We start from the raw sequence: 128750 nt of genomic DNA, 5'->3' as shown, positions 1-128750 counted from the left end.
GAGCACCTTAGGCCAAAGGTTGATGATCGACTTTATAGTCGTATCGTCAGACCTGCGGCCGTATGTCTTGGACACTCGGGTGAAGAGAGGTGCAGAGCTGTCAACTGATCACCACCTGGTGGTGAGTTGGATCCGATGGCGGGGAAGGCTGCCGGACAGACCTGGTAAACCCAAACGTGTAGTGCGGGTGAACTGGGAACGTCTGGCGGAGGACCCTGTCCGTAGGGTTTTCAACTCCCACCTCCGGAAGAGTTTCTCCTGCATCCCGGGGGAGGTTGGGGACATGGATTCTGAGTGGTCCATGTTCAAAGCCTCCATTGCAGAAGCAGCTGTTAGGAGCTGTGGTCTGAAGGTCACTGGTGCCTGTTGCGGTGGCAATCCAAGGACCCGCTGGTGGACACCAGTGGTGAGGGAGGCCGTCAGGCTGAAAAAGGAGACTTTTCGAGCCTGGTTGGCTCGGGGGTCTCCTGAAGCAGCTGACAGGTACCGGCTGGCCAAAAGGGCGGTAGCTGCAGCAGTTGTGGAAGCTAAAACTCGGGTGTGGGAGGAGTTCGGGGAGGCCATGGAGAAGGACTTTTGGTCGACCTCGGGGAAGTTCTGGCAAACCATTCGACGTCTCAGGAAGGGGAGGCAGGGCTTCGCTCAGGCTGTGTACGGTCGGGGTGGAGAACTGTTGACCCGTACTGGGGATATCGTCGAGCGGTGGAAAGAGCACTTCGAGGAACTCCTGAACCCGGTAAACACGTCCTCTATGGAGGAGGCAGAGCCTGAAGACTCGGGGGTATCTGCGTCCATATCCGTGGCAGAGGTCGCCGAGGTAGTTAAAAAGCTCCTCGGTGGCAAGGCGCCAGGTGTGGACGAGATTCGCCCTGAGATGCTGAAGGCTCTGGACATTGTTGGACTGTCTTGGTTGACACGTCTATACAATGTCGCATGGGCATTGGGTACAGTACCTGGGGAGTGGCAGACCGGGGTGGTGGTCCCTATTTTTAAAAAGGGGGATCGGAGAGTGTGTGCCAATTACCGCGGTATCACACTTCTCAGCCTCCCCGGGAAAGTTTACTCTCAGGTGCTGGAAGGGAGGATCCGACCGATAGTCGAACCTCGGATTCAGGAGGAGCAATGCGGATTCCGTCCCGGTCATGGAACAGCGGACCAGCTCTTTACCCTTGCGGAGCTGCTGAGGGGGTCATGGGAGTATGATCTGCCAGTCTACATGTGTTTTGTAGATCTGGAGAAGGCCTACGACCGTGTCCCCCGAGGGGCTTTGTGGGGGCACTACGGGAGTATGGGGTCCGAGGCTCATTGTTACGGGCCGTTCGGTCCCTATACAACCAAAGTGAGAGCTGTGTCTGCATACTCGGCATTAAGTCAGACACGTTTCCGGTGGGTGTTGGACTCCGCCAGGGCTGCCCCTTGTCTCCAATCCTGTTTGTGGTTTTCATGGACAGGATTTCAAGGCGCAGTCGTGGTGGGGAGGGTTTTCGGTTTGGGAGCCTCAGGATCGCTTCTCTGCTTTTTGCGGATTATGTGGTTTTGTTGGCATCCTCAGACCGTGACCTCAGGCACGCACTGGAGCGGTTTGCAGCCGAGTGTGAAGCGGCAGGGATGCGGATCAGCACCTCCAAGTCCGAGGCCATGGTTCTCTGCCGGAAACCGGTGGAGTGCTTCCTCCGGGTTGGGGGGGAGTTGCTTCCCCAAGCGAAGGAGTTTAAGTATCTCGGGATCTTGTTCACGAGTGACGGGAAAATGGAGCGAGAGATGGACAGGCGGATTGGTGCGGCATCAGCAGTAATGCGGGCGTTGTACCGGACCGTCGTGGTGAAGAGGGAGCTGAGCCGTAAGGCGAAGCTCTCGATTTACCATCCATCACGTTCCAACCCTCACCTATGGTCATGAGCTTTGGGTAGTGACCGAAAGAACAAGATCGCGGATACAAGCGGCCGAAATGAGCTTCCTCCGTAGGGTGGCTGGGCTCAGCCTTAGAGATAGGGTAAGGAGCTCTGTTACGGCCACCAGTGTTGGTGTGCCGTTTGTTTTTGAGGTGGTGTTTTGTTGGGCCTTCTGTTTGGGAGAAGTTTGTGTGTGGGTGCAGCTGTGGCTTGTTACAGAGTCTTTTGGAGCCCCAGCTGCCAGCCGTTTCAGCTGACGACCGAGCTGATGACAACCTGCACTCTCGTCTGGTTCTCCCCGCCTTCCGGCCGTCCTCATTGGACCACCCTCCAGCAGCTCCTCCTCCCTGGACCAATCGGAGGCAGCCAAGCACCACACCTGTGGACTATAAAGCCCCACCACGCCATTAGGCTTGGTGGCTGGTGTTTAGACCAGTCCACCCTGGTGCTCTCTTTGTTTTGTGGTTTTGTGTGGTCCTGTGTGGTCATTCGGTCTGGAAGCACAACCCGGTCTCACGGGGATTCGTGAAACTGTCACGTAAGTTTTAGTTTCGGTTTCGTGCGCACCAACACGATTTCGTCATGTTTTTCGTGCCGCTCACCACGAAATGTTTTTCGCTGTGGTAATCACATCTGAAAGTGGTTTATACCGGCGGATTCATGACGATCTAAGCTGTCCATCGGCGTATACTGCTTGTGTGATCGCATTTGCGGCCGCCGGCCGCCGGACATTCTTGAAATTCCTATGCAAATTGGTAAGTGTACCACCGGCTTATGGTTAGGTTATGGTTATGGTTATGGTTAGGGTTATGTTTAGGGACGATGTCATGCAAAATATAGCGTTGGATTCGCCACGGTTTTACATTAAAAATATAATATACACATTCTTTTGAAATACGTTCTGAGTGGCACGAAAAGTCCGCCGTTTAAAATACATTGGTGCGCATTTCGTGGTGAGCGGCACGAAAAACATGACGAAATCGTGTTGGTGCGCACGAAACCGAAACTAAAACTTACGTGACAGTTTCACGAATCCTCGTGAGATCGGGCTGGGAAGCACTTGTGGTGGGTGCTCCAGACAACTCCAACCTTCTGTTGGCTTTAGTTTAGTGTGGAGACTGAGGCTCCACTTCGTAGTCTGCCAACTCTGTGTAGAAACCACTATGTATGTTGAGCTGTTGTAAACTATGCTCATTATGTACGTCGTTCCAGAGGCACCAGTTCTGTTTAGTTTGTTTGTACACGTTTTGTATTAAGTTTTGTTCCTGGTGGTGGGTGTTGCTTCTGTAGTTCGGTTTGGCTAGGGAGTTTAGTTGTTTTCTTTGTGTTTAGCTTAGTTGTAAACTCTGTTAGCCTTTATGTTTTATTCTGTTCTTTGTTTTAGCAACACCCACTAGTCCTGTGTTTTATTGTCACTCTTTCGTTCCCTTTTACTACAAAGCAATAAATCCCTTACCTAAACCAATAACATCTGGTTATTTTGTTGCATCCAGCCAGCCCCAAGAGGTTGGATCGTAACAAGCTCAGACATCCGGAGGGAGCTCGGAGTAGAGCCGCTGCTCCTTCGCATCGAAAGGAGCCAGTTGAGGTGGTTTGGCCACCTGATTCAGATCCTCCAGGGAGACTTCCTCTGGAGGTTTTCCGAGCACGTCCGTCTGGGAGGAGACCCCGGGGCAGACCCAGAACTCGCTGGAGAGATTATATATCTCGTCTGGCCTGGGAACGCCTCGGGATCCCCCAGGAAGAGCTGGAAAGCGTCGCTGGAGGGACGTCTGGAACGACCTGCTTCGCCTGCTGCCCCCGCGACCCAGCCCTGGATAAGCGGAGGAAAATGGATGTATATATATATGTATATATATATATATATATATATATATATTATCTTAATTCCTCAGTGTGGCATGCAGCGTATTAACACCTGCAGCCACAAACATCTCACTGGCGCTACACCATCGTGGTCTTCTCAGCAGCATTCTCATGGCATCATTATAAGCAACCTGGAGTTTACGCAGGCTTGCTTTGCTGTAATTAGACCACAAGTGGGCAGTATAGAGAGGAGTGCAGTGAGCTCTGAACAAAGCCACCTTCACTGTTTCTGAACATGCCCCAAACTTGCAAAGCAAACTATTTGCTTGAGCATATAAAGCCCGGCATTGCCTGTAAATGTCTTGGTCATCCTGCAGCTGGTCGGTAATGAAATGCCCAAGATACTTAACTTTGCTCACAACTCTCAAATTATTACCTGCCAATTTGAAAGTAGGAAACATTAGACTTTTGTCCTCCTTAGTTCTACAAATCATGACCACACTCTTATCTGTATTAAATTTCATGTCATGAACAGAAACATATTCAGAACAGACCTTAAGAAGTTGCTGGAGACCAGCACTGCAGGGACTGAAGATCACAAGATCATCCGCATACATAATATGATTCACCAACATATTACCTATCATACACCCAGTATAGAGAATGGATCAATGTTTTTACATTAAGACATGAATATGCAGGGCTGTGTTATTTTATCTGATTACATTTTGTTGTTTTTCACAGTAAAGATCAGGAATGTCAAACTCATTTTAGTCCAGCAGCCACATAAAGCCCAATTTGATCTCCAGTTGGCCGCAGCATCATAACCTAGAATTAATCACAACTCCGACTCCTTTTGTTTCAGTTCATAAAAGTGCATTCTGAAAATGCCCACATTTAATGAATGATCTTTTTACAAAACCTTATGATCACCTTAAACATTTTTTTAAGAAAAACAAGTTCAATTTCAATAGCATTATGTCTCAGTTAATCATTTATACATGTGCATTACAACTTACAGATCACAGTTTATCTACAAAATCACAAAACATTCAGTCTCGGGTTTCTGGAACTGAATGATCTAGTATTTTACTTTATGATCAAAACAACTTGACAAGGTCTAGAAATTATTTTAAATTTAGAGTTTTACTAATTTACAATCTGCAGTTAATGTCTTCTCTTTAATTTTTACACTTTGTAAAATCGTCCCGCGGGCCGAAATGGACCATCTGGCCGCCCAATTTTGGACTGCGTTCCATATGTTTCACACCCCTGGTAAAAATAATTGGAGTAGGACTTCCTCTCAGACCACCAGCCATGACGGTCACACAGTAGAAGGCTCCCGACAGAACCCGTGAAAGATTGCCAAATGCCCCATTTTTTAACTGAGGATATAGCATAAAAGGAATAGTTAAAAACGGGGCAAGACACTGCTGCCAACATTTCTGTTTTGGGGACGTACTGGAACAAAGTTTTATCCCCGATGATTAAGGTTTGCTGGCATCTACTAGCATACTAGCTTAACAAAAATGGCGAACATTGAAATTCTGCAAGAATTAAGGCAATTTCGCCAGGACAACAGACAGCAATTTGAAGAGCTGAGAAATGACTTATCAGGTCTCACTAAAAGGCCAGACGAGGCTGAAAGTCGGATCGAAAATGTTGAAGACTGTATGCAAGCATTGGAGGAAGCAGCCACAGAGATGCTGAAGCTATATGTGAGGCTAGATCAGGGGTCGGCAACCCGCGGCTCTTTCAGCCCTCTGTTGTGGCTCCCTGTAACTTTGGAAAATAAATTGTTCTGCCTTTCAGGTGCGTTTCAATGTGTTTTAATATAGAGAATTTTATTATGAAATTACCGCTCTTACTTTGACGTGTCACTCCACCGGATGTGCTGCTGGGGTTTTTCCCCCGGGACATGAGAGCGCAAAAGTGATGCAGAGAAGATGGAGAAGCAACGCCTGTAGTTTCACATCGTTTTGTACTCAAGAATGGCAAGCCTGTATATTAAAGCTCCACTCCAAGAAAGACACGTCTTTGAGTCAAAAGTACTCATGATAGGGTAATACACGTTACTCGCAAGAACACGGCTCGATGTCCAGGCAGCAGGTCAGAGAGTCAGAGGAGTGTCGTCTTGGAAAATAGGGCAGCGACTTACCGGAGAAAAGTTATTAGCTTAAGATACATAGATAAATAGATTTTACAAGTTAAATAGACATTCGCAAAATACTGATTTCCAGCTAACATTATGTAACATATGAGGTCCAGGAGCAAAAATGACATTAACCAAGTAAGATACATATTAGTGGAAGGACACAATTTAAAAAATGAATCTATCTAATTAGAGCCTTTGTAATTAATTAATCATGACTGATTAACAAGGGCATAGAGGTAAAAAAGCGATATATGCAGTGTTGTCTTCATTTTAAATGCCAAAAGGATTTTGCGGCTCCCGGTGTTTTCTTTTCTGTGGGAAACGGGTCGAAATGGCTCTTTGAGTGTTAAAGGTTGCCGACCCCTGGGCTAGATGCTAAACTTACGGAAACGGAGAGCCATAATAGAGGTGAAAATCTGAGGATTTACAGAGTGCCCGAGGAGGATGAAAAAGGCTCTGCTGATATGCTGTTTTTTGTCGACAAACTTCTTCGTGAGGGTCTCCAGCTACCTGAGGACGTGGATGATTTGCAAATACAAAGGGCGCATCGTTCACTAAGTCCTAAACCATCACCTGGCGCACCTCCTCGCTCCATTGTGGTCAAGTTTTTGAGCTTTAGAGTAAAAGAGATGCTACTACACAAAGCTTGGGAATCAAAGGGATTCGAGTGGAAAGACAACCATGTTAATCTCGACCATGATTATCCGCCATCCATCATTGCCAGACGAAAGGAATATGCCGAGATTCAGAAGATTCTGAAAGAAAACCAAGTTCCAAACGTTATTCCATGCCAGGCTATGTGTGAGGCATGATGATGGCACTAAAATATACGAATCAGCAGCGGAGGCAACCGATGACCTTGTGAAAAGAGGCTACGAGATTACACCAAAGCCAGCACCGACACCAACATCATTAATGGAACGGATAAAACAACTTTCATGGACTCGAGTGAATCAGCGCGGGACCAGAGCAATACCACGCGACTCCTCACGGGACATCAGCTACAAGGATAAGCTTCGTGCATTCCGGAGAACCACTCCAGGTGCAACAGCGGACTAAACTGGATTGAGGCACTAAACAGGAATCCTCCAAGAATTGCGTGGTTTCATTGACAGTGGGACAGTGGGGTGAGTTGATTGACTTGATAATAAATGGGTTCAGTTGACAGAGCTTTCAGGATACTGTGGACCAACAAGGACCCCCCTTCTCTGAGCCAAGATGAAGGGGTTTTGCCTTAGAACGCCCTCTTGGGTTTGTCAGGGTCAAATACCTAGACCCCTATGTAGGAAGTCACATTTAGTTATTTTAGACTATTTGATTTGTTCTGTAGTTTCACTGAATGTGTGTTTTTGTTTTTTCTTACACTCTGCTGTTCTGCGCAGAGGAAGGAGGAGAACCAGTATTGTTGTTGGTGTTCTTTACCATTATTACATTTACATGTCTAACAAACCTTTAAAGTTTATGTCAGTTAACATAAATGGCATACTCAACCCAATTAAGAGGTCAAAAATGTTCACACAGCTGAAAAGGGACAAAGTCCAAATAGCTTTCATACAAGAATCCCACTTAAGTGACACTGAGCACGCTAAATTGAACAGAATGGGGTACACAGAAGTATATTTCTCCTCGCACAGTTCTGGAAGGAGTGGCGATTTTGCTGTGCAATGCAGTGAATTTTGAATTTATATCTGAACTCAAAGATAAAGAAGGAAGATACATTATGATAATAGGTAAAACTGATGGAACTTTAGTGAGCTTGTTCAATGTTTACATTCCACCAGGTAGCGACTGGTCCTTCTCTAAACAGGTATTTGAAACCATGACAACAAAAAGTCAGGGCATTTTGATATGTGTGTATGTGTGTGTGTGTGTGTGTGTGGGGGGGGGGGGGGGGGGGGGGTTAACATTCGATTAAACACATAAGTTGACAACTCAAACGGTAAACCTGACACTAAAAAGATTTATTTAAAAAATTAACAATTTTATGAAAGATGTAGGAATTGTAGACATATGGAGGGAAAATAATCAAACAAGTCATGAATACACTCATTACTCTGGGGCACATAATGTTTACTCCAGAATAGACATGTTCTTGATGTTTAAAAATGATGCGTTTCACCTGGTAAATTGTCACATTGGTACATGTACGCTCTCAGACCATAGTCCTGTATATTTGTCCCTTAATCTTAATGGTAAAGTTAAATCTACTCTTTGGAAATTAAATGCTGGTATTCTGAATGACAAAGAAATCAAGAACAAATTACAGTTTGAAACTGAGTCCTATCTAGAATACAATGATAATCCGGAGGTTTCTTCAGTTATATTATGGGATGCTCTAAAGCAAGGGTCAGCAAGTAGATGTGGCTTCGGGCCAAAATTGGGGTAAACAATCAAACAGCGGGCCAACCCGTGGGGGGTGCGCTCCGATGCCGCGAGCGCGGGGGGTGGGAGGTGGGGGGTGGGGTTTGCCGCAGCTTGGGTCTGAATTCTGATCACAGATGTATTAAAAATGACTCCTGAGACACACGTTTTGCACACACTGTTGCTCAGTGAAATCTGGCTGGTACAACCGTGTCCGACCAGTAGCACAAACGCGGAAATGCCCGGCAGCAGCCGACCATGCGAGTTTCATGTTGTGGTGACGGACTGGCTTGGCTCCGTACCAGTGAAAACGCAAACTGGTTTTTAGAAGGAACCAACTAAGCTCTGAACTAGCACTAGCTCCTGGAGCCAGCGGGTGGAAACACGGTATATGGGTGCGATCGATTCTTCATTTTTAATAATCTCAAACATTGAAAAAATAAATCAAATTTTCAAAATCATCTGGCGGGCCAGATATTATTCCTGACGGGCCAGTTTTGGCCCGCGGGCCGCCAATTGCCAACCACTACTCTAAAGCCAGCGCTCCGGGTGAAAATTATTGCAATTTCTTCTACGATAAAGAAGCACAGAAGACAAAAATTATTAGATCTTGAGAATAAACTTAAAAAATTCTTCACAAGAGTCAGTAAAATTAGAAATGCTTGCAGTAAAGAAAGCGATAGATGAAATAACCATACAGGATATTCAAAAAAACGTTACTTTTCACCAAACAACAATATTACGATACTGGTGGGAAAGCATTAAAACTATTGTCATACAGATTAAGGAAACGGCAAGCAGAGAGAACACTTTTTAAGATTAAACATCCTGAAACAAACCAAACTGAAACTAAACCAGGAAAAATACAACAGTGTTTCGAAGAATACTACCAAAAATTATACTCTCAACGACAATTAAGAAGTACAAATGAAACTGATACTTTCTTATTTTCATTAAATTTACCTAAGGTCTCAAATGATCAGAACAAGAAACTAACATCCAAAATAACTAAGGAAGAAATTGTATCAGCAATCAAGAGATTAAAAAATGGAAAGGCTCCAGGTGCAGATGGATTTAATTCCGAATGGTATAAGATTATGCAGGATAAGTTGGTACCAGGGCAGCTCAGTGGAGTACTGGTTAGCACTTTCGCCTTGCAGCAAGAAGATCCCCGGTTCAAATGGGCCTGGGATCTTTCTGCATGGAGTTTGCATGTTCTCCCTGTGCATGCGTGGGTTTTCTCCGGGTACTCCGGCTTCCTCCCACAGTCCAAAAACATGCTGAGGTTAATTGGTTACTCTAAATTGTCCGTAGGTGTGAATGTGAGTGTGATTGTGTGTCTGTATATGTAGCCCTGTGACAGACTGGTGACCTGTCCAGGGTGTCCCCTGCCTTCACCCGAGTCAGCTGGGATAGACTCCAGCACCCCCCATGACCCTAGTGAGGATAAAGCGGTGTATAGAGGATGGAAGTTGGTACCAATGTTAGTGAAATCTTTCAACTGTGTACTTGAAACTAAAACTATCCCTCCCTCCTGGAGAGAGGCTATTATTTCTATAATTCCCAAAGAGAATAAGAATAAACTTGACTGTGGAAACTATCGACCGGTGAGTGTACTCAATATCGAATAGAAATTATTTACTTCCATATTATGTAAACGTTTAGAGGTCATTTTACCTGAACTTATTAATAAAGACCAGACGGGTTTTATTAGACAAAGACAGGCGCACAATATTAGAAAGGTGCTTTTGATCATGAAAGATGTCAGGCAACATAGTTTGAAAACTCTTATAATAGGTTTAGACACAGAAAAAGTGTTCGATTCAGTACGATGGGAATTCTTATATAAAGTATTGGCCACATTTGGCTTTCACTCAGACATGATACGGACATTCTCCGCACTGTTCAGCAAACCCACTGCGAGGATCAAAATAAACGGGGACCTATCCAAGCCAATTTCTTTAGAAAGAGGAACCCGCCAAGGCTATGGAGCATCAGCTTTACTTCTTTCTTTATCGAGCCCTTAGCTCAATGGTTGAGGCAGAGTACAGAAATTAAGGGTGTTACTTTAAATTCAGGGGAACAAAGATTAGCTCTATTCGCTGATGACATATTAATATTTCTGACAGACCCCACCCAGTCGCTTAATGAAAATACTGAATGAATATGGCTCTTTTTCAGGCTATAAAATCAATATAACCAAAACTCAGATTTTAAAGTTTAATTACAATCCACCTACAAAAATTGAAAGTGCACACAAATGGAAATGGGATGCCAATAGCATTAAATATTTGGGAACTGTACTGACAAAGGATCCATCTGAAATGTTTCAGGCCAATTACGGGCTTCTAATTTCAAAAATAAGATCAGATTTACAAAGATGGTATAATGTCCCTTTTTTGGGTCTACATTCTCGGGTGGACTCAGTTAGAATGAGTATCCTCTCTCGTTACCTTTACCTCTTTGGGAATATTATTATGCTGCACAAATTAGACCTTTAATTGGATTGTGTTCACCCACTAATTTGGCAGGATGGAAAGATGTTGAAGGGACTGTTATAAAGGACATACCAATTATGGCATTATTAGCTGACAAAAAACTGCAAACTAATGCCAGCTTTACTAATGACCCTATGTATGAATCTGTTTTGAATTCGTAGAGTTATGCAAACACGTGGCGAGAGTTTTGTTGGAAGAACCTAACCAGGTTTTTTACTACACCTATTCAAAAGAGACATCAGGGTTGTGGTGATCTCTGTTGGAGATCCCGTGTGTCCTCAGGGGCTAATCATTTCCACATTTTTTGGGATTGTCCGGTGATAACACTTTATTGGACACAGGTATGTGAGCATATTAACTATGTTTTTGGCAGTAAAATACCCTGTAACTTTGAAAATGTGTATTTGGGCAATGTGAATGTAATAGATTGGAGAAAGAAGGATGAAATGTTGCTCTGGATACTATTGGCAGCAAGTAAGAAAGCTGTAACAAGGAAATGGTTAAATCCAGACCTGCCGACAGTTGAAGACTGGATTAGCCCAATTCAAGAAATCTATACCATGGAAAAGCTTTCTTTTACCCTCAGGACTCAAAGGGACAGCTTTTATACTATCTGGTCAAAGTGGACTGAGTATGTGAAGCCCATAAGGTCGGACTTTCAGTAAAGAAATAATTTGTAAAGGTGTGGAAATAATATGTAAGTGTGTGGTAACCATATCTTTGTAAAGGTAATCCTCCCATACATGTTCCACTCAAAAATGTTAAAAATAAAAATTACAAAAAAAAAAAAGAATTGGAGTAAATGAGCTGAGGTGTTGACGAGATCAAGTACGCCAGCGCAGTTTGTGCGCCGCGAAAAATACGCCGATGTTAAAACAATGGGTCAGCCACTTAGTTCCGCTTAGACGGACCTTTTCCTCCCAGTCACTTGCACCCTCCCTGTCATGCCTCCGCGGCCCCCCACTATTTGAGAAGCACTGCAACAGAAGGAATGAAGGCAGAGTCACAGCAGGTTTTTCATGTGTCCATAGGTAGATGGTGAGCTGCCGTCCTGTGGCAGGAGGGGGTGGGGTCTGATCAGTGCAGTGGGCAACAGCAGCAGCAGCACAGACTCTTATTGGATGGAGACTCTGAGATGTTCACCGGACCTTCATCAGATGGGTTACAGTCATTCTGCACACAGAGGTCAGAGGTCAGCAGGTAACCTTCAGGTAACGTCAATCTAACCTGCAAATAACGTTCATCTAACGTCTAACATCAAACTAATGTTCAACTAACGTTTATATATAGAACTGAGTTTTATTCAAGTGTTCACAGTCATCTGAACATGATGAGATCTGTCAGAACTGTTCACCTGATCTGATCGGTCTTATTGATCCTATCAGTGTTATTGATCCTATCAGTGTTATTGATCCTGGTTTGTCTCCTCCTGGTGACTGCAGGTCAGTGAACTCACCATCTTCCTGTCCATGCGGCTCATGATGTCTCTGATCAGAGTGAAGAAGGCCTGAAGAGGAAACAGAGACTGGAATGTTGCTGATCAGCCATCGATTATTGATCAGGATCAATCAGGACTCACCTCCTCCACGTTGATGCCAGACTTTGCGCTGGTTTCCAGGAACTTGATCCCATAATCCATGGCGATCTGAATGAGGAGACTGAAGTGAACATTTCTGGTGTTTCACTAAATAAACTGATTTAAAGTTTCAGCAGAACTTCACCTTCTCTACTTCCTCTCTGGAAACTTCTCTCCTGTCGTTCATGTCGCACTTGTTCCCCAAAATAATCTTCTCCACATTAGGCAAAGGCTGGACACACACACACACACACACACACACACACACACACACACACACACACACACACACACACACACACACGTTTGTACTTCCATCTTAGTGAGGACATCCATAGGCGTAATGCATTTCCTAGAGCCTTACCCTAACCTTAACCATCACAACTGATTGCCTAACCCTAATCCTTACCCTAACCCTAACCAAACCTCAATTCATACCTGTTCTCTAAAAACAAGTCTTCACCCTCAAACATGGCTGTTTGAAAGTGAGGACCGGCCAAATGTCCTCACTTTGTAAAAATGTCCTCACTTTGATAGTTAAATGCAGAAAATGGTACTCACCATGCAGCAAGTACAAGAACACACACACACACACACACACACACACACACACCTGGTCTAAATCTACTGAGTCATCTGGTTCTGCAGCTCATCTTCAGGTGAAGTCCAGGAATCCAGACACACCTTGAACGCACCTTTTTCTCCTGATAGATTCCCTCATGATCAATTTTCTTATTGATTAATGTGCTGATCACTTCCTGGATTCATTGATTCGTTCTTCAAACCAAGAAACGCCAAAAGATTGAAAAGCAGCAGATTTCTGATTTGAAACAAACTATTGATCATTTACCTGAACTACTGCCGATCACATGATCAATAATCAGCTGATCAGGGGATTGATTAGGGGGAAGATTAGAGCTCTTTGTGATAAGGTTTTCTGTTTAAATCGACCCTTAATGAAACCAATCGATCAATAGGAACGTGATTGATTGACAGCTGGGACGGCCTACCTCCTCGATGTCACAGATCCACTTACTGGTGTTATTGAAGGAACTCCGATTGGTGACGTCATACACCAGCACGATGCCCTGAAACAGCCAATCAGAGTTTTATTGATCTGACATCTGACTGATTGATTTATCTGATCGATCAGCTGCTGATCAACTGAAGATCAAACACGTTAAACAAGCTTCTGCTTCGTGTCTGTTTCAGTAATGAGACACATTTCCACATGTTGACCACCAGGAGGCGCAGTCTGGTTATTAAACTGATCAATAGACCTGAAGAAAAACCTCATCAATGATCAATAATTATCTGTGCTTTGATTGTTATCTTGGTAACACAGTGGTTGAAAAAGCTTTCAGACACCCCATGCATTTGTTAAATACTGCAATAAGAGTCACTCTTCTGTGTCATTTCTTTTAGTCGCAACCAGAATACTAAACAAATCCTGAAAAAAGCCACAAAAAACTTAAAACTGTTTGGTTCCATAAAAATACATCAGAAATGCTGAGTTTTGGGTCATTTTGGTTCCAAGACAATTTCTGTTACCGTGCTTTGTGTCTCTATAAAGCAGCACATTTCAAAGTTCTTCAGAGACAAAAATGTCTGAAACAAGGAGCCTATAACACAGGAAACACGCCTGAAGATCCAGATTCTTTAGTCCTTCAGCAGTTGAATTCACTCTGTAGAAATACAGACGAACCAACAGCTTGAAGACAAACCAACATCTGGACGTCCAAGGGTTTCTTCAGCAAGAAATGACCTCATCCTGATCCACAGGAAAACCACCGAATGACATGACAGGAGCTTCAGCAGCAGTGGTCAGACCAAACTGGTGTTCAGTGTTCCACTTTTAGATCATGGCTGAAGGTCATACAAGGCCATCAAGTCTGGTCTAAAATGAGGAAAAACATGTCAAAAAGTTCTCAAAGTTCTCCATAACGACTAAAAAAAATTTACACACTGACTTGAAATGTTTCTCAAAATTTGCCCAAAATGACTCCAAACTTGATTAAGTTTGTTGAAATTTGTCAAAAATTACTTTGAATTATCTGAACATGGTCTGGAATGAGTGAGAAATTGTGTAAAATCACCCAAAAGTCATCCAAATTGAAATTTATCCAAAATGACATGAAATCTGTTCCAAATTATTTAAAATATCTCAAAAATGACTCAAAATGTGTCCAAAAAACACTCAAAATTGTTCTAACATGGGTTAAAATGTCAAAAATTTCCCAAAGCTTCCATAGTGACTTAAAACTGTGTAAAATAACTCAAAAGCTGTCCAGAATGAGTTGAAATTTGCCCAAACTTACACAAAATCTGTCTCAAATGCATTAAAATATGTGAAAAACTTCTCAAAATTGGTCCAAAATGAACTCAAAACTACTCCAAAGTGAGTTAAAAAGTTCAAAAATGGCTCAAATTTGTCCAAAACGACTTTTAACTGTCTGAACATGATCTGGAATTAGTTTGAAATTAATCCAAAATGACTTAAGATGTATTTAAAATAGTTCAAAATGAATTAAAACTAGTAAAAACATGTCAAAAAAATTCTGAAAATTCTTCAAGAAGCCACTGACCAATGAGAGACAGAGATTAGCCCCAAGAACTGGACAGACAGGAACTGGAAGAAGATTGTGTGGTCCAATGTGTCTTCATCTTCCTCCTGCTAATGTGAGGATAGCAGAAGGCCAGGCAAAGCATCATCTCCAGCATGGACAGTACCTACTGTCAAGCATGGTGGAGGCAGTATCATGGTTTGGGGACGCATGAGTGCTGCTGGTGTTGGTCGTCTCATTGAACTCTGCCAAGTTTTGTTCCATTCTCCAAACCCACATGCTTCCTTCTGTTCCGTGGAAGTCAAACTGGATGTTCTACCAGATGATGCTCCTTGAACTCATCCAGGACCAGTAGATCTTAGTAGAACTTAGCAGCAGGAGCTCAGTATCCAAGTCTTAGAGGGACAAACTCAATTCTGGACATGACTGAATATCTGTTGCGGATTATCAGAAGATCTGCTTCACAGCATAAACCAAAGAATTTAGAAGAATTAAAAGCAGTAATTGAAGAAGAATGAGACTAAATGAGAACATCCAGCCAGGATTAGAGCTCTACTGCTGCTAACAGCAGGACTAATTAATATTAATGTGATGATGGGATGGCTCATTTATTTATTGTTCAGTTTTGAACACATTCTCTGTTTTTTGTTGACTTTGATACCAAACATGTTGAGAACTGATTCAGTTTTGTTAATTTTTCTTGTAAACAATAACCAAAAAACATCATCTGTGTTTGTTTGTGTCTGTCTAATGCAGCCACACCTTTAGAAACACAAAAAAGATTTTTCCACAAATATTTCATGATGATATTTTAGATTGTGTAAAATTTAAAGGGTGTCTGAAACCTTTTTTCCACCATTGTATGGTTTAAATGACTAGTATTTATGATGGACTAATTTCTAAGACAAAGAACATTGTTTCTTCAGCAGCTGCATGATTGACACATGATGCATCCAATAGACAGACAGGTGAGAAGAAGGGGGCATGGCTTACATTGACTGATCTTAAATACATGTGGATCACTCTCCGGAACAGCTCCGCAGATGCTGTGTCCCTGAAAACACATAGTTAGACAATAACACACATCTTTCCGAACATATTATTATTTTAAACCAAAAGTTGAAAAATGTGTCTGATCTTACTCCTTCTGTGTCAGTACTTGGTTTTTGACCATTTTCTGGATTTATTGACCACTGATCTTGGATTAAGGACATTGGACTGGCTGCTGAGCAGTGGCGGCTGGTGAATTTTTCTCTTGGGGGGGCGCACTTAATTTACCAAACCAAATAGCAGAGTCAGCAACACCGGAATACAAGAGTTGATGTAAATTATGTTCACAGCCATTTGATGTGCTATTACTATGCACCACTAGGAGGGTACAGCTAAGCACTACTGCTGAGTCAAACAGACAATTAAATGCACGTAAATATTAGCAGCTGGTGAATTTCAATTTATCTCTCCAGTGTTTGATATGATTTGCTCCAGATAAGGTGTAATTGGTACACAAACCCTTAAAATCTCCTTTTCTATAATTAAACAAATTAAGAATGTATAAATATGCAAATCTATTTTTTACTTCCAAAGTAAAAAAAGAAACAATTCATTTTTCCAGCTTCAAAGAGGCCAAGTGCTTCTTCTGTCAACAACATATTTATATTTACATACTCAAATAAACAAAAACAAATCCATACCTGTGAAACCAGCAAACATTGGACATTTTGTTAAAAACCCCTAACTATAAGGCTTAAAGCAGACAGTGCTTCTGTGAGCTAACTTTACATTAACAACCTGACATGACAATGAGAAAACAGCAAATCTGCAGATTTAAGATCAAAGCAATAAAAAAATAGTGAAACCATGAGGCATTATACTCTGTATAACTGTGCATGTGACAAATAAAACCTTCTTATCTTATGCTTTGAGCCCAAAGTGCTTCTGTCAACTAACATGAAATATTTACAATGAAAATAAAGAAAAACAGTAATTCCTCAGATTTCAGAACATATGAAAATCAACAGGCTTTCAGTCTAAAGTGCCACTTGTGTCAACTAACATTTCTATTTACATTATTAAATGACAAAAAGTAAATCCTCACATTTTAGAGATTAAAGCCAGCACCTCTACATCTGTGTTATTTTTTGTACGCAAGTTTTGCTCTTCTGTCTTTGAGACATGCAAATTTCTCAGTGACTCTGTGGTTAAAATCTGGGGTCTCCCTGACAAGTTTCTTTTCCGTAGAGAGCATGGCCAGTGCATTAAGACGATCCTGCAACATCGTGTTCCTGAGGAAGGTCTTGATTCTTTTTAGTGTTGAGAAGCACCTTCAGGGCCCGTGCAGGGCTGAGCGTGTGTGTGCCTGTACAGGGCTGATGAATGGTTGGACGCTCATCCCATTTGGCTGCATATGGATAACTAAACAAATTTTTTATTTTTTTTTTTGCCTTTTTATTGTGATAGTCGCAGTGAAGAGTGACAGGAAATGGGAGGAAAAGTAGGGGGAAGACATGCAGCAAGGGGCTGCAGGCAGGAATCAAACCCAGGCCGCTGGATCGGAGACCAGCCCCTAGCCCGATGAGCTACACGAGCGTCTGGCACCCAATAATCAAAATTATTTAATAAATACCAGCGCACCGGCCCACATGTGGACCGGCCCTTCGGTCAAACGACCAAATGAAATACCGTTCAATCCGCCCCTGAGCACCTCTCAGATTCAACTGTCGTCATTGGAGTCGTGATGAGGATCTTCAGGAGAGACACAGTCTCTGAGAAGGTGTCCTGAAGATTGTTGTTCATGAAGAGCTGGTACAGAGCCACAGCACCATTGCAACTCCTGAACTCTGTGTTGCTGAAGATGAGCGACAGTTCAGTGCAGACTGACCCGCAGGGCGCGGTCAGCCTGTGCCCTGCTGTCTGCTGTCTCTTGTATTGAAGAGGAACGAACTGCGCATGTCAAAGTTATAACGAGAGTCAATGGGGAAAGATGAGTGCGCCCCAGCCATATATGTCCACTATTAGTAATTGTAGACAACGTCGGACATTTCTAATCTGACTTTTTATTACAAATTATACATTTTAGTAACTCTCTACAGGCTCTATTATCCATTTTGCTTGTTAAAAACATAGGATATACTTGTAAATGTAATTTTAAAAACGTTTTATTAAAGGAAGGGCTGTGACTCTACATGATGTGAGACAGAGGACCAACAGGTTCTCAATAAAGGATGACCAGAACTTTCCTGCATTCGTCCTTCCTCACTCTTCCTCATTTTCCCTGGACTCCAATGTCTGCTTCCCCTCAGCTGTGTCCAAACTGTCTGCTCCACCTGGTAACCACAGCTCCCGATGCCATGCCTCCTTCTCATGGCCCGGATGTGTGCAGTTTACCCCACGGCCTGTGGCCTCGGAACCACACTGGGCCCAATCACAATGACATTCCCCCTCCACTCAGTCTGGCTGTAAGCAGGCCGCCTGTGGTGTCCTGTTTACAGCTGAAAAGTCAACTGTCACCCTGGTGGAGGCTCCTCATGTCTCGGCTGATTCTTCTCCATCTGTCGCCTACACTGGTCGGGACTTTTGCCACTCTTCTTGAGGAACAACCGTCGCAGGCTGCTAAACCAGGACCTTTTCCCCGGACTGACACTCTGTGAACCTGCTCTGGTGGTCCTCACACCCCATCGCCCCGCCCACTTTTCCCAGTACATTAATTATTGGAGATTGTTATGTCCTCTGCTACTGGAGGTTGGTAATGGATGTCTGGATGGCTTGTGGGGACCGTACTGATTACAGCTGGCTGACGATTGAGCTCCAGTTTCCACCTGGGATTCATCAGGACTGATTAACCTGGAGCTCCAGACCTCCTCCCAGCCCTGGTCCTCCACACCTAACGACCCATCAGATTGGTCTGTCACCATGATACCTCCTCCCACAAGCCACACCTGAAGAGCTTAGAAACTACAGAAGAACTCTCAGTCAGGGCGGCTGGGATTTGTGACCAGTCCGTCCTGGTACCTCTGTGTGAGTGGTGCATGGTTTGTATTCTTGTGCATTCCATTGGTCCGTAGTTACTTGTGGTGGGTACTATGGACATTTAGAGCTTCTGCTGGCAGCTGCTAACTTGGTGTGGAGTCCCAAGCCTCAGTGGAGACAGTAACTCCAGTTAGCAATCCACCAACTGTGTGAAGAATCCGTTTAGTATTTTGAGTATTTGTGACCTGTGTGTTCAATATCATTTTAGAGGCACCAGTTTTGTTTAGTTCGTTTTGTACCCTGTATTAATTTTAGTTCCTTGTGGTGGGTGTTGCTTTTGTGATTTACGTTTGGTTTAGGAGTTCAGGTATTTGTGTTTAGCTCAGATACAGTCTGATAAGAGTCTGTTAGTCTTTGTTTTCTTATATTCTGTTCTTTGGCAACGTCTACCAGTCTTGTTTTCCTGTTTGATCACTTTTAAGTTCCATTTGCTACTGAGCAATAAATTAATTTACCTGAACCAATAACAGCTGGTTATCTTTGTTGCATCCAGTTGACCCTAGAGGTTGAAACGTAACAGAGATTCTATAATCAGGAAAGTCTGCTTCTTCAGTGCCATTACGCACTGTTTCCCCAGTGCCACAGTCCCCGTCATCATGGATAAAATTCTCGTCCTTCTCTCCACCCTCCCATCTTCCACTGAGAGAATTGTGGTCCATGTTTGAGTTAATGACACATCACGGCGTGAATGTGAATGCACCAAAAATCATTTTAAGCTCCTTCCAAACGTTCTGAAAGACTGTGGAAAGTCCATTTTTATCTCCGGCCCGATTCCATCTTTCGGCTGGAGATCAGAGAGTTTTAGCCGGATCTTCTCCCTGCACACCTAGCTACAGTCTACATGCACAGCCTTCAACATGTTTTTTATCGAGAACTTCAACCTGTTCTGGGACCGTCCCTCATTTTTTAAAAGCAATAGGATTCACCCAAATAAGCATGGTAGCAAAATGCTTTCCTCTAACATCCAGTATGTGGTTCACAACCACTCACCCACTCCAAGACCCTCCTCTACCACTCCTGTCACATCCCAGGAAAAAGTCTCACGATCCAGCCTTCTCCTGTTTTCTTCCAACCAAACCCTCCCGGCTCTTTCACCTGTCCCACTGGCATGTATGGAATTCAGCCAGTTCCAAACTGCCCTACATGTCACTACAGCCCTGTGATTGTCAATCAGGATGCAAACAGACAGAAAGCATCCAGGGCCAGTATCGTCAAGAAGTGAACTCCTGTCACCTGTTAAAACTCAGAATATAACAGAGACGAGTGTAAACTCCACAAAGCTAGCTTTACTAAATATCAGATCTCTGTCCAAGAAGTCACTCTCAGCTGATGACTTCATTATTTAGAGTTTCTTTTTCTGACAGAAATGTGGTTAACAGAAGACACAAGTGCTCCTATTCTTAGTGAAACAGCACTCCCTGATTTGAGCTTTTTGAATAAATGTTGAAATGGAAGGAAAGGAGGAGGAGAAGCTGCCTTATTTAAAAGTTCATTCCAGTGTAAAGAGACTTAATTTGGTGATTTTATCTCTTTTGAATATCTTAGTTTTCTTTTAATGGGTGTTCCTAAAATTCTGTTTTTAATCATTTACAGAGCCCCAGGACACTGTGGAAGTTTTACTGATGAATTTTCTGCTTTATTGTCAGTTATCTCTACTGATTTTAACCATTTCATTTTAACTTTCACATAGATAATATGAAGGAAGGTAATATCAAAGAATTTTCCTCTGGATTGGACATGTTTGGTTTATATCAACACGTAAAAGGACCTACCCATATTCAAAGTCACATTCTGGACCTGGTTATTTCTAAAGGTGTTGATATTTTATCTGTTGTGGTTACTGACTTGGCCTTTCTCACCATTTTTGTGTTTGATTTGATTTATTGATCATTCAGAATGTTTAAACCACCTCTTCCCTCTCAGTCAAGAAGAGGTCCATTAATGAGGGAACAGGTTTTCAGTTTATGGAGGCCATAGCTTTGCTACTATCAATGAGTGCAGAATCAGTTGATGAACTCCTGGATCATTTCAATTAGAACATTTTGAATGTAATGGATGCTGCAGCACCAATAAGAATCAAAAGCACTCTGAGCAAATAGAAGACACCGTGGAGAAACACCATTATGGTCATAAACTTGAAAAGAGAATGCAGGAAAGCTGAACATAAGTGGAGGAAAACAAAACTTCAAATCAGTTGTACAAACAAAGCCTGTGTCATTATAACAATGAGCTGTGAGGCTAGACAGCTGCATTTATCTGGAATGATCAACAAGAATGTCAACAATTCTCACACTCTGTTTGCTGTGATTGAAAAACTTACGAATCCTCCTGAACAGTTAAGCCCAGAGCTCCTCTCCACTGACAAAAGCAACAAATTTGCCAACTTTTTTAGAGAAAAAAATCAAAACAAGACAAAACATTAACGCCACACAGACAAGCAAGAAAACTAATCTGTGTCCAAAGCCTAGAAATAACTTTAATGTTATGTCACAATTTAATATGGTTGATTTAAAAACCCTAGAAAAAATAGTTCAGCATCTGAAATCGACAACATGCACTCTGGATGTAATACCATCTGATTTCTTTAAAAAAAAGTTTACCTCAGTAAAAAGTGATCTCCAACAAATAGTTAACAGCTCACTGACATCAGGCACTTTTCCTGAGTCTCTGAAGATAGCTGCCATTAAACCACTCCTAAAGAGGACTCTGGACGCCTCCATGATGAACAACTACAGAGCTGCCTCTAACCTTTCTTTTATGTCCAAGAATATTGAAAAAGTTGTATTAAACCAGCTTAACAACTTTTTGAATGAAAGTGGAAATCTAGACAAATTTCAGTCAGGCTTCAGACCACGTCATAACACTAGTCAAAGTATTAATCAACATTAGGTTGAATATTGATTCTGGTAAAGTATCAGTCCTGGTTCTGCTGGATCTGAGTGCAGTATTTGATTCTGTAGATCACAACATCCTGTAGCACAGGCTGGAAAACTGGGCTGGACTTTCTGGAACGGTCCTAAACTGAATCAGGTACTATTTAGAAGACCAGAGTTATGAATCTGAGTGAAGGGCCATGACCTGTGGTGTCCCCCAGGGGTCAGTTCTTGGACCTCTTCTGTTCAACTTGTATAAGCTCGCTTTGGGTCAATAATACAGACATTGAACATAAATTATCACAATTATGCAGACGATACAAGACTTTATGTGTCTCTGTCACCAGATGACTGCATCCCAACAGACTTCCTGTGTCTGGAGCAAATAAACCACAACACCCACCATCCTTCTGCAGCACAGGGAGACAGGTGACTGATGTTCAGGTGAGAGGAAGCAGACTGACATCATATTTAGCTGCTCAGCTGATACAGAAAGTATCTGTTTACCTAAACGCTCAGAGAAGACTACAACTCCCAGAGTGCATTTCACTGACTGACACCCAATCACAGAGCTCCATGTTCTCTGAATAACCTGATAAAACATTGAGCAGGTAAGAGTTTGTTTCTGGATGAAGGTGTGACTGCAGCAGCAGAGGATCATGGGTAATGTAGTTCTGATTGCGTGTGATGATGTTATTAGAACAGATTAAAACTCACCAGATCTGAAGTTTGATTTTCTTCCCATCGATCTCAATCATCCTGTTATGATAGTTGGCTCCTGAAACAGAAAAACAACGTTGAGCGCCGAGAACAAGAACAAACTCAGACTGCAGCTCGGTTCGATTCGGTTCTGGTTCTGTGATAAAATAATCTCCAAATGTTCACCTTCATGGAGAAAACAGGACAGAATGTGTTTAATGGAACCCGACTGCAGAAAAGTTTACTAATATCCACAAGAACCCTGGTTTCAACACTCATCTCTGTTCATTAATGGGAATACAAGTAGAGCTGCAACTAATGATTATTTTGATAATCGAGTAATCGGTCGATTACTTTTTCGATTAGTCGATTAATCGGTTTATGCACTTACATTTTAGTTTTGCCTTTATTTTCCAATATAAAATATTTATAAAGGGCCTATGTCATCCAACGTACATTTTAAGAGCTTTTAACCATGTTACAATGTGCTAAATTCTTCAAAAACCTATCCAGAGTTGGATTTTAGTATGTCTCAATTAGCAGCAATCAAAACACTGACTCATCAACACATACATACTCATACAACCATCCAACGTCACAAGATCTGAAATGAAGTTCCACCAAGGCAACATTTATACTTTAAAAACATCTTTCCTGTAGAGAAGCATTTTCTGGGTACCATGTATTTTAAGCTATAAAACAATAATATCACAAGTAAGGGCTCCAAAAGTAGTGAACTAAATTTAAGGTAGTAATTTGAGAACAGAAAGAAAATAGAAAAATTTTTACTGTTAACTGCATTTTATTTTTCCCCAAAAAAACCCACACAGATTTCACCTGAGAATGAGTTTTATAGCTTAACATGCTGTGAAACTGTAAATAATTCTTAAAATAAAGTGCCTAAGGATCCTAAATGGAAGTCACATTTTTAAGAGTTTCTAAAAAAACAAAAACTGAATATTTAGAGAAAACAAGTGCATTTTACAAACAATGTAAACGGTTGTATTTACATAGCACTTTTATCCAAAGTGCTTTACATGATACGTTCACACACTGATGGTGGAAACTGCCATGCAAGGCGCTAACCACGACCCACCAGGAGCAATTAGGGGTTCGGTGTCTTGCTCAGGGACACCTCAACATGAGCACGACGGGCCGAGGATCGAACCGGCAACCTTCTAGTTACAAGACGGCCACTCTACCCACTGAGCCATGCCACCCCATTCATTAGTTGAATGAATGAATCATGAACTTTGCATTGCAGTGCAAAAATGTATTTGTATTTGTATTTATTTGTATTTATTCTGAACTCCATTAGCTGCAACATGTGCAGCTACTCTTGTAGCATGTCCACATGCTCTGGGCTAAGGCTAGCTCTCTTTTTAGAGGCTATATTCCCTGCTACAGAAAACAACCGCTCTGCTGGTGTAGTTGTGCTTGGTATACAGAGGTAGGACTTTGCTAACCTTGACAAAAAGAGGTATTTCACCTCATTTGACTTCCACCACTATAACGGATTTTCTCCCTTGGAAACTGGCTTCTCACCACAGTATGAGAGGACCTCCTGTCGGACTTTCCCAGTGAGTACACAGCCGCTGAGGATGAGTCTATGGCTCAGTCCCAAACTGCCCCCTACACACTATCCCTACACACTACCCCTCCGTTTGCCTGTTCCCACGGAGGGTCCTCCATATTAAGGGCCGTCCCAAACCGCGTAGAGAACTTGTTTATTCATTCATTTGTTGGATTTGAAATGCCAGATAATAGGATTGGAAAACATGTGAGTGAAAAAATAGTGGGACGCTTTCGTCTTCTGGAAGCAGCAGCGATCCTTGTTAGTTGCAACCTGTACCACAGCGCTACGGCCATGACAGTAGGCGTCTTTGTGTTACCATGGCGATGACGTCTTCTGTTTTCCGGTGAGGCGACAGGGCGTCCCATTCCTGACGATCGTATTTATACCCTCCCCCTTCAGTAATAGGTGCCCTCCACAGCTGCGAGTGTGACTTCTTTTGGAGTGAAACTCGGTAGTGGAGGGGGAGTGTGTAGGGGGCGGTTTGGGACTGAGCCTATGACACTGAGTGAACATCACGTGACCTAAAGCAATCTATTGGTTGTTTGCTTCTTCTCCTGCAGTTCTGGTTGCGTAAAACCTATTACTGCTCATTACTGCCACACCTGGTCCCTGCGATTACAGGCTGGCTTAAAATATGCACGAATCATGCCGCTTACGGTAAAAATAGACTTATTAACCAACTAATCGATGACCAAAATAGTTGACAACTATTTTAATACTCGATTATAATTGATTAAATCGATTAATTGTTTCAGCTCTAAATACAAGACAGCGAAACTCACACAAAACCACTGAATTATTATGCAGCAAAGAGACACAAAATGAAGCAAAATCAGCCCAAAAACACAACAATCAGCTGACGTTTGTGTCAGCAGGTAACAGGAAGCATCCAGGTGTATGAACAGCTGCAGCTAACTCCACCCTGCTGGGAGTTGCAGGTGTAGAAAACCAATGCTGAGTAGAGGAGTGTTTGTTTCACTGCTCTGTGTCTGCCAGCTGACTGGGTGTGAGTCGACGTAAACAGGAAGTCAGATATTGCTAACCAATGAAGCGCTGCTTCCTGCCTCTGAGGTCACAAACCGTTTCCAAGAAGCTGCAGAGACAAAGAACCAGTTCTGATGCTGCTTCTGATAACACAAAACCAGGCCCAGACTGGCAATCGGGAGAGGCGGGACTTTTCCCGGTGGCCTGCCTCCTTATTGGCCTGCTTGGACAGGCCAGCCACGGACTGGCAGGCCAATGAAAAAAAGTTGATCGGCTTTTTGGCAGACAGGCCAGAGACAGCAGCGCTAGAAGCCTTACAGAGTACAGGTCCTGTCACTCACACAAAGCAAGTGCTCTGAGCTTCTAAATCAGAAGGATAGGGATTGGTCAAAGTGACAATTTTTTAGAAGAAACGTGCCATGATTGGTTAGTTGCTTTATGGCCCGCCCCTTCATAGCGAGAACGGGGAAGCATGCACTGCAGAGCGGTGAGGCGAGAGAGTGGAAGGAGAGAAGATTATGGAGCACCCTTAAGTTTACAAACGGTCGGTTCTTCTCACAGATGCATCATCAGACTTCAAAGGCCAAAATATAATAAAAACGTCTGGCCCAAATAAGCTCCACAGGTGTCAGGTGGGTTGCAGGAAGCCTGAAAACGTTTGAGACCCCCTCTTCAGGTAGGATAGGCAGTTGACTTACAATTTTCAGTTATAAAATGAACATTGGTGTTTGCATATTCTATTAGCTATGACCAGCTGACATCTAAATGATTTGCTGACAAAATAATATATATATTTTTAATTCCACATGTTATATAAATAATAGGAAAAGGAAAACATTGGAAAAATTGGTGAGGGCAGTGAAGAGATTACAGAAGAGAAAAGTTCTGGACTGTATGGAGCTGTCGTTATGGTTGTGGTTAATAGACTTACTGTCTGTTTAGTAGTGTTGTAATTGCTATAACATAACTGTAAAAGGCATATTTTTAGAAGGAAAAAAAACAAAATTTTGGTGCATTATCCCACGTGACAACCCTTGCAGTGGCGGAAGTGGTCTGACTGATTGGAAATCTCACGGCCTGAATTTCTTTCCCAGTCCGGCCCTGCACAAAACCACAGCAGAGACACAACCATGAAAAGAAATACACAACCACTGCAAGAGGATTGCAAAGTGACACAAGACTGACACAAAATTATACAAAACCAGAAACAGTGACATCATCTGAACTAAACCCTTCACCTTAAGATGACCTGGATGACTGAGAACCTTCACAGACAGTGACATCATCAAACAACTGTTACATGATCAATATTGAATATTGATAACTGAAAGGAGAAACATTCAGCATGTCTACCTGAAACCAGATCAATATTATATAAACAGAATCATTCTATCAATAACTGATCGATTAACTAGCTGTCTCAGAGAGAATCATGCAGAACCCAGAAAATTGTTCACATGACCATCATCGATTTTGTTCTGAACTTCCCCAAATGTTCAGTTGACCAAAAAAATAGATTCTATGCAAAAAAGAGTGTTGTGTTTTGGTTATTCTTTGACTTTTGTCACTTTGAAAATTGAGCCTTCTGAAGTCAGTTCAGGCTGTTTAACATTGAAATAATAGGGAAAATCCTTTCACTTTGACAATCAAAATCTCTCATGGGGACGCTTCCAATTTCTTAAAACTAAGCTGAACTTACCGCTAAGACAGTTTGAAGTTGCCTTCTGCTAATTTTACCCAAGGATATGGCATAAAATATACCAAAAATTTATTTTTTTTCATACAGATTTGGATGCGCGTAGCGTCGCCATTTCTCACCAGATGGCGACAGCTGAAAGGAGAGAACGAGCAGAAGACAGAAAACTGAATGCTATATAAATACAGTGAAGCCTTGCTATAATGCGGTTCACCTTTCCCGGCTTCGCTGTTTCACGGATTTTTTAGCGCATTTTTAAATGCTTTTTTTTTTTTTTTTTTAAAGTGCATTGTGTTCTGGGGACTGACCAACGTGAACAGTCTCTGCGCCTCGTCTCCTCTGCCATACAGGCCAGCGCTGCCTGCTGTGGAGCGCTGGATCATTTCTCTCCTTGGTCTCCATGTAGTGAGACACCCTGAAAGACGGAGCCGAAAGAGCAGCCTTATTCTTTTCCCCCGCCGTCAACCGGACAGTGGACGTGGTCCCCAGCCGTCTCTGGCCACTGCAGCCGCGAAGAGCGCCGGCGCGAACCTTCCCCACCCCCGACTGCTCCAATTGATTCAGCCGGCCCGCTCTGAGGCAGGAGTACCGCCGCGGCATTCACCTGGCTGCAGCTGCAGCGCTCCCCCAAGTGCAGTATTGTATAATAACTGTAAAAAATAAAGCTGACTACTTCACGGATTTTGCCTATCGCGGGTTCTTTTTGGAACGTAACCCCCGCGATAAACGAGGGTTCACTGTACATTTATTTATTTTTAAAATTGCACGTTTTTAGAACCAAACATAAAATACGAACAACTTCCTGTCTCCCATGGAGGTCACGTGTTTCCTGTCACCCGTGGAGGTTGGAGGTCTGCTTTTTTTGGTGAAGATTAGAAGATGGCCTGTATTTTTGAAGGGGTTTATGGGAAAGACTGTGGTGGGCATAGAGTTTCACTTTCTTCATGTGATGCTGACACCTCCGGACACCTGTTCACTTTGAAGATCTCCGATGCAGAACTGACTGAGTGCGATCTGATAATCAGCAGAGGTCGGGCTTTGCTGGGTCAGGAGATTGACAAGAACAACTCTATTTGTGCTGTGCATCGAGAAGAGTTGGGCACCAGGTAAGGACTTCTGTATGAAAACAGTGTCAGAACTATGGTGAAAGTAACTTTTTGATGCACAAAATGTGACAAATATTTGAAATAAAGCAAAAGACCAGACTTGCTCAGAAACTGGTCAGTGGAGTAATTATTTCTGTACACCACACCAATTTCTTTTCCTTTTCTTTCTTTCCTTTTTTTGTAAATCATATTGTAAAACACACTGCATGATATTGATAATATTTCAGTATGTACAGTGTATAGAAACTTTTCCTGTGTTCCACTAATTACCAGAAGGTATCAAGTGGATTGAAAATTTTGAAAATTTATGAGGATTTTGAAAATGATAGCCTAGACCATACACTTCTTCTCTTCATAATTCAGAGTTTTACATATTTTTTCTTTTTATTGCAGGTGGAGACGTTTCACAAGGACTTGTCAGTATCCTACCCACTCCGGTTCCGGCAAAGGCACTCGTCACATTTATCACAAAATGTATCTTGAGTTATTGGAAATGAACTCAACCCATCACCCTCCACCAATTGGTGCAAGTAAGTGAGCTTTCTCAAATCAAAATGTCATGATTATATTATCCGACTCAGTATGAGCATTTTCTAATTGTGTAAATTAGATGTGGCAAATTTTTTGGATGTCTACCATAATATACCAATGCTATCACCAACAATAAAACTTATCTCATAATATAGCTGCGTGCCAAAAATCTAATGATAACAGAAAATAGAATAGAAGTGTGATGTATGTTGTTGAAAAGACTTCTCAATCCAAATGAGAAATTGTGATACACTTGTGAGTGCGATATAAAATATTGAAAATGCTCTTCATCAACATTGGAAATTTGTGATATACTTGTGCATACAAAGTTAGATTTGCAGGTCAACTCAGCCAAGTTACTCTTCCAATGATAGGTTTGTTCATATTGAAATAATACATTGAAAAGCTTTCTTGTTTTCGCAGAGCTTTGTGAGGGCTGCAGAAAGTACCATCAGACAGCATACAGAGATTATCAGCTTCAGCTTGAAAGTTCTTCCATGGTAAGAAAGTTCACACATTCCTTGTATAAAATGATTCTTCCAATTTATTTTTGATTAAATGAGCAAAATGTGTACAGTTACGATTTTTGATATCTTTCAGCCCATGTCATCTCAAAGCTCTCAGCCAGTGTCCATCATGTCATCGCAAGATTCAGTGAACTCTTGGAAAGGACAGACAGTTTCACTTGAAGAAATTAATTCTGCACTTGCTGTTCTCTGCAAGGCTGCTGGCGTCGACACCATCCGCCTGAATTCTAGACTTTCAACGAGTTGGAATGATCTTGGCAGAACAGCACAGTACCAGTACAGGTTGCAGCTTAGACAACTAGAGAGAATGACACAAGAGCTTGTGGCACCAGGTCAAGGTGAGCTGCTCACTGAGGATGATGCTGAAGAGCCTGCAAGTACATCAGAATCCAGTGGAAAAATTGTGGACAACTTGGTGCACATTTATTCTACAAGTGAAACATGGCAGCAAAAGAGACAGATCCTTTCTATCCTGTGTTCAGACTTTACTAAGTCTGATCTGTTGAGTATGATCCCCGGGGTAACAGTGTATGCCGTCGATGCTGCCAGACATCACGCAGCATTGTCTGGTGCAGGTACTGCCGTCAAGGCCACTCCAACTGTGCGGGATCGCCTATCTCAGGTCAAAGTTGACCACTTCCTTGACTTCCTCATGGACCCAGTATACCTGAAGAGTGTTTCATACGGTGACAGGGAGCTACGCCTTTCAACAGGACAGGTACTTACAATACCAAACATGCTGCGGACAGTGCACACTAGTCACCTTGTAGAAAACTACCAAACTTATTGCTTTGAAACCAAGTTTGAATGCCTGCCAAGAGCAACATTGTTCAGGATTCTGCAAGACTGCCAGGCATCCTACAGTACAAGTTTACAGGGCTTGGACAACATCTCGGCCAGAGGAGCGGAGGCATTCAACCAACTGCAGGACATCTGTCAGCGACTGCAGCTCAGTGGACAAAGTGTGGCATGGTCTAGGGACATCAAGGAACTCATAACTGCAAGCCAAGAGTACCTCAAGGTACACTACAGAGGCCATATCAGTCTGTTTTCCAAGTGTCCACATCACTGTATAGCATACTCGCTGTCAGATCCCAAGGACAAAGACTACCAGACTGCATGCAGCCACGAACACAGCGAGGTGTGTCCTGGGTGTTGCCTCCTTGACAGGATTCAGCATGAGTTGGAGACCGCAGTGGCTGATGTTTCCAGTGATGACCTGAGGGAAGAGCTTGTGCATGACCTCACTTCAAGTGTAACCGCTATCCACGACTACAGATCTCATATCATGAGATGTGTCAATCAAGACAGGTATACCATAAATGATATGCGTACATTGCAGGTGCATCTATTGGATTGTATGGCTAAACTAGCACATGGTTTTCAGATGCAGAGTCGCTTGTTTGGACAGCCTGCAACAGAACCAGGCCATGGTTGTCTGTGACTGGGCGATGAAATTCCTGCCTGTCTACTATCGAGAGAAGCAGCAGGACTTCTTCGGCAAGCGGGGTAAAAGTTGGCATGTCTCTGCAGTCATCCACCGAGAGGATGGTGACCTGAAAGTAAGTACTTTATTGCACATGTCTGTAATAGTGTTTTATATTCCCTGTATCAACTGATAGTTTTGACATATATATACATATTTTTTTCTTGGTATGAGAAAAGCAAAAATGACTGGAAATTTCTCAAAGAAGTTCTGTTTTTGTATGTTCAGGTGAGGACGTTTGTGCACATATTTGAGCAAACACGACAGGATTGGCAGTCAGTTGCTGCCATCCTTCTCAACACCCTGGCAACCATCAAGAAGCAGCTGTCACAGATCACAGAGGTCTATCTGAGATCAGACAATGCTGGGTGTTACAAGTGTGGTGCCCTTCTTGCCCTCCTCCCGGCTATTGAACAGCAATCAGGTAAAAATTACCATCTACTCTGCTTGTGCAACTGTTTATGTATTGCTGTCATTGAAAGAATATCCTATTTACTATTTTGTGTTTTTCTTCTTGAGAATGAGTTTTTCTGTACTAGTTATATATATATATATATATTGCAGGAATGAGAATTTTGAGATACGACTTCTCAGAAGCTCAGGATGGGAAAGATGTGTGCGATCGCAAAATTGGTAAGACTCAAAATATGTCCTTTGAAGACACCAGTAAACATAATAGTATCTACATAAGATTGCCAAGAGATATGGATGGTGTTGTATGTTGCACAGGTCCTCTCCGACAACGCATTCGCCGCTACGTCTCGGAGGGCCATGACGTGGACACTGCGCAAAAAATGAAAGAAGCCCTGGATGATGGAGGTGGAGTCAAAAGCGTCCAGGTTGCCATTGCCCACTTCTCCCCCAAGCCAGTGAGAAACCCGAAGTGGATTGGCATCCAGTCTTTGATGAATTTCAGGTTGTGCATAACAGTAATAACATTCTACTTCCATCTTGCTATGTCTGTGGACAAATCTATTGCAAAAAAAAGCTGAGAAGCATAAAATTTACTGCTGTTAGATTTTTATATGACTTGTTTTACTATTATTGGTCACTTCAATTGATTCTCTTCCTGCATGACTTTAAAAACCAGTGATAACTGGTCTTTTGTCTTCAGATATGACAGTAGTCATGAAACAGTTTCATCTTACAAGGCCTACGATATTGGACCTGGAAAGTCTGTGAAGACAGCTACATTCTGGAGTGAAACTCCTCCCATCCTTCAACTTGACATTGTCCAGAATTTCTCGCTTCCCACTAAGCCAACAGGAGACGTAATCGGCAAAAGAGCCAAGATGACTGCCACATCAACTGCATCTGAGACAGAGGACCATGAATTGCCAGACTTCATTCTACCCTGCTGTGATCCCCAATGTGACTTTGTGGCCCACAGTTATGAAATGTTGGACACCCACATCGCCACCGAGAAGCACATCATGACAAGTCATGACAAGGTAGCTTTAAATGTATTTTATATCTTGTAATCATGCTATCCGAAGCAATGTCTTGCAGAAGCAGTACCTCATGCATTGTCCTGTGATGTTACAGATAATGCTGAAATGGAAGGACCGCTTGGAGAGTGTGACCAGTGCCATTAAAGCAGCCAGGTCTTCAACCACAGATGACTCCCTCACAGGAGCTGTTCCTCCTCCCCAGGGATGGGCACTGAAAGGCACCATCAAGGCCAGCCACTACAGCCAGGAGGTAAAAGCCTACCTACAGGAACTGTTTGAGACTGGACGCCGCACTGGAAGGAAGTCAGATCCAGCGGATGTTGCGAGAGACTTGAAGTCAGCAAGAATGGCTACAGGTGCAAAGCGCTTCAAGTCAGATGATTGGCTGTCTGCATCCCAAGTAGCCAGCTACTTTTCTCGGTTGGCTGCAGCTCATCACACACAGTCTGCTCCAGATTCAACCACCACAGCTGAAAATGATGACTCTGATGCCAGGGCTGTTGAACGTGAAGAACTGAGAAACTCTCTTCTGAAGGGCCTTACAGTGTAGCCTAGCTATGTCCTGAATGTTTGTTAGTGGATGTCTAACTCTCACTACTTAATATATAAATATATATGTTTTTCACTGAATTCATCTTCCTTGGATATGGAAAACATAACCATATTGTCATGTACACTTAGTGATTACAGAACATGCAGTATCTTTCTTCTCAATTTCTTTGTTCATGCTGCTATAGTACAGGGCCACCATGACGTAGCTGGCATATGTATGTATACATGTGGATATATAATGATATATGATATATCATATATATAATAACTTCTACATAAATATATAGATATTGAATAAATTTGATAAATATAAGATTTTCATTGGAATTTATTCAAACTAGGCTGTTTCATTGGAATATCATTGACTTCAAAACTCAAGTTTTCAAACGTATGTGCCATGAAAATATTAAATTTAGAAAATCAAAAAAATTTTCTCTGTCCCAACATCCTTGGGTAAATACCCTTTTTCTGTGAACAATATCAGTACTGTTAGTGGTTTGAACTGAGATATTTGAAATATAGGTGACCGCATCGGAAATATATTGTCTCATATTTGTTGCTATTTTCCATGATTTGTAATATTGGGAGATATCATATTTTTGGCATGGTGTCAAATATTCCACGAAGTAGTATATCCAAGCAAACTTTACCTTTTTTCAGTCGGGAAGGGACTAAATTTCCACAATATTGCCAGATATCATGCTTGCAAATACAACATACAGCTTTTCTAGGAGTTGGAAAAAGTACAATTTTTGCCCCAGAAAGCATGTTTTTTTTTTGCTGATCTCAGCTCAAAATCACCCTATCTTCTAAAGTCTGTAAAAGAAAATATAAAAGAGATATAACATTTCTGATTGCAGCTATGATGGTTTAGGGGTTGGACCTCTGCATGTGCCAAATTATAAAAAAATCTGAGTTGGTCATGTGAACAGCCCTGCATGATTCTCTCTGAGACAGCTAGTTAATCAATCAGCTGATTGCTTCAACATTATTCATTAACAGATAAACGGACCTGAAGCCTTCAGACTGCAGCAAAACAGGAAGACAAAAACCACAGAGACACTGTGCTTGCGCTAGCCATTCGCCACTTCGCCATAGGCGAAGCCTTCCTCAGGATGACAAAGCCATTTTTGGCATGTTTAGCCACGGTGGCGAAGCTAATTTTGCCTAATAAATGGAGGGGGACCATACATCCTCTTTTGCCCGGACATATCCTCTTTTGAGAGGCTGTCCGGCCTGTCCGGCCGGCGTTTATAAAGTCCTTCAAATGTCCGGTTTTTGATCTTGCCTAGCTTGAGCGCGTCACAGACCAGTGTACTTATCATTCACGTTGAATGGTTCCTTTGGAAACACGCTCTGAGAGGCGGAGTTTGAGCCGAACCCCGGAACGTGTATTAATCATTCACAAAGCAGTACAGAGGCGCTCCACACTCACTCACTCCTCGCAGGCTGACAGGCAGGTAGGCACACTCCGAAAGAACACTCGAACAGAAAGCAAATGCCGAAACGCAAATGTCATTTCACTGATGAAATGCGAAAAAAAGTACCCCTGTTTTCGTCCAGGTCGTGTCAAATGGGAGGCAGAATGTACAGTCTGCAAAGCTGGGTTACAGGTCGATGGATTGCACTAGGAATTTAATGAAAGAGACTTAAGAGATGAGAAATGAGACTTAAGAGACATGATTATTTCTTATTTTGTTAAACATCTGAATACATGTGTTCCTACACAACTTGAGTCAATAACTATTAAAGACTAGAGCATGCCATATTTGTATGTGACTGATTATATTGTTTAGGAGAATTGCTTTAAATTAATAAATATATTATTTATAAAGCAACTGTTTGTGAGTGTTTTGGGCTATTTTTCTGTATATCCAGGTAAAGTGTTCTTTTCTGGGGAATTCAGAATATCTGTTTAACTGAGTTTGAAGCACAGAAAGCCCCCTGACCCACGGAAAACCCCTAAAAATGGGGCGAAAAAAAATGAAAATTTTTCGCACGCGAGCTGGAAGTGTGTCCTCTTTTCAGAGAAACAGAATATGGTCACCCTAAATAAATGTGAAAAAAGGGTTAACTTACAACTTTTTCATAATTTGCCGAGCGATAATCAAAGAAAATAACAAACCGCGTCTCCTTTACCGAAGAGCGCTACCGAGTATATGTTGAAATAAACTGAAGCAATATTGAACATAATTTTTGGCCTCAAAATGCACCAGAATGCAGGAAAAGGACACCGAAGCGCAGCAGCCACAGTGGCTAGAGACAAATTTTCCCTAGTGCAAGGACAGAGACATCTGTTGTTCTGACATTTAACAAACTGTTTCCATCAGACTGAGACTCCATCAGACTGAGGGTGCTTTCACACCTACGCCTTTTGGTCCGCTTAAAGTGGACTGGAGTCTGCAACACCAGCAAGTATGGTTCGTTTGGGCTGGTGTGAAAGCAGACCAGATGTTTTTGGTGCGGACTAAAGAACCGGACCGAGACCACCTTTGAGAGGTGGTCTCGGTCCGCTTCTATGTGAACTCCAATTCGGTTCGCTCCTGGTGAGGACACAAACCTGTCTCCATTCGGACCGGCTTGATGGCGCAGCAGACTTTTTGGTCTACGGGAGCTTCCGTAGCCAAAAACAACTGTGTAATGTTCTCGTACCGAATGCGAACGTCATGCTGGAACAACAGCAGTATTTGTGCTTGCTGCATAAAGCAATGATACGAATATATGGCAACAAGAACGAACAGGAGAGCATAGTTCGTTGTTTACGAATAAACCTCGATCCATGGAATGTTTTCTTCCGGGATTTTTTCCTCTTCACATGCTGCGCCAATCAGCGTTCACCTACGTCATCTAAAACACCTTATTTTTCTGAACAACGCCGCCAAACGACTGGGGGGAGATATAACATTCATCGTAGTTGGTTCAACTGCGAAAACACTGGTGTGAATGCAAACTGAACCAATTGAAATTAGCAACATTGTAACAACTTTTGGATCCAAACGAGGCACTCTAGCGGACTAACAGGTGTGAAAGCACCCTGAGACTCCATCAGACTGAGACTATCAGACTCAGACTCCATCAGACTGAGACTCCATCAGACTGAGACTATCAGACTGAGACTCCATCAGACTGAGACTCCATCAGAATGAGACTCCATCAGAATGAGACTCCATCAGACTGAGACTATCAGACTGAGACTCTATCAGACTGAGACTATCAGACTGAGACTCCATCAGAATGAGACTCCTTCAGACTGAGACTCTATCAGACTGAGACTATCAGACTGAGACTCCATCAGACTGAGACTCCATCAGACTGAGACTCCCATCAGACTGAGACTCCATCAGACTGAGACTCCATCAGACTGAGACTATCAGACTGAGACTCCATCAGACTGAGACTCCATCAGACTGAGACTCCTTCAGACAGAGACTCTATCAGACTGAGACTCCATCAGACTGAGACTATCAGACTGAGACTCCATCAGAATGAGACTATCAGACTGAGACTCCATCAGAATGAGACTCCATCAGACTGAGACTCCATCAGACTGAGACTCCATCAGACTGAGACTCCATCAGACTGAGACTATCAGACTGAGACTCCATCAGACTGAGACTCCATCAGACTGAGACTCCATCAGACTGAGACTATCAGACTGAGACTCCATCAGACTGAGACTCCATCAGACTGAGACTCCATCAGACTGAGACTCCTTCAGACTGAGACTATCAGACTGAGACTCCATCAGACTGAGACCATCAGACTGAGACTCCATTAGACTGAGACTATCAGACTGAGACTCCATTACACTGAGACTCCATCAGACTGAGACTCCTTCAGACTGAGACTCCTTCAGACTGAGACTATCAGACTGAGACTCCATTACACTGAGACTCCTTCAGACTGAGACTCCTTCAGGCTGAGACTATCAGGCTGAGACTATCAGACTGAGACTCCATTAGACTGAGACTATCAGACTGAGACTCCATTACACTGAGACTCCATCAGACTGAGACTCCATCACACTGAGACTCCATCACACTGAGACTCCATCAGACTGAGACTCCATCAGACTGAGACTCCATCAGACTGAGACTCCATCAGAATGAGACTCCATCAGAATGAGACTCCATCAGACTGAGACTATCAGACTGAGACTCCATTAGACTGAGACTATCAGACTGAGACTCCATTACACTGAGACTCCATCAGACTGAGACTCCATCAGACTGAGACTCCATTAGACTGAGACTATCAGACTGAGACTCCATCAGACTGAGACTCCTTCAGGCTGAGACTCCATCAGGCTAAGACTCCCATCAGACTGAGACTCCATCAGACTGAGACTATCAGACTGAGACTCGATCAGACTGAGACTATCAGACTGAGACTCCATCAGACTGAGACTCCATCAGACTGAGACTATCAGACTGAGACTCCATCAGACTGAGACTATCAGACTGAGACTCCCATCGGACTGAGACTCCATCAGACTGAGACTCCATCAGACTGAGACTCCATCAGACTGAGACTCCTTCAGACTGAGACTCCTTCAGACTGAGACTCTATCAGACTGAGACTCCTTCAGACTGAGACTCCATCAGAATGAGACTCCATCAGAATGAGACTCCATCAGACTGAGACTATCAGACTGAGACTCCATTAGACTGAGACTATCAGACTGAGACTCCATTACACTGAGACTCCATCAGACTGAGACTCCATCACACTGAGACTCCATCACACTGAGACTCCATCAGACTGAGACTCCATCAGACTGAGACTCCATCAGACTGAGACTCCATCAGAATGAGACTCCATCAGAATGAGACTCCATCAGACTGAGACTATCAGACTGAGACTCCATTAGACTGAGACTATCAGACTGAGACTCCATTACACTGAGACTCCATCAGACTGAGACTCCATCAGACTGAGACTCCATTAGACTGAGACTATCAGACTGAGACTCCATCAGACTGAGACTCCTTCAGGCTGAGACTCCATCAGGCTAAGACTCCCATCAGACTGAGACTCCATCAGACTGAGACTATCAGACTGAGACTCGATCAGACTGAGACTATCAGACTGAGACTCCATCAGACTGAGACTCCATCAGACTGAGACTATCAGACTGAGACTCCATCAGACTGAGACTATCAGACTGAGACTCCCATCGGACTGAGACTCCATCAGACTGAGACTCCATCAGACTGAGACTCCATCAGACTGAGACTCCATCAGACTGAGACTCCATCAGACTGAGACTCCTTCAGACTGAGACTCCTTCAGACTGAGACTCCTTCAGACTGAGACTCTATCAGACTGAGACTCCATCAGACTGAGACTCCATCAGACTGAGACTCCTTCAGACTGAGACTCCTTCAGACTGAGACTCTATCAGACTGAGACTCCATCAGACTGAGACTCCATCAGACTAAGACTATCAGACTGAGACTCCATCAGACTGAGACTCCATCAGACTGAGACTCCATTAGACTGAGACTTCATTAGACTGAGACTCCATTAGACTGAAACTCCATTAGACTGAAACTCCTTCAGGTTGAGACTCCATCAGGCTGAGACTCCATCAGACTGAGACTATCAGACTGAGACTCCTTCAGACTGAGACTCCATCAGACTGAGACTCCTTCAGACTGAGACTCTATCAGACTGAGACTCTATCAGACGGAGACTCTATCAGATGGAGACTATCAGACTGAGACTCCATCAGACTGAGACTCCATCAGACTGAGACTCCATCAGACTGAGACTATCAGACTGAGACTCCATCAGACTGAGACTCCTTCAGACTGAGACTATCAGACTGAGACTCCTTCAGACTGAGACTATCAGACTGAGACTCCTTCAGACTGAGACTATCAGACTGAGACTCCATCAGACTGAGACTATCAGAGTGAGACTCCATCAGAATGAGACTCCTTCAGACTGAGACTCCATCAGAATGAGACTCCATCAGACTGAGACTATCAGACTGAGACTCCATCAGACTGAGACTCCATCAGACTGAGACTCCATCAGACTGAGACTATCAGACTGAGACTCCATCAGACTGAGACTCCTTCAGACTGAGACTATCAGACTGAGACTCCTTCAGACTGAGACTATCAGACTGAGACTCCTTCAGACTGAGACTATCAGACTGAGACTCCATCAGACTGAGACTATCAGAGTGAGACTCCATCAGAATGAGACTCCTTCAGACTGAGACTCCATCAGAATGAGACTCCATCAGACTGAGACTATCAGACTGAGACTCCATCAGACTGAGACTCCATCAGGCTGAGACTCCATCAGACTGAGACTATCAGACTGAGACTCCATCAGACTGAGACTCCATTACACTGAGACTCCATCAGACTGAGACTCCTTCAGACTGAGACTCCTTCAGACTGAGACTCCTTCAGACTGAGACTCTATCAGACGGAGACTATCAGACTGAGACTCCATCAGACTGAGACTCCTTCAGACTGAGACTATCAGACTGAGACTATCAGACTGAGACTCCATCAGACTGAGACTCCTTCAGACTGAGACTCCATCAGACTGAGACTATCAGAGTGAGACTCCATCAGACTGAGACTCCTTCAGACAGAGACTCTATCAGACTGAGACTCCATCAGACTGAGACTATCAGATTGAGACTATCAGACTGAGACTCCATCAGAATGAGACTATCAGACTGAGACTCCATCAGAATGAGACTCCATCAGACTGAGACTCCATCAGACTGAGACTCCATCAGACTGAGACTATCAGACTGAGACTCCATCAGACTGAGACTCCATCAGACTGAGACTATCAGACTGAGACTCCATCAGACTGAGACTCCATCAGACTGAGACTCCATTAGACTGAGACTCCATCAGACTGAGACTCCTTCAGACTGAGACTATCAGACTGAGACTCCATCAGACTGAGACCATCAGACTGAGACTCCATTAGACTGAGACTATCAGACTGAGACTCCATTACACTGAGACTCCATCAGACTGAGACTCCTTCAGACTGAGACTCCTTCAGACTGAGACTATCAGACTGAGACTCCATTACACTGAGACTCCTTCAGACTGAGACTCCTTCAGGCTGAGACTCCATCAGGCTGAGACTATCAGGCTGAGACTATCAGACTGAGACTCCATTAGACTGAGACTATCAGACTGAGACTCCATTACACTGAGACTCCATCAGACTGAGACTCCATCACACTGAGACTCCATCACACTGAGACTCCATCAGACTGAGACTCCATCAGACTGAGACTCCATCAGACTGAGACTCCATCAGACTGAGACTCCATCAGAATGAGACTCCATCAGACTGAGACTATCAGACTGAGACTCCATTAGACTGAGACTATCAGACTGAGACTCCATTACACTGAGACTCCATCAGACTGAGACTCCATCAGACTGAGACTCCATCAGACTGAGACTATCAGACTGAGACTCCATCAGACTGAGACTATCAGACTGAGACTCCTTCAGACTGAGACTATCAGACTGAGACTCCATCAGACTGAGACTATCAGAGTGAGACTCCATCAGAATGAGACTCCTTCAGACTGAGACTCCATCAGAATGAGACTCCATCAGACTGAGACTATCAGACTGAGACTCCATCAGACTGAGACTCCATCAGGCTGAGACTCCATCAGACTGAGACTATCAGACTGAGACTCCATCAGACTGAGACTCCATTACACTGAGACTCCTTCAGACTGAGACTCCATCAGACTGAGACTCCTTCAGACTGAGACTCCTTCAGACTGAGACTCTATCAGACTGAGACTCCATCAGACTGAGACTCCATCAGACTGAGACTCCTTCAGACTGAGACTATCAGACTGAGACTATCAGACTGAGACTCCATCAGACTGAGACTCCTTCAGACTGAGACTCCATCAGACTGAGACTATCAGAGTGAGACTCCATCATACTGAGACTCCTTCAGACGGAGACTCTATCAGACTGAGACTATCAGACTGAGACTCCATCAGACTGAGACTCCTTCAGACTGAGACTCCATCAGACTGAGACTATCAGAGTGAGACTCCATCAGACTGAGACTCCTTCAGACGGAGACTCTATCAGACTGAGACTCCATCAGACTGAGACTATCAGACTGAGACTCCATCAGACTGAGACTATCAGACTGAGACTCCATCAGACTGAGACTCCATCAGACTGAGACTCCATTAGACTGAGACTCCATCAGACTGAGACTCCTTCAGACTGAGACTCCTTCAGACTGAGACTATCAGACTGAGACTCCATCAGACTGAGACCATCAGACTGAGACTCCATTAGACTGAGACTATCAGACTGAGACTCCATTACACTGAGACTCCATCAGACTGAGACTCCTTCAGACTGAGACTCCTTCAGACTGAGACTCCTTCAGACTGAGACTCCTTCAGGCTGAGACTCCATCAGGCTGAGACTCCATCAGGCTGAGGCTATCAGGCTGAGACTATCAGACTGAGACTCCATTAGACTGAGACTATCAGACTGAGACTCCATTACACTGAGACTCCATCAGACTGAGACTCCATCAGACTGAGACTCCATCAGACTGAGACTCCTTCAGACTGAGACTCCATCAGAATGAGACTCCATCAGAATGAGACTCCATCAGACTGAGACTATCAGAGTGAGACTCCATCAGACTGAGACTCCTTCAGACGGAGACTCTATCAGACTGAGACTCCATCAGACTGAGACTATCAGATTGAGACTATCAGACTGAGACTCCATCAGAATGAGACTATCAGACTGAGACTCCATCAGAATGAGACTCCATCAGACTGAGACTCCATCAGACTGAGACTCCTTCAGACTGAGACTCCATCAGACTGAGACTATCAGACTGAGACTCCATCAGACTGAGACTCCATCAGACTGAGACTATCAGACTGAGACTCCATCAGACTGAGACTCCATCAGACTGAGACTCCATTAGACTGAGACTCCATCAGACTGAGACTCCTTCAGACTGAGACTATCAGACTGAGACTCCATCAGACTGAGACCATCAGACTGAGACTCCATTACACTGAGACTCCATCAGACTGAGACTCCTTCAGACTGAGACTCCTTCAGACTGAGACTATCAGACTGAGACTCCATTACACTGAGACTCCTTCAGACTGAGACTCCTTCAGGCTGAGACTCCATCAGGCTGAGACTATCAGGCTGAGACTATCAGACTGAGACTCCATTAGACTGAGACTATCAGACTGAGACTCCATTACACTGAGACTCCATCAGACTGAGACTCCATCACACTGAGACTCCATCAGACTGAGACTCCATCAGACTGAGACTCCTTCAGACTGAGACTCCATCAGACTGAGACTCCATCAGAATGAGACTCCATCAGAATGAGACTCCATCAGACTGAGACTATCAGACTGAGACTCCATTAGACTGAGACTATCAGACTGAGACTCCATTACACTGAGACTCCATCAGACTGAGACTCCATCAGACTGAGACTCCATTAGACTGAGACTATCAGACTGAGACTCCATCAGACTGAGACTATCAGACTGAGACTCCTTCAGACTGAGACTATCAGACTGAGACTTCATCAGACTGAGACTATCAGAGTGAGACTCCATCAGAATGAGACTCCTTCAGACTGAGACTCCATCAGAATGAGACTCCATCAGACTGAGACTATCAGACTGAGACTCCATCAGACTGAGACTCCATCAGACTGAGACTATCAGACTGAGACTCCATCAGACTGAGACTCCATTACACTGAGACTCCTTCAGACTGAGACTCCATCAGACTGAGACTCCTTCAGACTGAGACTCCTTCAGACTGAGACTCTATCAGACGGAGACTATCAGACTGAGACTCCATCAGACTGAGACTCCATCAGACTGAGACTCCATCAGACTGAGACTCCTTCAGACTGAGACTATCAGACTGAGACTATCAGACTGAGACTCCATCAGACTGAGACTCCTTCAGACTGAGACTATCAGAGTGAGACTCCTTCAGACTGAGACTCCATCAGACTGAGACTCCTTCAGACTGAGACTATCAGACTGAGACTATCAGACTGAGACTCCATCAGACTGAGACTCCTTCAGACTGAGACTATCAGAGTGAGACTCCATCAGACTGAGACTCCTTCAGACTGAGACTATCAGACTGAGACTCCATCAGACTGAGACCATCAGACTGAGACTCCATTAGACTGAGACTATCAGACTGAGACTCCATTACACTGAGACTCCATCAGACTGAGACTCCTTCAGACTGAGACTCCTTCAGACTGAGACTCCTTCAGACTGAGACTCCTTCAGGCTGAGACTCCATCAGGCTGAGACTCCATCAGGCTGAGACTCCATCAGGCTGAGACTATCAGACTGAGACTCCATTAGACTGAGACTATCAGACTGAGACTCCATTACACTGAGACTCCATCAGACTGAGACTCCTTCAGACTGAGACTCCATCAGACTGAGACTCCATCAGAATGAGACTCCATCAGACTGAGACTATCAGACTGAGACTCCATTAGACTGAGACTATCAGACTGAGACTCCATTACACTGAGACTCCATCAGACTGAGACTCCATCAGACTGAGACTCCATTAGACTGAGACTCCATTAGACTGAGACTCCATCAGACTGAGACTCCATCAGACTGAGACTCCTTCAGAGTCAGACTTTATCAGACTGAGACTCCATCAGACTGAGACTCCATCAGACTGAGACTCCATCAGATTGAGACTCCATCAGACTGAGACTCCTTCAGACTGAGACTCCTTCAGACTGAGACTCCATCAGAATGAGACTCCATCAGACTGAGACTATCAGACTGAGACTATCAGACTGAGACTCCATTACACTGAGACTCCATCAGACTGAGACTCCATCAGACTGAGACTCCATTAGACTGAGACTCCATCAGACTGAGACTCCATCAGACTGAGACTCCTTCAGATTGAGACTCCATCAAACTGAGACTCCTTCAGACTAAGACTCCTCAGACTCCACAGAGACTCTATGACACTGGAAAGTGGAAAGGTACATCTTTGTAACATCCAGAAAGCTGGTAGAGAGACCACTGAGCTGCACACACTGCTTATGATTGGTGAGACAATTTGAATACCAGCCAACAGCTTGATCTGACAGGCCGATATCTGACAGACTCCAACATAAAGTATCCCAGTCAACGGTATCGCCTCTGACAAATCAATGAAGAGTGCAGCACAATAGTTCTAGGCATCCAAGGTCTCTACAACATCATTTAAAACCTTCATTGAAGCAGTTATGGTCCTGTGTTGCTTTCTGAAACCAGACTGATGAGGATGTGAAGAGTTCATTTGTAAAAACAGATAACTCCGTTTTGATAAATTTTCAGAAAACTTTTTGTTTTATTCTTTACTTGAGATAATATCAATCAAATTGAAGTTGAGTGGATTTGACTCAGTAGAAAAATACATGACAAAATAGAGAAAAAAAATATTAGTGTCATTATTATTATTTTCTCAAGTAAACAATAAAAAATGAGTTTTCTGAAAACGGAGTTACCTGTTTTTGCAAATGAACTCTTCATATATATATGAATAAGACACACACACACGCACGCACCCACGTCTTGAGTGGGGCATCCACCCACAGACAGAGACAACCAATAGCTGTGAATAAACATTAATGTTTTATTTTAGGCTTTTTTCCCCCTTTCTATTGGCTTTATTTGACATGTTAGTAGAGAGACGGACAGAAAAGTAGGGAGAAAACCTACAGCAGAAAGCCGAGAGCTGGAATTGAACCCGACCGCATTGTCGGGTTTACCTTCCTGTTTCTAGATCACCTGTTCAGCCAGCTACAACTATTCGAGAGTCCAGGTAAAGATGTTATACTGAAAGGAATTGCTGTCTTTTGTCAATAACATGTCAGTTTAGAGTAGTATGACACAACAAAATTCTGCTGCTGGTTTGAACATGAATGTCCTGTGAATTTTTCTAAATTGCTGCATTTCAAATTCAATACATTAAACACTGATGGGCTGTTTAAGTAAAATTTTGACGTTTGTGTATTTCAATAAGACAGTGTAGCTACAATGTGATCTAAATCTGCCAATACTATATCAATATATTAATGTTATACTGCAACACTTTGGCATTCTGTTATCACAAGGCTTGGTGAACTTCTTGTTAAATAACGTGTACACTGTGTGCTGGTCCGTCTGCTGCTTTAACTGATTTTATCAGTAATCAGTGATCACAGCTTCTCTGGTTCCAGCCGTGTTGACGTAGTTTTACTTTTATGAAGAATAACAGCGCATGACTTTTAAAATGAGAACCATATATTCTGTGAAGACCGAAATGTATAGAACGGCAGAAATCTCCTTTTATAGATGAAGTTGTCCCATTGTTTATTTCCTGGTTAGTAAGTAAGAGGTCCTGAAAAGCCACAACTACGAAACATCGGTCTCAGAAACGCTGCTATCACCAGTTGATCGGAACACCGTACGGACTCACCGATGGTGGGGTGCTGGCTGATTTTGAAGACGTCCTCTGTGAACCGTATGAGCAGAGAGGATTTACCGACGGCGGTGCTTCCGAGCAGCAGCAGCTTCACCGTGTAGTCGTAGGTCTCCTCCATGGCAACGGATTCCCGCCGTTTGTCCCGGTGCTGCCGGTAATTTAATGGACCATCCGGGCTGCGGCGCGGTAAAATTGGTTTTATATTCGATATTCGCTTGTTTTTTCCGTCTCTAGCCTTAATAGCCTCGCGAAAACCGCACCAATTCCAGCCAGGTTGGTATTATTTTGTACAGTTAAGTCACAGAGACATTTCACTGTTGCCATCAACTCACCAACCACAACTAAACCAAAACTAAAAGGATCAACGCTGAATGTCCGTCGGAGTTCCGTGCAGCAGCTGGAGCGTTTAGGGACCGTCGCAAAATTGTAATCGGTAAATTTTTCTGTTTGGACAATCAAGGAGAAAAAAAACCCATACAAATACTGTCTGTTTAAGTTTATTTTACATCTTTCACAAGCATTATCTAGAAGAAAATGCATTTAAAAACACCTCACAAAGAAGAAGTGTTCAGTCAACAAGAGTTATTTATGTATTTGGAAATTGTTCTCAGAGATTCCAGCCGACCAACCACAAAATATTTGTCATGTGTTCTGCTGTTCTTTTATGACCATTATGTCCTACAGATAAAACATTTCAATATATACCAGAAAAAAAATGTGTGGCCATTGAGTGTGATATTAATATTTCTCTATTTTATTTGAGGAGGCTGAGGTCCTTTGGAGTGTGCAGACCTCTACTAAGGAGTCATTATTCGGGCAGAGAGGGCTGTAGCTCATTTACATGGAATAGACTGGACTCCGACGTGCGGAGAGTCCCCACATCGTGTCCTTAAACATCTAAACTAGGCATCGGTGAAATAAAACCAGGACAGATTCAGCTGCTGCACAGATTATTTCTCGCCTCAAATGCTTTCAGAAATACTTTTCGCTGTAGTGTTTTTGAAATAAAAGGGAAAGTTTGTGGCCGAGCCACTGTGTTTATCCGACATGCCTGCCAGACTCTCAAACTGAAAACTTGGTCACGTGACCTGTCGGAATTTAAGTCAGGTGAAACTGTGATGATGAAAGCCACGAGTGTCTCAAGCAAAGCACACCGTTTCACTGCTGGTGGCGAAATCCAAAAAGCCTCACTCAATAGTTGAAGAACTCGTTCTCCTCGCAGCCACTGTTATGGCTGAAATTATGATTGACAAGAAGGCAAACTCAACGAGCTCAACCTATCACTTCAGGGGAAGAAGTCACACATCCTGAAAATGTATGACAAAGTTGAGGGATTCACAAAAAAGCTCACACTATGGGAGAGGAAATGTGATGAGGGAGACGTGAGCTGTTTTCCACTACTCAGTGCCCATCTTGCCACCACTGATGTTGCCAGGAGTCCAGTGGTGAAACTGGAGCAAGCACATCTGTCCAAACTCAGCACTGATTTCAGTCAGTATTTTTATTTAGTATAAGTCACAAAGACTGGATTGGTTGAGGAACCCATTTATTGTGAGTGAGAGCAACAACAACCTCCCTGCAAGGCTGCAGGAGTATCTGATGGATTTATCATCTGACAGTGGGCTGAAAATGGCATATGTTGAGAAGACATTGACTGCCCACTGCGCAAAGGGGCGTCCAGACGACGTCTTTTCAACGTCATTTTTGGACGTTTAATTCGGGTCATCTGAAGGTGCAGAACGTAGGCAACGTCTTTTTTAGACGCCTTCTGAACGTCGATTTGTGACGTCCATATGAGAACTATTTCTAGTCCTAATGTGGTCTTTGTGGGACTTCTTTTACGTCCACTGCTTCTACTACGCATAACTGTAGTCCCAGTGTAGAAGGTGGCATGCTGTCCTAGGTTATTTGCCTATTGCTTCATTTGAATCAATCACCAGCAGATGCTAACTCAAAATGCACAAAGATGACATCCAACCTGCTGACAAGTCAAGGTAAAATTCACAGGTACAGGAAACTGTTTCCTACCTTCTGGACTAAAGACAGGTTAATAAATCACAATCCAATTTTTTTTAAACAATTTATATTGTAAAAATTTCAATAACACTTGCACTAAAAATGTATTAAAAAAATAGAACATTCTCAAAATTCTCAAAATGTATTACAAACAATTAAATATTACCAAAAATAAAATATTACTAACAAAGCAGAACATGCACTCAAAATGTATTACAAACAGAACATTCGAACTAAAAATAAACTACAAACAAAGCAGAACATTTGTACCCATAAAATGTATTAAAAACAGAAACATAGAACATTCAGCCCTGGGTAACTGAGAAGCCCCCCCCCCAACCCTTTGGGGTGCATGTTTCAAGTGGTCGGCAGCATGTTGCCTCATGAGCTCCAGAGTTGCATTGCCGTTGTACTTCATGACTCCATCTGCACAAAGACAAAAAGACAAATAAGAAATAAGCACAGACAAACTGCATTCATACACTAAACCTGCATATCTGTAAGCAAAAGTGTTGCTTCTGCTTTGCTACTAATTCTGTATTAATACATAAACCAGCCATTGTAGAGAGATGGCATTGTATTTTAAATGTTAACAGGGAAGTTAATATTTTGTCCATTCATGTCCACTTAGAAACAACCAAAGGCTTACCTTGTATGGCTGCATAAATCTTTTTTTTTTTCCAGGGCTTTTTGCCCCTCTTCCCTTTGCCCTTCATTTTAAACTGCGCCATCAGTGCATTGGTGAAGAGTCTAAAGAGAAAATAATCACATGTAAGTCATAGGGCTGTCAAACAATTAAAAATTGAACTCAATTAATTGCAATACTACTCTAATTGTGATTAATTAGAATATTACTTATTATATATACACCAATATTGCTTGTATTATCTCCTATTCTGTCTTGAATAGTATTAAAGGATGCAATATAGTTAATCCATTACAATTTAAGGATGCAATGTTACAGATTTGTCATAAATAACACCTTAGATGTTTATTTTTCCACATCAGCACTACATTTTGATTAGTGTATTAAATAAACATGTTTCATAGATACCATGCATTGTGTTTTGAATTTGTAATTTATTGCACACTCAATAGGGAAACTGCAAATGACATGTAATCTGGTACACACTTAGAAAACACTCATTGAAAATGCATATAATACCAAAACATTCAGCACAAAAATACTCTTCGATTGTAGACATCCTCTCTACGTGGGCAGCCGAAGAGGCAGGCTGTGCTCTTTTACAATAATCACAGATTTCCATCAGCAATCCAAGGACCTTTTTCTGGTACACTGAAATAAATGAGTCCATTTGTTTTTTAGAATGGTTGCCTCCTATTTAAATTGTTAGCAGAAAGCTAGCTGGTTCAGAACTTAATTTTTAATCAGTGTTCGTCATTAATACAGAGTTGGATTTTTTTCCTTCCGTTTAAGTTAAATTCTTTTGACATGATAGATAGAAAATAAAGCCTCTAAGGATATGAATCTTATGGTGTCTCAGGTTTTGATTCAATTCAAGTCATTGATCTGCACAGGCCTAGTCACAGACATCCAATGTAACATTTTAGTCTTTCTGCAGCAACTAACCTGTAAGAGTTGGAGGAAATGTTAACAAACTCCTGAAAAGAAACTGATCCAGATATACAGAGGTTAAGAATTGCTATTCTTCCCCCACCTTATAAGTCACTGATAATTGAAAAGCAGACTAAACAGCAGAGGGAGTTGGTGGTAGTTTTTAAATGTTTCTTTTTCTCAGTGTCCTGTCGTCCATATTAGACTATACACGTACCGTCCAATGGCAGCGGAAAGGTCCTCCTCTCACTCTCTGCATCTGCAACACAGAAAGTGAGTTTTAGATATTATCAAATGAACTTTTGTCAACAGACTTGGGCCTCATTATAAATAATAAATCTGTTATATTCCAGTAGGTTGGAATACAATGCTACTGACAGACGTGTTCAGGTGGAGACCTAACCAAAAGTAAACAAAAAAGGTAAACATTACTGCTGATAAATATTTACCCGATCTTGACTTTTGCCTTCCTCCTCCTGACCCACTCTTGCTGCTGGATGCTGGGTGGTGGTGGTGGGATCTGGACCTGTATTGGCAGACAACTGTTGCAGTAATAGCTGGATACACCAATGACGTAGTTCAATTCACATTAATCACTCGGCTATTTTGTAACAGGCATCTTTTTTCCTTACGTTGAGCGATGCCCATGAGTGGCACGACCACTGGCTTCATACTGAGAACCTAAACAACACAAAGAATGTTCTTAAATTTCACAAGGGCTGATAAAACAGAAAATTAATGAGATGGACACTTACTGGAGGTCACCAGGTTAAAAAAAGACAATGTTCAGGGATGGAGAATTAACCAAAAGTAAACAAAAAAAAGGTCAACTGATAAATATTTACCTGAGACTTTTGCCTTCCTCCTCCTGACCCACTGGCACTATCCAGGCGAGGCAAGGCTGGAACATATGATTGAGCCTATAAGTCTTTTGGGTAAATAGTGAATAGTGCAAAGGGGAAGTAAATAATTACAAGGAGAGGATATTTCTCTGCCCGAGAAGTCAAGTTGTAATACTAACTGGGGCAGGATACAAAGTTACAAAGCTCGGCCTGGAAAGACTAAAACGAAAAAAAAAATCCAAAATAAGCATCACACGAATATAACATTACGCGCCGCGCGCTGCCTGAAGTATTTTCGCCGGCTTTCGAGTAACGTTAATGGCCACAATGCTAGCAAATGAATCGCTCGTTGTAACGACAACCGGTTCGAAGCAGATTTACGCGTTAAATCCATAAATGAACATATTAACTAGAAGCTCGATGGCTGACAACTTACCTGCAAATATAAGCGCTGTTTGAGACTTCGAATTTGTGCACAGTAGCGGCGTACTGCTTCCGCCTTCTTCTTCTTCTTCTACGGTTTTTGTGCGGCACAATACCTGGGCCAATGGGAGTGGTTCTTGCACGTTGAGACGCAATCCCTCAGCCAATCAAAATGGCGTAATCAGTTCAAACGCGGTTGTTTTTTTCCCCTTAAACACTAGAAAAAGAGGAAAATGTAAACAATCAGAATTTTACTTATATTTGTTTTACCGTTTTAGGCCTAAGCATTGATCACTGAAATCATTAGCTACAAGTAACAGCTTATTATTATTATTATTATTATCAATATTATTATCATCATCATTATCCTCTTAAGCCCGGTCGGCTCACTGGTGGGCCGAAGAAATCCCGGCATTTTTTTCTGAAAATATGGCCATGGCTTAAGAGGTTAGGCCTATATAAGGATATACTAAACTTGACTTAGACATCCTAAAAAGTGACCCTTCCCAACTTCAAAAGTTCAACTGCATATAGATGTCGAAATTGGGTCCTAATTTAGACGTCCAGATCTTCACCTGCATATAGACGTCGAAATTGGGTCATAATAAGACGTCCAAATACCTCACCTATTTTGGACGTCGAAAATAGGTCCAAATTTGGTCTTGGACGGACGGACGCAATATGGACATGATCTGGACGTCCATACGACGTCCAATGTTTAAGGGGTGAGTTTTGGTGTGAGGCGGAGAAGGAATATCCTGAGCTGGGAAAACGTGCACTGATTGAATTTTTGCCTTTTGGTTCTACTGATCCCACCGAACAATAGACGTCTATTAGAAGTCTAGATTTTTTTAGACCTAATTTCAACCGTCTAGATGCCGTCTGTTTTTACACGGAATTTAGACGTTGCAGTTTAATCAATTATTCTATAACTATTTATTTTTAAAAAAAACAACTGTAAGGTGCATAGCTAATATCCAAATACTGAGCTAAAATAATTATGATAGCCGTTGAGCGATATTCAGTATAGTATAAATATATCTGAGATTTATACGTTTAAATCTCTACCGCATTTCAACGTCTAGATACAGACAGAATCTAGACAACTGAATTAAATCCATCATTCAAAAGTTTTTTATTTAAAACAATAACTGTATGTTGCATAACTGACCTTCAAATACTGAGCTGATATAATTATGATAGCCGTTGAGCGATATACAGTCCAGTCTAAATATATACGAGATTTAGACGTCTAAATCTCTACTGCATTTCAACGTTTAGACATAGACCGAATATAGACAACAGAATTTTATCCATCATTTAATATTTTTTTTATTTAAAACAATAAATGCATGTTGCACAACTGATCTCCAAATATTGAACTAAATCATTTATGATAGCCGTTAAGAGACATCGCTTATAGACCAAATTTCAACAAATTAATTTTATCCAAAGTTATTTATTTAAAACAATAACGGCATGTTGCAGAACTGATCTCTTGATATTGGACTAAAATCATTTTATTAGCCATAATCGCTATAAAATAAAGTCTATATGTAGACGTCTAATATTCCGCTTTTCAACGCCGACACCATTCAGAGGTATGCATTTTAAATCTTCGTGAAATAAAAGAAACAATAATCTAATGGAATATAGCCAGCTCTTTCCATGTGCAGCGCCATGTTGCCTTCTGTGTTGACAAAGTTGCAGCCACCTTATTGGTGGAGCACGCTCACGTGATGCACCGTGCAACCACTTCCTGGCAAAATATTGTTCCGCTCAGAGAAGTAGTCCGTGATAAAACTTATTGCCATAGCCGCTTTGCCACAATATCAACGACAAAAATAATTGGTAACTCTGTAAGGCTACGCTTTGTATTCGTATGGAGATCACATGATCATAACATGAAAAAAGCTTCTCTTTATGGACGTCACAACTTCCGACCATGCTTTCCTCTGTCGAAAGCATGGTCGGAAACCACCGAGGTGAAATTGGTTTTATATTCGACATTCGCTTGTTTTTTCCGTTTCTAGCCTTAATAGCCTCGCGAAAACCGCACCAATTCCAGCCAGGTTGGTATTATTTTGTACAGTTAAGTCAGAGAGACATTTCACTGTTGCCATCAACTCACCAACCACAATGATTGTGGCGAAAACTAAAAGGATCAACGCTGAATGTCCGTCGGAGTTCCGTGCGGCAGCCGGAGCGTTTAGGGACCGTCGCAAAATTGCAATCGGTGATTTTTCTGTTTGGACAATCAAGGAGAAAAAACCCATACAAATACTGTCTGTTTAAGTTTATTATACATCTTTCACAAGCATTATCTAGAAGAAAATGCATTTAAAAACACCTCACAAAGAAGAAGTGTTCATTCAATAAGAGTTATTTCTATTTCCATTTTTGGAAATTGCTCTCAGAGATTCCAGCCGACCAACCACAAAATATTTGTCATGTGTTCTGCTGTTCTTTTACGACCATTATGTCCAACAGATAAAACATTTCAATATATACCAGAAAAAATGCATGTCCATTGAGTGTGATATCAATATTTATCCATTTTATTTTGGAATAGGTCACAACAATTTAATCTGACCAACACTAATCGACTCATCATCCATTTGCATGGTTGATATTGATTTTTCACAAACATTATCTCTCAGAAAATCATGTATAAAATATTGTAGAAACTGTGACTGATCATTGAACATATTTTTGGAACAGTTCTCAGTTTTATTTTGAAATAGCTCTCAGGAAACTTGACCTACAAACACCATTCAATTTGTTATGTGTTGTTAAGGCCAACATTGATCTTTCACAACCATTATCTTTTAGAAAATCTGCTAAAAATATTCCAAGAGCTATTAGTAATCATTGAGCATATTTTACACATATTACTTAGTTTAATTTTGAAATAGCTCACAGGACACTTGACCTACAAACACCATTCAACTTGTTATCTGTTGTTAAGGTCAATATTGATCTTTCACAACCATTATCTGTAAGAAAATCTGCTAAAAATATTCCCGAAACTATAAATAATAATTGTGTATATTTTAGACATATTACTTAGTTTTATTTAGAAATAGCTCACAGGACACTTCACCTACCGACACCAGTCAATTTGTTATGTGTTGTTAAGGTCAACATTGATCTTTCACAACCATTATCTCTTAGAAAATCTGCTAAAAATATTCCAAGAGCTATTAGTAATCATTGAGCATATTTTACACATATTACTTAGTTTAATTTTGAAATAGCTCACAGGACACTTCACCTACCGACACCATTCAACTTGTTATGTGTTGTTAAGGTCAACATTGATCTTTCACAACCATTATCTCTTAGAAAATCTGCTAAAAATATTCCAAGAGCTATTAGTAATCATTGAGCATATTTCACACATATTACTTAGTTTTATTTTGAAATAGCTCACAGGAAACTTGACTTACAAACACCATTCAACTTGTTATCTGTTGTTAAGGTCAACATTGATCTTTCACAACCATTATCTCTTAGAAAATCTGCTAAAAATATTCCAAGAGCTATTAGTAATCATTGAGCATATTTCACACATATTACTTAGTTTTATTTTGAAATAGCTCACAGGACACTTGACCTACCGACACCATTCAACTTGTTATGTGTTGTTAAGGCCAACATTGATCTTTCACAACCATTATCTCTTAGAAAATCTGCTAAAAATATTCCAAGAGCTATTAGTGATGTTTGTGTATATTTTACGCATATTACTTTTATTTTGAAATAGCTCACAGGAAACTTGACCTACAAACACCATTCAACTTGTTATGTGTTGTTAAGGCCAACATTGATCTTTCACAACCATTATCTCTTAGAAAATCTGCTAAAAATATTCCCGAAACTATAAATAATAATTGTGTATATTTTACGCATATTACTCAGTTTTATTTTGAAATAGCTCACAGGAAACTAGACCTACAAACACCATTCTGCTTGGCAACTATTTGTAAGGTTGCCACTGCTGTTTCAGAAACATTATCTCTGAAGTAATCATATAGCTTGGACATAGCTAGAAACAGGGCCGGACTGGGAAAGAAATTCAGGCCGGGAGATTTCCAATCAGTCAGGCCACTTCCGCCACCGCAAGGGTTGTGTCACGTGGGATAATGCACCAAAATTGTGGTTTTTTCCTTCCAAAAATATGCCTTTTACAGTTATGTTATAGCAATTACAACACTACTAAACAGACAGTAAGTCTATTAAACACAACCATAACGACAGCTCCATACAGTCCAGTACTTTTCTCTTCTGTAATCTCTTCACTGCCCTCACCAATTTTTCCAATGTTTTCCTTTTCCTATTATTTATATAACATGTGGAATTAAAAATATATATATTATTTTGTCAGCAAATCATTTAGATGTCAGCTGGTCATAGCTAATAGTATATGCAAACACCAATGTTCATTTTATAACTGAAAATTGTAAGTCACCTGCCTATCCTACCTGAAGAGGGGGTCTCAAACGTTTTCAGGCTTCCTGCAACCCACCTGACACCTGTGGAGCTTATTTGGGCCAGACTCACCATATTTTCCGCATTAAAATTAGCATTACATTTCCATCACCATGTTAGAACAAAGGTGTAATAATTATTTGATTCATTTCACTTGCAACTGACAAAATGAAACAAAGTTTTCTAATATAGCCAAGCAAATCAATAATATACCAATCATTTTTTATTAGATTTTGGCCTTTGAAGTCTGATGATGCATTTGTGAGAAGAACCAACTGTTTGTATTTCTCAAGGTGCTCCATAATCTTCGCTCCTTCCACCCTCTCGTCTCAATCTCATATCACCGCTCTGCAGTGCATGCTTCCCCGTTCTCGCCATAGACATAATAAAGAGTAGACGCCACTCGGGGTGCTGCACAGCGAGAAATACGGCCGCCATCTTGGTCTGGTCATCCGCTCCACTCAGCGCTGTTTGACAGCGCATTTAATCCATCTTAACTCTGAATATTAAACTGATTTTCACGCGTTTTTTATTTTTATTTTTTTGCTGCAAACGTCATACATGTAGCCATACACGACAAATGATTCGGCGTATTTTAATATTCATAGCAGGATTAACAGTAATAGAATATTCTGAAATTAAGCTCGACTGTAGACAGGTATTTTGCAAACACTGTAAACACACACACACACTAATATATGTTAGAGAAGCGGATAATGGCAGTAAAGTCAATTATTTTAATAATTTGAAGAGACAATATATGATTACGCCATATATACATATATAAACAAAACACTGACTAATGAACACATATTTCTATATAAAACAATAGATATAATTTTCTGACATATCTTTTTTTAATATATATGTATGAATTATATTGACAGTCTATACGTGATTTATATAATAATTTTCTCTGATATATAACTTTTATTTATTATATATATATGTGAATGATGTTGATACTCCATCTATGATTTATATATATTCATTTTCTCTGATATATAATTTCTATCTATTGTTTTATATAGAAATATGTGTTCATTAGTCAGTATTTTGCTTATATATGTATTTACAGCCATGGCCATAAGTTTGGACACAAGTACCATGACGCTTGTGAATCTTAGAAAATACCACAAAATTGTCACTTACAACACAGTACACAACTCCTGAGAACTATATTAAGTTTCATATTTTAAAAAAACATCAAAAGAGTTTGGTGTCATTTTGTTATTCTTACCAAATTCGGTTGTGAAAGTACTGCATTTTTTGTTATTTTATTTTAATATTATGTTTTGGGAACAAAGTTGTTCCAGTTGTTGGAATTTATTGATAATATTATATCCCTTGTTGATTTGTTGACTAATTAAACTGGTGCTGTCAAAAAATATTAGTTATGTTCTGTAATAGACATCAAAACAGACATAAGTCATGCTGTGTCCAAACTTATGGCCATGGCTGTATAGTGTAATCATATATTGTCTCTTCAAATTATTAAAATAATTAACTTTACTGCCATTATCTGCTTCTCTAACATATATTAGTGTGTGTGTGTTTACAGTGTTTGTAAAATACCTGTCTACAGTTGAGCTTAATTTCAGAATATTCTATTACCTATTATTATTATTATCTATTATTCCCGCTATGAATATTGAAATATGCCGAATCATTTGTCGTGTATGGCTACATGTATGACGTTTGCAGCAAAAAAATAAAAATAAAAAACACGTGAAAATCAGTTTAATATTCAGAGTTAAGATGGATTAAATGCGCTGTCAAACAGCGCTGAGTGGAGCGGATGACCGGACCAAGATGGCGGCCCCACCGCTCGTCAGCCCCAATAGGCAGTAGCGGTCGATGTGGCGTCTACTCTTTATTATGTCTATGGTTCTCGCTATGAAGGGGCGGGCCATAAAGTGTCCTGTGAGCTATTTCAAAATAAAACTAAGTAATATGTGTAAAATATGCTCAATGATTACTAATAGCTCTTGGAATATTTTTAGCAGATTTTCTAAGAGATAATGGTTGTGAAAGATCAATGTTGACCTTAACAACACATAACAAATTGACTGGTGTCGGTAGGTGAAGTGTCCTGTGAGCTATTTCTAAATAAAACTAAGTAATATGTCTAAAATATACACAATTATTATTTATAGTTTCGGGAATATTTTTAGCAGATTTTCTTACAGATAATGGTTGTGAAAGATCAATATTGACCTTAACAACAGATAACAAGTTGAATGGTGTTTGTAGGTCAAGTGTCCTGTGAGCTATTTCAAAATAAAACTAAGTAATATGTGTAAAATATGCTCAATGATTACTAATAGCTCTTGGAATATTTTTAGCAGATTTTCTAAAAGATAATGGTTGTGAAAGATCAATGTTGGCCTTAACAACACATAACAAATTGAATGGTGTTTGTAGGTCAAGTTTCCTGAGAGCTATTTCAAAATAAAACTGAGAACTGTTCCAAAAATATGTTCAATGATCAGTCACAGTTTCTACAATATTTTATACATGATTTTCTGAGAGATAATGTTTGTGAAAAATCAATATCAACCATGCAAATGGATGATGAGTCGATTAGTGTTGGTCAGATTAAATTGTTGTGACCTATTCCAAAATAAAATGGATAAATATTGATATCACACTCAATGGACATGCATTTTTTCTGGTATATATTGAAATGTTTTATCTGTTGGACATAATGGTCGTAAAAGAACAGCAGAACACATGACAAATATTTTGTGGTTGGTCGGCTGGAATCTCTGAGAGCAATTTCCAAAAATGGAAATAGAAATAACTCTTATTGAATGAACACTTCTTCTTTGTGAGGTGTTTTTAAATGCATTTTCTTCTAGATAATGCTTGTGAAAGATGTATAATAAACTTAAACAGACAGTATTTGTATGGGTTTTTTTCTCCTTGATTGTCCAAACAGAAAAATCACCGATTGCAATTTTGCGACGGTCCCTAAACGCTCCGGCTGCCGCACGGAACTCCGACGGACATTCAGCGTTGATCCTTTTAGTTTTCGCCACAATCATTGTGGTTGGTGAGTTGATGGCAACAGTGAAATGTCTCTCTGACTTAACTGTACAAAATAATACCAACCTGGCTGGAATTGGTGCGGTTTTCGCGAGGCTATTAAGGCTAGAAACGGAAAAAACAAGCGAATGTCGAATATAAAACCAATTTTACCGCGCCTCGGAAACCAATGACATGCAGTCATTGGTTTGGAAAGTTTGAAGACACGGAGGAAAAAGTTTCGAAGAAGTAAATTTGACCTAATTCAGCGGTTAAGAGGTGGGTGCTGAAGCAGATATTATAGAAAAATGTTTAATTTTGCAATGTTTGGTCCTTTTACAATCATGCTTCAGTTTAGCATTTGCATGCATCGTGTGTCGGTTGGTAGCATGAGGGCTAGTTTAGCCAGTGTGGGCCATCGACTAGTGGGGAACTTCGTTTGTTTTCAACCTGGGGTCTGTTTTCATGTCATTTCATACATGTGAGTGATGGAGAAATTATTTTTCGACATAGCTCCAGTATTTAGCCAGGCAGGCAGCTTAGCAGCTCAGCTAGCAAAAAGTATGGGGCAACTTGCCCCCCCGCATCAAAGTCCGCTATAACGTGCTTTTTCCCCCACACTGACCGGCTCAGATAGTCTCAACGAGTGTCCCACAACACTGAGAGTGAACAAAAACCTGGAGTTGAGCTCAATTTTGTTGTTTGTGTGAAGTTAAGCTGCTGTTTTTATGTAGACTGATGCTTCCCAAGGTACAAATTGACCATGGTATTGATATTAAATAGTGATGTTGCTATGATGACTTATAGTTCTCTTTTCTTTGACACACAGCTCATTCCTCTGTAGGTCAGCAGCCCAAAACTCCAAGGATTAAAGGTAAATTAAAGCTATTGTGTCAGGTTTAGCAGTGTTTCTTTGGTGCATGGGTTTTTTTAAAGTTGTAAAACAGGCTATGATTTTGTTTAACAGCCAAAGTAAAGCATTACACTCAACTGGTCTTTTGTATCGCATGAAGCAGTAAAGAATGAAGAATCCTTCTGGATAATACTGATTTGAACTAGTGTTACCAATGTCAAGTCTGTATTTTTTTGTTGTTCTTGTTTGCAGAGAGTGTTTGCAGTCGGTTTCCAAATACCACAGAAGAACAAGTCAGAGCAGCGCTCTGATCACCTAAAACAGACGCCAGCTCCATGTGGTGTGGTGGGGGGGGAGCTACAGGAAAGACAGAACTTCCTCCTTCTGAATTTTTTTCTAAAAGCCCCACAAAGTTCTTTAAAAACAAGTGTTTTTTAAAAACAAACGTTTTAAATCTATTTTTTTTATTTTCCTTTTCGCATTGCGAGGCAAATTTCATAAAACCAGTTAAAAGGTTGTTAAAAGTATTTATTTAAAAAAAATTTTTACATTTTGTCCACTCTTATATTGTGTAATATTTTGTTCAGTTTATTTTGAAATATTTTAATTTTTCCAAGTTCAAGGTTTAAATTTATGTTCTATTTGTGTAACATTAAAGAAAAATAATGCCAAGTCCATGATTGTAATGGTTGTTTTCTGAATGAATAATATACTGTAATTGCAATTCCAGTCTACTGATGACAAATGTAGATTAGTGTTAAATTATGAAAAAGCATGAGATTAGATTAAAAATGTATTGTGAAATGTCCAGAAAGAGACACATTGGTGAAATAGTCGGGACATCCTGAGAGTACATCAAGGTAACAATTGCAGGTAATTTCTCATGTAGACTTTTTTTTTGTGAGAGAGATTTTTGTCTACAGTAAAAAAAAAATTACATTTTTATTGTGAATATTTTTTATAAATTGCCAAATTCTAATTAATTTATTCGAATTTGGGGAAAATATGCATTAATGATTGTCAGTTTATTACAGTATTGATAGGAAACCACTGACTTTTTTTTTGGTCTGACGTTTAATAGACGTCTATTAGACGTGTAGTCTAAAATAGGTATACCAGAGGTCTAAAAATTAAAGTTTTTAAACGTCTAAATTTAGACTAGACCACTAATAGACGTCTAAGTGTATACCTGGGTTTATATTTGGTATAAGCATGAACGTCGGATAAACGTCTAAATTTATGCATCTAAAAAACTTTCACTTTTAGACCTCTGATATACCAATTTTAGACTAGACCTCTAAGGAACATTCAGACGTCGTTTAGACCGAAAAATGCTCGGTGGGATATGTGTGAGGTGACCTTCTCAGCTTTGACACACATCAAAAACAAGCAGAGGAACAGACTGGATGTGGAGAATAGCCTGGTAACGGCTGTTCCCACGCTGGACCCAGAACTATCAAAGCTTATGAAAGACAAGCGCGCTCAGCTGTCTCACTAAAGCTCAGATGACTGATGAAAAGAAAGTAAAACTGCTGTAGTGGGTCTAAATATTTTTTGTTAGAGTTTTTTTGTTACTGATTTTTAAAATTTAAATGCGTGTTTTCAGAGGCATTTGCTGTCGTAATGTTACAAGAGTTATGTATAACAAAGGCAGGTTGATTATTTTGATTGTTTATTTATTACTTTTATATTAGGTACTTATTTATTTTCAGGGCTATTATTTATGTTTGTCTTTAATGGGACAAAAAAAATATGAAAATGCCTGAGATTTAATGTTCAAATTAAGGATATAAAATAAAATTATTTTCAATTAATGACTATTGTTATTATTTTCTACTTTAAAAGAATTACCAACACGTATGAGTGAGGGGGTTCTCATGGTATGACAGAAAGGCTCAGGGGGTACACAAGACAAAAAAGGTTGGGAACCACTGATTTAAGGCCTGGATTTTGTTTGGGGTTTTTTTTCCACGGCATGGCTTTAACAAAAGCATAAGTAGTTCAAGGAGCTTAAGAAAGTTGAAAATCCACAGATTTATTCTGTTTTCGTAGTTTCTAAATGGTGTCATTTGGATGGTTCTTTTTTAGGAATATAAATTTTTATTTAGAAACAAAAATATTTTTCCATAAACTAAAAGTTTAGAATTAAGTTATTAATAGACAGATATTTTTGTGGTTTAACTTTTTACTCTGTTGAGGCTTCGCCTCTTTGGCAGTGTAATAACTTAAACCACAAAAATGTTTGTTTCATTTCTACTTATCTGTGTTTTTCACCTGTCTGCTACATTCACAGATTACTGCAAAATGAAAATGCAATTATAGTGATTACATTCAACATTTTAAGACTTTTTCTAAACTAAAGCACTTTCAGTGTCTTCTAAAATGATTTATTATGGGATGGCTACACCATTAGCTGGTAGCAGTTAGCAGGACTGTCATAGCGAACGTTAGCTCTGGTGCTAACAGCAACATGTTTTACATTGAGGTGATGCTGTCTTCTTGAAGTGCTGCAGTTATCAGAAAACTCTTTGTTGCACAATTTGCACACAACCAGGCTTTAATCCAAGCTGCCATCAGGAATATTTTTCAAGAAACTTTCCTCCCAACAAGCTCAGTGAGTCTCATCTTCCTTCACTGTTCACCCAGTGCTGCGAACTCCTCAGTAAGGAAAGTCGCTGTTGGCTGTCCGAGAAGTCGCTAAATGACGTCATCTCCTAATTTGCATATTTCCCGGTTTGCATGTAATTGTAATCAACATTGTAGGAGAGAGGAATAACGTTGTGGAAGAGACCAAAAAGTGAGTATAAAACACCCAAAATATGTTTTTGTACTAGAGGCTAAATGCTGTGGTTTATTTTAGTATGACAGTGAAGAAACATTTTCATTTATATCCCGCTCCGTAAGTCTGGATGGGATCTGTAGTGACTTTGTCCATGTGTGATTCATCTGTCGTCTGGTCGCTGAGTGATGTGTCCTCTAATCAGACACTGAGACTGCTGCAGGGTTACTGGACTGACAGCCTGTGCTTTGGGAGGGGGAGAAGCTCACAGCAGCACCTGCTGCTTGTTGAGGACAGTAACTGCAGAATGATCCCAGTTTTCCTGTCAGAGTCTCCAAAACAGCAGAAAAAGTCGCTAGATTTGTCGCTAGTCGCTTTTGACAAAAAAAAAGTCGCTAGGAGCTTTGAAAAGTCGCTAGATTTAGCGAGAAAGTCGCTAAGTTGGCAACACTGTGTTCACTAACCTTCCTTCTGTGCTGACGTCACTCCTGTGTATCTTCTTCACTGCAGACCATAGACCGTATGCTTCAGACAGACTTTAGGCTCATTACCGCCACCTACTGGGCTGGATAACTCATCAGTGTTACTGGTGTGCCACAAATTAGGGAACTGAGAAAGGTGCTTTTAAACATTTATTTAACACGTTATTTTTTATGTAATTAATTAATCTAAATTAACATGTTAAAGTCCCATCCCTAGTTTTTAACATTTGTATCTTTAGCAACTGAAGTGAGCTTTAGCACAACACTTACATTTAAATCTATAATCCTCCATGGCCGATAAATCCACTTTTTTATTCGGCTGTGAGCAGATTAAACTCCAGCTGTTGATTGAACTATCACCAATGAATCTTGGGATATGTGTGGCTGCTAGGGATCCACCTGATGCCTCCTTCACAGACATGGAGAAGAAGGATGCATTTGAAAGAGTCTTCATGTCCAAATGAAATGGGATTTCATCTCACCACAGTGATGAATTCAATTACAGTTTCAATGACTTTGAGCAGACGCGTTTATCCAAAGCAACATGAAAGTAGATACAACATGAGGTAGGTAGGTGAGGCAGCACGAAGGACCTTGCCTAAGGGTCCTCAATGGACAGCTGCACCCTGACAAGGATTTGAACCATTGATCTGCTTGCCAGAGTCAATGGTGTTAATCTCTGAGCTATCCAGCTTCATTTGGCCTTCAAATGCAGCCTTGGAAGGATGCAGCCTCTGAACTGGGACACAGCCAACAGTCATATGTGGAGCAGTTCAGGGTTCTGAGGTCCGACATGGTGACTGGATCAGCACATTTCATCCAGTAATGAGAGCAGCAGCTGACTTTACGCATGGACTCTGCTGAGCAAAAGGCATCATGTTTAAATGATCATGACTGATGCACTCAGATTAATAATTCACTGGATTGTTGGAAACAACAGTTGATCTCATCAGTGGAGGAGGATCAGAGAAAAATGTCCAAACAACAACAGAAAGTCACCCACACAGTCTTCCATGTACATTTGCTTTTGGCGTTAGTGAAACAGCCAATGAAAGATCATGAAGATTCTTCTGATTGATAATCTGAACTGAACATGGAGAAAAATAAGTGAAACCAGCAGCTTTTATTAAAATCTGCACTTAGTGTTTCTGAGGAGGAAGAAACAGGACAGATGTGGACTAGATCCAACTCACATCCATGATAAACAACCACCTCAGAGACACTCCACTGAACAAAGGTCAGAGGAATAAAGATTCTCCTGGTTCAGAAACTGAGAAATTAATCATTCACAGAGTGTTTCTGAGCTGCAGCAAAGATTCAAATGGATAAAAACAAATAAAAACACAGCAGCATGAATTAAAGCTAAACAGAGTTCCCTGAGGACCAAATGTTCCCTTTGAACAACTTTTATAAATATCTCATCTTCTGATCAGATTCCAGACTTAGATTTTCCTCCAACATCATGAACTCCCAAATATTCACACACTTCAGGACTTTAACACTTAGTTTACATGATGTACCTGTAGTTTTTATTAAACACATGAATGATCTGTTGTTTTCCTCATATTCAGTGCTGAGAGCGTTTTATTGTCACAGTGTTGGAAATATTCAGGATCAGCAGCAATGTGGACTTTGATGCATCTTTATTATTTTATTTTGTTGACCTTTATTGAATCAGAAAGTCCCACTGAGATTAGAGACCAGTCCGAGGTAACAACCATACAACATTTAAAGTTCTATGAAACAAATATACGAATTAACAATTATAATAATAATAATATAATAATTTCTTACTATATTTACGATTATCTTTAGCCAGCAGTTTCAAATTTGCTTCTATGTCGCCCGCTCTGGCCCCTGGGAGGCATTTAACTATGGTCGCTGGTGTCGCTAGCTTCACGTTTCTGACTATGGAGCTGCCAATGATCAGAGTTGGTTTCTCAGCGGGTGTGTCGCTGAGCGGGGAAAAACGATTAGAAACATGAAGCGGTTTGTGGTGAGCCGGGACAGCAGGCTTGAGTTTAGGACTGTTTTTCCTACGAACTGTCACCCATCCACCCGGCTGTTCGGGAGCTGCTAAGGGACGGCTAACAGATGCTACACTAGCTAAGCTATTGCGGTCCGCACCGGCTAAGGGGGCCTGGCTAGCTGCTAGCAGGTTATTTTCCATGGTGCGGAGCCGCGATTCCAATTCGGAGAGCCTCGCCTCCAGAACTACAAAAAGGCTGCACTTATTACACATATCGTTATCACTAAAAGAGGCAGAGGAATAACTAAATATGTGGCACACTGAGCAGGAGAGGGAGAGGGAGAGGGAGAGGAAGAGGCAGAAGCCATGCTAACAACACGACATAGTGCTGAAACAGGAAATGACGCAATACGCTCACCGTAACTTCAGACGTCGCCTGCAGAATCCCCGAGGAAGCCTGTTGTTAACTAGTGAAAAACAGTCAGAAAACATTCTCCTCCAGTCAGTTTCTCTCCATTAAACCGTGAGTCTGACCTCTGATTATTGATTATTGATTACTGATCGATGACTGTGTGTCCCAGCAGGTGTGATCGCTCCACAGGAGGTGCTGGAGGACGGATGTTGTTCCCGCCACGGTCAGATTCTGGTTCCTAAATACAAAATAAAACACGTGGTGATGACAGCCAGCAGATGCCGACGCAAAACATTGATGTGAGTCCAGTTTACTGTCTAAATACTGCAGGATCACACAGTAGAAGTACACACGGTAGAAGTACTGCCCAGTGATGTAAGTCCAGAGTTTACTGTCTAAAAACTGCAGTATCTTACAGATGTATTGTATTTGTTGATGGAATACTGTAATGTTCAACAACGTAACATTCTGTACAAATAACCCATAATAGCTGCAAAGTAATAATATTTATTCTGATTTAAATACAGTAAAATTAGATTTTTTAACATTACACATTTTTTTAAATATATTAATATTTATTAAAATACACAGTTTGGACTTTGTAATTTATATGTTTAAAAGAACAGTTTTTTTCAATATTTTAATTCTATCTTTTTTTCTTTTATTTTAATTTAATCAAACAAACAATTGTTAAAAAACAAAACAAAACAATAAACTTGAATATTTTCCAGTGGTCTGTAAGTATTTCTACTTTCTATAGTTCCATCTTTAATGAAACGTCTTCAGGATTGTTGTAGCTGCACTAAAGTTATCTGATCTATATTTATATCCTGATCATTTATATTCTATTAATTAAAGAAACAACAAGAACCAACAGTGAACCTCTGACTCCTGTTTCTGACATATTTCATGATTATTTCACTTCTTTTCTCTTTAATCTTCAACACTTTCACGATCTTTTCTCTGCACATTCATTCAGACTGAAGAAAACCTTGAAGCTGCTTGTTTCCTTCACAATAAAAGCTGCTCATATAAACCTCTAACAGAAGTGAGCTGATGGAGCTGCAGCGCCACCTGCTGCTCACACTGGGTTAAATCACATTCAGCATTTACAAGATGGAAAATTCACAATCTGTGCATTTGAATGAACTGATTTTAGTGTTTTCTTTGACATAAATAAAGACGTTTCCATCATGAACTGGTGAATAAAAACAGAAAATCCTGTTAAAATGAAGCGACCAGAACTTCAAGCTGCAACAAATAAAGTTTCATGTTTTTATCTGGTAGCGATCAGTTTATTTAAAGGTTGAGAGTTTAGATGATCAAGCAGTGAGTTACAGAACCCTAAACACAAAAATAAAATTTTTATTCAGAATTACAGAAAATGTATTTGAATTATTTTCCTGAAACCTTCAGAATTAACAAGTCAAATTTGTTATTTAAGGAGAAACTCAGTAAAATGTGATTTAAACGTGAAGAAGAAACTAAAATCGTCTCTATCAACTATCAGTAAACAGATTCATAAAAGACAGAATTCCTTTTTAAAGACGTTCAGGGTGTTGGTGAGGCGGTCTGAGCTGCTCTGAATTCAGCCAGTCGTCTCTTGGCCCAGACCCAGTCGGGATCCACACAGAACTTTCTCCCATGTGTGGTCGTGATTCTGCAACAAAACACAAAAACAACTCATCAGAAAGTAACTAAGTACTTTTACTCACGTACGTTTTCAAAAACTTTACTTGAGACCTTTATTTTCAAGCAGCTTCATGTTTCTGCTGCAGATAATGGTGAACAAAAACAAAAAGCTTTCAGGCACCCCATGCATTTGTGAAATTCTGCATTCAGAATCACTCTTAGGTCTTTAAGTGTGATTTCTTTCAGTCCATTCACAGTCAAAATACTAAACACATCCTGAAAAAATCCATTAAAAACTTAAACATTTGTTTGGTTCCATAAAAATCCATCAGAAATGTTGAGTATTGGGTCACTTTGGTTCCAGTAATCCACTAATCAGGTCGTCATTTTTATTACAAGGCATTTTTTGTTGTCGTGTTTCGTGTCTCTATAAAGCAGCACATTTCAAAGTTCTTCAGAGACAAAAAATATCTAAAACAAGGAACCTAACGCAGGAAACACGCCTGAAGATCCAGATTCTTTAGTCCTTCAGCAGTTGACTACACTCAGCAGAAATCCAGACCAACCAACAGCTTGAAGACAAACCAACATCTGGTGTTCAAGGGTTTCTACAGCAAGAAATGACCTCATCCTGATCCACAGGAAAACCACCGAATGACATGACAGGAGCTTCAGCAGCAGTGGTCAGACCAAACTGGTGTTCAGTGTTCCACTTTTAGATCATGGCTGAAGGTCATACAAGGCTGTCCAGAAGATCCTGACCAATGAGAGACAAAGGTTCACTCCAAGAACTGGACAGACAGGAACGGGAAGAAGATTCTCTGGTCAGATGAATCCAGTTTCCAGCTTTATCTTCATCTCTATTCTGTTTTCAGACACTTCGTAGAATTTTCTGGATATTTTCAACAACTTTTGGACAAATTTTTGGTAATTTGGGACAATAATTGATGGACTTTTGTGTAATTTTAAACATTAAGAGAAATTTTTGATGAATATTTGTTATTTTAAACACTTTTGGAGCCATTTTGGACCATTGTGAAGGGATTTTCTGATGAAGATTTTATTTTATTTTGAACATATCTTGTATATGATTATTTCAGCTTATTTGCTCAACTCTACACATAAAACTTTTTGGGGGTAGATTTTCAAATAATTATTGACCAGGCTTTTAGCATTTGATGACAATTTTGACAGATTTTTAGTTGTTTTGGGACAATCACCAAGTGTATTTGGACTTTTTGTTGTCATTTCAAACATATTTTGAGTCAATCTGGAAAATTGTTTGCAATTTTGGGCAACTGTGAAGTTATTTTTGACAATTTTAGACAAACTAGAGTCATTTTTGACAATCTTTTTGACAAGATTATGTCACTTTGGACACATTTTGAGCCATTTTGAATCAGAATTTTTAACAGCCACTACAAACTTTTTCACACTACTACCCACATAAAACTTTTTGGGGGTAAAATTTTCAAGAAATTATTAAGCTTTTTTTAAAAATCATTTTAAGACATTTTAGACCAACGTTTGGTCCATTATGGTCAAGATTCTGTGGTCAGATGAGTCTTTATCCTCCTTCTGCTAATGTGAGGATAGCAGAAGGCCAGGCAAAGCATCATCTCCAGCATGGACAGTACCTACTGTCAAGCATGGTGGAGGCAGTATCATGGTTTGGGGACGCATGAGTGCTGCTGGTGTTGGTCGTCTCATTGAACTCTGCCAAGTTTTGTTCCATTCTCCAAACCCACATGCTTCCTTCTGTTCCGTGGAAGTCAAACTGGATGTTCTACCAGATGATGCTCCTTAAACACATCCAGGACCAGTAGAACTCATCCAGGACCAGTAGAACATGGCAGCAGGAGCTTAGAGTGGCCAGCTCAGTCCTGGACATGACTGAATATCTGTGGTGGATTATCAGAAGGTCTGCTTCACAGCATAAACCAAAGAATTTAGAAGAATTAAAAGCAGTAATTGAAGAAGAATGAGACTAAATGAGAACATCCAGCCAGGATCAGAGCTCTACTGCTGCTAATTTGATGGTATGATGGCTCATTTATTTTTTTGTTCAGTTTTGAACACGTTCTCTGTTTTTTGTTGACCCTGTTACCGACAATGTTGAGAACTGACAGATTAAAACTGTCGAGAATTCAGTTTTGTTAGTTTTTCTTGTAAACAATAAACATAAAAAATATAATTTGTGTTTGTTTGTGTCTGTCTAATGCAGCCACACCTTTAGAAACACAAAAAGATTTCCCACAAAGATTACATGATGATATTTGAGATTGAGTAAAATTTTAAGGGTGTCTGAAAACTTCTTCCACGACTGTGAAGAGCTCATAAAATATTTACATTTAATGAATAATTCGATCACAGAACAGTTTATACAAGTACAGCTGAAATAATGAAGCAGTTTGAAACCAAAAGCACCAAAATTACACCATTTATCAGCCGGAAACTGCAAAACTTCAGATTTTCAACTTTCTGACGGTCCTTGAAGCATCAGATAAACTAAAAAACACTGCTGTAGTACTAATACTTCAGAATGAGCTTCACCAAGACATACAATACATATATAAGATATAGCAGTTTATAGATGGTAAACTAGGCAGTACCTTCTACTGTGTGTACTTCTACTGTGATTCTTGTAGTATTTATACAGTAAACTGGACTCACATCACTGCTTTGAGTTCACAGCTGCTGTGTGTCATCGCCATGTGTTTTATGTTTTCTTTAGGAACCAGAGTCTTTCTGTGGCTGGGACAGCATTCCTCAAAGTCCACCTGTGGACTGAACACACCTGCAGGGACACAGTCATCCATCAGTAATCAATAATCAGTAATCAGAGGTCAGACTCACGGTTTAATGGAGAGAAACTGACTGGAGGAGCTGAAGGTCAGAAGACAGAAGAGAGTCAGGAGAGGCAGCAGAGTCTTCATGGTCCAGATGTTCAGAGGTTCTGCTAGAGGTTCTGGCGGATGTTCTCCTGCTGGATGTTCTGATGTTCTGCCTGGTTCTGCTCTCTCCTCCTCTGTCTTTATACCGTCTGACGCCTCCACATGATGAGAAAGAAAACAGCCGGTGGTTTCCACTTGTCTTCCTCTTTTCTCCGTCACCACAGATCGTTTCTGCTCTACACAGAAAAACGTTGGTGACCCGAACCAGGATTCTTCAAACATCTTTAACCAGAATTAAAAAACTCACAAAACCTTAAATACACACAGACGCATGATTAAATAAATGAAAAAAAGACGTAAAGTGAACACAAATATATTTAAAATGACAACAAAGACCATGAAAAGACAAGAAAAACATGCAAAATGTCCATGAATATGTATGAAACACCTGCAAATGTGCTCAAAATTCTGAAAAAGAGACAAAAGTCAACACAAATACATGAAAAACGACTGCAAAGATACACAAAAGTACATAAAGAGACACAAAATCAATCCAAAAAGATGCAAATTCAGTGTAAGTAAAAATAAAATCACCTCAAAGACACACAAAGTTACCACAAATACACACAGAATGTCTCCATGCTTCACTGTGATGTTCCTGTTCAGGTTCTCAGCTGCAGGACAGTTTAAAACAACAGAGTCAAAGAGATTTCTGGTAGAAAAATAATTTTGTAAGTGTAGCCAAAGAGCTGAAATATTCAAATTAAGACCAACAAATTTTGGATTAAAGTCATTATAAGCCTTCAGCGTGAATAAATACCTTTTAAAAATCCACTAAAAAATATTTTTATGAGTGAAAAAGTCAACTACATTGGATAATACTTGTATTTAATGAGCTGTGACAACACTATTTTTTATTTTTCTATAGTTCATGTAAATTAATACTGCTTTATGTGGATTTAATCAGTTAAAATCGAAAAATAATCATATATTGTTCAAATAAATATCAAAATAAGGATAAATATTATAGTGAACTTTGGTTTAAAGTCATAATCCTTCAGCCTCAATGAAAAAAAGTATTTTTATGAATGAAAAAGTCAAATATATTGGATTAATATTTGTATTTAATGTTTTTTTTCTACAACTATCATGTAAAGTAATACTTTTGAGGGGATTCATCAGTTAAAACAGTAAAATAATGGTATATTGCAGCAAAAACGTTTTACAGTGGAGGTTGTTGGGAGCAGATGAGGATTTAGGATGATTCTGTTAAACAAGTGAGTCTTAAGTTGCACAATGAAATGTTGAATGTGGCCGACATCAGCATCCCCATTTCGATGACAAGTTCTTCAAGTTTCACCCACATCAGCATTTCCATGTCCAAGATCTACTATGGTGTAACTGTAGCCTCAGTGGTTGCACTTCCCCAGATGTGGTTGTTTTTCAGCAGATTGGGGAAATGGATGAGAGTTGAGATGTAACAGTTGTGTTTGTGTGGTTAGGGTGTCAAAGAAGACAGTTTGATTGAATTTTCTCCAACATTTATTCTCTGCAGAAGAGATTAAAAAACTTTAATCACCTTCTGTTCATCAACTTTCAACAGGCTTCAGAAAACTGACATTACAGGAAGTTCTCAACATGATGAACCTCCTCAGTCCTCCTACCAGAGAAGATCCTCACAATATCTGATCAAATAATGATTAGTTCTTCTATAGTAGCACTAATCAGGAGGTCTAGAAGGAGTCACAGTACCACTAATCAGGAGGTCTAGAAGGAGTCACAGTACCACTAATCAGGAGGTCTAGAAGGAGTCACAGTACCACTAATCAGGAGGTCTAGAAGGAGTCACAGTACCACTAATCAGGAGGTCTAGAAGGAGTCACAGTACCACTAATCAGGAGGTCTAGAAGGAGTCATAGTACCACTAATCAGGAGGTCCAGAAGGAGTCACAGTACCACTAATCAGGAGGTCTAGAAGGAGTCACAGTACCACTAATCAGGAGGTCCAGAAGGAGTCACAGTACCACTAATCAGGAGGTCTAGAAGGAGTCACAGTACCACTAATCAGGAGGTCCAGAAGGAGTCACAGTACCACTAATCAGGAGGTCTAGAAGGAGTCACAGTACCACTAATCAGGAGGTCCAGAAGGAGTCATAGTACCACTAATCAGGAGGTCTAGAAGGAGTCACAGTACCACTAATCAGGAGGTCTAGAAGGAGTCACAGTACCACTAATCAGGAGGTCCAGAAGGAGTCATAGTACCACTAATCAGGAGGTCTAGAAGGAGTCACAGTACCACTAATCAGGAGGTCTAGAAGGAGTCACAGTACCACTAATCAGGAGGTCCAGAAGGAGTCATAGTACCACTAATCAGGAGGTCTAGAAGGAGTCACAGTACCACTAATCAGGAGGGCTAGAAGGAGTCACAGTACCACTAATCAGGAGGTCTAGAAGGAGTCATAGTTCCACTAATCAGGAGGTCTAGAAGGAGTCACAGTACCACTAATCAGGAGGTCTAGAAGGAGTCATAGTACCACTAATCAGGAGGTCTAGAAGGAGTAATAGTGCCACTAATCAGGAGGTCTAGAAGGAGTCATAGTTCCACTAATCAGGAGGTCTAGAAGGAGTCATAGTTCCACTAATCAGGAGGTCTAGAAGGAGTCATAGTACCACTAATCAGGAGGTCTAGAAGGAGTCAGTTCCACTAATCAGGAGGTCTAGAAGGAGTCACAGTACCACTAATCAGGAGGTCTAGAAGGAGTCATAGTACCACTAATCAGGAGGTCTAGAAGGAGTCATAGTACCACTAATCAGGAGGTCTAGAAGGAGTCATAGTGCCACTAATCAGGAGGTCTAGAAGGAGTCACAGTACCACTAATCAGGAGGTCTAGAAGGAGTCATAGTTCCACTAATCAGGAGGTCTAGAAGGAGTCAGTTCCACTAATCAGGAGGTCTAGAAGGAGTCACAGTACCACTAATCAGGAGGTCTAGAAGGAGTCATAGTACCACTAATCAGGAGGTCTAGAAGGAGTCATAGTTCCACTAATCAGGAGGTCTAGAAGGAGTCATAGTACCACTAATCAGGAGGTCTAGAAGGAGTCATAGTTCCACTAATCAGGAGGTCTAGAAGGAGTCACAGTACCACTAATCAGGAGGTCTAGAAGGAGTCATAGTTCCACTAATCAGGAGGTCTAGAAGGAGTCACAGTACCACTAATCAGGAGGTCTAGAAGGAGTCATAGTACCACTAATCAGGAGGTCTAGAAGGAGTCACAGTACCACTAATCAGGAGGTCCAGAAGGAGTCATAGTACCACTAATCAGGAGGTCTAGAAGGAGTCACAGTACCACTAATCAGGAGGTCTAGAAGGAGTCACAGTACCACTAATCAGGAGGTCTAGAAGGAGTCACAGTACCACTAATCAGGAGGTCCAGAAGGAGTCATAGTACCACTAATCAGGAGGTCTAGAAGGAGTAATAGTGCCACTAATCAGGAGGTCTAGAAGGAGTCATAGTTCCACTAATCAGGAGGTCTAGAAGGAGTCATAGTTCCACTAATCAGGAGGTCTAGAAGGAGTCATAGTTCCACTAATCAGGAGGTCCAGAAGGAGTCATAGTACCACTAATCAGGAGGTCTAGAAGGAGTAATAGTGCCACTAATCAGGAGGTCTAGAAGGAGTCATAGTTCCACTAATCAGGAGGTCTAGAAGGAGTCATAGTTCCACTAATCAGGAGGTCTAGAAGGAGTCATAGTTCCACTAATCAGGAGGTCTAGAAGGAGTCATAGTACCACTAATCAGGAGGTCTAGAAGGAGTCACAGTACCACTAATCAGGAGGTCTAGAAGGAGTCACAGTACCACTAATCAAAGCTGCAGGTGTATTTGAGGTGACATTTTGTGGTCTTTTTGCGGTGGTCTAAGGCTGTCTTGTGTCTCTCCTTACCAGGACTGCCACAGTGGATACATAGTGCTGACAGTGAAGCACAAAGCCACTTTATGTGTATTTGTGATCATTTGTGTGTCTTCTTGCTCGTTTTGTGTTGCTTTGTGCTCGTTTTACATCTTCTTTCATTTTTATTGATGCTTTTATGTGTCTTTAAGGGGATTTTTATCTTTGCTGACATTGAATTTGATTCTGTTTGTTACATTTTGTCTCTTTTTATACTTTTGTGTATCTTTGCAGTTGTTTAACATGTTTTTGTGAACATGTTTGTCTCTGTTTGGTCATTTTGTGCACATTTGCAGCCGTTTCGTGCTTATTTGCGCACATTTTACATAACTATTGCCTTTTTGCATTGGTTTGTGGCGGCATAGTGAAAGCATAGTTCTGACAGTGAAGCACGGAGGGATTGTTTTTGTGTATTTATGGTGACTAGTATTTTTCTGTATTTTACATGTTTTTATCCTGACTTTACCTCTCATGGTGGTGGCAGCATCATGAGGTGGAAGTTCTGTCAGAAAATGGGAAAAAAAATGAAGTCTTATTTAATCTGTGTTAATTTTACTGTTTATTTTGGTGTTTTGTTGCTTCCAGGGGCTGAAAAATAATCAGTACCGATTTAAACAAATAAATCAACAATAGATCAATGGTCCTTTATTAGTTTATTTCAAGCTGATGAGTTAAAGGTGACTACTTCTGTGCCTGTGCCAGGTATCTAAGCAAAAAGCAAAGAATAAGAAAATAATGGGAACATGTGTGCCGAGGTTGAGAAGTTTAAAGTTAAAAATTCATCCTGCAAGACTTTAATTTTATTGACTGTCTCGTTGTTAAGAAGTTTGTGGTTCTACCTAAAATGGAAACAAAAAGACAAAAATAAATCAGAAATAAAAACCTACAATCACCTCTGAGCTCCAGAACAGCTGCTCAGTTTGCCTTTTTATTAGATTTTTAATGAGCTGTTTTCCATATTTGCTCATTTCTGGGCTTTTATTTTGGTGCTCTTAAGCAACATTTTTATTCTGAAAGTGTCTTGTTGTTTCCTGGATGAGTCCATAATTTTTCTGCCATCTTGCTGTCCATCTAAATGCTGCTGAACCTGTGGTAAACATAGTATCTGTTAATAACCCACAGCAGCGTCCATCCTTCAGCTTGTAAACTGACTCCAGTGAAAACAAAAGTGAAGGCAGGCAGGCGTCGCTTCAGCCCTCCGAGTCTCCATGTTCACATCCATGTAACTGTCCAAATGTGGTTCCTCCAGCAGAAGATCTACCTGGGACTGATCCTGTCACACCTGCTGGGAAAAGGTGAGTTTAACCACCAGACTAGCCTGAACCGGATTTAACTGGTTAGCAGATGATCTCCTGGAAGTTACCTCATGGTTGTATAGATATCAGCTGTTTAGAGTCAGATTCAGGCTGTTTGTTACCAACTAGACTTCACTTTTGGTTTACACTAATCAGACAGAGTTCAGGACATATTATTTATTTGGGACCCAAACTTAAGTTCTCTAATACTTTTTGGCTGAATTTGAAGAATTTCTTGTTTTCAGATGTGAGAATTCACCCTCAAAACAAGCCATGAAGCCTCTTTAGAGCTTCAATTTCTCCAGAAATGAAACTCCAACAGCCGTGAAATGTGGTGAGAACTCAGACAGAACAGTTTATAGTAGATCGTAATGATGGAATGGATCCCACAGAGAGCATGCTTTTAGTACTGGTCCTTAAAGGGAAAAGAATGCAAGACTTCCAGTCCAGGCCGTTATAGTGTTTCCATAAAGCGTATAGATGGATGGATCCATATTTCTATGTCTAAGATAACATCTATGACTCAAGAATTATCCAAAAGAACAGCAAATTGTCCAAAATTATGTGAAAATTGTCTAAAATGATTAAAAATATGTCTAAAATAAGATAAAACTGACTTGAAAACTGTCCAAAATGATAAAAATGTTTCTAAAATCAGATAAAGACTGACCAAAGTGACTTGAAACCTGCCTAGAATGACTCGGAGTTGTCCAAAATGACAATAATTAACAATTATTGGTCATGAATATGGGAAAGAAAATCTGCAATCCAGGCTGGTACAGTGTCTCCATAAAGTTCCTGTAGGTGTATATCTATGGATGGATCCATGTTTCTACGTCTAAGATTACATCTAAGTTTGAGATGACCCATAGTAACACCAAATTGTCCAAAATTCTGTGAAATTTTCCCAAAGTGATTACAAATTTCTCCAAAATAAGACAAAACTGACTTGAAACCTGGTCAGAATAACTCAAAATTGACAAAAACTATTGCAAAATTATTTTTCAAACAAACTTAAAACTGTCCAAAACAACAGAACACATGAATAATTATTGGTCCTTCAAAATGTAAAAAAGTGCAAAATCCTGTCGGAAATTTCTTAGAAATTGTTCAAAATAAGATAAAGATGGTCCAAAATGATTTAAAATTGTCCAAGATTACTCAAAACCTGTTGACAAATAATTAAAAGTTGTGTAAATCAGGATAAGGATTGTCTAAAATGACTCAAAATTTCCAAAATTTGTTCCTCAAAATGGAAAAAAGGTGCAAAAACCTCCAATCCAGGCTGGTATACATCTCCATAAAGTTCCTATAAGTGTATATCTATGGATGGATTCATATTTCTACTAAAATACAGTCTTTGGTTGACATTTCACCAACTGTTGAGGCTCTAACATTAGTAGAATCTGATGTGTTAAAATTTGACCAGATAAGATTCCAGTTTTTTGATGTTTAGACTAAATGTTGATGTGGACTCATTGATAGGAACCAGAACCTGGAGTTCATAGAGGTCTAGATGTTCATAGAGGTCTAGATGTTGGTGTTCATAGAGGTCTAGATGTTCATAGAGGTCTAGATGTTGGTGTTCATGGAGGTCTAGATGTTGGTGTTCATAGAGGTCTCGATGTTCATAGAGGTCTAGATGTTGGTGTTCATAGAGGTCTAGATGTTCATAGAGGTCTAGATGTTGGTGTTCATGGAGGTCTAGATGTTGGTGTTCATGGAGGTCTAGATGTTGGTGTTCATAGAGGTCTAGATGTTGGTGTTCATAGAGGTCTAGATGTTGGTGTTCATGGAGGTCTAGATGTTCATAGAGGTCTAGATGTTGGTGTTCATGGAGGTCTAGATGTTGGTGTTCATAGAGGTCTCGATGTTCATAGAGGTCTAGATGTTGGTGTTCATGGAGGTCTAGATGTTGGTGTTCATAGAGGTCTAGATGTTGGTGTTCATAGAGGTCTAGATGTTCATAGAGGTCTAGATGTTGGTGTTCATGGAGGTCTAGATGTTGGTGTTCATAGAGGTCTAGATGTTGGTGTTCATAGAGGTCTAGATGTTGGTGTTCATAGAGGTCTAGATGTTGGTGTTCATAGAAGTCTAGATGTTGGTGTTCATAGAGGTCTAGATGTTGGTGTTCATAGAGGTCTAGATGTTGGTGTTCATAGAGGTCTCGATGTTCATAGAGGTCTAGATGTTGGTGTTCATAGAGGTCTAGATGTTGGTGTTCATAGAGGTCTAGATGTTGGTGTTCATAGAGGTCTCGATGTTCATAGAGGTCTAGATGTTGGCGTTCATAGAGGTCTAGATGTTGGTGTTCATAGAGGTCTAGATGTTCATAGAGGTCTAGATGTTGGTGTTCATGGAGGTCCAGATGTTGGTGTTCATAGAGGTCTAGATGTTGGTGTTCATAGAGGTCTAGATGTTGGTGTTCATGGAGGTCTAGATGTTGGTGTTCATAGAAGTCTAGATGTTGGTGTTCATAGAGGTCTAGATGTTGGTGTTCATAGAGGTCTAGATGTTGGTGTTCATAGAGGTCTCGATGTTCATAGAGGTCTAGATGTTGGTGTTCATAGAGGTCTAGATGTTGGTGTTCATAGAGGTCTAGATGTTGGTGTTCATAGAGGTCTCGATGTTCATAGAGGTCTCGATGTTCATAGAGGTCTAGATGTTGGTGTTCATAGAGGTCTAGATGTTGGTGTTCATAGAGGTCTAGATGTTGGTGATAGATGAACAAAGTTAAAAGATGCTTCATGCTGAAGTTTACCAATATATGAGGCTGATTTTGTCAAATGTTTTCATACGGATACTAGAAATAAACACATATGGAGTGCCCTCACTGAGCACGTGCATGAGGAGTAAAATGGTCGCTGGTTTTGTCTGTATGTTTGAACTCCACTTTCTGTTTTTCAAGTCATCAAGATGAAGAAAACAAACAGAGCAGCTCTTGTTCTGCTGTCAGTTTGCACCAGGACTCGGAGCTAGAAGAGTCTAATCCTCTCCTGGCTGTGATTCCTCCAGGTGGCGCTGTGCAGCTGTCCTGTCGGCCCGGTCAGAGCGCCACGCTGCCGTGTTCCTACAAATATGAGTCGGGCGGCCAGGTGTCCCAGCTGTCGGTCCAGTGGTGGAGTCCGGACAGCCAGCTGCTGTGTCACTACATCAAACACAAGACGTTCAGGAACTGCAGCTCTGGATACAGCATCAGCTACCAGCCCGGCAGCATCCAGCTAAACGTCCGCCGGGTCCAGGAACACGACTTCGGGACTCACGTCTGCTCAGTGAGCAAACCCCACGAGTTCACCGACGTCAACATCGAGCTGGTCAGGATGTCAGGTGGGTGTGGCAGGTGAGGGGCGGGGCTTAGACCTGCATCACAGCTGCTGTTAAGTTAAATATGAATCTAAACATCCCTCTAATGCATTAAAAATAAAGATTTAAGTCTGTTTGGTTTAGGCTCCAAGAAAAGAGTTTGTTTCATTTTTCTTCACTGTGACTCTTTTTTTAATTTAAAGTCCTGCAGCTCTGTGAAACCAGAACAACACGAAGGAGAGAGAACTCAGAGATGTGTTGAAATAAGAAAAAATAAAATTCCTTGATTATTTATTTTGCAAAATGACTCCAAAATACTTCACAACTTGTCCAACATCTTTCAAAAATTTGTCCAGACAAACTTATTCTGTCCAAAATTACTCATGAATGATCTAAAATGACTCCAAATTTACTTTAAACTGACTCAAAATTTGTCCAGAATGAATGAAAAATGTTAATTTTGTCCATGTTTGTCTTCACTGTGGTTCATTTTTAATCTGAATTTGTGCAGTTCTGTGGAACCAGAACATCATGAAGAAGGAGAGAGAACTCAGAAATATCTTCTGGCAGGAGGACTCAGAAACAATGAATAGAAACAGTAGAGATGCCAGATCATGCTAACAGCTAATGCTAACAGGGTGCGTTTGTTTTCCTTTAGAGTCCAACACTTCAGCCCCGGTGGGTGGAGTCAGTCAGTCAGGTAAGTTTATGAGTTACAGCTTCATTCAAATGCCTCAAACAGATGTTTCACCAGAAACATTAAGCATCAGTTCCTGTTCATCACTTTCCCCCGTCAGACTTATAGCTTCTTTGTGTGAGTACAGGAGGTCCTCTGTTTACGACGTACAGCGTTTCAGCGTTACGGCACAACTGATTACGTAGAACTAATTTGCGAGCACAGCGGATGAATACGCCGTTACGTGGTGCTATCAGACGGCTTTGTTTCCATTCTCTGGTTGTACTCCACCTTGGATTGTGCTACATTCACTAACTTCTGGTCCTTCATTATGGCTCCCAAGCATAAGTCAGACTTTTCTGATGCTTGGAGGAAAAGGAAAGCTGTCTCCATGGAAGTGAAATTAGATAGAATTAAACGTTTGGAAGAGGGCCAAACACCGACACACATCAGCCGGTTGCTTAGTAAGTCCCACAGTCTTGTAGCTGTCTCGATGATCATCAGCGATAAAAAGTTGTCTTCTTGTAAAAGGATTCATTTATGCATGAAAGTCGTTGGTATTCATGACTTTTCTGAAGAACCGATCGATATCATAATGCACGTAACAGCTTTGTTTACATTTCTGCTGGAGTTACGACTTACTTTGAAAATTGACTGAGGTCAATCCATAGGAACCTATTCAGACGTGCCTTTGACTCCAAGACTGTTTTATTCTCATGTTGCCCAAAATGCCCAAAATGCCTCATTTAATAGGACCCCAGGAAGATTAGCTGACCTCAGGGTGCAGCTAATGGGGATCCTAGTAATAATAATTAAAAAAAATGTTGCTGATTCATCTGTGCTGCATTTTGTGTTTGTCTTTTTATGGTTTTATGGTTTTAATGGTTTTGTGATACCCAAATCATATTGTTTTGTTTAATCATGCTGTTGGAAAGCACTTTGATCTTCTTTTATGTTCTTGTAAAGTGTCCTATAAATAAATTTTGATTGATTGATTGATAGGAACGGAAGTCCGACATAAGTTGAGGACTTCCTGTGTGTGTGTGTGTGTGTGTGTGTGTGTGTGTGTGTGTGTGTGTGTGTGTGTGTGTGTGTGTGTGTGTGTGTGTGTGTGTTCTAGCTTTTGCTACATTGTGGGGGACCAAATGTCCCCACAACGGTAGGAAAACCGAAAACTATGTCACTTGTGGGGACCTCATTTCGGGCCCCACAAGTTTAAACAGTGTTTTCTTGGCCATGTTATTGTTACTGAAAAAAGTAAAAGTGCAAAAATGTTTCTTTAGGGTTAGCCATTGTTTTGGTTAGGGTTAGGGTTTAGATATGAATGGGAGTCAATGGTAAGTCCCCACAATGATAGAAAAACATAATATGTGTGTGTGTGTGTGTGTGTGTGTGTGTGTGTGTGTGTGTGTGTGTGTGTGTGTGTGTGTGTGTGTGTGTGTGTGTGTGTGTGTGTGTGTGTGTGTGTGTGTGTGTGTGCATATATATATATATATACACATACAATCACTACTCTGGCATCGTCACTGCTTTCTGGGCTAAACGCTGCCCAATGCCATCATAATTAAGATGTTGTTATATCTTTTGACCCGGATGTCTAGGGTAACCGGACCGTAACAAAAAGAAAGCAAGACAACGCTGAATTTCCAGAATGATGGGCAGGATTTTAGTTAGAACTTTATTGGTTCTGAAGGAAAGTTTTGTGTCAGATTTTGCTCAGAAAATATTAAATAACATGAAGCTAAATGCAGTGACTGATAAAAAATAAACAATATGATATAATACATTATTAATTTCAGGAAAAATATAAATGAGACTTAAATCCTAATTTAACAAGTGAAACTGACAGTGGTACTTAAGTAGAGAAGTAATATTGAACATGAAAAAAAATGGAAATAACCAATACTGAGTATATAGAAAACTTTTCTTTAGTTTTGTTCAGGACACACATAATCATTTGTATTTAAATCAATTTTTTATCATTTATTGGAGAAATATTCCTTTAAATCTGTTGTTTTTCTGCATTTTTATCATTGTCATCAAACTTCATGAAAAGATGAGTTTGTTTACTAATTAAAACGTCTCATAAATACAGAGTTGAAGGCTAAAAAAGAAGATTTCCAGTGACAGTGGATCCACATTTGAGGTTCTGAATGTTACAGTTAGTTTCAGTCTTTTCAGATTATTGATTCATAATGAAAATCCTCGTTCTGATGGTCAGAGTTGGAACTGAATAATTCCTCACAGGTTAATGGTAAATGTCATGCATCATATGATTAAAATCTGCTCATGACGTGTTTCTTTGTGTTTTCAGGCGTCTCCTGGAGAATCTTCCTTCTTCATGGTTTGGGATGTTTGTTGGTTTTAATGTAGGAAATGAAATGTTTAATTTATTTATAGAAAGCTTTAGTTTTACCTGAAAACTCACCTGGAAACCAGAATAAAAGCTGCTGCAGTGAAGATGGTGTGTCGGTGTGAACTGTCGTCATCATTTACAGGAAACACGAAAAATAATAACAGAATCAATGCTGCTGCTGATCATGGATATATTCAGGCTGTGATCATGAGAATAAGAAAAAACCTGTGTTTATTGCATAGAAAATATCATATCTGTAAATATAAAAACAACAGTGGCATCATGTGAACACGCTGGTATTTAAATTATGTCTGGGCTCTACATGCTGTAATACCGACATGTTCCACTTGATGGCGATGTTCTCTAAGCAGCAAACAGGAAATAAAACCATTAAAATGAACCATTCATTCATTTTAATGGATAAAGATAAGGTTCAGGTTCTGTAGATGTTCACAGATTAATTAGTTCTAGAAGCCACAGATGAGTTTTGTAAATCTGTAAACATATTCATTGGGGACTATTTTCAGCGGCGGATTGATACACTTCTGGTACTGAGCTGAAATAAACTAATGAAGGACTTTTGATCCATTGCTGGTTTATTTGTTTATTAATTATTTTTCAGCCACCGGAGTGAAAAAACACCAAAACAAACCTTAAAATTCATACAGATTGATTAAGATTTTATTTATTTTAATTTTCTGACTCAGCCTTCAGAACTTCCACCTTGTTGTCTTCAAACACCTCTGAGGATCTTTGTCTCTTTGCTTCAACTCATCGTCTGGATGGAAAACTGATCTTCCTGTTTCATCATCAGGTTGTCCTCCACGATTTCATTTAGCTTCTAACTTTACAAGACCTGCTGCTGAGGAACATCATGATGCTGCCTCCACCGTGCTTCACAGTGGGGATGGTGTGTTTGTGATGATGTTCAGTGTTTGGTGTCCATCAAACATATCATCTCGTTTGATGGACAAAAAGCTCCATCCTGGTCTCCACAGACCAAAGAACCTTCTTCCAGGTGTCTTCAGAGTCTCCACATGTCTTCTGGTGAACTCTAGTCCAGATTTAATTGGAGCTTTTTCCATCAGAGTCTTTCTCTTCGTTTCCATAAAGCTTTGACTGGTGAAGAACAGACAACAGTTGTTGGATGAACAGTCTCTAACATCTCAGCTGCTGAAGCTGGAACTCCTTCTTGAGGACGTCCTGCTCTAGTCAGATTTGTTCACGTTCCATCTTCCTTCCATTTCTTAATGATGGATTTCACTGGACTCCAGGAGATCTTCAGGAACTTTAAATGTTCTTGTGTCGTCCTGACTGAAGCTTTTCAACAACCTTTTCTCACAGTTTCTTGGAGTGTTCTTTGGCCTTCATGGTGTAGTCTTTATCCTCCAATCATTGACCTCAGATCTTCCACTTGTTGACTTCTAGAACCAACCGGCTGCAGCTGAGTTTAATTAGAGTCACTTTAAAGGCTGTGAAACCATTTAACCTCCTTTTTATACTTTTGATTACCTGACATTACTGGGTAGAAATCTGTTTCCACTCTGACACTGGGGAGTCTTTTAAAAAAACAAAAGTAATTTCTTGTTAAAAAAGCCGAATTAAATTGAGCGTGAGAAGCAATAAAAGGAGAAAACTTTCAAGGTGGTGAATAACTTTTAAAGGCACTTCATTAAAGGGATGTGGTGTACGGAGGTGAGAAAATTAGAGAGGACCAACTTGCCGACGTTCTCACAGAATAGTTGTTTTGTTCGGTTATTTATTGGGTTTTATGGGGGACTCTACATCTTCTGGCTGCTGGATAAAACCAGTTTGGGAACCGGCTTTGGTGTCTTAACATCTGGAGGATGAACCGTTGTTGGTTTTAGGATTCATCCCAGTTTACAGCATCCTCCTTTAACAGGTATTTATGTGTTTCCTGTCTGATGATCCTCCATGATTCCCTCCTTCCTCCTCCACAGCAGCAGTCTTTTAGGGAGTGGTACAGTTGGAGCATATTTCCTCTAGAGTTGGGTGGTTGTGATTGATTGCGGTGGACCCGTCCGGTCCAGAATACCAGGACTGAAGCTGTCTTTGGTCTGGACCAAACATGTCTATTGTTCCTGCAGCCAAACAGCTCTGAGTCCAGAACTCAATATTCCAGAAGGCTCTACGTCCTCTACTAACTGTGGTTCAGGTCTGATGTTGTATTAGACCTTTTCCCAGAATCCTCTCCTGAAGGTCAGATTTGTGGTTTCTGGTTGCAGCACTTTGACAACAACAATTACCTGTATTTTTAAAATACACAGAAATATCAACAAAGTTACACAAATAGACTGTGAATTTGCTCATCTAAACTAAAATAGAAACAGTCCTGAAATATGCAGGTTTTATGTAAAGTTAGGTATAAACTCCCGTTACACTTGGTATAATCTAAAATGTGTTGTTTAATTTTGTAATTCTAAACATAAGAATTTGTTTATTATTGATTTTTTTGGTTACATCTATACATTTTATAGATTGAATTACTTTTAACATTAAATATCTGTCAAATATACAAGCTTTATAGCTAAGCTTAAATGTAAAATCACATTAATATGATGTAAAATAAACTGGATTTCAATTTAAAACTTGTTGAAAGTTACAGGTTTTACAACAATATTTTTGCACATCTTTTACAGAAAAATTATACAGTAGAACCTAATTAATTATGTCAGTATTTAGTCTAATTATTAGTATTCTGACATTACTGAACTGTTTCTACACATGTAAATATCTGTCCTTAATCATATAAACATAAAATTGTCTATAACCAGTCCAAACACAGTGTTAGAGTAATCTAACCCTGAACCCCGTCCTATAGCAATATAAAACAAGGCTAAAGTGATTAAGAAACCAAGTACAAAGCCGATCTACAACAAGATCAAAGTCAGTTCAGAACCAATATAAAATCAGACTAACCTAATCTAAAACCTGCAAGAGAAAAAACAAGGTTGTCCAAGACCAGCTGGGAAACAAGTCTAAAACCAGGACAAACTCCAGTTCGAAACCAATTCCAAAACTAGTCCAACCCAGGCTAAGATTATTCCCAAAGAAGGCTAAGAATACTCCAATAAGTCATAAACTAGTCTAACACTGGGTTAAAACCAGTCAAAAAAATGCTGAAACCAGTCTAAAACCAGTCTTATACTGATCTAAAACACGGCGAAAATCATCCAAAAACCAGTCCAAAACTAAACTGAAAACCAGTCTGACACTTGTCAGGACTAAAGCCAGACATAAACCAACATGAAATCAGACTGATTTAATCTAAAACCAGGCTAAAATGATTAAAAACCAAATCTGACACCAATTTACAGCGAGAGAAAAACAATGTTGTTGTTATTATTATTAATGTTGTCCAAGACTAACTCAGAAACTGGTCTAACACAGTCCAAAACCAGTACAACTCCAGTGTGAAACCAAATCCAAAATTAGTCCAAGCCCAGTCTAACACCAATCACAAAGGCAGAAACCAGTCTAAAACCAGGTTCAAACTATCCTGAAACTAGTCCAAAACATGTCCTAAAACCAGTATTTAGTTTTGAACTTATTAGCACTGACTGAGTCCAACTGTAAGTAAAATATAAACAGCTGGATTCTAAATACTCAGATTTACTTAAAGTCACTTTGAGTTACTGCATGTAATAGAGTAAATGTGCTACCAGCCTGTTCCTGATGCACATCTTGGTAAGTAATGATGTATTTTATGTTGGCCTGTAAAGTTTCCAGCTGCATAAAACATCTGGAATTCCCCTTTAACGGCCTCTTTACCATCCAGGGCTCAAAAACAGGTTTAAATCTGCACTGAACTACATTTTTCTGACAAAGTGGCAGCTCATGACGTGGTCTGAGAAGAGGTTTGTGGTGTTCGTGTTACATACATGAGAATTTAACACATGGAGTCTGTAGAAGGCATCAACTGGGCGATAAATGGCCTTATGTCAGCAGCAGGATGTGGGGTTTCCTGAGGATGAGCTGGACGGCCACCAGGCTGGAAACCTCATGTTATATGTACAGCAGCAGCCATGTGAGCCCACTGCTTTCTGCATTCAGGCCTATGGAACAGCTGGCGGTGACTCAGGTTAAACAAGAAGACGCTGCTGTCCTCAAGTCAACTCTGTTTTTAGGAGGGTTGACTCATTCCGAAGTAGAAGAACCTCATGTGACCTCCCCCAGGACGGATAGCAGAAGTACAAACACCACAACTGTGCTCAAGTATTATTTGTACTTCTAATCCTCGACTGTCCACACATAAATATGCATTATCTACTCTGTTGCAGCTTCAGTTTGTTCTGCTTAGAAACCACCCAACCAACCTTTAGAATACAATGTTTACGGAGTGTGTCACACGTTGAAAAAGTTTAGAAGAATAAAACCAAGATTAGCTCCTGATCACCTCAACCACCCTCAACCAACAGATCCTCATTATAGAGGCTCCTTTTCCAGATGTTTTGGTCTGGTTTTTGGTGGTTTTAGCCAAGTTTTAGACTTTTAGACTGATTTTGTTTATGTTTTTGGACTGGGTTTGAGCTGCTCTCAGACTGAGCCGTTGGACTGATTTCAGACCTAGTTTTGGATTTGTTTTAGACTTGTTTTATTTTATTAGACTGTGTTCACAGTTAATTTTAGACTTCAGTCTTAGTTTTAGACTGATTTTACATTTTTATTTGTTTGAACTGGATTTGAACCTTGTTTTAGACTTTTGCTATACTATTCTCAGATGTGGTTTTGTCCTGGTGTTACACTGGTGTTTAACATACTGTATGCCCCAACTTGATTTCAGATATACAATAGTTTTACTTATTTAAACCGACAATTCGAAAAGAGTTGTTTTTACCTTGCTGACATGTTTCGACAGCTTCTGCTGTCTTCCTCAGAGCGTCATCTGACGTTTGGTGACGTGTCCTTTTTATCACGTGGTCGGCTTGACAGATCCGTCAGAATCTGTCAAACCGACCACACCTCCCGCCTTCCGGTTAAGTAAATCTGACCACCGGACGGCGGGAGGCGTGGTCGGTTTGACAGATTCTGACGGATCTGTCAAGCCGACCACGTGATAAAAAGGAGACGTCACCAAATGCCAGATGACGCTCTGAGGAAGACAGCAGAAGCTGTCGAAACATGTCAGCAAGGTAAAAACAACTCTTTTCGAATTGTCGGTTTAAATAAGTAAAACTATTGTATAGTATACAACGACAAAATTAACCTAATCCAACTAAATTGATTTCAGATATGTTTTCGCCTCGTATTAGATCAGTGTTCTTAGTAGTTCTTTGAACTTATTGTCTCTGTTTTCTGTCCCTTCATGTCATCCATCCTGATCCTTCCTTCCCTAGAACAATAACTGGTATTTCAAAGCGAGTCATTTCCATTCCAAGGCCACCACTAGCATCCCCACAAGAGGAGCTAGCATTCTTTTACTAGCCTCTTGCTTCCGAAGGCTATGACTAGCATCTAGTATTCATAAGCTAGTCGCCTGCATCTCTACTCTAGTAACCAGTATTTAAAAGCTTGTCACTTGTATCCTTAGTCTGTCACTAGCACACTTAAATTAGTAGCTAGCATTCTTATTCTAGTCTCTTACATCCATAGGCTACCACTAGCATCTCCACACTAGTTGCCAGCTTTCCTCGGCTGGTCACTAGTATTCATCAGCTAGTTATCTGTACCTCGAGACTAGTAACCACCATTTCTAAACTTGTCACTTGCATCCCTAGACTTATAGATAGCATTCCTAAGCTAGTCACTTGCATTCCCAGGATACTATTAGCATCCCTGGACAACTCACTAGTATTCCAAGGTTACCACTCCTATCTTCAGACGAGCAACTAGTATTTCAAAGCTAGTCATTTTGATTTCAAGGCTACCACTAGCATCCCTACACGAGTAGCTAGTATTTTTATTTTAGTGTCTTGCTTCTGCAGGCTACCACAAGCATCTAGTATTCGTATGTTAGTCACCTGCATCTCTACTCTAGTAACCAGTATTTCAAGGCTTGTTACGTGCATCCCTAGGCTACCACTAGCATACTTACCCTAGTAGCTAGCATTTTTTTACTAGTTTCTTACATCCATGGGGTGTCACTAGCATCCCTCGAGACTAGTAAATACGATGCACAAGGTTTGTCATTTGCATCTCCAGATTTATAACTAGCATTCCTAAGCTAGTCACTTGCATCTCCAGGATACCATTAGCATCCCGGGATAAGTCACTACCATTCCAAGGCTACCACTTCTATCCTTGGATTAGCAACTAGTATTTCAAAGCTAGTCTCTTACGTCCCTAAGAAATTAGCATCCTTAGACTAGTAAGTGGCATTCCTAAGGTAGTGACTAGCATCTTAAAACTACCACTAGCATTTGTTTAAGCTGCAGTCAGAGATCTTCATCTTTCAGTCTAAAACAGATTCTTGAATGTCGGTTAGCGGCTGGTTTCTCTGAACATGTTCAGGCCTGAGCTTCAGGACGTTAGCAGCATTAAAAAGTGTTTGATGGTACACATGAACAGGAGGATAATCAGCACAGAGTCCAGGATGTGGAGGATTCAGAGTCTCTGATGTACCGTGTGAACAGCAGCTTCGTGACAACACAGCTGACATGAAAACATAGCTTTGTGGTACCAGATGCTGCGTTTGATGTTTTTTAACCCCATTAATTTTGTTGCTGTTTTTAAGCTGAAGCTGACTCTGGGCGTCACGATGCTTCTCACCATATATCACTATAAATTAGTCAGCTGACTAATTTAGAGGCTGTACAGTAACCGGCTCCCATATTTCATGTTCTGTAATCCTGCTATCCTGTAGTCTGTCGACACACAGTAACAGCGTCGGAAAAACATGAATTTCTAACAGTTCTTACTGTTAGAATTATTCAGTTGTTTTCTTCTATGTTGTTTCTGGGAATCTGAGATGCTGATGACCAGAAAATGTACAGTTATTACTGTAGATGTTACTAATTTTACTTGCTTGACTGAGCTGTGGATGGGATGGAAATCCTGGCTGAAGAAAGTGTTGCCCTTCAATTAAGGTCAGAAAATGGTGAAATAGCATTTACATATTTGTCAAAGTGTAAGTCTATCAAACACCAGTTTAAAACCAGTCTAACATTTGTCTAAAACAAGACTAAAACCACAACTAGACTTCTACCAGTCTGACTCCAGTCTACACCAAGTCCCAAAACCAATCGAACATCAGTTGAAGACAAAACTAAAATCAATCCAAGAACTAGTTCAAAACCAAGTCTAAAACAAGGCAAAACCAACCTATCAGCTGTTCAAAAACAATTGTAAAATTTGTGCAAAACCAGTCTAACACCAGCCGAAAACAAAGCTAAAACCCAGTTCAAAAACAAAGTTCAAAACAAACCTCAAGTCAGTCCACAAGAGGTCCAAAACCAGTCTAAATGGCAAAAGGAAAAACAAGGTTAAATCCAGTCCAAAATCAAGTCCAAAACTAGTCTAACCCATGGACAAAACCAGGATAAAACCTGTCCAACACTAGTCTAACACCAGTCAAAAAATAGCTTAAACTCAGTTCAAAAACAGAGTTCAAAACAAGCCTCAAGCCAGTCCACAATAGGTCCAATACTAGGTCCAAAATAAGTCTAATATCAGTCTAAGTCTGGGGTTAAAATCGGGTAGAACTGGTCCAAAACCAAATGGCGAAGGGAAAAACATAAAAATAAAAAATAAAACCAGTCCAGTACAAGTGTAACACCAGTCTACAACAAGATTAAAACCAGTCCAAAACCAAGTCCAGAACTATTCTAACACAAAGACAAAACCAGGATAAAACCTGTCCAAAACCAAATGGGAAACCAATCTAACACCAAGCGTAAAACCAGTAAAAAGTCGGTCCAAAACCAGTTTAAAAACCTTTCCAAACCAAACAGGAAACCAGTGTAACACCAGTCTGAAACCAGAGAAAAACAAACAGAACCAGTGTGAAGCCTCAAACCAGATGCAGATGCAGTAACAACAGTATTAAACCTCCTTCTGGTTTGTTTATGTGTCACATCTGAAAGCCGTCTGTAGTTATTTGTGAGTGTCGGAGGAAAAGGAAACGTGATCTTCAGTCCTCAGAGCGGCTGTTCCTATGGTGAGGACCGGAGGGACTGGAGGACGCCTCATATCCAGCCTGAACCGACTGACCAGCAACAAGCAGCCAAACCAACGAGGCCAAAGGTCCTGAGCTCAAACATCAACACACTCTGAAAACTATTCCAACACTGAGACTGCTTCTTCTTCTGTGGTGTTTTTGTGGCTGCTTCGCTTGTGTGTCCTCACTGACCCATTTTATACATTTTTATGTGGACAGAGGAATCTGCACAAACAAGCTCAAAACACATTCAACAGCTGGACGCAAACTCAAGGTGTGGAAAAAACATTAGTTTGTTTTAAAAAGTTTACAATGACTTAAAAAATGATGATAAATCAGAGTCAACTCAGCACAAAGTTATGTCACATGTCAGAAATAGGACTAGTGAGAGTCGGCCGGAGCTTATGTCAACAGAGACTGATTCATTTGATGATAAATGAGACGCTGGCAAGGTCTTTATCACTGTATGAGTCAAATCTTCCACTCAGGGAGCTCCGGTATTCATTCAAAGGCTAATAATTCACTGTCTCAGCAACAGACTACCACTAGCATCCCTACACCAGTAGTTAGCATGCCAACACTAAGCACTCACAACCCTGTACTGTAGTTTCACCACTAGCATCATTAGACTAGTAACTAGTATTCCTAGCAACTCGGCCGGCTAAAAAAAACAACAACTATTTTTGGGCTAGCAAACAGCGGAAGTAATGGTGGTGATTAAGCCAGCAAACAGTGTTGTCAGGCTAGCCATAGCCCCCCCCCCCAGGCTAATGCAGATCCTTAGATTAACAACTAATATTGTCAGGCTAATCACTTGCATTTCCAGTTTACCACTAGCATCCTTAGACGAGCAACTAGTATTCCTAGACTAGCAACTGGCATACCTATTCTAGCCACAAGTACCTCTAGACCAGTGGTACTCAACCTTGTCCTAATCAGGAGCCACATTGATGAAAAACTATTTTTGCAAGAGCCACAATCCAAAAATGCTCCTTTTCTCCCTGAAACCATTATGCATTTGAGAATATGGAAAATAGTAATATGTTACTAAAGAATGAAAAGCATAATGTACAGTGCAATAACTGTGATTTATTATTTTCACTGCAACCACAAAGCACACATTGCTGATCATCACTGTCCATAACAGCAGATAACAGACATGTTTACTGATCATCACTGCCCATAACAGCAGATAACAGACATGTTTACTGATCATCACTGCCAATAACAGCAGATAACAGACATGTTTACTGATCATCACTGCCCATAACAACAGATAACAGACATGTTTACTGATCATCACTGCCCATAACAGCAGATAACAGACATGCTTACTGATCATCACTGCCCATAACAACAGATAACAGACATGTTTACTGATCATCACTGCCCATAACAGCAGATAACAGACATGTTTACTGATCATCACTGCCCATAACAGCAGATAACAGACATGTTTACTGATCATCACTGCCCATAACAGCAGATAACAGACATGTTTACTGATCATCACTGCCCATAACAGCAGATAACAGACATGTTTACTGATCATCACTGCCCATAACAGCAGATAACAGACATGTTTACTGATCATCACTGCCCATAACAGCAGATAACAGACATGTTTACTGATCATCACTGCCCATAACAGCAGATAACAGACATGTTTACTGATCATCACTGCCCATAACAGCAGATAACAGACATGTTTACTGATCATCACTGCCCATAACAGCAGATAACAGACATGTTTACTGATCATCACTGCCCATAACAACAGATAACAGACATGTTTACTGATCATCACTGCCCATAACAGCAGGTACAGTAACAGACAGCATGTTTACTGATAATCACAGTCCATATAACAGCAGATTATAGACAGCAGGGGTTGTCAGAAGAGTAATGTTGTACGTACTTCACACTCAATGTGATCTCTGACACACCTTCTGCCGCACAAGTGATTTGAAGTCAGGCTCTGCGCTGGAAACGGTGATCCGAAGGGCCTCTGTTGTGTGCTGCAGACTCAATCTGTTTCGGTTGCGACATTTTATTTTTGAGAATGCAGAGAATGCTGCTTCACACCGGTATGTTGACGGAAACATTGAGATGATGCGTCTTGCCAGTCTGGAGATATTTGGTAGATGCCCCACCAGTTTCCAAAAGTCCACGACATCTGTAATCCGAAACTGACGCTGAAGTTCATCTGACCTCTTTAACTCCATGAACTCCATTTGAAGCTGCACAAGTCCGAGCTGGTCGCTTGTTTGCTTCATTTCATTGACCTCAGTCAGGAATGGGTTTTTCACAAGTAGAAAAATATTGCTATGCTCCTTGAAGTCGTGGAATCTTGATGTGTAGTTTTGCTTGAGCTCAGTTAGCACGTCACAGAATTGTGATTGACAGGCCAGGAGAGCGTCTGCATGCATCGCCATCACTTTCTGCACGGTGGGGAAGAAATGGTAATCAGAACCACGGACACTTTGTTCGAGTACATCCAGTTTGTCAGAAAATACTCTGACAGCCGTGTAGAGCTCATGCACGGTCTTATTTCTTCCCTGCATCTTGAGATTAAGTTCGTTCAAGTGCTGCGTAATGTCACACAGGAACGCAACAGACAGCACCCACTCTTTATCATCCAAAAAGGAAAATCGGGAAGTCTTTCTTTCAGTCTCAATTTCCTTAAAGTAAAAGCAAAAGCAACTGAAGTTTCCTTCACTTGGATGAATCAAACCAAACAATATTCACAGTGAGATAATAACTCAGTTCAACATGAGCCTTGAAAAATGGCTGAAATGTGAATAACATGATGAAGATTCAGTCCTTACGGCTGATCTGAAGTGTTTTTATTGGACAATAAGGAAAGACAGAAGCACAGTGTGCCTCTTCTTCTCTTCTCTTATCTGGTCTCACATACTTCCTGTTTAAATGCTAACAGCAGCTGGAAACACTAGAAAACGCATTATGTAATAGAAGCAGCAGCGGCAAGCATCACTGTAGTTTCACAATGTAACATCAGTGTTTTTGACTCTTGCTATCATTTGCAGAGAACCTGCAGAGTTAAACTGTGGTTCTGGAGCAGACCGCTCACTAAAAGCCCATAAAAGCCAGCAGCCGGGCCGACAGCATTAATCTCAGCAGGATCCAGGATCTGTTCCAGGAAACGTCGTAAAGCTCAGATTTATGGCTCGGAGGAGTCGGCAGCGTTCAGAGTTAATGGATGTGGTCTGAGGCTGAACACCGCCCTCACTGACATGAGCTTCACATGGCAGGAATTATTTTATTGTTTTAGACTTTAGAAGTGGAACAAATCACCAGAACCATGATGGGTGTTCTGTCACAGAAACTATCCCATTGATCACACCCCAACTGGACTTGGGCTTTATTTAAAAATGTAAACTGATCCAGACTCACTACATACTCTTTAATTCCATGCCATAGTTCTGTCTTACAAAGACAAAGCTCCACATATCTGATCAAAACTGAGTTTAGCTGTCTGACACACTGACATCTGTTTCACAACATAGAGATGTTTAAATTGCAAAAATAATACAACGAAAGAGCTAAGCACACAACTTAAGAGAAGCTAACTAGACAGCTAATGTTACAGAAATATGTCTAACTACACACCTAAAGTCATAGAAAAAGCTAACTACACATCTAAAGTGAAAGAAAAATTACAATATCAGCTGAAGTCACAAAAAGAAGCTAACTACATAGCTACAACCACATAAAGAGGCTAACTACATAACTTAAGTCACATAGAGAAGCTAAGTACACAGCTAAAGTAATAGAAATACACTAAACACATAGCTAAAGTCACATAAAGAAGCTAACTACACAGTCAGAAAGATGCAAACTGAAGGCATAGAAAGAAGCTAAATGCACAGCTAATGTTACAGAAAGAAGCTAACTACATGACTGAAATCATAAAAGACAGTTAACTTCACCACTAAAGTCATAGAAAAAAGCTAACTACGCAGCGTAAAGTTACAGAAAGATGCAAACCGCACAGCTAAAGTCAAAGAAAGAAGCTAACTATGTTGCTAAAGTCATAGATAGTGCTAACTTCACCACTAAAATCACAAAGGATAGTTTACGCAGGTGAAGTCATAGAAAGATGCTAACTCCACAGCTAAAGTCATGGGAAGGCAGTTCAGTTTACAGCTAAAGTCACAGAAAGAAGCTGTAGCTAAAGTAATAGAAAGATGCTAACTACACAGCTAGAATTATATAAAGAAGGTAAGTACACAGCTAGTGTCATGTAAAGAACTAACAAATGGCTAAAGTCACAGACAAAGCTAACTACACAGCTAAGGCCTTAAAAGACAGCTAGTTACACAGCTAAAGTCATAGAAAACAGCTAATTACACAGCTAAAGTCATAGAAAAAAGTAACTACACAGCTAAAGTCATAGAAATAAGCTAACTACATAACTTAGTCATAGAATGAAGCTAACTATACAGCTCAAGCCATAGAAAGAAGCTAACTACACAGCTAGTCACAGAAAAAACACTATGTAACTTAAAGTCCTAGAAAGAAGCTATCTATGCAGCTCAAGTCATAGAAAGAAGCTAACTACATGATTGATATTAAAGACAACTAATTACACAGCTAAAGTCACAGAAAAAAGGTAACTAAACAGCTTAAAGTTACAGAAAGATGACTGATTACATAGTTTAAGTCACAGAAATAGAGCTAAATACACTGCTAAAGGTAGGTACCATTCTTTGCGTCCATTTTGTTGTTGTATTTTGTCTTTTTATGTTTAATTTGCATCCTGTTGCAGTTGTTTTGCATGCATTTCCAGTCTTTCTGCTTGTTTTAAGTCTCATTTTGTGGTTGTTTGGCTTTCCAACAGTCATTCTGTCTAACTGTGCCCAGATAGCCTGTTCAGTAATCCATCCATGGTGTGATATTTCTCTGTGGCTTTGTCACTTTGACCAACTCTGAACCACACTGTACGTAGTGAACACAGTGTGAAGCTAATAATGTCTGATATTGTGGTTATGAGGCTAAACTTGCATCCCCATCAGGTCTTTGGAGCAGCTCTGATTTCTCTGTTTTTGGTATTTTTAGTGTGTTTGCTGTCAGGCTGCAGAGCATGTAGCCAACAAAAAGTCCTGCTGACTGGAAACTCACCACGTTTGCGTCCAACAGACTCTGCAGCTCGCTCAGACATAACTGGAATACACTTTTCTTTCACATGACCTTAAAGTGGGCTATAAATCCCACTGAAGGCTGCAGAAATAGCTGCAGCTCCACACTGAACAGAAACACATGAGGTTATGAGGTACTTTCTGGAAATTTCTCTCTCATTTATGATGTAAAAATGGCTTCAAACATCAACTTGCAAAAACCCTTTCTTTATTTCTCTTTGCATCTATACAGTGATGTTGTTGTGTGTGTGTCTTGACAGTCAATTCCGTGGTTTTGTCGTCATTTTGCATTTTGTAGTTGTTTTGCAGTTGTACTGCGTCTGCTTGTGGTTATGTGTTTACCAAAGATGACAAATGTCTGGTTTTGTCCAAAGATGTTCAGTTTACCATCACAGAGGATGAAATAAACCAGAAAATATTCACATTTAAGATCATAAAATCACAGAATTTAGACATTTTTATCATAAAAACTGACTCGATTATTAAAAAAGCTAGTGATAATTTGATAGTAGACAACTAATTGGTTGATTGTTAAAAGAACACAACCACACAGTCCTGGTGAAGCCTTAGAGCAGCTTCTCTGTGGAACATCTTCAGGTCATGAAGCCTCCTGTTGTGTTAAATCCTTCAGATCACAGTAGGCTGCTCTGTTGGTCGTCACACAGGTAAATCTGAGAACCAGAACAAAGCTCAGTGAGTTCAGCACCACACGGCTTCACTTACTGTGCATCATTAGACCTGAAGACGCGTCGATCGGCAGCTTTCATCTCTGACGCTGCAGGAGGCGGCAGCTCCAATCCCCTTTAATTACGGATGGATGGGATTGTGTGGTTTCTCTTAACAAACATCCACTGAGATACACTGGTGGTTGGACGAACGTGGCTGCAAACACAGTCATATTTCATGTTCTAAGAAGTTTATTAATATTACTACTCAGTGTTTTATTTTACAGCCTCTACTGTCGCGTTGAATCGTTTCAGTATTTGACACGTTTATGTTGCTGATTCAGAGGTTCTGCACTGGAATGAGACCGAACGCTTTTATTTTTAGTTTTACTGCACAATAAAAATCACTGGAATATAAAATGGCTCACTATAATAATGTGTATATGATGCTTAAAACTGCCAAAAAAAATACAATTCACATAATATGTAACAGGATAAACTAGATTATAAAATCTTCAATAATACCATATTTCTCAAATATACTAACATTGGATCTAAACAGCTCTGTGTTTTAGATGGTTTTCTACCCGCTGGTACTATTTACTTTGGACACCGCAAAAATGTTTCACTCAAAAGATTAAAATTCACCAAAACACACTGTAGTGGAATCTCCAGTAACACTGAACTGGTTCTGTTCTGGTTCCTAAACCTCGAAGATGTTCAGAACCTCAATGGTTGCTTCCTGTTGGACCTGAAGAATGAGCTGCAGCGACACCATCAGTCACATTTATATAGAAGGAAAAACATTAAAAAGGTTTTTAATTTACAAAACATTTATCTTCCCACTACTCGTCTGTAAAACATCCAGATCTGTCCATGCTGATCTCTGGCTAACCTCTACAATAAGAAGCTAACATCTCCATTAAGAAGCTAACATCTACAATAAGAAGCTAAGATCTCCAATAAGAAGCTAACAGCTCCATTAAGAAGCTAACATCTCCAATAAGAAGCTAACATCTCCAATAAGAAGCTAGCAGCTCCATTAAGAAGCTAACATCTACAATAAGAAGCTAACATCTCCATTAAGAAGCTAACATCTCCAATAAGAAGCTAACAGCTCCATTAAGAAGCTAACAGCTCCAATAAGAAGCTAACATCTCCAATAAGAAGCTAACAGCTCCATTAAGAAGCTAACATCTACAATAAGAAGCTAACATCTCCATTAAGAAGCTAACATCTCCAATAAGAAGCTAACAGCTCCATTAAGAAGCTAACAGCTACAATAAGAAGCTAACATCTCCATTAAGAAGCTAACAGCTACAATAAGAGGCTAACATTTGCAATTTTTAATTATACAAACTGTTTTTGAGTCATTTTAGACATGTTTCATGCCATTTTAGACTAATTTTAAGTCATTTTTGGCCATTTTGAAAATATTTTGGACAATTTGTGAGTTGTCATTAACAAGTTTGAGTCATTGTTTATAAATTTTACAGTATTTTTTTTAGCAATTTTTAATTATATAAACAGTTTTTGAGTCATTTTAGACATGCCTCACACCATTTTAAAACTATTTTTGATCCATTTCTGACCATTCTTTAATCATTTTTTCACAATTTTTCAGTCATTATGGACATGTCATGTCATTTTCTATCAATTTTGAGCCATTTTTTGTTTTTGAATAATTTTAGACATGTTTTTATGCCATTTTAGACCAATTTCAAGTCATTTTAAACGGTTTTTAAATCATTTTGGACATTTTTTTCAGTCATTATGGACACATCGTCATTTCATACCTATTTTGAGTCATTTTTGACAATTTTTGGAGTCATTATCGACAAGTTTGAGTCATTATTAACAAGTTTTAGGGTATTTCACACCAACTTTTTATTATATGAACAGTTTTTGAGCCATTTTAGACATGCTTCACACCCTTTTAGACCAATGTTGAGTTGTTTCTGGCCATCTTTAAATCACATTGGACGATTTTTGAGTCTTTATGGACACATCATATCATTTTATACCAATTTCAAGTCATTTTCGACATTTTTGAGTCAGTAACAAATTTGAGTCATTACTAACATGTTTTAAGGTATTTTAGACCAATTTTTAATTATATGAACAGTTTTTGAGTCATTTTAGATGTTTCACACCATTTTAGACCAATTTTTAGTCATTACTGACAAGTTTCAGTCTCTCTGTTTCCTTTACAGTGTAGAATCCAACATCTACCAACATCCTTAACATCCTCGCAGCAGCAGAAGTCGATTTCTGACTAAGAAGCAGTGAAACATCCGTACAGACGCTGGTTTTCTGACTCACTGGTGACTCAGCAGCACCTAACCATCCACTAAAGCTGGTTTTAAACACCAGCAGCTCCGAGGTTTCAGCTCCACTGTCTGCTTCTGTTTAATATTGAGATTAAATCCATCTACAAAGAGCATTTTAAATGAACTCATTGTTTGTTGCGCTGTGGTGAATGTAAAGGGCCATTGTTGGGAAATATGTGGACGGGTCTGAGGTTTCCTTTCTCGCCCCGTTGCCCAGCAAAACGCTATCAGCAGCAGGATATGACACAGTCCAGCGGTCTAAGCCCAGCGAAGTGCAGAGTCACGTTCAGGACAACAGATCGGCTCAGAGACGAGCTCTGGAGGAAGTTCAGGAGAAGAGAATGAACAGGAAGCTGCAGGATCAGGTTCAGTCTGCAGCTTTCGCTGTCAAAGTCTGGCTGTTCTGAGATCAGCTCAACCCCCTGCCCTTAGTCTAACACTTTACACTGTAAAAAATATCATGTTTGACATACAGATAAACAAAACAAGGCAACAGACTGCATCAGTAACGTTAGTGACTGGTCTAATGGGACTTCTGGTGAAGCACCTTGGGCCAGTATGTGTATGTTCAGACACCTAGAACATACACATACAAGAATAGCCAAAATTTGTCCAAGATGCTTTAAAAATCACCCAAAATGACTCAAAGTTTGTCTAAAATAACTCTAAAATGATCCAAAATGTGTCCAGAATTACACAGAAGTAGTCAGAAATCACAAATATCTTCCCAAAATGATTTCAAAATATAAAAATGACTCAAAAATGGTCAAAAATTACATAAATCTGTTTAGAATGAACTGAAAATTCCCCCCAAAAATTGCTGAAAACCTGCAGAATGCCATGAAGGGGTTAGAAGCAGAGTGGTCTAACCCACAACCCAGGCACAGCGTTACAGTGGAGCTTCCAATGTGAGACCATTCTGCAAAAACCAGGCATGAACTAACCGTGACGTCACCCGTTGGTTTCAACGCCGAGAAAATTAAGCCCGGATTTTGCTACTTCCTTGTCGCCATTTTGGATTTTTTGGAGCCAGTGACGTAAAAAGCGTCATCAAACAGGCTGGACCAGAGAGCAACTAGGGGCAGGACCAGTCTATGGGGGGCCATACTGAAGCCAGACTGATGAAAGCCTCAGCCTAAAGGATCTGTCAATCATTCCAGACAAGACTGTCTATCAAGTATAGCCACGCCCCCTGGCTCCACCAACTTTAACGATTTATTTAAAATTCAGTATTGATTTATTTTAAGATCGGCCACCTGATCTCTCATTTTGACCATGAAAACTAACGGGGAAAAAATCCTGAGCTGTAGAACATCAGTCTATCAAATTTTATTTTTTTCAAAAATGAATTGGGGTCTATGGAGAAAAAGCTTCTTGGAGCCAACCCTAGCGGACGGCGTGATATTGCAAGTTTTTGACACTTCCGGGTGGGCCTCAGTTTTGGAGCCAGATGCTACGTCCATCTTTATATACAGTCTATGACAAAAACACAAAACTTTGAACCCATTTTTCTCAGAAACTACAGGAAGTGGGTCAAACCATTCTGATTCCAAATCCGTCAAATAGGTCACAGCTCAACAAAAACAATGAACCCAACAGTTTGCATCAATCCTTTTGAGTTCAGACAACTTTAAATGAAATTACACTCAGTCATGTTGAGTTTTAATGAATTTCCTTTCCTCTACAATCAAATATTTTTAAGTTAAAGATCAGCAGCAAGTTTTTAGGTCAATGACTCATAAAAATGTAGTTCCAGCTAGTATTTCCATGTTAATTAGAGGCATATTTAGTGCTCCATAATGGGGTTTTATGAGCCTCGTAGTTGCTGTTTTTTTTTTACAACTCTTTGGAAACAACCTTAAAGCATCGACGTAAACTATGAAATGTGTTAAATATTGTTGGCAGCTGTTTGTTGTTGAATCAGGAATATCTTAATGCTGATTAGACGTTTTGTTGAAGTGACTCAGTGGAAGAAAACGAGCATCAGGATGGCAGCTGACGTTAAACTAACGGACCAGTCAACAGCTGATGGGACGCTTCATGGGGGACGTTTCCACTGAATGCAGGATCTGCTCACTTCTAGTTTAAAATCTAAATTTAAACTGTTCTGTGTGGACATTGAGAGAACAGAAAATATGTTGCTTTATGTCCTCCATGAGTCTAACCAATCAGCATTTTGATCCATTTGAGTCATTATGAACAAGTTACTTTAAACCATTTTTGTGATCATATGAACAGTTTTTAGTCATTATGGACACATTTCACACCATTTTAGACCATTTTTTAGTCAATTTGGACAATTTTTGAAACATTTTAGACCAATTTTTCGGTCATTATTTACAAATTTTAACTTATCTTAGACCAGTTTTATAGTATATAGTATATCAGTATAGAAACCTGAAATTAATTAATCTTTATTTTAAATCCATTAATTTCATTAAAATTGTAATAAGTACATTATTAAATGGTTCCAGATGTGATTAATTCAGTATTTATTATAAATTTAAGCCTCTCAGGATGATTTTGTGTTTTTTTGCAGCTCTTGTTTCTCTGTGATTTTTTATTTTAATTTATTTTAATAATTAAAACTTTAGCAGCTTTGATTTGTGTCGTCACGTGCTGCAGCGCCTCTCCACCAATGACAGCACACGTCACTGCGTCGTCACGGCCCGATCACCTGTGTACCTTTCTGTCCGGTGTGTGTGAGTGTGTGTGCGTGTGTGTGTGTCTGGGGCGGGGCTGCTCCCGGAGCTCCGCCCCTCCGGACACGTTTCCCGGGGAGCGGCTGCACGGGCCGCCGGTCTCCGCCTCCTACTCGTCGGTCTCCGCTTCATAGTTTCGCTCCATCATCAGTCCGCTCCGTCGGCGCGTCCACACGCACACACACACACACGCACACGCATACACATGGCCGGGAGAGTCACGCTTCGGTGCCGGTAAGGGACGCTCCGCTGCACCGGCTCACCTGCCCGGTTCACCTGGGAGCTCCGGAGCAAACCAGCGGGAGCAGCTGCGGAGCGACGCCGGAGAGGAGGTGCTATCTGCGGGGAGGAGAGCAGCTCAGAGCCGCCGTGGGTCTGCGGAGGTGTGTACTTGTATGTTGTTGTGTTGTGTTGTGTAGTGTAGTGTGTGTGTGTGTGTGTGTGTGTGTGTGTGTGTGTGTGTGTGTGTGTGTGTGTGTGTGTGTGTGTGTGTGAGAGAGAGAGATGCTGTTTCTTACATAATGCTGGAAGCAGCTGAGGTTATTCAATCCTCCGCACTGACTCACTGCTGCATCCTCAGACCCAAAGTACACCAAGTTCTCTGCTGCTGCTCTTATTTCATTATTAACCAGATAATTAGAGTTTTGCCGCTCAAATATTAATTCAGCTGCTCAGATGTGAGGATTTTCCATTAAAGCATCTTTTCAGACAGTAGTTTGTGTCTGACCTGCTCTGATGTTGGATTTCTGCACTTTGGTTTTTGTCTTTTGGTCACTTTCTAGGTTTAGTTATTCATGTCTGAAATATTCTATTTTCTTTACTTATTTACCTGTTTATCTGCCTCTTTTTGTTATTTCTCAGTGAAGACACCAAAAAGTCCGTAAACTTTTCTATTTAGTGCATTATTATTTTTGTTACATTATCAACAGTTTTATGGTCAAATATTATCATTTAGTCAATAAGTCAGCTGCGGAAATGTAAATATTTTCCATTAAAGCATCTTTTCATGTCAACATAAGACAATAGTTTGTGTCTGACCCGCTCTGTCATTGGATTTATGCAGAGCTTCCTCTTTGTAGACACAATTTTACTTATGTTTAAAATATTCTATTTTCTTTACTTATTTGCCTCATTGTCTGGTTTAGTTATTTTTTGAGTGAAGTCACCAAAAAGTTCATAAACTTTATTGTTAAGCGCATATTTTTATTACATTTTAAGTGTTTTAATAAGATTTTATGGTCAAATATGTAATATTTGTTACATAATTCACATATAACAGGGAGTGTTTTCTTTTTAGACAATATTTTGTGCCTAAACTGCTCTGATGTTAGATTTCTGCAGTTTCCTCCTAGTTTTTCTCTTTAGGTCAGTTTCTAGATACAATTTTACTTATTTATGTCTAAGATATTCTATTGTCTTTACTTATTTATTTGTTTATCTGTCTGCTTTAGTTGTTTCTTATTGAAATCACTAAAAAAGTCGTTAAACTTTATTGTTCAGTGCATTTTTTTATTAAATTGTCAGGGGTTTAATAAGATTTTATGGTGGAACATCTACAGTTTGCGCAATAATTCACAGATAACGGTGAATGTTTTTTAAGCATCTTTTCATGTCAACACAAGATAAAGCTGGTGTCTGGTCTGATGTTGAATTTCTGCAGTTACTTCTAGTTTTAGTCTTTAAGTCACTTTACAGACAAAGTTTTTGTTATTCCATCCATCCATCATCCATACGCCGCTTTATCCTCATTAGGGTCATGGGGGGTGCTGGAGTCTATCCCAGCTGACTCGGGTGAAGGCAGGGGACACCCTGTACAGGTCACCAGTCTGTCACAGGGCTACATATACAGACACACAATCACACTCACATTCACACCTACGGACAATTTAGAGTAACCAATTAACCTCAGCATATTTTTGGACTGTGGGAGGAAGCCGGAGTACCCGGAGAAAACCCACGCATGCACAGGGAGAACATGCAAACTCCATGCAGAAAGATCCCAGGCTGGGATTCGAACCAGGATCTTCTTGCTGCAAGGCGAAAGTGCTAACCACTACTCTACTGTGCAGCCCAGTTTTTGTTATTAATGCTGCAAATATAATATTTTCTTCACTTTTTTTACTTGTTTATTTGCAAACTTTTCTTTAATCTCAGTGAAAATCACCACTTTTACGAATTACAAGGCCCTTTAGTCTCAGGTAAAGTCAGAAAACTTAGTTTTTTATGTCTTTTTAAACATATTTTTAGTATTTATTTAGATTTTGTGGTCATTTGAGTGTTTTATCATTGTTATTTCAACATTACTGTCGATAATTCCCAGTTATCAGCTACTGCAGAATTTTTTCATGTCAACACAAGACGATAGTTTGTGTCTGATCTGCTCTATAGTTGGATTTCTGCAGTTTCCTCCTAGTTTGGTCTTTAGGTCAGTTTCTATGGAAGACTTTAGGTATTAATGTAAAGCGTTTGTATTGTCTGTACTTACAGTCTGAACTAAAGTTTCCTTCCACTTGTAAAGTCCATTTTTGTCATTCAGTCTTTAGTCTCCAATGACTCCTGGATCTCTGAATTTTGATGGAATCATTGAATCTTTGTCACTTAAAAACCATCTTGTATTTTGGTCCTTTCATAGGTTTATTAAAGGTTTTCTTTATCATAAATATACAAACAGCAACTTGAATGATCAGTCTTGATGATGTAGAAAGTTGTGTTAATCTAATCTTCTTAGTTCCATGACTTCTTAACTTCTCCTGAGTGATTCCAGTCGACTACAGCTGCTGACTCCTCTAATCAGTTTAAATAGAACCCATTAGATCCACTCATTAGACTCAAACACTAATATTGGAAAGTCTGAGGAGCTCAGCAAAGATCTGAAAAAACGAATTATTGACTTGAACAAGTCAGAAAGTCACCTAGAGCCACTTGAAAGCAGCTTCAGGACATCATATGGACAAAGAAAAGACTTTCTGAAGGAAAATTATGTTTTCAGATGAAACAAAAACTAAGCAGAAATATGTTGAGGCCTTTACCCCCAAGAACACCAAACCTACCATCAAGCATGGAGGTGGCAGCATCATGCTCTGTGGAACTGGACCTTTACACAAAGCAAATGGAATAATGAAGAAGAAAGATTAAAAGTTAAAACCATCAGCAGCAGGTTGATCTTGGACATAGTTGGATGTTTCAACCAGACAATGAGTCCAAACACACATCAGTCGTGGTAAAGAAATGGTTCCATCAGGCTGGAATGAAGGTTCTAGAATGAAGGTCCTAGACTGGTCCCCCAAAGTCCTGACTTAAACCCATCAAGGATCTGAAGAACCAAGTCAGAAAGATGACACATTTAGTGGAACAGCACCACCTTTCTGACTCAGACTTGAGTCATTTAAATTGATGGTATGATGATACCGCCACCTCCATGCTTGACGTAGGTACACTGTCCAGAGGAATTGAAGATAAACCAGAGGAACCAAACTGAGGAGGAAATAGAAAAAATTAACCAAATATTAGCATTTCTGTTTGTATATTTATGAACCAACATGTTTCTAGAAGAACTTTAATAAATCTATAAAATAACCAAAATACAGGATTGTTTTTATTACAAACACTCATGTGTTTTAATGATTTTATCATAAATTCAGAGTTTTAGAAGTCATTGGAAACTGTAAACTGATGATAACTTTGATTCATGACTGTGTTTATCTGGTTTTCTTACATCTCAGTCAAAGCAAACATTTTGACACTTTTCTGTTTTTTGAATTTTTAATATATTTACACCCGTTAAATGATATTTTCGGGTCTTCTGCTGTTAATCTTCTGGTATTTTATTTGTTTCCTGTGTTTTCCTGCAGCTCCGTGATGATCTCTGCTGGCTGACGCTCCATCATGTCGACCTCAGACTCTGACTTTTCCGTCGACTGGTTCGCCAGCGACGAGGACGAATACGATGACGAGCCGAAGACACCAAGTCCAGAAACAGACGAGCTGCTGCCTTCGTCTTCATCAGGTTGCTGCTGCTGTTCTGCAGCTCAGAGGAGCAGTAAAGACGGTGTTGGCGTCAGTCCGGTTCAGGGATTTACCTCCGTCTGTCCTCAGCTTCCTGTGGAGAAGACTCATCGTCTGGACAGGAAGAGGAAACATGGCGAGGAATCGGACAATCGCAGCAACACCGAGAGCGAACTTTTCTTCCACAAGGTGAGAATCGTTCTGTGTCTAAAACAGATCAAAATGACACAACTTAATTTCCAGAAAGTGTTTCAGTTTCAACCAAAAGTCTCCGCTGCTGTCTGAGAATCTTAAACCAGATTTTTAACCGAACAACCAACCGGACGGACTGAAAGTCAAGTGTAAGCTTTACAAACAAAATTGACATTATGGGGTGTAAAATGTGGCACAAAATGACAAAAAAACAACCCGAAAGAGGCGCAAAATTAACAATACAAGACACAAAGGGGGAAAACTGGGAAGAAGAGATGAAAAAATGACACAAAACGACAAAAATTCAAGAAAAACAACCACAAACAGACGCAAAAATCAACAATATGACCACAAATAGACACAACAACTTATTCGTTCTCTGGGAGTTTATTCCAAACTGATGTCAAAGAAGTTGTTGGTGTTTTTACATCTTGTTCATAAAGTGGAATTTAGCCAACATCTGGATCATCTAGAAACAACAGCTCAATAGTTCTGGTTCTGGATCAGCTGATTTATTTTCAGAAATCAGATGAATATGAGGCTGCTCTGATCATTTCAGTAGGAAGTAGAAAAAGATGCAACAACAACATAAAAATTCAAAGTACCCCAATAAACACACCAAAAAACCACTCCAAAAACAGGCCAAATAGAGTCAAAAATTTAAAATCCCAATTAAAAGACAAACAGCTCCACAAAAGAGGTTAAATGCTGCAAAACGAACCAAAAACTACCCTAAGAGAGGTGACGCGTTACTAGTCTGGGAATACCCAGACTGCCTGTGCACTCATTGTCATTTCGTTTACTAGGCAGTCTGGCGACCTGGGGTTGAATTTGTCCCTGAGTCAGGGATCCAATCACAGGACGGGGAGGGACAGTTAGACGATGACGCACACTAAGCGACTACGCGCAATGCATGATGGGTTGTTTGAGAAGAAGCGTTACCTTTGTTGTCGTGTTTCCGAAGGAACAAGCTAGTGGACTCGGTGGGTTTGGGCAGGTCTTTTTCAAAGTCCTCGGTGTCTTGGACGGGGTGGGTTCACGTTGTCTTTTCGATACGCTGCTTAACCGGACGTTCTCTTCCCATTGCCTGAATAAAGGAAAGTCTTTTTCAAGCCGACCGAGTGTGGAGGTGCAGCGCTGGCAGCATCTGTTTGACTGCTCCGGCTCCGGGGTGACTATCAGGTCCATCATCGCTAACCTATCTGATATGGTCGGCGTTGTTTTTGACACAAACATATCTGTGGAGTGTGCATAAACACGGGGTCCACTTTCCCTCATGTTTACTTTACATAAACGGCAAGAATCGTCCGGCGACATGGCGAAAGAAGCAAACACATGAGCAAACACAGCAATGATTCTTTTTCGTGGTGCTGCCGTCGCTCTGCATTTACGTCAGCGGCTAGCAGTGACACGATTGGCTGTGAGCTTCAACTGCCCCAGACTGACTGACATATGCAGCGCCCAATCAACGGCTGTGGAAAATTTTAAACTGCTCCACCCCTACAAGAAAATGAATAGCAGGTACCCAGCCTGTATCTCACTTGAGATTCAGGCTGGTGGTAGCCAGCCTAACGCGTTACCACAAATAGACTCAAAATTACTAAAAAAAATACACAAAATCACCAAAAAGATGTGAAATACAAGAAAAAAAACCTTAGTAACACCCAGATAAAAAAATTCTACCGAAACAGGCCAAATTAAGAAAAAAGAGGGGGAAAAAATTCAAAATCCCAACTGAAAGACAAAAAAAAATCCCTATATGACTGGTGGAATACCTACAAAAAGACCCAAATTACTCAAAAAAAACGCTTGAAATCCAAACAAAAAGACAAGAATAACACAAAAACAAAAACAAAACAGGTGAAAATACTACAATTACACACAAGATTGCTGTAAAATACACAAAATGACCAGTATAGATGTGAAATACCTACAGAAACGGGTAAATCTAGGGTGACCAAGTGTCCCGCTCTGTGAGGAACTGCACAGCATTTTCATGCCTTTTCCCACGTCCCACCCATTGAGTCGCTGTCCTGCATTTTGATTGGCAGCTATAATTTTCAAAAGTTAAAACTCTAAAGGACAGATGCTTTGAGTTTTTTTTTTATCTGTCTTTTTTCTACGTTAGTCAAACAGTGCAGATGTGCGATCACGACCACATTAACCTGTCAGTGTCTTGCTGCCGCACCTTGGTGTCAGTTGCCGTAAATTGTGCCAGTAGTGACCGGTCATGACACACCACAAAGCAGACACAAACACTAAACTGTGGATTTTGGCGGAGATAATGGAAAGTGCAGCAAAGAAGAGGAGATGCAGCTGTTGTAGTTTCTCTGATGTCCGTGATGTGCAGGCGGAGAAGAAACGTCCATTAATAATAAGTTTATTATAAGGAAGAACAGCATCGATCAGACAGAGAGACTGACTGGGAGAATTGGGCCAAATGAATCTCCCCGAACAGCAAACGGAGGTCACTTTTCTATGTTTTAAACAAGTGGAACCATTGTCACAACATGTGATTTGTATCAGAAGACCAAAAAACAAGAGCCTCATTGATAAACCCTGTGGCGAAATCCATAGGATAATTTCCTAGACACAAGAACTACTAATACAACACTGAGTTCTTTCAACAAGAAGATACACTCCATTCTAACATATAGCACGGGCCTAGCAACACGTCCAGCATCACGTTTCAAGTCATAAGAATCACATGTCTAAGAACACGTCTGGTCAGATAGTACACAGCTTCAACAAAGACTGGGAAAATGCATATCAGTGGGTGAAGCCGGTGCAAGGCGATTCTCAGAGAGTTTCCTGTGAAGTTTGCCAGAGTTCGTTTTCTGTTTCACACGGTGGGGAATACGACGTGAAACGACACAGTACATGTGAGCCCCACAAGAAACGTGCAGCCCAAAAGGAGACGTGCCGATCAATGGACGTGTTTTTCTGAAACCCAAAGATGACTGCCAGACAGACAAGGTAGCGGCGGCTGAAATAACCAGCGTTCATCACACTGTGCAGCACTCAGTCATATCGCTCAGCAGTCTGTGGAAGTAAACTAGCGCCAGTTACCTAGTCCTGGTTCTACCAGAGTCTCAGTGGCTTAATATGGTGTTTGGAAAGCACAGTTATGCCATGTGTTCTCATCTTTTGCTAGTGAAAATATTGGTTAAATATTATAAGAATAAAAAAACACTTTATTCTTCATTAAAATCTGTTATTTTTTTAAAGTTAGATAGACATATAAAAAAATAAGACCCCCCTCTCAGCTTTGGTCAGGTGTCCCACATCGTCCCACACAAATATGCTCTTTGCCCCACAATTGGTTTATTGACAACAAGCCACCCTAGGTAAATCCCAACAGAAAGACCAAAAAGTCCTCACAAAAAGAGGCCAAATCTAATCAAAAAATCCCAATTAAAAGACGATCAGTTTCCACAAAAAAGCTGAACTGCTGCAAAAGACATTTAGACTAAATATCACTAAAAATACACGAAAACCCAACAGAAAGACCCAAACTATCCTCACATAAAAAGACCAAATCAAGTCAGACATTTAAAATCTATATTAAAAGACAAACACTGACCACAAAGAGGCGACACGCTGCAAAAAACGAAAAAAACCACCACAATAAGATATGAAATATAACAAAACAACCCTAAGAGGGCTAAGAGGGGAAACGTGACCTCAAATAAACTAAAAATCACAAAAAGCCTGTGAAAAAGCAACAAAAAACCCTCCTAATAACATCCAGATTAAGAAACAGGACAAATGTCTACAGAGAGAGAGCAAAAATCCCACCAGAAAGACAAAGGAAACACCATAAAACAGTTGAAATACCCGCAAAAAGATGTAAGTTACTCACAAAAACACTCGAAATCCCCCAAAAAAACAAACCCAAAACAATACTACAAATAGACACGGATTGCTATAAAATACACAAAATGACCAGTACAGACATGAAATACCGAGAAAAACACGTAAAATCCTTCAGAAACTAAAAAAATCCAAACAGATAATCTAAAATGAGGCCAAAGTCTGATAGAAAGAGGAAACAAAACCACAACTAAAGCGGTAAAATCAACACAAAAGATGCAAAATCACCACAAAAAAGAAGTGAAACATCCAAAAACTGAAGTAAAAGACAGAAAAAACAAACCCATTACCACAAAAATGGATTAGATCATTGGGAACTAACGATAAATAACGGTATTATAGTCGATCATCCGTACATTTAAATAGCAGGAGGTTTAGATCAGTTAAACTCATCTGTAGACTCGACTAATCAATGAGAGAGCTGCAGATCAGACCAACAGTAACTGGATCTTCTGGTTCTGTTTCAATCTGATGATAACCGACAGCTCAGAGTTTCCATCAGCGACCCTCGCTAACGGACGTTTAGCTGCAGTTTAACCCCAGATAATGATGAGCTGATCGACCACAGAGCTGTGGATCAATAAAGCAGACGGAGAAAAACCATGCTGCAGATGGAAGCTCAAAAAAGAGGCAAACTTACCTCAAAAGACACAAAATCATTACAAAAAGAAGAGAAACAACAACAAAAAGTCACCACAGAAGAGGTAGAATAAACAGAAAAATACACTGAAACATACACAAAATAACACCTACGAAAGTGTAAAATACTTACAGACAAAAAACACCACAAAAGAAGTGAAATATAAATCATCACGAGAACAGGCCAAATCTCCATAGAAAGACACATAGTCGCAATAAAAGTTCAAAATCCTATGTGGCAGTGGTGTTAGCATCATGCTAACTGTCTGTGTCTCCACAGTGCTTGGAGCTTCAGAGCTACATCCAGCCGCTGAACTCCATCCTGCAGAACCTCCGATCAGGACGATACTCACAACGTAAGTTTAACTAAAGACGCTGCTGCATTTTAAACCACTAGACTCATTTCAACTCACTGTTAGATCATTTTAACTCACCATTAGCTTAATTTCAACTCACTGTTAGCATCATTTTAACTTACTTTTAATGTAATTTCAACTCAAGTCATTTCAGCTCGCTGCTAGCATAATTTCAACTCACTGTTAGATCATTTTAACTCACCATTAGCTTCATTTTAACTCACTGTTAGCATCATTTAAATGCATCATTTCAACTCACCGTTAGCGTCATTTTCACTCACCGTTAGCATAATTTTTCCTCACCATTAGCATCATTTCAACTCATTGCTAGCATTTTTTAAATTCACTGTTAGCATAATTTGAACTCACCGTTAGTGTCTTTTTAACTCACTGTTAGCACAATTTTAACTCACTGTTAGTGTCTTTTTAACTCACTGTTAGCATCATTTTAACTCTTCATTTCAGCTTGCCATTATCATTATTTGAACTCTCTGTTAGCATCATATTAACTCACTGTTAGCATCATTTTCAGTCATTGTTAGCATCATTTTCAGTCATTGTTAGCATCATTTTAACTCACCGTTAGCATCATTTTCAGTCATTGTTAGCATCATTTTAACTCAACGTTAGCATCATTTTCAGTCATTGTTAGCATCATTTTAACTCAACGTTAGCATCATTTTCAGTCATTGTTAGCATCATTTTAACTGACCGTTAGCATCATTTTCAGTCATTGTTAGCATCATTTTAACTCACCGTTAGCATCATTTTCAGTCATTGTTAGCATCATTTTAACTCAACGTTAGCATCATTTTCAGTCATTGTTAGCATCATTTTAACTCAACGTTAGCATCATTTTCAGTCATTGTTAGCATCATTTTAACTCAACGTTAGCATCATTTTCAGTCATTGTTAGCATCATTTTAACTCACCGTTAGCATCATTTTCAGTCATTGTTAGCATCATTTTAACTGACCATTAGCATCATTTTCAGTCATTGTTTGTGTCATTTTTTGTCACTTAGACTAATTTTGAGTCATTTAGGAAAATTTGTGTGATTTTTTAACATAAATTTTGAGTCATTTTCGACTAAATTTGAATCTTTTTGGACAGGGTTTGTAACTTTGGACAACATTTCGTGAACATTTCCGTGATTTGGGACATTTATGATCATTTTAGACAACTGTCAAATGATTCTGATCTTTTTAAAATCTAATTTTAGGTCACTTCAGACACGTTTCTGTAACTTTCTAATGATCTCGGACATTCATGGACATTTTTAGAAAGTTTCAAGTCATTTTAGATGTTTGTTTTGGTCACTTTTTGGCATCATTTTGGACAATTAATATGTCACTTTGGACAAGTTTAGTCAACAATGCTGACATTGTGGTGCTCGATGTTTCACCATGCTGAATTTATGTATTATTTTATTCATCTATGAGGTTTGATTTGCCAATAATTATCTTTTGGACAAATTTAAACCAATTTTGAACAATTTTTTGAAACATTTTTGAAAGGTTTCAGTCATTTTGAACATGAATATTACCATTTTATAGCTTCTGCAAACTTTTTCATCTGTTTCTCCTGAATGGATGTCCAACAAGCTGCTCCTCTGTTCACTGTTTCTGCTGCATTTATTTATTCATCCAGTAGCTTTGATTTTGGTCTCAGTACAAAAAGTGAAAAGTGATTGTTGGTTGAAGCTCCGTTATGGTGCTGAGGAGGTCGTTTTTTCTCAGTTCAGGTACATTTTCAATAATGTTGGACTAATATTTGTAACTTTGAAGAACTTTCTAGTGGTTTTGGATGTGTTTTTGTCGTTTTAGATTAATGTAGAGTTATTTAGGGAAATATTTGAGATTTTTAATCCATTTTGAGTCATTTTTGTTGAATTATTTTGGACAGGTTGATGTTTTTATTTTAAGATTCTCTCTGTTTTTTAAAAAAATAAATTAAATTTTATTTGCAGAACATCAAGACTTTATTGTTTATGATGAAGGAAATGAACCTGATTTCTCATTTTAGCCTCCTGAAATCAGTGTTTTGGCATTTTATCTAAAATAAATCAGAAAAAATGCAAGACTTTTCAGTTTTTCTTAACTTTCTATCATTCCTAAATTATTCCATGTTCGAGATAATTAAAGCTCATAAATAAATATTATGGGATGTATACGGAGCTCCTGATGGTGAATAGCAGCAGAATATTTGGTTTATTTCTCCACTGAGTTAAATGAAGCTTCAGAATAAAAGTCTTGAACCAAATGAAGCTTCAAAGATTTCATGAGTCGTGAAACGTCTTTAAAGTTTCTGTTCTCAGATCAGCTGTTTGCACATCTGTAAGTTCAGATAATCACATAAATACGGCCAATAAGCTGCTGGATAAATAAACACTGCGGTTGTAGAAAATACAGAAAATGTTATAACAAAATAAATGAATTACATCAAATAAATTAAATATCATCCACAGAAGTTAAATAAAACATTTAAAGATTTATAGAAAAATTAAAAATGATTCGAGAAAACAATTTAAAAAAGACAATAAATGTAAAAATAAAAGCGTATAAGAGATAAAATGCCCAATAAATGAGAATAAATGAATTAAAATTAAGATATTAATAATAATAATAATAATAATAATAATAATTGTATTAATATTATTACTATTATTATTATTATTTTGGGATCTATTTTGAGTAATTTTGGTGTTTTTTTTAGCTTTGGAAGCTTCCTAGTGATTCTACTTTTTATTTATGTTGATTTTAAACAACTGTTAGGAGGCTTTGACATCTTTTTTTGACATTTTAGACCATTTTTGAGTCGTTTTTGCCAAATATTTAGCATTTAAATGAATTTTGAGTTGTTTTGGACGATGTTTTTGTCACTTTTAGGTATTTTCTGATATTTTATGGTGATTTTACACAAATATCCAGAGTTTTCTCAATTTTTTCTATCATATTAGACATTTTTTGAGTCATTTTGCCAATTTTTAAACATTTTGGATACACTTTGAAATTTCTGATGTTATTTTAGATAAATTCTGACTCCAAAGTTGAGTTTAGACCAGTGATCATGGTGAAATTATCTTCAGTTTGTTGTGAAAAATGTCTGATTGTGGAGTAAATCTGAGTGCGGCTCCTTCACAATAAAAGAACAGAGCTTTTATTGTGAAGGAGTAACCGTGAGCTGCTGATAAACTAAAGAGTTTTCATGAAGCTGTTTGGAGCTCACTGACGGTTTTATTTATTTGGTTTCTGTTTCCTCCTGCAGGTCTGAGCAGCTTCCAGGAGAACGTCGCCGTCGACCGGATCCAGAGAATCCTGGGGGTCCTACAGAACCCCGACAAAGGGTAAAAAACAACAGAGACCATCAGTTAATAATAAACCAGAGTTAATCTGTAGAATAAAGTGGAATTAATCTGTAGAATAAACTAGAGTTAATCTGTAGAATAAACTAGAATTAATCAAAAATATATTTTAAGAAAAACATGACTTTTATAAAGATAAAGAAAAACTAAAGAAATATTGAGAAAACACAACAGTTTTAAGAGATATTAAAATAAAAATCAAAACATCTCAACATTTTCAATGAATGACAAATATTTAAAAAATAACATCAAAAGAGACACGAAACTAATAAAAAGAGTCAGAAAATAACCAGTAAAAGATGCAAAACTGATGCAAACAAACACAAAACATCCACAGAAACTAATGAAATAAGTTAACAAAAAAAACAAGAGACTGAAAGCAACCAAAGCAAAACATTACAGGACATGTCAGCAACACAAAACAACAAAAACACACCATTTCATCATCTTGTCATTTCTGTGTGTTTTTGCGTAATTTTTGACATCTTTTGTATCAGTTTTGTGTCTTTTTCTAACATTATTGTGTCATATTTTTGTGCTTTTTGTCTGTGTCATTTTAACATCTTCTGTCCTTTTGAATGGTTTTTGTCACTTTTTTGTGTGTTTTTGCTTCATTTTTTCATCTTTTTGTATCATTTGTGCGTCTTTTTGTGTTATTTTTGTCTCTTTGTGTCATTTTTGTGTCATTTGAACATCTTTCTGTGTCATTTTTGCATGAGTTTTGCCAATTTCTTTTCATGTTATTTGTTGTATCTGAGTGGTTCTGTGTGTTTCTGATTCTCTGCTTCATGTTGTTCTGTTTCTTCATGTTTCAGTGAAAGTGACTCCAGCAGTGAGTTAAAATCCTCCAGGCTCTCACAGGTTAACTAGATCAGAGTCTGAGTGATGTCGTGGGCGTTGAAGTCGCTCATGCTGGCCTCCCTGCAGCCGGTGGGGGGCGGGGCTTAGCTGCAGCTCTATTTATAGCCTGAATGGAGCCACGTGTGAGGTCACATTCCTCATGTGGCGGCCGGCGTGCGGCGCCGGTCATGTGACCCGCTCAGATAGCATCAGAGGAATGCAGATAGTCGGATTGTTTATTCGGCCTTTGTGCCGCTTCCTGTCGTCCACCAGACACAGGATTATGTAAGAACCAGACGATCCGAACGCTGCTGCAGAAAGAAACCAGTGACTTCATGTGAAGCATCAGCGACACACCGACGCTTACATCATCGCTTCATTAACGTGCAGCACCCTGACACCAAAGAAATCCATGGAACAACACATAGTTTGAAATAGTTTAGATTTTTAAACACTTCACTGTTATTGTGCAGAGTTTACCTGTTTTTTAAATTACAGATAAAACCTGGTAATAATATCAAATAAAAAACCTATAATTTAGTTTATAGAAAGACAGAAAAAAACACACAACAGACACAAAATGACAAAAATAAATTACAAAACTGCCCCATAAACACTGAAAACCACCAAAGTAGCACATTACATGACATAAATGCAACACAAAACGAAATGCAACACAAAACGACAATAAACAAACAAGGAGAGCTCACATTACTCCGATTTTGAAGTCTCTGCATTGGCTGCCTGTATCTTTTAGAATTGATTTTAAGATTCTTTTACTAGTTTTTAAGTCTTTAAATGGTCTTGCTCCTTTTTATTTATCCAATTTGCTTTTATCCTATGAACCCAGTAGAGCCCTCAGGTCTTCAGGTAGTGGTCTTTTAATAGTCCCTAAAGTCAGAACTAAAACATACGGTGAAGCCTCTTTTTATTATTACGGCCCCCGTCTGTGGAACAGCCTACCTGAAGACCTGAGGGCAGCACCTACTCTTCATATTTTTAAAAGAAAACTCAAGACCTACCTTTTTAGTCTGGCTTTTAGCTAATCATATTTATCAATACCATTTGATCTTATTTATTTATTTATTCATTTTTATCTATTTTATTTATTTATTTATTTATTCATTTTATCTATTTTATTTATTTTTATTGTTATTTTAGTCTTAGCTCCAGTGTTCCCTCATTTTTAATGAAAGATGGCGTTTCCTCCATCCTCTTTTTGTTTTTCTGTTAAAATCTGTCCCACATATCTTTGTGTGTGTGTGTGTGTGTGTGTGTGTGTGTGTGTGTGTGTGTGTGTGTGTGTGTGTGTGTGTGTGTGTGTGTGTGTGTAAGTGAGTGTGTTTGCTGTAGGTGGATTGGTGGGTTGGAGGGGTGGTTGTGTTTCTCATTTTTAATTTATTTTGTCCTTTTATTTCTATGTAAAGCACTTTGTGCTACAAATTTTGTATGAAAAGTGCTATACAAATAAAGTTTGATTGATTGATTGAAACACAAAACAACAGAAAACAGACAAAAAGCAACAAAAAAAACAAAACACACAAAAACAACAAAAAATGGGCACAAAACCATAGAAAAGCGTGCACAAAACAACAACAACAAAAAGCAGACGCAAAACAATGAAAAACAGACACAAAGCAACAAAAAAGACATAACTACAGAAAAACAAAACAACAAAAAACAGGCACAAACAAACAAAAAGCAGACACAAAACAACAACAAACAGACAGAGAGAAAAACTGATCCAAAACAAATCTGATTGCAAGAAAATAAAAGTGCCTGTAATACTGTAATATTCAAAAAAACTGTAAAACCTGTTCAGATATGATGATTTTAACGGTTTAATTTTATCATCACATTGAAACTCATGGAACTGAATAAAAGAACTCTGGCTGCTCTGACAGACAATCAGATATTTAGGATGAAACTACAAAAATATCTTTATTGATCCTTTTCTCTGCCGTCAGTACTTTTCCTGTACAACTGCAATGAATCCTTAATTTAAATATTTTTGGTGTTTTATCTCCAGAGGACGTTTCCTCAGCATCATTCTGAAGATAGAAGAAATGCTGCACACCTGGTTTCCTCACATCAAACCCAACCAGGCGGCCGACGGATCTTCAGCCAAGAAACTAAAAGTAAATCTGATGAAAGTCATCTTGATGTTACAAAATGTCACTGTATATTATGTTGTAAAAACATCATAGTGTAGTATATTAGAAAAGGTGATATGTCAAAAAACATCACAGTATAGCATGTCGTAAAAATGTCATAGTATGTCATAAAAACATCAAAAAAAGTCATACTATAGTATGTTGTAAAAACATCAAAAAAGTCATAATATAGTACGTCGTAGAAACATCAGAAAATATCATAGTATGGCATGTCGTAAAAGCATCAACAAATGTCAGTTTAGTATGTCGTCCAACATTTCACTAAAACGTTATAGTTTAGAATGTCGTCGAAAATTTGACAAAAACGTCACAGTTTAGTATTTCGTCCAAAATTTGACAAAAACATCATAGTTTAGTACATCGTCCAAAATTTGACAACGTTGTAGTTTAGTATGTCGTTCAAAATGTGACTAAAATGTCATAGTTTAGTATGTCATCCAAAATGTCGAAACAACCTCATAGTTATGTATGTCGTCCAAAATGTGACTAAAACGCCATGGTTGAGGATGTTGTACAAAATTTGACAAAAGCGACATAGTTTATATGTCGTCCAACATTTAACGAAAACGTCAAAGTTTAGCATGTCGTCCAAAATTTGACAAAAATGTCACAAAAACGTCGTAGTTTACTATGTCGTCCAAAATGTGACACAACATCATTTAGTATGTCGTCCAAAATTTTATCAAAAACCTCATAGTTTAATATGTTGTCCAAAATGTCGAAAAAACATCGTAGTTTAGTATTTCATCCAAAATGTGACTAAAATGTCATAGTGTAGTATGTCATCTTAAATGTGAAAAGAACATCATAGTTTAGTATGTCGTCCAAAATTTGACGTCATTGTTTAGTATGTCGTTCACAATGTGACAAAAACGTCATAGTTTGTATGTCATCCAAACTGTGGAAAAATTTTCATATTATAGTATGTCATCCAAAATGTCACAAAAACGTCATAGTTTAGCATGTTGTCCACGATGTGAGAAAAACGTCATAGTTTACTTTGTCGTTCGAAATATGACAAAAACATCATAGTTTATTATGTCATCCAAAATGTGGATAAAACGTCATAGTTTAGTATGTCGTCCACAGTGTGACTAAAACGTCATAGTTTAGTATGTCGTCCACAGTGTGACTAAAACGTCATAGTTTAGTATGTCGTCCACAGTGTGACTAAAACGTCATAGTTTAGTATGTCGTCCACAGTGTGACTAAAACGTCATAGTTTAGTATGTCGTCCAAAATTTGATGACGTCGTAGTTTAGTATGTCGTTCAAAATGTGGAAAAATGTCATAGTTTAGTGTGTCATCCAAAATTTGACAAAAAGTGTCAAATTATGGATGACAAACTATGATGTCGAAAAAACATCATAGTTTAGTATGTCGTCCAAAATGTGACTAAAACATCATAGGTTAGGATGTTGTTGAAAATGTGACTGAAATGTCATAGTTTAGTATGTCGTCCAAAATTTGACAACTCGTAGTTTAGTATGTCGTTCAAAATGTGAAAAAACATCATAGTTTAGTATGTCGTCAAAAATGTCACTAAAATGTCACATTTCAGTATGCCGTCCAAAATTTTACAAAAAACGTCATAGTTTAGTATGTCGTCGAAAATGTCACTAAAACGTCACATTTCAGTATGTCGTCCAAAATGTGAAAAACATCATATTTTAGTATGTCGTCCAAAACGTCAGTAAAACGTCATAGTTTAGTAGGTTGTCCGAAATGTTACATCATCATTTAATATGTCGTCCCAAACATCACAATATCGTCATAGTTTAGTATGTCATCCAAAATGTCACTAAAACGTCATAATTTAGTATGTCATCCAAAATTTGACAATAATGTCGTAGTTTAGTATGTTGTGCGAAGTGTCCCAGACTGTACTTCTTCTTTCTTTCCTGTCTTTATCTCAACTAACCTTTTAAACAAGGCCAAAAATGGCCAAAAATACCTTTGTTAAATGCCATAATATATATATGAGGTTGAAAAATAAAATAATGTCAAAAAATATAATAAAAAGACGTCAAAAAATGTCATATTGTATTTCGTAAAAACGTCATAGTGTAGTATGTTGTACAAATGTCCTATTGTGTTGATATTATGAAATGTAAGACATGATCCAATGACTGTTTTATGAAGCACAGATTTTATTCAGTAAATGTTTTCTCTCCAGCAGCATCGTCATGGCGATATCTCTCCTCCATCAGACGTCGTCTCGGCGTCCTCCAACTCATCGACTCACCTCAAGTGGCTTCACACTTCACCCGTCTTCTCCCTGAAAACCCCGGAAGCGTCGCCTGGCCGACTCACCTCCTGCAGTCAGGAAGTGACCCAGGACGCTGCCGTCTCCTCCAGCACCGACTGGACCGGCCAACCACCTTGTCCGGTTGCCAACCCTCGCCTTCGCCACGGACCACCGCTGTTCAAGATCAGCTCACCGTGTCTGGAACGCCTCCTGCAGGCGACGGAGAGCATCATCGCTCCCAGAACTGCCGGAGACGGCAGCGTGTTGTCGTAGCAACCGGACCTCATGACGCCCGAACGCCTTAAAACGCATCGTTCAGTCTTCTAACCCAGCGAATGTGGGTTCACCCAGAGACGAAGCTCTGGGTTAAACGTTCTGGTTGGATGCTTTGAAGACAGGAAACACTGAGAACCGTGGAGGTCTCTGGTACTGATGGAACTCTGGAGACTTTTCTTACCTGAACTCTTTAATTGTTACCTGGTTTGATCTGCTTTCTTCAGGTTTTATCGGTTCCTCTACCTCACGCTGTCGGTCAAAACACCAAAACTGATTTAGGAGTGAAGAAACTAAAGTCTTCAATAGGAAACCTGTGGAGTCTGATGCAACATCTCTGCCTTAGATTCTACTGGATGAGGGGGTTTTATTTAAATATTATGGGATAGAACAGTTCACCTCCACCACTCTGACCTCAGTAAAGAGTTTTTACAGGTAGAACTTTAAACAGAATCAGTATTTATGGCAGCGCTGTTACATCTGATCCACAGTTGACCCAAATAAAGACTTTCTTCAAACAGCAGGATTGATTTAACACTTTGACTTGTTGGTTCTGCTTAACCTCAGTGTGCTTTTGGGAACTTTTTGATGGTTGGTTTGGAATTTTTTGCTTCTGTTTATCCACCAGTTTTTCTCTTCCCAGGCCGATTAGCATTAAATGCATTTGGTGGTGAAGGTGTCTGAGCTACTTTGTATTATTATTAACGTTCCACCTTACTGTCTGATCCTTAGTTTGTTTAATTTTCTTGATGAATGCAGCATTATCAATAAACAGCTGACCAATATTGATGTCAGAAACCACAAAAAAATGCTACAATCTGCAAAGATGAGTTTCTGGGTTGGAATTCTGCATTAATTTAACACATAAGCTCTGGTTGGAGGTCACTAACCACCTCAGAAGTCTTTGTCATGGTGCTCATTGCGAGCTAAACTCCCATAATGCTCTCTGCCTTAACATGAACTATCGTCTGAGTGACGCCTCCTCTGGTCTCTACAGGAATAAACAGGAAGAGGGTCACCAGGTACGACTGCTAAACTCAAAAATCTCCCCAAAAAGTCTTGAAATGTCTCAAGAAAGACTCAAAATGGGTCTAAATCCTGAAAACTTTTTCATATTTTCTAAGAATTGTCCAAATTGAGAAAAACTTCAACACTCAAAATGAATCCATTTTTTTTAAATGAAAGACAACTTAAAACTTGTCAAACATGACTCAAAATTTGTTCAAATTGACTCAAAACTTGTTCAAAATGACTCGAAAAAGTGACCAAAACGTCTCGAGTTTCCAACCCTAGTTTCAAGAAAGACTCAAACTTGGTCTAAAATCCTTAAAACGTTTTCATATTTTCTTAGAATTGTCCAAATTGAGAAAAATTTGTCCAAAACATCTCAACACTCATTGAAGATAACTTAAATTATTTTTTAAATCAGAAATGACTCAACCTGCTGACTAAACTCCCTCAACGCTCTCTGCTAGCCAACATGAACTTCCTGTAGTCTGAGTGACGCCTCCTCTGGTCTCTACAGGATTAAACAGGAACAACCAGGTACTACAGCTGTTCTACGATACATTAATTGTGTGTTATCCAGAAAACTGAACCAGGTATTGGCAGATAGTAAACAGAAAATGACGGATCGAAGGCTACAAGACATCCCAACCAGACTCCATTGATAAAAACACTAATTCTACTTCAGCTGCTCGGTTCGGTTTTAGTAGTTTCTACGTCACACAGATCAGCAGCTCCTGTGTTCTAAGGTAAAGTTACTGTTTTCATCAGAGGTTTTGAAGTGAGTGATATAAAAGCTTTAGTTCCTTTTTAGAGCTCTATGACAGTGAGGTGAAGCCCGGGGTGGCTAATCGGGAGGACCGGGACAATTCCCGGTGGGCCGGTCTGATGTTTGGGCCGTGAGGTCCGGTTCAGTCCTGGCTCTGGGTTCATCATTCTGCTGCCGCTGTTCTGGGCCGCCTCCACTGACAGCTCTTTTTTTTTTCTTTTTTTCTTTTTTTTTGCAGACGCACCGTGACGTAACACGTCCGTGCACGCGGTCAGAGGTGTTTGAAAGATGAAAACAGGAAGAGCAAGGATGATGTGGAGAAGGTAAGAATTAAAAAGAGGAAAGTTCTGGAAACAGACGCAGACAAATGTGCAGAAATTAGAAACTTCTTCACTAAAGCTCGCGGTTTGAAACGACAAACGAGGACGAGGAAACGGATACGGACTTTGTTGAACTTTGTAAACCACCGTTCAAGTTAATTATCAAATCAATTAGTCGTGTGTCATTGTGGTGTAAAACATAACGTTATATAATTTAAATAATAGTACGATGCGACCACATAACTGGGAAACTTTGTCCTGGAGCCCCTCAGAGTCAGAAGAAAGATCCAGAACCAAGCAGCAGCCAAGAGCCACAAGTCCAGAGTGGGAGGTAGGATTGTTCATTCAGTGAATGTTATTAGAATGAATCTAATGAAGAGTCTGGTGTAGACCTGCTCTATGTGAGAAGATGATTGAGCTCTACATGAATGAAACTGAGCTGACGGCTTTGTAAAAAGGGGAGATTTGAGCTGAGAATTTTGACCATTTTAAAAATGTGATTTAGTGTCAGAGGCAGAGCCAGTAGTGATGAGAGGATTACTGCTGTAGTATGAAGGAACAGGTGAGCTGTTGGAACAGAGTGAACAAGCAAGCATTAGTTCCAATACTTTCTGTGCCCAAACCATAGCAGTGACCCATTTTATTTTTATCATTAACAGACAGTAAATACACAAAGACCACAACGGAAAGGGAATAGGATGAGATAAAAACATTTACTTTATTACTGATGATGTCCAGTTTTAACAAAGTTCATGTTATTTTTATAAAATGATGAAAGTGAATAAATTGTATTTCTGTGATCTGTGTTTGATTTCTGTCTTTTCTCCTGTTATCCAGATGTTCAGAGGGAGATGATGCCACATCTGGTCCAGCTGATGGAAGGTCCTGAAGTTCTCTGACTGAAGATGGTCCTCTGACTGGATTTAAGGTTCAGATGCTCAGGAACAAACTCCACCAATGAGCCAACAGGGAAGCTTTAGGTTTATTCAGTGTTGCTATGAAGCATGAAGACTAAACTCTCCACAAGGATCCAAAAAAAGTTGGACTTCTACATGAGAGCTTTAATTATTCTTCATCTACTTCCTGAAAAGTTTGGTCAATAAAAAAGAGAAAAACTCATATTTTCAGCTGAACTAAAGACAGACTTTGGGATTTTTCTGCTCACATGTTGTGTTTTTGTAAACTTACTCTTTCAAATCTTTTTTTAAAAATATGTTTGAGTTTTAATCATAGTTTTTTTCTCTTTGTGTAGTTTTGTCATCTGTGTGAAAGGTTCTAAACAAACAAAGTTGAATTGATGAACTGAATAAGTGACTAACTCATGATTGTGACAACAGAAGAATTTTATTGTGATTTAAGTGTTTGTTTCATTTTTAAGGTTGGGGTTAAAATCTTGACAGAAAAAACAATTAAAGAAATAAATTACATTAAAAAGCAATTAAATCAAAGGAAAAACATTTAATTCAATAAAATGTTCAAAAAGAAAATTAATTATTAAATAAAATAAAATTATTTAACAGACTAAATATTTAATTAGATAATTAAACAGAAGATACAACACATGTAATCGTGAAATTAAACGTTTTTTCAAGCTTAATAAATAAATAGGTTAGTAATAATTACTTACATTAATTAATCAATTATATTAATTAAATACAGAAGCACTATTTTTCGACAAAAAAATGAAATATTTTAGATAAACCTTTAAAAAGACAAAACATTTAATTAACAAATTAAATGTTTAATTAGAAAATTAAATCTTAAAGACAATAAAACTTTAAATAGGAATTAAAATGAAAATTAAACATTAAAAGGTGGTAAAACATTTAAAAAGAGAAACCTTAAAGATTTAATCTAAAAATTAAACATTGAGAAAGAAAAAAATTTTCAAACAAGCCGATAAAACATTTGAAAAAACAAACATTAAAAAGACAAAACATTTCAAAGTCAAATCAGACATTAGAAAAGAATAAAAGGTGAGAAAAGAGCAAAACTAAACATTTAAGAAGAATCAAACTAAAGACAAAACATTTGAAAAGACACCAGTTAGACTTTAGATCAAGATCAAGAAATCTTTAATGTCCCCGTGGGGCAATTTTTGGTGCAGCCAGCAGCAAACAACAGACAAAACACAGTAAAATGCGATACGCAACAGTAAAAACAACAATAACAATAATAAATTCAATTCAATAGAACAAGATAAATAAAAACCAAAGGAAAGTTAAAATGCCCACCGAGCGGACTGCCTTATAAAGGCGTTAAAAACCGTTCTTTGTTAAGAAGGCCAGTGGGACCCATGATTTTTTAAATCTGACTGTCCTACATATAGGCACTTGAAACCTGTGTCTAGAAGGAAGCACCCTGAATTCAGAAGCTAGAGGGTGGCTAGGGTCGAACCGGGCGAGATTTGCCTTTTTTAAGGATCTAGTCTTATGTAGAACAGAAATGTCAGTTAGTCGAGTGCCAACGATTTTGCTGCACATTCTGACAATACCTTGGAGTCTGTTTTGGTTTTTAAGGTTGACTAAGCCAAACCAGCAGATAAAAGCAAATGTTAGGACAGACTCGATAAAACTTGAGTAAAACATATACATGAACTTAGTTTCAACCTTTATATTCCAGAAGAAGATCTGATATTTAGAAGATATTTAGAAGATCAAATTAAACAGAAGAGACGATAAAATGATCAAAAAGAGCAAAAACAGAGAAAGGTCTTAAAGCGTTTTCTAGTCTGAAATGAAAACATCAAGTTGTTTCTTCAAACATTTCCTCTTTCTGTGTTCTTGGTTTGACCGTGGACAGATTTACTAAGAGCTCATTTCAGAAAACTGCTTTCCAGATAAAGTCTACTAGTAGTTGAAGGCATCGATCAAACTGTTACCTTCTGATCTCCACAAACTTTACTGTTCAGTGAAGAGAATCAAAGTTTGTTCAGGATTTCTAAAGAACCCACAGGTGAAGGTCTGAGAAGAACTCAGATGGATGGTCTAAATGTGAAATCAAGACTCATGGTCACAAGTTTTAAGGCTTCTGTGAACCACAAAGTTCAAAGTAACACAGAAGTACTGAGAAAGTTCAAAAACTTCAGCCCTCAGACTGTCTGAAGGTTCAAACTAACAGTGAACTGCTCAAGAACTTAGAAGATTTCAGTCCTTGGACTGTCTGAAAGTTAAATCTAACAGAGATCTACTGTGGGACTTAGAAAATTTCAGCCCTCAGACTGTGTGAAAGCTCAGGGGCCTCATTTATAAAGCTTGCGTACGCTCAAAACAGGGCTAAAAAGTGGTGTACGCCACTTTCTACGCAAAGGTTGTGATTCATAAAAACAAACTTGGCGTGAGAATGTGCGCACCGGTGCACCAACTTTGATTCTTGATGCTTCTTTACGCACAAAACAGGGCGTAAATCACAACCTTTGCGTAGAAAGTGGTGTACGCTGTGTTCGTTGTGATTTCTAAAACAAACTTGGCGTGAGAATGTGCGCACAGGTGCGCCAACTTTGATTCTTGCTTAAGCACATTTTGGAGACAGAGGGAACGGCAGTGATGGAGGATGAAGTGGTGAATTGAAACCAGATTGATCTCAAACCTTTATTGTTATCACATATTAGACTTGTTGAGCCTGATAATCATAAACCCTCATTGTTGTAGATGTTCATATAGTGCGTCATTCGGCCTACGACTGTATTTGCAGAACTATGTTCATATATCAACAGGAGCGGATTGAACGTTATTTCATTCGGTTGTTTGATCAAAGGGCCGGTATCTGGGGCCTGTGCGGTGATCTTTGTTAAATAATTTTGTTTACTGATCACCCGGCGCCTGTATGGTTCATCCATTTGTAGGGCTGGTCTCTGACGCAGTGGCTCGGGTTTGATTCCTGCCTGTGGAACTTTTATGCATGTCTTCCTACTCTTCTCCCCATTTCCTGTCACTCTTCACTGCAACTATCACAGTAAAAAGGCAAAAAAAGTAAAGAATTTTGTTTATTTATCCATATGCGGCCGAATGGGATGAGCGTCCAACCATTAATCAGCCCTGTACAGGCACACATGCTTCACACCACAACCCCCGAGTGAAAATGAATTTGTCTGTGTGAACCGAAAAAATGTACATTCAATCAGTTTACAAATTATTTGTACATCGGACATGATCATAACAAATTTAGTGGCAGGGTGGCCTGGGTCAACACATGACTCATTCATCCTGATGCACAGCAGTGAAAAGACTGCAGGGGGCGCTGCATAAAATGCCGTGGATCAGCAGCTTATTTATATACAGATACATTCATGAGTTACTTTGCATTGACCATTCATGGTAAAATGTGGGTGTGTTGTGGGCGGAATGTGAGGTGGATCCACCTGTGCAATCTTCCAGCTGGTGTGTGATTTATCAAGAAATTGCATGCAGCTGTGCTTACACACAGTTTTATAAATTGGGGCAAAGGGCATACACCCATTTCAGATTTTCGGCGTACGCAAACTTTTAGTATGGATCCTACGCAATGTTTTATAAATGAGGCCCCAGGTCTTTAACCAGCATCCCTAAAATCCATGGAGTCGTTCCAGAGAAATGAAGGGAGGTCAACTTTTATCAGCCTCCATCCAGATGTTCAACTTGAGATCTTTACTTTGACATTTTTAGCTCCACAAACCTTTAGTATCACACTTTATGACCATTTATTAGGACTTTAATGGAATCCAGCAGCAGATTTAGTTTTTGTTGACAAACTTCATTCTTGTCATCGTGGGACTGCAGGATTTAAAACTGTTCCTTCTATTTGACCTCATGTTTATTACCTCCACCAAGGAGGTTATGTGACACCCAGCGTTTGTCTGTCTGTCCGTCTGTCTGTTAGTAAGATAACCCAAAAACGCCTGGGCAGATTCAGATGAAATTTTGAGGGGATGTAGACTATGGTAAGAGGAAGAGCTGATTTAATTTTGGTGGCAATCCGGAAAGGATCCTGGATCACTTTGAATTTTTTAGTATGTTTTAGTATGTGGTCCAAAATATGACAAAAACATCATAGGTTAGTATCAAATCAGATCAAATCAAACTTTATTTATAAAGCACTTTCATACAAAAAAAGCAGCACAAAGTGCTGTACAACATTTAAAAACATTAAAAATAAGAATACCCATTCCGCCCTCCCTCCATATAGGCGCACACACACACACACACACCACTGGCTGTAGGAAGACATGGCGTGGCACTGATGATTGTGGAAAACGCCTCCATTGGGGCCGTCCACACCGGGAGGAGCTCCAGGCCGTGCCCGCCGGAGGCGCCGGCACCCAGACTCCCCGACCACGACAGACACAGGGACCCCACACCGAGGTAGGGAGCCCCCCAACTAGCCGAGGAGACCCGAGGACAACACCCCCAGCAGCAGACCAGACACAGCCCCCAGTGTGGAGGACCCCCCTGAGGAAACACTGGAGTAGAAAGAAATAAAATAAACAAATAAATAAATGTGGTAATAACTAAATAATGGGAAGTAAAAACCTTAAAATACATAAGATGATAAATAAGGAATGATAAGAACAACAGAATATAAGAAGGCTTAAAAGATCAGTTAAAAGCCTGATTAAAGTCTTTAACCTTCCTTTAAAAACACCGACAGTCTCTGCAGTCCTGAGGTTCTCCGGTAGGCTGTTCCAGAGGCGGGGGCCATAGTGGCTAAATGCCGCCTCGCCGTGTGTTCGAGTTCTGGCTTGTGGTATAATTAAGAGTCCGCTGCCAGAGGACCTCAGGGTCCGCGAGGGTTGGTATGTTAAAAGGAGATCGGACAAATAAGAAGGCGCAAGGCCATTAAGACATTTAAAAACTAATAAAAGAACCTTAAAATCGATCCTGAAACGGACGGGGAGCCGACTTTAGAGACTTTAAAACTGGTGTAATATGCTCCCGCCCCCTGGTCCTTGTCAGCACGCGTGCAGCTGAGTTTTGTAAAAGCTGAAGATTAAAAATACTCTTTTTGGGAAGACCAGAGAGCAGGGCATTACAATAGTCTAGACGAGAAGAGATAAAAGCATGCATTAGCACCTCCATGCTGGCCTGAGAGAGAAACAGGCGGACTCTGGCTATATTCTTAAGATGATAAAAACCTATTTTTGTTATGTTCTTAATATGTGGAATAAAATTCAGCTCAGAGTCAAAAATAACGCCCAGGTTTTTTACAAATTCTGCTGGTTTAAAAACTTGTAATTTAGGTAAAAGTTATGTCATCCAACAAATTGGAACAAGATGTCCAGATAGCTCAACTGGTTAAGGAGGAGATTCATAAACAGAGACGCAGGTTTGATTCCAGCTCCTGATCCTTTACTGCATGGGTTTCCTGTTTTCCTCTCTGTCCTTGGTGGAGGTCTGCGCTCTGAGTGCTTTTCTAGTTAGTTTTAATGCAGAAAGTGATTTTAGTTGTTGATTAGTCTCTTAAAAACCAAATAATAAATTGGATTAGTCAAGAGGTTTAAATTTCTTACTTTGTCATATTTTAAATATGACAAAAAAATATAAAAATAAAATGTCTTGAGACACTTTGACCTGTAATTGGTGTTCTATGAATAAAATGTAATTTAAATTGTCTGTATCTTGTAATGTTGGAGGAATTCAGACACATATGCTGGAAAACACATTTTCTTTGTCCATTAATCTGTTGATTGTTTTCTCCACTAATTCATTTCTTGTTGTGGTTTATAAAATGTCAAACCCAAATATATTCAGTTTACTGTCATAAAAACCAAAAAGATTTACATTCATGATGCAGGAATCAGACAGTTTTTCACTTTTTATCTTAGTTTAGTCACAAAGATCGTTGATAATGTGTGAATTGTTGCAGCTTGTGATCCGTAGAAGGTTTTAATCTTTGGGGCTGAGTGTCAGAAAACATTTAGAAACCAACATCAACAAAATAACAAAGATTTAAACATCATTAAAGGGAAATCCAACTTTTGCATGACAATGTCTAATTAAAGGACATTTATTTCCAACATAAATGTGTGATATTCATCCTCTGGAGCTTCTCTTCACATCGTCTTCCACCTGGACTGGTTTGGTCGGGAGCATGAGCAACAAACATGAAAAACTGCACTTTAACATCAATGAATGACACTGAAGTTTAACCTCTACATAAATGAGTCTGGATGTGCTGCTCTGTCATTAACTCCTAAGTTTAGGGAAAGTTCAAACTAAAGAGGACAGCTCAGATCAGACTTTAGAATGAGCTGATTCTGAACAAACATCTCAGACTTTCTGAGCTTCAGCATCTCTAGAAGATATTTGAACAACAAGCAACTCCAGAGATCCAGAAGTTGGAGAGAGTTAGCTTTAGCTGAGCCACAGAACATGTGGGACGCTAACCTAGCAAACATTTAGACTTTTCTCTGTGAATTCTGAGAAATAATTTCCTATTTAATGACAGAGCTACACATCTGAACTCAGTCTCATTAAAACAGACTCTAATTCAGTGTCATCCATCCAGATTAAAGTGCAGTTACCCAAAATGTTTGTTGATGAGCTCCAACAAAACCTGTCCAGGTAGAAGGCCACTTTGACAAACAGGAAGTGGAAGATTCCAAGCAGATTTATAGAAGGGGGAACCGGACTGTACTCAGTGTGATCCAGTATAGAGGGGGGGTGTTTGTGGGTTTTTAAGGCTGATAATGATCATTAGTGAGACATTTGGAGGAGAAATTCATCTGCAGTAAATGAAAGTATTTAAAATCTTGGAGTTAAACTTAGAACACAAACTCTGACAGAAAACTTTGTTGATACGTTTTTGTTTTGTTTACAGATGTTAAGTTAAAGGAGTTTTATTGGTGACGTATAACCAATCAAATCACTGCAGAAGACAGAGCGACCACAGCCAGATAAAGGTTCAGAGCCAAAGTAGCAGCATTTTAAAATGGATTTATTACCTCACTCCTCCTCTGGTGTTTTCTGGATTGTTCTCATCTTCATGCCTTCGTCCACTCGGCCTCCGTTGACTCGTCCCGCCTGCCGTCTCTGGAGCTGAAGCTGAATTGGATCAGACCAAAGTACCGTCCAATCACGATGCTAGCTGCCTCTCTAAAGGCTCCTTCATCTTCTGAGGGGAAGCTGAGCTTCAGCAGAACTTTGGAGATGTGTTCCAGTGGTTGGTGGATGTGTGGGGAGATAGAGAGGGACCTTTGAACTGTTCAGACAGGAGAACAGGAACCCATTTTGTTTGTGTGTGTGTGTGTGTTTTGGGGGTTTAAGAGGTGAACAGGAAGAGGTTTTTTTTGTACTGATGATCTTTTACTTTGTTCCTGGTTGGAATGTCCATCAATGTCAACGTAAAGTTCACTTTTAGTTCTGTTCATTTATTATATTTTACTAACACTCGTTTGCTTTTAACCCCCTCACATGTTGTGTTGTTGTAAACTCACTCTGTCAAATAAATCCTCGTCTAACCCTCTGGAAACCAGCGTTTGGACTGTTTGTGTGTTGCTCCTCTCCTACTTCAGACAGCCGGGACAGAACAACGTTTTGTGGACTAAAGACTAAACTCTGACGTTTGTTGGGTGACCTGCTGTATTATAGGCTTTTTTAATTGACATATTACTATGACTTTTTGTTTTAGTTTTTTAGCAACATATAAGAATTTGAAGAGTTTTAAAAATGACTATACTTTTACTTGTGCAATGAACTTTTATTCTCTGGCATTTTTTAGACCACATATTAAACTCTGATGTTTTCTTCAATAACATAATATTTTGACAATATGCTGCACTGACATTTACTGAACCACACATCATACATGACAGTTTCAGGCACCATCCTATCATTTTGTGCTTTTTGAACCACATAATAATCTGTTTTTTTGCTGACATGCTCTACTATGAACTACAGGCCATACTGTGTTATTCTGGAAAGGTAAACTATACTTTGACATTTCCTGAACTACATCCTATACTATGGCGTTAAACACACAGTGCTTTGGTTACATGTTGATTTATAATCTAGTTTTTCCAGACAGTTAAATCTGAGCTGTCGGTTGGTATTTCAAACATCCGTCTGACCCGACTGTCCTAAAGCTCGCTGAGGGTGAAACAGAAACTTCAGTCTCCACATCACCGACGACATCGTCACACTCCAAAGCAGAGCGCCTGTCTGCTGAACAGAGGATAATAAACTGATGAAACAGTTGGTCTGTCCTTCTGTAAGTGAAAGCTAAACAGGAAGTGGTTCACTGAGGATGTCGTCCATTCAGTCTCCTTCTTCACATCCAGATGAGGTTTTCCTTCTGTTGCTTCACTCAGAAGATCCTCACAGAGAACATGAGACACCTGAGATGAAGACAGACGTCACAGTATCAGCAGCAACAGCAGAGGTTCATTTTAAAGTGACCCTGGAAAGATTTCCTCTGTCTTATATATTTTCCAAGCACTGAACGACAGAAAGACCAGCAGTCACTTTAGCTTTAGGGGAGAGGATTTTATTATCCAGCTCATCTGTGCTGTAATTTAAATGTAATAACTGGAGTGTTCATCATTACTTTGGACACATTCTGGGAGGTTATTTTTCCAGTCTACACTGCAGGAATACGTACTACAACATGTGAATTAAACAAAGTTAATCATTACAGAGAAGATTTACTGTTTTCTCCAGTTTAACTTCAGAGACTCAGCGTCTCCACTGACAGTTTTATTAACTAAATGTATCACATTACACAAACACAACACACTTCAACTGTTTACATGAAACAAAAACATCGTTAGCTTAATGCTACATTAGCTTTAATCAGGCTACGACTGAGCAGCTAGCTTGGTTAGCATCGCTAACATTAAAGCTAATATTTACTGGATGCTAACTCTCCTCTGGTCAGCAC

General features: G+C 39.8%; 3 protein-coding genes and 2 long non-coding RNA genes across 9 annotated transcripts; 3 read left to right on the top strand and 2 right to left on the bottom strand.

Moving 5' to 3' along the window:
- Positions 1-7793: 7793 nt before the first annotated feature.
- LOC110970960 (ras-related protein Rab-8B-like) lies at positions 7794-45297 on the bottom strand. Of its 2 annotated transcripts, XM_051940613.1 has the most exons (8): positions 44890-45297; positions 22469-22529; positions 15846-15906; positions 13299-13376; positions 12434-12520; positions 12292-12357; positions 12169-12219; positions 7794-11885 (listed from the first exon to the last, which is right to left on the bottom strand). In XM_051940613.1, exons 1-8 carry the CDS (start codon positions 45011-45013, stop codon positions 11790-11792), a joined length of 624 nt encoding a protein of 207 aa, XP_051796573.1. In that variant the 5' UTR covers positions 45014-45297; the 3' UTR covers positions 7794-11789. The 2 variants fall into 2 exon arrangements, with proteins under 2 accessions (XP_051796573.1, XP_051796578.1); XM_051940618.1 differs by lacking the exon at positions 12434-12520.
- Positions 26424-32611, top strand: LOC127531379 (uncharacterized). The gene is made up of 9 exons (XM_051940553.1): positions 26424-27812; positions 28206-28342; positions 28767-28843; positions 28944-30181; positions 30258-30432; positions 30585-30780; positions 31086-31272; positions 31471-31807; positions 31902-32611. Exons 1-9 carry the CDS (start codon positions 27586-27588, stop codon positions 32355-32357), a joined length of 3030 nt encoding a protein of 1009 aa, XP_051796513.1. The 5' UTR covers positions 26424-27585; the 3' UTR covers positions 32358-32611.
- Positions 45298-45376: 79 nt separating the features above from the next.
- On the bottom strand, positions 45377-51970 carry LOC110945771 (uncharacterized). 3 transcript variants are annotated; one of them, XR_007938561.1, is made up of 8 exons: positions 51884-51970; positions 49766-49969; positions 49333-49388; positions 49120-49168; positions 48937-49013; positions 48705-48746; positions 47561-47661; positions 45377-47337 (listed from the first exon to the last, which is right to left on the bottom strand). It is a non-coding gene; the product is annotated as an uncharacterized LOC110945771 (long non-coding RNA). The 3 variants fall into 3 exon arrangements; XR_002595157.2 differs by having other exon boundaries at positions 50379-51959; XR_002595156.2 differs by having other exon boundaries at positions 49766-51959.
- Positions 51971-57232: 5262 nt separating this feature from the next.
- LOC127531456 (uncharacterized) lies at positions 57233-58798 on the top strand. The gene is made up of 3 exons (XR_007938560.1): positions 57233-57549; positions 58100-58144; positions 58376-58798. It is a non-coding gene; the product is annotated as an uncharacterized LOC127531456 (long non-coding RNA).
- Positions 58799-98809: 40011 nt separating this feature from the next.
- On the top strand, positions 98810-117479 carry LOC110970478 (circadian-associated transcriptional repressor-like). Of its 2 annotated transcripts, none has more exons than XM_022220763.2 (6): positions 98810-99223; positions 102692-103034; positions 107830-107905; positions 111173-111251; positions 114139-114247; positions 116463-117479. In XM_022220763.2, the coding sequence occupies exons 2-6, from the start codon at positions 102726-102728 to the stop codon at positions 116802-116804; spliced, it is 915 nt and encodes a 304-aa protein (XP_022076455.2). In that variant the 5' UTR covers positions 98810-99223; positions 102692-102725; the 3' UTR covers positions 116805-117479. The 2 variants fall into 2 exon arrangements, with proteins under 2 accessions (XP_022076455.2, XP_022076454.2); XM_022220762.2 differs by having other exon boundaries at positions 98811-99223; positions 116460-117479.
- Positions 117480-128750: the final 11271 nt, after the last annotated feature.

Source organism: Acanthochromis polyacanthus, chromosome 2 (assembly GCF_021347895.1).
Source record: "Acanthochromis polyacanthus isolate Apoly-LR-REF ecotype Palm Island chromosome 2, KAUST_Apoly_ChrSc, whole genome shotgun sequence".
NCBI lineage: Eukaryota > Metazoa > Chordata > Actinopteri > Pomacentridae > Acanthochromis > Acanthochromis polyacanthus.
Note: the sequence above shows the minus strand (reverse complement) of the source record. Positions and strands in the feature narration are given on the sequence as shown.

Bases quoted from the DNA above. Each gene is read 5' to 3' on its own strand.
- LOC110970960 (XM_051940613.1), bottom strand. From the start codon at position 45,013: ATGGAGGAGACCTACGACTACACGGTGAAGCTGCTGCTGCTCGGAAGC. The intron at 13,377-15,845 runs GTAAGCCATGCC...TGGCTGTTTCAG, and splicing joins TGTATTTAAGATCAGTCAAT to GGCATCGTGCTGGTGTATGA. The intron at 12,521-13,298 runs GTAGGCCGTCCC...GTGTGTGTCCAG, and splicing joins GGATCTGTGACATCGAGGAG to CCTTTGCCTAATGTGGAGAA.
- LOC127531379 (XM_051940553.1), top strand. From the start codon at position 27,586: ATGGCCTGTATTTTTGAAGGGGTTTATGGGAAAGACTGTGGTGGGCAT. The intron at 28,844-28,943 runs GTAAGAAAGTTC...GATATCTTTCAG, and splicing joins AGCTTGAAAGTTCTTCCATG to CCCATGTCATCTCAAAGCTC. The intron at 30,433-30,584 runs GTAAGTACTTTA...TTGTATGTTCAG, and splicing joins GAGAGGATGGTGACCTGAAA to GTGAGGACGTTTGTGCACAT.
- LOC110970478 (XM_022220762.2), top strand. From the start codon at position 102,726: ATGTCGACCTCAGACTCTGACTTTTCCGTCGACTGGTTCGCCAGCGAC. The intron at 103,035-107,829 runs GTGAGAATCGTT...GTGTCTCCACAG, and splicing joins GCGAACTTTTCTTCCACAAG to TGCTTGGAGCTTCAGAGCTA. The intron at 107,906-111,172 runs GTAAGTTTAACT...TTCCTCCTGCAG, and splicing joins ATCAGGACGATACTCACAAC to GTCTGAGCAGCTTCCAGGAG.